This window comes from Plectropomus leopardus, chromosome 12, assembly GCF_026936395.1.
Source record: "Plectropomus leopardus strain MGB_pleo_1.0 chromosome 12, ASM2693639v1, whole genome shotgun sequence".
NCBI lineage: Eukaryota > Metazoa > Chordata > Actinopteri > Perciformes > Serranidae > Plectropomus > Plectropomus leopardus.
In genome coordinates, this window is record NC_142187.1 from 3,200,376 (window position 1) to 3,326,181 (window position 125,806).

General features: G+C 49.3%; 122 non-coding genes and 6 pseudogenes across 122 annotated transcripts; all 128 read left to right on the top strand.

Annotated features, from left to right (window-relative positions):
- The first annotated feature begins 5,576 nt into the window (after positions 1-5,576).
- On the top strand, positions 5,577-6,541 carry LOC148187803 (uncharacterized; annotated as a pseudogene).
- An 8,406-nt stretch (positions 6,542-14,947) lies between these two features.
- On the top strand, positions 14,948-15,123 carry LOC121964117 (U2 spliceosomal RNA; annotated as a pseudogene).
- Positions 15,124-15,191: 68 nt separating this feature from the next.
- On the top strand, positions 15,192-15,306 carry LOC121964118 (U5 spliceosomal RNA). Its single transcript, XR_006107321.2, has one exon. It is a non-coding gene; the product is annotated as a U5 spliceosomal RNA (small nuclear RNA).
- A 2,635-nt stretch (positions 15,307-17,941) lies between these two features.
- On the top strand, positions 17,942-19,577 carry LOC148187804 (uncharacterized; annotated as a pseudogene).
- Positions 19,578-19,799: 222 nt separating this feature from the next.
- LOC148187805 (U2 spliceosomal RNA) lies at positions 19,800-19,973 on the top strand (annotated as a pseudogene).
- Positions 19,974-20,803: 830 nt separating this feature from the next.
- On the top strand, positions 20,804-20,916 carry LOC121939125 (U5 spliceosomal RNA). Its single transcript, XR_006105410.2, has one exon. It is a non-coding gene; the product is annotated as a U5 spliceosomal RNA (small nuclear RNA).
- Positions 20,917-21,096: 180 nt separating this feature from the next.
- Positions 21,097-21,202, top strand: LOC121939153 (U2 spliceosomal RNA; annotated as a pseudogene).
- A 3,560-nt stretch (positions 21,203-24,762) lies between these two features.
- On the top strand, positions 24,763-24,942 carry LOC121938626 (U2 spliceosomal RNA; annotated as a pseudogene).
- Positions 24,943-25,774: 832 nt separating this feature from the next.
- Positions 25,775-25,892, top strand: LOC121938633 (U5 spliceosomal RNA). Its single transcript, XR_006105328.2, has one exon. It is a non-coding gene; the product is annotated as a U5 spliceosomal RNA (small nuclear RNA).
- A 170-nt stretch (positions 25,893-26,062) lies between these two features.
- Positions 26,063-26,248, top strand: LOC148187806 (U2 spliceosomal RNA). Its single transcript, XR_015778276.1, has one exon. It is a non-coding gene; the product is annotated as a U2 spliceosomal RNA (small nuclear RNA).
- Positions 26,249-27,073: 825 nt separating this feature from the next.
- LOC148187807 (U5 spliceosomal RNA) lies at positions 27,074-27,191 on the top strand. Its single transcript, XR_015778346.1, has one exon. It is a non-coding gene; the product is annotated as a U5 spliceosomal RNA (small nuclear RNA).
- Positions 27,192-27,364: 173 nt separating this feature from the next.
- Positions 27,365-27,555, top strand: LOC121939175 (U2 spliceosomal RNA). The gene has a single exon (XR_015778265.1). It is a non-coding gene; the product is annotated as a U2 spliceosomal RNA (small nuclear RNA).
- Positions 27,556-28,378: 823 nt separating this feature from the next.
- On the top strand, positions 28,379-28,496 carry LOC148187808 (U5 spliceosomal RNA). The gene has a single exon (XR_015778257.1). It is a non-coding gene; the product is annotated as a U5 spliceosomal RNA (small nuclear RNA).
- Positions 28,497-28,669: 173 nt separating this feature from the next.
- On the top strand, positions 28,670-28,860 carry LOC148187809 (U2 spliceosomal RNA). The gene has a single exon (XR_015778266.1). It is a non-coding gene; the product is annotated as a U2 spliceosomal RNA (small nuclear RNA).
- An 831-nt stretch (positions 28,861-29,691) lies between these two features.
- LOC121938627 (U5 spliceosomal RNA) lies at positions 29,692-29,809 on the top strand. Its single transcript, XR_006105322.1, has one exon. It is a non-coding gene; the product is annotated as a U5 spliceosomal RNA (small nuclear RNA).
- Positions 29,810-29,981: 172 nt separating this feature from the next.
- LOC148187810 (U2 spliceosomal RNA) lies at positions 29,982-30,169 on the top strand. The gene has a single exon (XR_015778313.1). It is a non-coding gene; the product is annotated as a U2 spliceosomal RNA (small nuclear RNA).
- Positions 30,170-31,008: 839 nt separating this feature from the next.
- LOC121938628 (U5 spliceosomal RNA) lies at positions 31,009-31,126 on the top strand. The gene has a single exon (XR_006105323.1). It is a non-coding gene; the product is annotated as a U5 spliceosomal RNA (small nuclear RNA).
- Positions 31,127-31,301: 175 nt separating this feature from the next.
- LOC148187811 (U2 spliceosomal RNA) lies at positions 31,302-31,487 on the top strand. Its single transcript, XR_015778286.1, has one exon. It is a non-coding gene; the product is annotated as a U2 spliceosomal RNA (small nuclear RNA).
- Positions 31,488-32,326: 839 nt separating this feature from the next.
- Positions 32,327-32,441, top strand: LOC148187812 (U5 spliceosomal RNA). Its single transcript, XR_015778259.1, has one exon. It is a non-coding gene; the product is annotated as a U5 spliceosomal RNA (small nuclear RNA).
- A 175-nt stretch (positions 32,442-32,616) lies between these two features.
- On the top strand, positions 32,617-32,803 carry LOC148187813 (U2 spliceosomal RNA). The gene has a single exon (XR_015778309.1). It is a non-coding gene; the product is annotated as a U2 spliceosomal RNA (small nuclear RNA).
- Positions 32,804-33,627: 824 nt separating this feature from the next.
- Positions 33,628-33,742, top strand: LOC148187814 (U5 spliceosomal RNA). Its single transcript, XR_015778255.1, has one exon. It is a non-coding gene; the product is annotated as a U5 spliceosomal RNA (small nuclear RNA).
- Positions 33,743-33,918: 176 nt separating this feature from the next.
- Positions 33,919-34,105, top strand: LOC148187815 (U2 spliceosomal RNA). Its single transcript, XR_015778294.1, has one exon. It is a non-coding gene; the product is annotated as a U2 spliceosomal RNA (small nuclear RNA).
- An 832-nt stretch (positions 34,106-34,937) lies between these two features.
- On the top strand, positions 34,938-35,055 carry LOC121938637 (U5 spliceosomal RNA). The gene has a single exon (XR_006105332.2). It is a non-coding gene; the product is annotated as a U5 spliceosomal RNA (small nuclear RNA).
- A 172-nt stretch (positions 35,056-35,227) lies between these two features.
- LOC148187816 (U2 spliceosomal RNA) lies at positions 35,228-35,415 on the top strand. The gene has a single exon (XR_015778279.1). It is a non-coding gene; the product is annotated as a U2 spliceosomal RNA (small nuclear RNA).
- An 835-nt stretch (positions 35,416-36,250) lies between these two features.
- Positions 36,251-36,368, top strand: LOC121938636 (U5 spliceosomal RNA). Its single transcript, XR_006105331.2, has one exon. It is a non-coding gene; the product is annotated as a U5 spliceosomal RNA (small nuclear RNA).
- A 171-nt stretch (positions 36,369-36,539) lies between these two features.
- On the top strand, positions 36,540-36,726 carry LOC148187817 (U2 spliceosomal RNA). The gene has a single exon (XR_015778280.1). It is a non-coding gene; the product is annotated as a U2 spliceosomal RNA (small nuclear RNA).
- Positions 36,727-37,545: 819 nt separating this feature from the next.
- LOC148187818 (U5 spliceosomal RNA) lies at positions 37,546-37,663 on the top strand. The gene has a single exon (XR_015778298.1). It is a non-coding gene; the product is annotated as a U5 spliceosomal RNA (small nuclear RNA).
- Positions 37,664-37,834: 171 nt separating this feature from the next.
- Positions 37,835-38,021, top strand: LOC148187819 (U2 spliceosomal RNA). Its single transcript, XR_015778291.1, has one exon. It is a non-coding gene; the product is annotated as a U2 spliceosomal RNA (small nuclear RNA).
- An 824-nt stretch (positions 38,022-38,845) lies between these two features.
- Positions 38,846-38,961, top strand: LOC121938635 (U5 spliceosomal RNA). The gene has a single exon (XR_006105330.2). It is a non-coding gene; the product is annotated as a U5 spliceosomal RNA (small nuclear RNA).
- A 173-nt stretch (positions 38,962-39,134) lies between these two features.
- LOC121938623 (U2 spliceosomal RNA) lies at positions 39,135-39,322 on the top strand. Its single transcript, XR_006105320.2, has one exon. It is a non-coding gene; the product is annotated as a U2 spliceosomal RNA (small nuclear RNA).
- An 833-nt stretch (positions 39,323-40,155) lies between these two features.
- On the top strand, positions 40,156-40,273 carry LOC121938634 (U5 spliceosomal RNA). Its single transcript, XR_006105329.2, has one exon. It is a non-coding gene; the product is annotated as a U5 spliceosomal RNA (small nuclear RNA).
- Positions 40,274-40,445: 172 nt separating this feature from the next.
- LOC148187820 (U2 spliceosomal RNA) lies at positions 40,446-40,630 on the top strand. Its single transcript, XR_015778302.1, has one exon. It is a non-coding gene; the product is annotated as a U2 spliceosomal RNA (small nuclear RNA).
- An 842-nt stretch (positions 40,631-41,472) lies between these two features.
- LOC148187821 (U5 spliceosomal RNA) lies at positions 41,473-41,588 on the top strand. The gene has a single exon (XR_015778260.1). It is a non-coding gene; the product is annotated as a U5 spliceosomal RNA (small nuclear RNA).
- Positions 41,589-41,764: 176 nt separating this feature from the next.
- LOC148187822 (U2 spliceosomal RNA) lies at positions 41,765-41,953 on the top strand. The gene has a single exon (XR_015778301.1). It is a non-coding gene; the product is annotated as a U2 spliceosomal RNA (small nuclear RNA).
- Positions 41,954-42,789: 836 nt separating this feature from the next.
- On the top strand, positions 42,790-42,907 carry LOC148187823 (U5 spliceosomal RNA). The gene has a single exon (XR_015778318.1). It is a non-coding gene; the product is annotated as a U5 spliceosomal RNA (small nuclear RNA).
- Positions 42,908-43,080: 173 nt separating this feature from the next.
- On the top strand, positions 43,081-43,268 carry LOC148187824 (U2 spliceosomal RNA). Its single transcript, XR_015778287.1, has one exon. It is a non-coding gene; the product is annotated as a U2 spliceosomal RNA (small nuclear RNA).
- An 829-nt stretch (positions 43,269-44,097) lies between these two features.
- LOC148187825 (U5 spliceosomal RNA) lies at positions 44,098-44,215 on the top strand. The gene has a single exon (XR_015778319.1). It is a non-coding gene; the product is annotated as a U5 spliceosomal RNA (small nuclear RNA).
- Positions 44,216-44,386: 171 nt separating this feature from the next.
- LOC148187826 (U2 spliceosomal RNA) lies at positions 44,387-44,573 on the top strand. The gene has a single exon (XR_015778311.1). It is a non-coding gene; the product is annotated as a U2 spliceosomal RNA (small nuclear RNA).
- Positions 44,574-45,394: 821 nt separating this feature from the next.
- Positions 45,395-45,512, top strand: LOC148187827 (U5 spliceosomal RNA). Its single transcript, XR_015778254.1, has one exon. It is a non-coding gene; the product is annotated as a U5 spliceosomal RNA (small nuclear RNA).
- Positions 45,513-45,683: 171 nt separating this feature from the next.
- On the top strand, positions 45,684-45,868 carry LOC148187828 (U2 spliceosomal RNA). The gene has a single exon (XR_015778296.1). It is a non-coding gene; the product is annotated as a U2 spliceosomal RNA (small nuclear RNA).
- Positions 45,869-46,696: 828 nt separating this feature from the next.
- On the top strand, positions 46,697-46,814 carry LOC148187829 (U5 spliceosomal RNA). The gene has a single exon (XR_015778320.1). It is a non-coding gene; the product is annotated as a U5 spliceosomal RNA (small nuclear RNA).
- Positions 46,815-46,985: 171 nt separating this feature from the next.
- Positions 46,986-47,169, top strand: LOC148187830 (U2 spliceosomal RNA). Its single transcript, XR_015778307.1, has one exon. It is a non-coding gene; the product is annotated as a U2 spliceosomal RNA (small nuclear RNA).
- An 837-nt stretch (positions 47,170-48,006) lies between these two features.
- On the top strand, positions 48,007-48,124 carry LOC148187831 (U5 spliceosomal RNA). The gene has a single exon (XR_015778321.1). It is a non-coding gene; the product is annotated as a U5 spliceosomal RNA (small nuclear RNA).
- A 171-nt stretch (positions 48,125-48,295) lies between these two features.
- LOC148187832 (U2 spliceosomal RNA) lies at positions 48,296-48,480 on the top strand. The gene has a single exon (XR_015778299.1). It is a non-coding gene; the product is annotated as a U2 spliceosomal RNA (small nuclear RNA).
- An 845-nt stretch (positions 48,481-49,325) lies between these two features.
- Positions 49,326-49,443, top strand: LOC148187833 (U5 spliceosomal RNA). Its single transcript, XR_015778322.1, has one exon. It is a non-coding gene; the product is annotated as a U5 spliceosomal RNA (small nuclear RNA).
- Positions 49,444-49,616: 173 nt separating this feature from the next.
- Positions 49,617-49,804, top strand: LOC148187834 (U2 spliceosomal RNA). Its single transcript, XR_015778275.1, has one exon. It is a non-coding gene; the product is annotated as a U2 spliceosomal RNA (small nuclear RNA).
- Positions 49,805-50,645: 841 nt separating this feature from the next.
- On the top strand, positions 50,646-50,763 carry LOC148187835 (U5 spliceosomal RNA). Its single transcript, XR_015778323.1, has one exon. It is a non-coding gene; the product is annotated as a U5 spliceosomal RNA (small nuclear RNA).
- A 172-nt stretch (positions 50,764-50,935) lies between these two features.
- Positions 50,936-51,120, top strand: LOC148187836 (U2 spliceosomal RNA). Its single transcript, XR_015778312.1, has one exon. It is a non-coding gene; the product is annotated as a U2 spliceosomal RNA (small nuclear RNA).
- Positions 51,121-51,934: 814 nt separating this feature from the next.
- Positions 51,935-52,052, top strand: LOC148187837 (U5 spliceosomal RNA). The gene has a single exon (XR_015778324.1). It is a non-coding gene; the product is annotated as a U5 spliceosomal RNA (small nuclear RNA).
- A 169-nt stretch (positions 52,053-52,221) lies between these two features.
- Positions 52,222-52,410, top strand: LOC148187838 (U2 spliceosomal RNA). The gene has a single exon (XR_015778274.1). It is a non-coding gene; the product is annotated as a U2 spliceosomal RNA (small nuclear RNA).
- An 818-nt stretch (positions 52,411-53,228) lies between these two features.
- LOC148187839 (U5 spliceosomal RNA) lies at positions 53,229-53,346 on the top strand. Its single transcript, XR_015778325.1, has one exon. It is a non-coding gene; the product is annotated as a U5 spliceosomal RNA (small nuclear RNA).
- Positions 53,347-53,520: 174 nt separating this feature from the next.
- LOC148187840 (U2 spliceosomal RNA) lies at positions 53,521-53,707 on the top strand. Its single transcript, XR_015778285.1, has one exon. It is a non-coding gene; the product is annotated as a U2 spliceosomal RNA (small nuclear RNA).
- An 818-nt stretch (positions 53,708-54,525) lies between these two features.
- Positions 54,526-54,641, top strand: LOC148187841 (U5 spliceosomal RNA). Its single transcript, XR_015778263.1, has one exon. It is a non-coding gene; the product is annotated as a U5 spliceosomal RNA (small nuclear RNA).
- Positions 54,642-54,812: 171 nt separating this feature from the next.
- Positions 54,813-55,002, top strand: LOC148187842 (U2 spliceosomal RNA). Its single transcript, XR_015778282.1, has one exon. It is a non-coding gene; the product is annotated as a U2 spliceosomal RNA (small nuclear RNA).
- Positions 55,003-55,826: 824 nt separating this feature from the next.
- Positions 55,827-55,944, top strand: LOC148187843 (U5 spliceosomal RNA). Its single transcript, XR_015778326.1, has one exon. It is a non-coding gene; the product is annotated as a U5 spliceosomal RNA (small nuclear RNA).
- A 169-nt stretch (positions 55,945-56,113) lies between these two features.
- On the top strand, positions 56,114-56,299 carry LOC148187844 (U2 spliceosomal RNA). Its single transcript, XR_015778283.1, has one exon. It is a non-coding gene; the product is annotated as a U2 spliceosomal RNA (small nuclear RNA).
- Positions 56,300-57,122: 823 nt separating this feature from the next.
- On the top strand, positions 57,123-57,240 carry LOC148187845 (U5 spliceosomal RNA). The gene has a single exon (XR_015778327.1). It is a non-coding gene; the product is annotated as a U5 spliceosomal RNA (small nuclear RNA).
- Positions 57,241-57,413: 173 nt separating this feature from the next.
- On the top strand, positions 57,414-57,598 carry LOC148187846 (U2 spliceosomal RNA). Its single transcript, XR_015778297.1, has one exon. It is a non-coding gene; the product is annotated as a U2 spliceosomal RNA (small nuclear RNA).
- An 815-nt stretch (positions 57,599-58,413) lies between these two features.
- LOC148187847 (U5 spliceosomal RNA) lies at positions 58,414-58,531 on the top strand. The gene has a single exon (XR_015778328.1). It is a non-coding gene; the product is annotated as a U5 spliceosomal RNA (small nuclear RNA).
- A 173-nt stretch (positions 58,532-58,704) lies between these two features.
- On the top strand, positions 58,705-58,888 carry LOC148187848 (U2 spliceosomal RNA). The gene has a single exon (XR_015778293.1). It is a non-coding gene; the product is annotated as a U2 spliceosomal RNA (small nuclear RNA).
- Positions 58,889-59,708: 820 nt separating this feature from the next.
- LOC121940509 (U5 spliceosomal RNA) lies at positions 59,709-59,826 on the top strand. Its single transcript, XR_006105640.1, has one exon. It is a non-coding gene; the product is annotated as a U5 spliceosomal RNA (small nuclear RNA).
- A 175-nt stretch (positions 59,827-60,001) lies between these two features.
- On the top strand, positions 60,002-60,187 carry LOC121940508 (U2 spliceosomal RNA). The gene has a single exon (XR_015778305.1). It is a non-coding gene; the product is annotated as a U2 spliceosomal RNA (small nuclear RNA).
- Positions 60,188-60,955: 768 nt separating this feature from the next.
- On the top strand, positions 60,956-61,073 carry LOC148187849 (U5 spliceosomal RNA). Its single transcript, XR_015778329.1, has one exon. It is a non-coding gene; the product is annotated as a U5 spliceosomal RNA (small nuclear RNA).
- Positions 61,074-61,245: 172 nt separating this feature from the next.
- Positions 61,246-61,432, top strand: LOC148187850 (U2 spliceosomal RNA). The gene has a single exon (XR_015778277.1). It is a non-coding gene; the product is annotated as a U2 spliceosomal RNA (small nuclear RNA).
- A 769-nt stretch (positions 61,433-62,201) lies between these two features.
- Positions 62,202-62,319, top strand: LOC148187851 (U5 spliceosomal RNA). The gene has a single exon (XR_015778330.1). It is a non-coding gene; the product is annotated as a U5 spliceosomal RNA (small nuclear RNA).
- Positions 62,320-62,490: 171 nt separating this feature from the next.
- Positions 62,491-62,681, top strand: LOC121938638 (U2 spliceosomal RNA). Its single transcript, XR_006105333.2, has one exon. It is a non-coding gene; the product is annotated as a U2 spliceosomal RNA (small nuclear RNA).
- A 769-nt stretch (positions 62,682-63,450) lies between these two features.
- Positions 63,451-63,568, top strand: LOC121938632 (U5 spliceosomal RNA). Its single transcript, XR_006105327.1, has one exon. It is a non-coding gene; the product is annotated as a U5 spliceosomal RNA (small nuclear RNA).
- Positions 63,569-63,741: 173 nt separating this feature from the next.
- Positions 63,742-63,932, top strand: LOC121938619 (U2 spliceosomal RNA). Its single transcript, XR_006105316.1, has one exon. It is a non-coding gene; the product is annotated as a U2 spliceosomal RNA (small nuclear RNA).
- A 775-nt stretch (positions 63,933-64,707) lies between these two features.
- On the top strand, positions 64,708-64,825 carry LOC121939044 (U5 spliceosomal RNA). The gene has a single exon (XR_006105391.2). It is a non-coding gene; the product is annotated as a U5 spliceosomal RNA (small nuclear RNA).
- Positions 64,826-65,000: 175 nt separating this feature from the next.
- On the top strand, positions 65,001-65,191 carry LOC121939081 (U2 spliceosomal RNA). Its single transcript, XR_015778267.1, has one exon. It is a non-coding gene; the product is annotated as a U2 spliceosomal RNA (small nuclear RNA).
- A 777-nt stretch (positions 65,192-65,968) lies between these two features.
- LOC148187852 (U5 spliceosomal RNA) lies at positions 65,969-66,086 on the top strand. Its single transcript, XR_015778331.1, has one exon. It is a non-coding gene; the product is annotated as a U5 spliceosomal RNA (small nuclear RNA).
- Positions 66,087-66,261: 175 nt separating this feature from the next.
- Positions 66,262-66,452, top strand: LOC121938620 (U2 spliceosomal RNA). Its single transcript, XR_006105317.2, has one exon. It is a non-coding gene; the product is annotated as a U2 spliceosomal RNA (small nuclear RNA).
- A 773-nt stretch (positions 66,453-67,225) lies between these two features.
- On the top strand, positions 67,226-67,343 carry LOC148187853 (U5 spliceosomal RNA). The gene has a single exon (XR_015778332.1). It is a non-coding gene; the product is annotated as a U5 spliceosomal RNA (small nuclear RNA).
- A 129-nt stretch (positions 67,344-67,472) lies between these two features.
- LOC148187854 (U2 spliceosomal RNA) lies at positions 67,473-67,664 on the top strand. The gene has a single exon (XR_015778278.1). It is a non-coding gene; the product is annotated as a U2 spliceosomal RNA (small nuclear RNA).
- A 766-nt stretch (positions 67,665-68,430) lies between these two features.
- LOC148187855 (U5 spliceosomal RNA) lies at positions 68,431-68,548 on the top strand. The gene has a single exon (XR_015778333.1). It is a non-coding gene; the product is annotated as a U5 spliceosomal RNA (small nuclear RNA).
- A 175-nt stretch (positions 68,549-68,723) lies between these two features.
- On the top strand, positions 68,724-68,908 carry LOC148187856 (U2 spliceosomal RNA). The gene has a single exon (XR_015778284.1). It is a non-coding gene; the product is annotated as a U2 spliceosomal RNA (small nuclear RNA).
- A 776-nt stretch (positions 68,909-69,684) lies between these two features.
- Positions 69,685-69,802, top strand: LOC148187857 (U5 spliceosomal RNA). The gene has a single exon (XR_015778334.1). It is a non-coding gene; the product is annotated as a U5 spliceosomal RNA (small nuclear RNA).
- Positions 69,803-69,977: 175 nt separating this feature from the next.
- On the top strand, positions 69,978-70,168 carry LOC148187858 (U2 spliceosomal RNA). The gene has a single exon (XR_015778268.1). It is a non-coding gene; the product is annotated as a U2 spliceosomal RNA (small nuclear RNA).
- Positions 70,169-70,946: 778 nt separating this feature from the next.
- LOC148187859 (U5 spliceosomal RNA) lies at positions 70,947-71,061 on the top strand. Its single transcript, XR_015778256.1, has one exon. It is a non-coding gene; the product is annotated as a U5 spliceosomal RNA (small nuclear RNA).
- Positions 71,062-71,238: 177 nt separating this feature from the next.
- LOC148187860 (U2 spliceosomal RNA) lies at positions 71,239-71,425 on the top strand. The gene has a single exon (XR_015778288.1). It is a non-coding gene; the product is annotated as a U2 spliceosomal RNA (small nuclear RNA).
- Positions 71,426-72,199: 774 nt separating this feature from the next.
- Positions 72,200-72,317, top strand: LOC148187861 (U5 spliceosomal RNA). Its single transcript, XR_015778335.1, has one exon. It is a non-coding gene; the product is annotated as a U5 spliceosomal RNA (small nuclear RNA).
- A 175-nt stretch (positions 72,318-72,492) lies between these two features.
- LOC148187862 (U2 spliceosomal RNA) lies at positions 72,493-72,678 on the top strand. Its single transcript, XR_015778303.1, has one exon. It is a non-coding gene; the product is annotated as a U2 spliceosomal RNA (small nuclear RNA).
- A 770-nt stretch (positions 72,679-73,448) lies between these two features.
- Positions 73,449-73,566, top strand: LOC121939034 (U5 spliceosomal RNA). The gene has a single exon (XR_006105386.2). It is a non-coding gene; the product is annotated as a U5 spliceosomal RNA (small nuclear RNA).
- Positions 73,567-73,739: 173 nt separating this feature from the next.
- LOC148187863 (U2 spliceosomal RNA) lies at positions 73,740-73,927 on the top strand. Its single transcript, XR_015778273.1, has one exon. It is a non-coding gene; the product is annotated as a U2 spliceosomal RNA (small nuclear RNA).
- Positions 73,928-74,698: 771 nt separating this feature from the next.
- Positions 74,699-74,816, top strand: LOC148187864 (U5 spliceosomal RNA). Its single transcript, XR_015778336.1, has one exon. It is a non-coding gene; the product is annotated as a U5 spliceosomal RNA (small nuclear RNA).
- A 175-nt stretch (positions 74,817-74,991) lies between these two features.
- Positions 74,992-75,178, top strand: LOC148187865 (U2 spliceosomal RNA). The gene has a single exon (XR_015778289.1). It is a non-coding gene; the product is annotated as a U2 spliceosomal RNA (small nuclear RNA).
- Positions 75,179-75,951: 773 nt separating this feature from the next.
- Positions 75,952-76,069, top strand: LOC148187866 (U5 spliceosomal RNA). The gene has a single exon (XR_015778337.1). It is a non-coding gene; the product is annotated as a U5 spliceosomal RNA (small nuclear RNA).
- Positions 76,070-76,244: 175 nt separating this feature from the next.
- On the top strand, positions 76,245-76,428 carry LOC148187867 (U2 spliceosomal RNA). The gene has a single exon (XR_015778317.1). It is a non-coding gene; the product is annotated as a U2 spliceosomal RNA (small nuclear RNA).
- Positions 76,429-77,195: 767 nt separating this feature from the next.
- On the top strand, positions 77,196-77,313 carry LOC148187868 (U5 spliceosomal RNA). The gene has a single exon (XR_015778338.1). It is a non-coding gene; the product is annotated as a U5 spliceosomal RNA (small nuclear RNA).
- A 174-nt stretch (positions 77,314-77,487) lies between these two features.
- LOC148187869 (U2 spliceosomal RNA) lies at positions 77,488-77,673 on the top strand. Its single transcript, XR_015778290.1, has one exon. It is a non-coding gene; the product is annotated as a U2 spliceosomal RNA (small nuclear RNA).
- A 766-nt stretch (positions 77,674-78,439) lies between these two features.
- LOC148187870 (U5 spliceosomal RNA) lies at positions 78,440-78,557 on the top strand. Its single transcript, XR_015778339.1, has one exon. It is a non-coding gene; the product is annotated as a U5 spliceosomal RNA (small nuclear RNA).
- Positions 78,558-78,731: 174 nt separating this feature from the next.
- On the top strand, positions 78,732-78,917 carry LOC148187871 (U2 spliceosomal RNA). Its single transcript, XR_015778300.1, has one exon. It is a non-coding gene; the product is annotated as a U2 spliceosomal RNA (small nuclear RNA).
- Positions 78,918-79,683: 766 nt separating this feature from the next.
- LOC121938630 (U5 spliceosomal RNA) lies at positions 79,684-79,801 on the top strand. Its single transcript, XR_006105325.1, has one exon. It is a non-coding gene; the product is annotated as a U5 spliceosomal RNA (small nuclear RNA).
- A 175-nt stretch (positions 79,802-79,976) lies between these two features.
- LOC121938631 (U2 spliceosomal RNA) lies at positions 79,977-80,167 on the top strand. Its single transcript, XR_006105326.2, has one exon. It is a non-coding gene; the product is annotated as a U2 spliceosomal RNA (small nuclear RNA).
- A 766-nt stretch (positions 80,168-80,933) lies between these two features.
- LOC148187872 (U5 spliceosomal RNA) lies at positions 80,934-81,049 on the top strand. The gene has a single exon (XR_015778261.1). It is a non-coding gene; the product is annotated as a U5 spliceosomal RNA (small nuclear RNA).
- Positions 81,050-81,223: 174 nt separating this feature from the next.
- LOC148187873 (U2 spliceosomal RNA) lies at positions 81,224-81,407 on the top strand. The gene has a single exon (XR_015778316.1). It is a non-coding gene; the product is annotated as a U2 spliceosomal RNA (small nuclear RNA).
- Positions 81,408-82,177: 770 nt separating this feature from the next.
- Positions 82,178-82,295, top strand: LOC148187874 (U5 spliceosomal RNA). Its single transcript, XR_015778340.1, has one exon. It is a non-coding gene; the product is annotated as a U5 spliceosomal RNA (small nuclear RNA).
- A 175-nt stretch (positions 82,296-82,470) lies between these two features.
- LOC148187875 (U2 spliceosomal RNA) lies at positions 82,471-82,661 on the top strand. The gene has a single exon (XR_015778269.1). It is a non-coding gene; the product is annotated as a U2 spliceosomal RNA (small nuclear RNA).
- Positions 82,662-83,431: 770 nt separating this feature from the next.
- On the top strand, positions 83,432-83,547 carry LOC148187876 (U5 spliceosomal RNA). The gene has a single exon (XR_015778264.1). It is a non-coding gene; the product is annotated as a U5 spliceosomal RNA (small nuclear RNA).
- Positions 83,548-83,723: 176 nt separating this feature from the next.
- On the top strand, positions 83,724-83,912 carry LOC121938640 (U2 spliceosomal RNA). Its single transcript, XR_006105335.2, has one exon. It is a non-coding gene; the product is annotated as a U2 spliceosomal RNA (small nuclear RNA).
- Positions 83,913-84,698: 786 nt separating this feature from the next.
- Positions 84,699-84,816, top strand: LOC148187877 (U5 spliceosomal RNA). The gene has a single exon (XR_015778341.1). It is a non-coding gene; the product is annotated as a U5 spliceosomal RNA (small nuclear RNA).
- A 174-nt stretch (positions 84,817-84,990) lies between these two features.
- On the top strand, positions 84,991-85,177 carry LOC148187878 (U2 spliceosomal RNA). The gene has a single exon (XR_015778281.1). It is a non-coding gene; the product is annotated as a U2 spliceosomal RNA (small nuclear RNA).
- A 774-nt stretch (positions 85,178-85,951) lies between these two features.
- Positions 85,952-86,069, top strand: LOC148187879 (U5 spliceosomal RNA). The gene has a single exon (XR_015778342.1). It is a non-coding gene; the product is annotated as a U5 spliceosomal RNA (small nuclear RNA).
- A 175-nt stretch (positions 86,070-86,244) lies between these two features.
- On the top strand, positions 86,245-86,432 carry LOC148187880 (U2 spliceosomal RNA). The gene has a single exon (XR_015778271.1). It is a non-coding gene; the product is annotated as a U2 spliceosomal RNA (small nuclear RNA).
- A 769-nt stretch (positions 86,433-87,201) lies between these two features.
- On the top strand, positions 87,202-87,319 carry LOC121938629 (U5 spliceosomal RNA). Its single transcript, XR_006105324.1, has one exon. It is a non-coding gene; the product is annotated as a U5 spliceosomal RNA (small nuclear RNA).
- A 174-nt stretch (positions 87,320-87,493) lies between these two features.
- LOC148187881 (U2 spliceosomal RNA) lies at positions 87,494-87,678 on the top strand. The gene has a single exon (XR_015778315.1). It is a non-coding gene; the product is annotated as a U2 spliceosomal RNA (small nuclear RNA).
- Positions 87,679-88,518: 840 nt separating this feature from the next.
- Positions 88,519-88,636, top strand: LOC148187882 (U5 spliceosomal RNA). Its single transcript, XR_015778343.1, has one exon. It is a non-coding gene; the product is annotated as a U5 spliceosomal RNA (small nuclear RNA).
- Positions 88,637-88,810: 174 nt separating this feature from the next.
- On the top strand, positions 88,811-88,998 carry LOC148187883 (U2 spliceosomal RNA). Its single transcript, XR_015778295.1, has one exon. It is a non-coding gene; the product is annotated as a U2 spliceosomal RNA (small nuclear RNA).
- A 786-nt stretch (positions 88,999-89,784) lies between these two features.
- Positions 89,785-89,902, top strand: LOC148187884 (U5 spliceosomal RNA). Its single transcript, XR_015778344.1, has one exon. It is a non-coding gene; the product is annotated as a U5 spliceosomal RNA (small nuclear RNA).
- A 175-nt stretch (positions 89,903-90,077) lies between these two features.
- On the top strand, positions 90,078-90,263 carry LOC148187885 (U2 spliceosomal RNA). The gene has a single exon (XR_015778306.1). It is a non-coding gene; the product is annotated as a U2 spliceosomal RNA (small nuclear RNA).
- A 774-nt stretch (positions 90,264-91,037) lies between these two features.
- LOC148187886 (U5 spliceosomal RNA) lies at positions 91,038-91,155 on the top strand. The gene has a single exon (XR_015778345.1). It is a non-coding gene; the product is annotated as a U5 spliceosomal RNA (small nuclear RNA).
- Positions 91,156-91,330: 175 nt separating this feature from the next.
- Positions 91,331-91,521, top strand: LOC148187887 (U2 spliceosomal RNA). The gene has a single exon (XR_015778270.1). It is a non-coding gene; the product is annotated as a U2 spliceosomal RNA (small nuclear RNA).
- An 815-nt stretch (positions 91,522-92,336) lies between these two features.
- On the top strand, positions 92,337-92,454 carry LOC148187888 (U5 spliceosomal RNA). Its single transcript, XR_015778347.1, has one exon. It is a non-coding gene; the product is annotated as a U5 spliceosomal RNA (small nuclear RNA).
- Positions 92,455-92,629: 175 nt separating this feature from the next.
- On the top strand, positions 92,630-92,813 carry LOC148187889 (U2 spliceosomal RNA). The gene has a single exon (XR_015778314.1). It is a non-coding gene; the product is annotated as a U2 spliceosomal RNA (small nuclear RNA).
- Positions 92,814-93,639: 826 nt separating this feature from the next.
- On the top strand, positions 93,640-93,757 carry LOC148187890 (U5 spliceosomal RNA). The gene has a single exon (XR_015778348.1). It is a non-coding gene; the product is annotated as a U5 spliceosomal RNA (small nuclear RNA).
- A 175-nt stretch (positions 93,758-93,932) lies between these two features.
- On the top strand, positions 93,933-94,118 carry LOC148187891 (U2 spliceosomal RNA). Its single transcript, XR_015778310.1, has one exon. It is a non-coding gene; the product is annotated as a U2 spliceosomal RNA (small nuclear RNA).
- A 782-nt stretch (positions 94,119-94,900) lies between these two features.
- Positions 94,901-95,017, top strand: LOC148187892 (U5 spliceosomal RNA). Its single transcript, XR_015778262.1, has one exon. It is a non-coding gene; the product is annotated as a U5 spliceosomal RNA (small nuclear RNA).
- Positions 95,018-95,192: 175 nt separating this feature from the next.
- Positions 95,193-95,378, top strand: LOC121938624 (U2 spliceosomal RNA). The gene has a single exon (XR_006105321.2). It is a non-coding gene; the product is annotated as a U2 spliceosomal RNA (small nuclear RNA).
- A 763-nt stretch (positions 95,379-96,141) lies between these two features.
- On the top strand, positions 96,142-96,259 carry LOC148187893 (U5 spliceosomal RNA). The gene has a single exon (XR_015778253.1). It is a non-coding gene; the product is annotated as a U5 spliceosomal RNA (small nuclear RNA).
- Positions 96,260-96,433: 174 nt separating this feature from the next.
- LOC148187894 (U2 spliceosomal RNA) lies at positions 96,434-96,621 on the top strand. The gene has a single exon (XR_015778292.1). It is a non-coding gene; the product is annotated as a U2 spliceosomal RNA (small nuclear RNA).
- A 764-nt stretch (positions 96,622-97,385) lies between these two features.
- On the top strand, positions 97,386-97,503 carry LOC148187895 (U5 spliceosomal RNA). Its single transcript, XR_015778258.1, has one exon. It is a non-coding gene; the product is annotated as a U5 spliceosomal RNA (small nuclear RNA).
- Positions 97,504-97,678: 175 nt separating this feature from the next.
- Positions 97,679-97,864, top strand: LOC148187896 (U2 spliceosomal RNA). The gene has a single exon (XR_015778308.1). It is a non-coding gene; the product is annotated as a U2 spliceosomal RNA (small nuclear RNA).
- Positions 97,865-98,696: 832 nt separating this feature from the next.
- LOC148187897 (U5 spliceosomal RNA) lies at positions 98,697-98,814 on the top strand. Its single transcript, XR_015778349.1, has one exon. It is a non-coding gene; the product is annotated as a U5 spliceosomal RNA (small nuclear RNA).
- Positions 98,815-98,988: 174 nt separating this feature from the next.
- LOC148187898 (U2 spliceosomal RNA) lies at positions 98,989-99,173 on the top strand. The gene has a single exon (XR_015778304.1). It is a non-coding gene; the product is annotated as a U2 spliceosomal RNA (small nuclear RNA).
- An 838-nt stretch (positions 99,174-100,011) lies between these two features.
- LOC148187899 (U5 spliceosomal RNA) lies at positions 100,012-100,129 on the top strand. Its single transcript, XR_015778350.1, has one exon. It is a non-coding gene; the product is annotated as a U5 spliceosomal RNA (small nuclear RNA).
- Positions 100,130-100,304: 175 nt separating this feature from the next.
- LOC148187900 (U2 spliceosomal RNA) lies at positions 100,305-100,493 on the top strand. The gene has a single exon (XR_015778272.1). It is a non-coding gene; the product is annotated as a U2 spliceosomal RNA (small nuclear RNA).
- Positions 100,494-101,333: 840 nt separating this feature from the next.
- Positions 101,334-101,451, top strand: LOC121965967 (U5 spliceosomal RNA). The gene has a single exon (XR_015778351.1). It is a non-coding gene; the product is annotated as a U5 spliceosomal RNA (small nuclear RNA).
- Positions 101,452-107,164: 5,713 nt separating this feature from the next.
- Positions 107,165-107,346, top strand: LOC121965966 (U2 spliceosomal RNA). Its single transcript, XR_006107541.2, has one exon. It is a non-coding gene; the product is annotated as a U2 spliceosomal RNA (small nuclear RNA).
- The last annotated feature ends 18,460 nt before the right edge of the window (positions 107,347-125,806 follow it).

Here is a 125,806-nt window from a genome sequence, read left to right on the forward strand (position 1 = left end):
TATGGATGAAAAGAAGTTATGAAAGAAAGATGGGTCATCAGTGTTAGGGCCATAAAGATTACCAATTGTCAGTGTGCTATTGTTGATTGATATGTTAATGATGATAAAATGTCCCTCTGGATCTGTGATGGTGGTGTTATGGATAAATGATATTGATTTGTTGATTAAAATACAAACTCCTCTGTTTTTTATTGAAATGTGATGAAAATGAGTGAGTAAACTGAGATGATTGCAATTTGATGTTGTCTGTTTCTGAGAGTAGTAAACAAATATCTGCATGGAGTGAGGTGAGATGATTAAATACTTTACTTTTCTTAGCCTGAGTACCAGTGCCACGGATATTCCAAGAAACAAATTTTATTGCTGACATGTTGGGTGACTGGGATCAAAAGGAGAGGGATTCATTATGTTGAGTGAGTGAGTGAGTGAGTGAGTGAATGAATGTGGACATATACAGGTGTGTGTGTGAGTGTGTATGGGTCTGTGAGGGAGTGACTTGCAGGGCTAGACATGTGATTACAAAACAAAAAGGGACATATACAGTAAGGTTTACACACAAAAAACACAGGAAACACACACAAACACTTAACAATAAACAACATAGAGAGCGCTGCGTATCAGGGCACATACAGAGCGAGACGTTGGTGTGTAAATGTTTATGATTGTCCTTATGAATTATTGTAGATAACGGCGGGAAGGGGACGGGGGTCTGTGTAGCGGAGGGAGAGAGTGAGAGTGCATGTGTAAAAGAGAGGAAAAGGGAGAGAGTTTGTTTATGAGAGAGGGGGGGGGCTAATATAACCGGGGGTGATGTCCTTGCTGCGGTATAACTGTCCGTTTATGTAAAGTTTGTCCACTGAGATGACTGCTTTCTTTCCTTCTGAGATCATTTGTTTGCGGATGGGGAAGAGTTTTTTGCGCCTGTCCATGATTTCTTTCGGGTATTGATCGTTTAGTCCATAGTCCGTTCCTTTAAGCTGTTTTCCTTGATGTTTGACCAGTTCTTTCTGTTTAAAGTGTTCGAATTTGGCGACAATCGGGCGAGGTCTGTTGTTGGTGGTGTTTTTCTGTCCTAAACGGTGAACGCGGTGAAATGTGATGCTGTTGACTGTGTCTGCGGGGAGTTTGAGTTTCATAAAGTCCTTTACTGAATTCTCTGGGTCGTCTGTGATGTGTTCAAGGATGCCAAAAACCAAGTTGTCTCTCATACTGCATGCTTGAAGATCCAGAATTGTTTCCTTCATTGTTTTATTTTCGGCAGTGATGGTGGTGAGCTGGGTCGTAACAGAGGTGAGCTGGTCGGTGATGGTGTTGACGGTTTTATGGAGGGTTTTGTTTTCCTTGGTGAGTTTCTCGATCTGTTCGTGGCTGTACTCTAAGCTTTGACGGAGTAACTGGAATTCTTTGTGTAGGATTTTGATGAGTGCGATTCTGGTGTCGAGTCCGGAGAGTTTTTGGTTTATGGAGAGTAAAATGTTGCTTACCTCCGAATGATGAGGTGGGTTCGGGGATGAGGATGGAGATGTGTTTGTGCTGGGTAGAGAACCGGACCAGGGTCTTTTGTAGGCTGGAGAGAAGCTGGATTTTCCGGGGGTGCTTGAAGTGGCTGCATTCATTGTGCAGTATGTATTGGTCGATGTAGTTCTCTAAGGTATCCAGGTCGGTGAATAAATGAGGTAGTCCGTCAGTAAAGGTGTAGCCGAGGTTTATGGGGAGTGAAAGGAAAAAATGGAGGTTGCAAAGAAGAAGAAAAAAAAAGTTTAAAGTCCGGAGAGAAAAGTTTGTTTGTTTCTAGCAGCTGATCGCCGCCATCTTGGATCGCGCACTGTCCCTAGTAAATAAGAGTAAATAAAATCTGAAGACAACCCTCTTCAAAAGCAAGGCAGATACACTAGTCACAGATTAAAATTTACAAAGATTTTAGAGTTGTATATGTCATTTCTGTTGGTTAATATGAGAAGTGTCTTTTTTCTTTTTTTCTTTTTTTTTAAAAAGGGAGTGCATTCGTTAAAATAATTCTCACAGTGTCCATGGTTGTGCAGGAGCGGGGCGGATCCCTACAAATAGGAACTCTCTCCGCTCCCCCAGAACAGTTTGGTCTCTCGGGATCCTGTTGTGGTGCTCAGAGGAGACCCCCACCCTGTTGCTCCTTCCCACCTGCCTCACCCGGAGAGTCAGGCCGCCGCTGCTTTGACCTTTTCCCGTGGGCCTCCGGCTCCTTCGTCCGAATGGACACAGAGGCGATTCTTCTTTGTGGCTGTGTCCTAGGCTTGCCGCCTGCAGCTTCGGCCATTTTGACCGTCGCTGCAGCCATTCGGAGCACAGCCACGGGGGGGATCTGCTTGTGCTTGCTTGCCAGCAAGTTCCTGGAGGTCCATATGGCGTCTTTGATGGCGGCAAGGGTGAGCCATTGTTTGGCAAAGTCACAGGCTGGGATTGACTTTTGAGCCACCATCCATGACAGGTCCCGGAGTCTGTTTGGGAGAGCGGAATGGTTTACGTTGTGCCAAACTTTTGCAGGCTCACCAAGTGCAAGCCAGCGCATTGGACTTGCTGGTTCCCGCTCCTGTACAGCAGAAATGAGAGAACGGTGGTCATTTAAAATTTTCAACTCCTCTTGCTTGAGGCTAAAATGCCTTAAAAAGGATCGGATAAAAGCGTAAGCAGGGGGCAAGTTAAAAGACACGGGTACTTTAAGATCACTGGGTAAAATCCTTAATCTCCTGAGGTAGGTCCCCATCCAGAACTGTGCCATTGCTGCTGTCTTGGGGTTTCTGGATGGGGCCGTGGCAGCTGTGACATGTAATGCTGTGTATCTGCTTCCTAAAAACAAGTTAAGATCAGGTACGGCTTTTCTTCCTTCCTCCTTTGTTTTCTTCATGACACTCCTTTGCAGTCTCTCCCACTTTGATCCCCACAGGAAATAAAAGATTGTTCTTTCCAGGTCCAGTATCACTCTTCTGGGTGGGATAAACACAGAGCTGATCAGTAAAAGCAAAGGTAAAATCACAGCTTTGATGATTAAAACCTTTCCTTCCATGGTCAGTCCTCTAAGTCCCCAGTACCCCAGACTCTGTCTGACTTTCCCTACCATGTCCAGCCAATTTGCATTTCCTCCCCTATCAAATTTGATCCAGAGTATTTTCTGGTGCGTCACAGTAACAGTCAGACGTAGTCCCGTTGTCTCAGTAGCTGTCCACGGCCCAAAAAGCTGGGCTTGGGTCTTACTTCTGTTAAGCTTTGACCCAGAGGCCCGCCCAAACCAGTCAGTCAAGTCGAGTGTCCTGTTTATGGATAAAAGGTCAGTGCATAAAATGTTTATGTCGTCCATATATAAAATACATTTAGTGACAAGTCCCCCACTCCCCGGGACTTCCACCCCATTGATCCATTTGTCCCTTCTCAAGATCTGTGCCAGTGGCTCAATACAGATAACATAAAGGAGGGCAAATAACGGACAACCCTGACGGACACCGCAGTTTACATTGACTGCTTTTTTCAGATGCCCATTAACAATGAATTTGCTGGTAATGCCCCGGTACAGCAATCCCACCCAGGCTATGAACCTCTCTGGAAAGCCCATTTTTTGCAGTACCTGGAAGAGATACTTGTGCAAGACCCGATCGAAAGCCTTTTCAAAATCTAAATTGAGGACTACTGGCCGAATGTTTCTGTCTCTCGCATAACAGATGGTGTCTCGGATCAGTACGAGACTGTCAGTGATCTTCCTCCGCAGAATGGCACAGGCTTGATCCGGGTGAATCAAGTCCTCTAAAAACAAAGTCATGCGTGATGCTAAAAGTTTACTAAAAAGCTTGGAGTCAAAGTTTAAAAGAGTGATAGGTCTCCAGTTCTTCAGGTCTGTCTTGTCTTTGTCCTTGTGAATTGCTAAAATGTCCCAAAATGTTAGATAAAATTCCAAGGGAAGCCCATCTTCTCCTGGGGACTTCCCTGTTTTAAAACTCTGTATACATTTATTTAACTCTTGGATGCTAAAATCTTGCGTTAAAAGCACACTGTCCTCTATGGTATGTTCTACAAATTTTAAAACTTCGCTTATGGTGTCCTCATCAACTGGCTTTCCATGGTATAGTTCTTCATAAAAACGTTCAATTGTTGTTTTCATTTCCTGTGTTGTTTCAGCAGTGCACCCATTTTCTTGATTTAGTTTTAAAATGCTTCCCCTTTTGTTTAAAATTTTCTTAAAAAAATATCTTCCCTTCACCTTTCTCTATCTCTCTTTCCTTACTCCTTAAAATAACACCTTTGCTTTTAATTTCTGCTAAGACCGACATTTCCCATTTGATTTCTTGTATTTCTGCGTTAAAATCCATCCCTTGTTGGTTTAGTTTAAATTATCTCTTAAGTCGTTTTTGCAGTCCCAACATGCGTCTGTTGTCCCTATCTTTCTTTTTCTTACCTGCCTATCTAAAGGAAGTCTGGGTCCGACCCTTCACCATTTCCCACCAACGTGCACGTGTGTCGTAAAAGTCTTGAAGGGTCTGCCACTCTTGGTACTGCTCCCTGTACTGACTAACTAACTCCCTATCTTCTAAAAGGGAGCAGTTGAGTTTCCACAGACCACTTCCTGATGTCACACCCGAGGGTAGTGAGAGGGTGCAGGAAAGCATAACGTGATCGGAAAAGAAAAAAGGCGTCAATCTAGCATCGGTTGGCGGGCAGTCCCTCGATAAAATGTAGTCTATGCGAGAGGCTCTGGTGCCATCACCACTGAACCAAGTGCAGCCCTCCTCTCTAGGATGCATGGCTTTAAAACAGTCCAACAGTTTAAAATCCCTGCATATGCCCTTTAATAAAACTGATGTTTTGTCTATTTTAAAATCTTCCCCTGCTCTTTTCCTATCCTCCCTGTTGAGGATGCAATTAAAATCCCCTCCTACAACTAATGGTGCCCTACCTACCATGTGGAACTGCACCTGAAGGTAAGAGAGGGTGCTGGAAATCATTGTGTGACTTACACAAGCAATAAAAATAACAAGACTAAGACTAAGAGGCGAGTGCTTCTCGGTCTGTGGGCTAAGAGTCCTGTTGGTTAAAAATGTTTGCCTGTCGTGGCATTGGTTTTTTACCTGTTGCGAGGATAAACTCTTGCTTCATTTTGTAAAATATTTCAAGTGCGCTTCTAATTATTTATTTAACAGTTTTTAGCAGTATTTACTTGACTTGAGTGTTTATATATTTTAGTTCCTAGTAAGTATTTTTGAGATGCTTTAGACTCTTTTTACTCCAGTCCTGTGTGGTACCTCCACGATGTTAGCCAACAATGCTGGCATGCTGAGGCACCACAGCATCCAATTTACATTTAAAGAAATAGACGGAAAGCTCCTGGGGATGTTGAGACTCGATTTATACAGGAAGCTCATCCAAAAAAGTCTATTTTTCCAGCCAGACATAAAATGTATTGTGACTTTACCGTTCAAGAAGGGATATGATCTAAGCTTTCACTCAGATATTCTGCTGAGACTTTTGTACATGCTTCGAAAATGCCAAGACCCAGTTTTCACTTCGCTGTTGAGAAACTGACTGACAGTGCTTCTGAAACATTAATTGTCAGAATGTTCAATGAGACAGTGAATGCAGATGACATTTGTTTGTGGCTGGGTAGATACTGCACTGTTAAAGGTCAGGCTACCAAGGTGAGAGATGAAGATGGCATTTGGAACTGCGCCTGGAGGGTCCCCATTCAACAATGGCAAGACCCTCAAGGTTTCCAGGGCCTGAAACATCTGCCATCTGTGATAGTTCTGGGTAACAACAGGGGCTACATTCATTACCAGGCCCAGGTCAAGCTCTGCCGCAAGTGTATTGAGCATGGGCACTTGGTAGAAGCATGCAAGGAGATCATTTGTAGAAAATGTAGAGAAGTTGTTCATACTTTTTAAGAATGTACCAATGGCAGAAGATGATAGACTGTCTTTGTTGACATTTTAACACTGTCAGCACAAGTTAAATGTGTTTTTAAATCAGGAATGCAGCCTACCATTTTAAAACCTCTACAAAGAATGGTAAGAGTTATGGCCAAGAACATCATTATGGAGTGGGTTGAATGAAAACAAAAATGATGGAGTGGCCATTTTAATCAAAAACCCTCTTGTCTTGGTGAAGGGGAGCACTGTGGTGAGAAATGGTTGGCTACTTTTAGCACATTTGACTTTTATGGGAAAGGATTTTAATGTCTTAAATATTTATGGCTTTAATGACAAAAATAACACATATGATCTTTTAGAAGACTTGCAGTTCTACATGCTAGGTAGACCACCATTAGTTGTGTGGGGAGTTTTAATTGCATTCTGAGCAGGAACAATAGGAAAAGAGCAGGGCAAGATTTTAAAATTGCCAAAGATCAGTTTTATTACAGGGCATATGCAGGAATTTTACATTTTTGTACTGTTGTAAAACCATGCAGGAGGGCTTCACCGGGTTCAGTGGTGATGGCACCAGCGCCTCTTACATAGACCAAGACTCAAACTTTTCAGCCCGCGACCCCCCAAAAAATCACGGCAGAGTCTCGCCACCCTGACTATACCCGGAGGTGACTGAAGCATCAAACGTTCGCGTGCACACACACCAACACGGCATAATGGCACAAGAACAGCAGTGTGTTACATCAGAAAATGACCTTTTGTGTTAATGGTTATTATTGTGAATATATCTAAATATGCCTATGTGATTGTCAATTTTAATTATATTGCTTGAATGCAGACAATTTATTGGTTCGGAATATTTAAGTCTTTCTTTTTTCTTTTCTTTTTGACGAGCGTGGCTCCTTTGTAAGTGAGAGTTAACAGGTTTTTGATGTTTGTGAAAGGCTTAACACTATCAAACAGGCTTCAATCAGATATTTCATTTGGTTAAAAAAAAAGAGGCCTTGTAAATGATTTAGCATGTTTTAATAAAAATTTCAATATTTTTTAACTTTACAATGCCCCGCAAGTTATTAAAAATGTTTAGTTCACACAGCCAGCACTAGAATGTAAATATAACCTAACAACCATACAGCATTACATTCCATGCAGTAATTAAATTTATTAATGTCAAACTTAAGCCTACCTAATGAGATGGGTGGGCAGGATGCTTGGAGAATTTTCTGGTGGGGGGCACAGGGGGTGACGACAATAAATCTGGGGGGGCCGCCCAAAAGTAACAAAAATGAAGGCTGCCCACTTCAATATTACATTGCTTATGTTTTCATCTTGCTTTTCTTGGCCACATTGAATCTGCTAAGTGTACTTCATCTTCATTTACTATTCACCAGTAACACATATACTAATAATTACCCATCTCAACAAATCCTCAAAGTGGTCCCTATGACACCAAAATTATTTAAACAGACCTTGTGGTTCCAGATGTACTCATTTTATTAATTATATGCAATTTTCAAGCAGAGGAAAAAAGGCTCAGCAAAGAACAGGTTGCTCCATGTAGTAGTTATTCTTTAGAAAAATAATTCCCCACAGCCACTCAAATTTCACAGTGAAATGGACAATAATAACAATATTCAAAATCATTAGTGCTCTGCAAAGAACAGGTTGCTCCATGTTACTCCATGTTACTCTTTAGAAAAATAATGCCCCACAGCCACTCAAATTCTCACAGTGAAATGGACAACAACAACAATATTCAAAATCACTAGTGCTCAGCAAAGAACAGGTTGCTCCATGTTACTCTTTAGAAAAATAATTCCCCACAGCCACTCAAATTTCACAGTGAAATGGACAATAATAACAATATTCAAAGTCACCAGTGCTCTGCAAAGAACAGGTTGCTCCATGTAGTAGTTACTCTTAAGAAAAATAATTCCCCACTGACACTCAAATTTCACAGTGAAATGGACAATAATAACAATATTCAAAATCACTAGTGCTCAGCAAAGAACAGGTTGCTCCATGTAGTAGTTATTCTTTAGAAAAATAATTCCCCACAGCCACCCAAATTCTCACAGTGAAATGGACAACAACATCAATATTCAAAATCACTAGTGCTCAGCTCTTTACACTGTGTATTTTAAACAATTATGTATTCTGTATCACAATCAGAGTAAGTACCACTCAATGTATCACTCATTTGAAGGTGCTGACACTTCAAAATACCTGTATTTTGCGATTGCCGTGTTTGCTGCTGAACAACCTTATAAACTCGTCCATATCGAAGGCCTTGGCTCTCTTGGACTCCACACTCTTACCTTAGCTCGGTGCACCATTAGCATCACGTCGAAAAAAAGTCCGTGACTGGTGAAGTAACAGGAGTTCATGCGCGGAGCCGACGAGCCACTTCCTTCTTTTTCCAAAATAAAAGCCTTCATGAGTTTTTAACATAGTCTAATCAAACAAGGTTCCGGCTTTGCTTCCGTCTTATCATGCAGCGTCAGTAACTTTACGCAACGCAATGACTGACATTATGATGAGTCAATGGCCGTTGGGGGGGCACACGGGGTGGCCAATCAGACTGCAGGGGGGGGTGGGTGCCCCCCCGTGCCACCATGGAAGCCCCGCCTCTGAGCAAAGCAGGTCAAGTCTGGGTTTTATTTTGGAGACGGGAACCCGCAGACCTTCCTCCACGTCCAGTCTTGATCTCTATTTATTTTTAATGTGAGCCACTGCTGAAAAGTAATAGTTCTGGGTAACAGAGGTCACATTCACTACATGGGTGAACATGGGCATTTGGCCAAAGTGTGTAAGCAGATCATTTGTAGAAAATGTAGAGAAACTGGTCATGCTTTTGAAGAGTGTGCCAATGGAAGAAAGTGCAATCTTTGTGGGGATACAAATCACCTCTTCAGAGACTGTCCTAAGTCTTTTGCCAACAAACTGAAAGCTACGAAACAAACAGAAAATGGACAAAATGGCGTATAGCATGAACCAGTTAGAGAGCTATTTGAAGAAGCTGGGCTTGAAAATTCAAATCTCCCGCTAAAGCAAAGGAGAACCCATGAAGAAGACAAAAGAGAAAGGAGGAAAAGGAGTGCCAGATCTTAACTTGTTTCTGGGAAGCAGATACACGGCATTGCATGTCACAGCTGCCACACTTCATACGTTAACTAACACAAATGACATATACAACCCTAAAATCTTTTATGTCAATTTTAAATTGTGAGGAGTGTATCTGTGTCGCCTCTGAAGAGGGTTGATAGCATACTTTAGATTTTATTCACTTGGCAGTTTGTGACAGCCTCACTAATCTGTGCCTCTCTCCTCAGCTTCTTCCTTTGCTGCAGCCCCATAGTAGTTGGGCCGTCTAAATGGCTGGCCACACCTATAGACGGGGCCTACCTCTATAAAAGGGCTGCTGGAGTCACTGTGCTCTCTCTCTCTGGTGGTTTAGCAGCTGACGCCACATGGCCGACATGGTTTAGTTAGTTTGGTTTGTTCTTTGTTTGTTGCGCACACACACACACCTCATTCCACCTCACCCACTGATCTACGGATATGCACCTTATTTTCCTTTTAATTATGTTCAGTTAAATAAACATCTCCTTATTCCCTGGCAAACTTTGTGTGGACTCTCTCTTTGTTGCAAACCAGTGAGCCAGGTTTGTAACAAATGGGGGCTCATCCGGGATCTTTGGATCCTTGTTAAAGTAATGTTATGCTTCGAAGGCTTCTACAGTTAGGGGTTTTCAGTAAGGCCTCAGAAAATTCTTTGCTTTGGTAAGTACATTGTTTCTGTGTATTGTGGAAAGCTGTAGCCTAGATAAGCATGGTTTTGAGGGAGTCCTCCACATGGTTTGAGTCAGTGTGTATTGGTGTTCAGGTTCTCAGTTGGTCACACCAGTAAGTAGTTGTTAACCTGCCTGAGTTTTGATTTTCTTTAGTTTTGGTTTGCTCTGATCTGGTGCAAGTAGGACAGCCCAGTTAGTGGAACTACTTTCCCGTTAGGTATCAGAACGACGTCCATGTGTGGACTCGTTGTTTGTTATTTTAGTTTGTTATTTTTGTGCATTAGTATGGCCACAGCAGTTTTGCTATGGGTACACCTCCGTGACTGTCTAGGTAGGTCACCATTTTAATGGTTGCCTGGCCGAGTCATTGGGCTTTGTGTTTAAATCTCCCACCAGCGCTTTTGCATGAAGATTAGGGTTGAGATAGACAGCTAGTTTCCTGGTCAGGCAGTTAGATAGGGGAGAGGATGTTCCACATTGTGGCTGTCGCACTAGGTTATTTTATTTTTTGTTGTGGCAGGTTAACTTATTAGATTTCTTCAGGTTCATGGCAGGGAAACTTTAAGTGTTGATTTAGTTGGTCTGTGTGGTTCAGTAATTGTTCAATAATGTCTGTAGAGGATTTTTTGCAGCGTCCCAGTGAGGCCCTGTTAGAGGCCTGCACTAAAGACCAGCTGATGACAGTGGCAGAGCATTTTGAAATTGAAATCCTCAGTCAGTGGCGTAAAGATCGCATGTTGTGTGTGATAAAAGAGGGTTCGGTTCAGCTGGGGGTTTTGTCAGCTGCAATTAAAGGTGGTGACTCTCAGAGTGCAGGTTCTCCTCCAGTCAGTCTTCCTGCGCAGCCAGGGAGGTTTGTGAGGCCTGTAGCTGGGGCTGGGGTGCCTTTGACTTTTGAGCAACAAAAAGAGTTGTTAACTTTGCAGCATTCATTAGAGCTGGAGAGGGACAAAGCTATCCGTGCACAGGAGTATGCTGTTGAGATGGAGAGGTAAAAATGTAATCTGAGGCTGCGTGAGGCTGAGCTAGAGCAGGAGAAGGAGCGTCAAAATCTAGAGCGTTACAAGCTGGAGTTGGTTAAGGAGGGGAAGATTCTTGATCCCCCATTTGGTAAGGAGGAACAGGGTGCCGATATTTGTCTCAAGTTCGATGTTTCTGGTTCTTTGCGATTGATGCCCAAGTTTTCAGAGAAGGACCCAGATACATTTTTCTTGCTTTTTGAGAGGTTGGCTAGAAAGACAGTGGAGTGACTCTGAGCAGACCCTCCTGTTTCAGTGTGTATTGATGGGAAAAGCGCAGGAAGCTTTTGCTGCTTTACCCATATCAGACAGTGACAACTATCTTAAGGTAAAAGTGGCAGTATTAAAGGCATATGAATTAGTACCTGAGGCTTATCGGCAGAAATTCAGAGGCGCAAGAAAACATGAGAAAGAGACTTATGTGGAGTTTGCACGTGAATTGTACACTCTTTTTGGCCGTTGGCGGTTAGCCTCTGAAGTTCAAACTTTTGAACAGTTGTGTGAACTACTTTTGTTGGAGCAGTTTAAGGAAACTCTCCCTGAGTGCATGGCTACCTATTTGGGGGAGCAAAATGCCAAGACGTTGACTGAGGCTGCTGTTATGGCGGATGACTATACATTGACTCACAAAGGTCGGGGTGATATTGGCCGCAGGGTTAGTGGTGTTACTATTTCCCATCACAAAGGCTCAAATGAGCTCTCTCATTCCAAGTCAGGAAATGGTGGCAGGTTTGATTTTGGTCGAACTTGCAACTATTGTTTGGGGAAAGGTCATTGGAAAGCTGAATGTCCAGTCTTAAAAGCCAAGCACAAGTCTCAACACCATCCTGTTAAACCAGCTGCCTTGGCTGTTCCAGTTCGGTTGAGAGAGAGAGAACATGTATGAGAAGGCTGAGGCTATTGCTGCAGTTCAGCAGCACACCAAGCCGTCAGCAGTAGCAGCTCATGTCTCGACTGAGCCTCTGCCTCCTTCTGAGGAACTCCCAGTGGCCTCCTCTGGAGATTTCCATGGGTCTGACCTGACTGAGGAAATCGATCCAGGTTACCGGAAACATGTCAGCGATGGGTTTGTGTCCTTGGTGGGAGATGCTAAGCAAATTCCTGTTAAAATCTTGAGAGATTCTGGGGCTCTAGATTTTTTTATCTTGGCATCAGTATTGCCCTTTTCATCAGACACTGCCACTGGGGACTTTGTGTTGGTGAGAGGAATGGGTTTGACTGTGTTTCCTGCACCCCTGCATACTGTCGTTCTCTCCTCAGACCAGGTGAAAGAGGAAGTGGCCCTCGCGGTTTGGCCAGAACTTCCAATCCGGGGTGTGCAAGTGATTCTGGGGAACGATCTAACTGATGGTCCGTTTCAGGAGGTATCCCCCTCCCAAGTGGTTACTTGCTCTCCTTCCATGGATCAGGTTGAGGGTAATGACCAACAGCAAGTTTTTCCAGCATGTGCTGTCACTAGAGCTCAAACACTGTCAAACCAGAATAAGTGAGAGGTTAAAAAGGGAAGAGCTTCTGCAAATGTTCAGTTTCCTTTACCTGCCTTTCCTTTGTCTGGTTCTCGTACTGAGTTAATACAGGAGCAGCAGGAGGATCCTGCTTTGGGAGGAAGGTCTGCCGTGGCTAATGCTGGCTGCTCGTGAGGTTACTCAGGAGAGTACTGGTTTCAGCCCAAATGATCTGGTGTTCGGTCACACCGTCCGCGGCCCTCTGGCTGTGTTGCATGCTGATTGGAAGAAGCCGCCACCTCCATCAGATCTGCTTGAGTATGTTAATGGGTTCAAGAGGCGGTTGCATGAGGCAGGTAAAACAGCTAGAATAAATCTAGAAAAGGCTCAGGAGAGGATGAAGACTTTGTATGATCGCCGAGCTGAGGTCCATGTCTTTAGCCCAGGGGATCAGGTCCTGGCTAACCTCCCAGTAGTCGGTTCTCCTTTTCAGGCGAGGTTTTCGGGCCCTTACTCAGTGGTGCGTCAGGTTTCAGATGTAAATTATCTGATCTCCGCCCCTGATAGACGGAAGTCCACTCAGTTGTGTCATGTTAATCTGCTTAAACCTTACTTTCCGCGTTCCTGTGGGGGTGATGCCTCAGGGGACATAAGGCCAGTGGCGCTGGTGAGTTCAGTAGGTGTGGTGCCCTCTTCCTTGAACGAAGATGGGGAGGAGATGGATCCAGATGACTGTGTGATGCAAGGCCGGCTCAAGAACTCAGAGTCATTGTGCAACTTGGATAAGTTGCTTGAACATCTGTCTGAGGTGCAACAGCAAGAGTTGTCTAGCCTTATTTTGTCTTTCCCCTCACTGTTCTCAGACACGCCCACACAAACTCATCTTATTGAGCATGACATCGAAGTGGGTAACGCTGAGCCAATTCGCCAGCGGTTCTACCGGGTTTTGCAAGAGAAACGCATGCAGTTGGAGTCAGAGGTGAAGTACATGCTAGCGCACAGCCCTCCAGTTCTAGCTGGGCCTCTCCCTGTGTGTTAGTTGGTAAGCCAGATCAAACCTTCAGACCCTGTACAGATTTTCGCAAAATTAATAATATCACTAAGCCAGATTCCTTTCCACTGCCTCGTATGGAGGATTGTGTGGACCAGGTGGGCGCAGCAAGGTTTGTGAGTAAATTTGATCTTTTAAAGGGTTATTGGCAAGTCCCATTGTCTAAGAGAGCACAAGAAATTGCTGCATTTATCACTCCCTCAGGTCTTTATTCCTACATGGTTATGCCATTTGGGCTGCGTAATGCACCAGCAACGTTTCAATGCTTGATGAATAAAGTTGTAGCGGGGTTGGAAGGATGTGCAGTATATTTGGATGATGTAGTAATTTACAGTGACACATGGAAGGAGCATTTAGACCGCACCCGTGCCTTGTTTGACCGGCTGGCCTGGGCAAATTTGACCGTAAATCTGGCCAAGTGCGAATTTGCCAGAGGTACAGTGACGTATTTGGGGTAAGTGGTTGGACAGGGTCAGGTCCGTCCTGTGAGAGCCAAGGTTCTGGCCATTGATGGGTTTCCGATGCCGTCTACCAAGAAGGAGCTAATGCGTTTTTTAGGCATGGTAGGGTACTACAGGGGATTCTGTAAGAACTTCTCCACAGTAGTGGCTCCTTTAACCAACCTGTTAAGTTCCAAGGTGAAGTTTGAGTGGACTCCTCAATGTCAACATGCATTTGAAAATGTAAAAGGTCTAATTACTTCTGCTCCTGTCTTGGCAGCTCCTTGGCTCAACGAACCCTTCCAGCTGCAAGTAGACGTCAGCAATGTGGGTGCTGGGGCCACACTTCTACAGTCTGGTCCAGATTGTGTGGACCACCCAGTTAGCTTCTTTTCTAGGAAATTTAATTCTCATCAACTAAATTATTCCGTGGTGGAGAAGGAGGCTCTGGCCCTCATTTGGGCTTTGCAGCATTTTGAGGTTTACATGGGTGGTGGAGGTAGACCTTTGACTGTGTATACTGACCACAATCCACTGACCTTCCTCCATTCCTTGCAGAACCCAAACCAGCGGGTGATGAGATGGTGCCTGTTCCTCCAGCCTTTCAACCTAGACATTCGTCATTTGAAGGGGTCGGCAAATGTCGTCACTGATGCTTTGTCCCGCGTGGTATCTCCATAGTGTGCTTTCCATGATAGTCCATTTGTGTTTATGCTGTGCCTTTTACTTTCAGGCACCACAGTTCAGTGACGAGTGTAGCTGGCGGGGTGTTGGGTAATGTGGTGATAGTATGTCAATATTCTATATGTATTTTGTATCACATCCTGATGTGAGGAACCCCTTGGGCCCTCATTCTTATGGGAGGGGGTGTGACGGCCTCACTAATCTGTGCCTCTCTCCTCAGCTTCTTCCTTTGCTGCAGCCCCAGAGTAGTTGGGCTGTCTAAATGGCTGGCCACACCTATAGGCGGGGCCTACCTCTAATAAAAGGGCTGCTGGAGTCACTCTGCTCTCTCTCTCTGGTGGTTGAGCAGCTGACGCCACATGGCCGACATGGTTTAGTTAGTTTGGTTTGTTCTTTGTTTGTTGCGCACACACACACACCTCATTCCAACTCACCCACTGATCTACGGATGTGCACCTTATTTTCCTTTTAATTATGTTCAGTTAAATAAACATCTCCTTATTCCCTGGCAAACTTTGTGTGGACTCTCTCTTTGTTGCAAACCAGTGAGCCAGGTTTGTAACAAGTTTTAAAGGAAAACGCTGTCTAAAAAGAGGAAAATGTGTTGTAATGTCTTTGTGATGTTGTTAGTAACTTTTCAAAAGAAAAAAAAACTGTTTTTATCAGTTTAATATCTGATATTTCCTCTATAAGGGGACAACATATTAAACAGATTTTTGGCAGTAGGAGCTGACAGAGGGGCTTGCCCCATTCACTCCATGCATCGACCCGGTATCGCAGTGGGATTTGGAAGGCAGCACAAGCGAGGCTTACTGTGAGCGTAATAACTGGGACCACTAGGGTCTTTGGCAGCTCCGATGCGGAGGGCTGTACATGCTCTGGTTTCTCTTCATAGCGCACAAGTCTTTCGCCTTTTACTAAAGACTTCCGTGGAAAGGAACACTACTGAGTTGAACCTATTTTTGACAGACTCTGCCGTTTGGTTGAGCCTTGTGCATTTGTGAACAGCAAGCCGAGACAGGAGTGATTCACTATGGAGCGCCCGGGTGGCAGTGACGCACCAGTAGCTATTCTCATGCCCAATCAAGACAACGGCATCATAACAAGTGAGACCTGTGCCAGGAGGTTGCACTGGGCAGCAAGTGTTTAGGGCTCATTGCTTCTCGGCCTTCTCGACTGCGATCACCTCTTGTCGGTGAAAAACTCTTGCCTGTCGTGGCATTGGTTCATCACCTTTGGAAGTATACTTTTGCTTCTTTGTGCAAATATCACAACTGTGTTGCAGTTGTCTATATTTTCACTGGAGACTACACTGGCCTAGAGGGTTCCTTACCTACGCTCTCTCAGATTAACATCTTGACCAGGCCAAAGAAGGTTTAGGTAAGTACAGTCATCAGTCAGTCATGTCATTTTCTGTAACCGCTTGTCCTCCTAAGGGTCGCGGGGGGACTGGAGCCAATCCCAGCTGTCATCGGGCGGAAGGCAAGTACAGGTAAGTGCAGGTTTTATTTATTTATTTATTTATTGGTTTTTAGGCACGCTTTTACTTGTCTTAACAGTTTTGCATAGTTTAGTTACTTTTAAGTAATCGTGATGCCTCCACCATGTCGGCCAACCATGCCGGCATGTGGAGGCACCACAGCGTCCAATATACATTTAAAGAAATTGATGGAAAGCTCCTGGGGATGTCCAGACTGGACTTCTCCAGTAAGCAAATCCAAAAAGTGCTTAACTTTTGGCCTGATGACATAAACTGCATTGTGACATTGCCATTTAACAAAGGATTTGATGTTAGCTTTCGCTCTGCTGTTCTGCTACGAGATTTCTGGACACATTTTGAAAATGCCAAGACCCAGTTTTCTGCTTTTGATGTTGAGAAACTGACTGACAATGCCTCTAAAACGGTAATTGTCAGAATGTTCAATGAGACGGTGAATGCGGATGACATTTGTTTGTGGGTGGGTAGATACTGCACTGTTAAAGGCCAGGCTACCAAGGTGAGAGATGAAGATGGCATTTGGAACTGTGCCTGGAGGGTCCCCATTCAACAATGGCAGGACCCTCAAGGTTTCCAGGGCCTGAAACATCTGCCATCTATGATAGTTCTGGGTACCAACAGGGGCTACATTCACTACCAGGGCCAGCCCAAGCTCTGCCGCAAGTGTGGTGAGCATATGCACCTGGCTGAAGCTTGTAAGCAGATCATTTGCGGAAAATGCAGAGAATTTGGTCATACTTTTGAGGAATGCACCAATGGCAGAAGGTGCAATCTCTGTGGGGATACAAATCACCTCTTCAGAGACTTCTCTAAGTCTTTTGTCAACAAAGTGAAGGCAGCAAAGCAAACAGAAAATGCACTTGATGGCAGGTAAGAGGAAACATTCAGAGAGCTATTTGAAGAGGCTGGGCGGGAAAATGCAGATCTCCCGCTAAATCCTGTGACTGGAGAACTACGATCAGGGGCCTTCAATTGCCCCAATAGAGGAGAGCACTGAGGAGGTTGGGTAATGCAGGGTGGGGCTAACACAGAATAGGAAAATGATTTGCCACAGGGTGACAGTGAGGAGGCCACCCTTACCGATACCCAGCAGGCCAAGAGGCCTCTATCAGAATTGTCCTTTGATTCATTAGTAATCTCAGAGAAGAGGGGAAGAGCTGGGTATCCTTCAGACGGTTCATCTGTGGAGCAGCCCAGAGTCTTCCCCTCCAATTCACAAAATGAGGTCTCTTTTTTAACAAGAGCTCTGCAATCAACCCATTTTTACCCATGTATTTTAGCCTTGAGCAAGAGGAGTTTCAAATTTTAACTAACCACCACTCTCTCATTTCAGCTTGGCAGGAGCAGGAACCAGTGAGTCCAGTGTGCTGGCTCACATTTGGTGAGTCTGCAACAGTTTGGCACAACGTGAACCATTCCGCTCTCCCAAAGTCGGTGAGGGAGAGCAGGAAGCGCAGTGCTGCCATAGACCAGTAGGCAACAGCCGGCTCCTTCACCTATGAGAGTGAATGAAGAGCTCCATACAATTAGACTGTCTTTGAAGACATTTTAACACTGTCAGCACAAGTTAAGTGTGTTTTTAAATCAGGAATGCAGCCTACCATTTTAAAACCTCTACAAAGAATGGTAAGAGTTACGGCCAAGAACATCATTATGGAGTGGGTCGAATGAAAACAAAAATGATGGAGTGGCCATTTTAATCAAAAACCCTCTTGTCTTGGTGAAGGGGAGCACCGTGGTGAGAAATGGTTGGCTACTTTTAGCACATTTGACTTTTATGGGAAGGGATTTTAATGTCTTAAATATTTATGGCTTTAATGACAAAAATAACACATATGATATTTTAGAAGACTTGCAGTTCTACATGCTAGGTAGACCACCATTAGTTGTGTGGGGAGTTTTAATTGCATTCTGAGCAGGAACAATAGGAAAAGAGCAGGGCAAGATTTTAAAATTGCCAAAGATCAGTTTTATTACAGGGCATATGCAGAAATTTTACATTTTTGTACTGTTGTAAAACCATGCATTCTAGAGAGGAGGGCTTCACCTGGTTCAGTGGTGATGGCACCAGAACCTCTTGGATAGACCAAGACTCAAACTTTTCAGCCCGTGACCCCCCAAAAAATCACGGGTCTCGCACCAGTACCTCTTCCAGGTACTGCAAAAAATGGGCTTTCCAGAGAGGTTCATAGCCTGGGTGGGATTGCTGTACCGGGGCATTACCAGCAAATTCATTGTTAATGGGCATCTGACAAAAGCAGTCAACATAAACTGCGGTGTCCGTCAGGGTTGTCCATTATCTGCCCTCCTTTATGTTATCTATATTGAGCCACTGGCACAGATCTTGAGAAGGGACAAATGGATCAATGGGGTGGGGAGTCCCGGGGAGTGGGGGACTTGTTACGAAATGTATTTTATATATGGACGACATAAACATTTTATGCACTGACCTTTTATCCATAAACAGGACACTCGACTTGACTGACTGGTTTGGGCGGGCCTCTGGGTCAAAGCTTAACAAAAGTAAGACCCAAGCCCAGCTTCTTGGGCCGTGGACAGTTACTGAGACGTCGGGACTACCTCTGACTGTTACTGCGACGCACCAGAAAATACTCGGGATCAGATTTGATGGGGAAGGGGGAGGGAATGCAAATTGGCCGGACATGGTAGGGAAAGTCAGACAGAGACTGGGTACTGGGGACTTAGAGGACTGACCATGGAAGGAAAGGTTTTAATCATCAAAGCTGTGATTTTACCTTTGCTTTTACTGATCGGTTCTGTTTTTATCCCACCCAGAAGAGTGATACTGGACCTGGAAAGAACAATCTTTTATTTCCTGTGGGGATCAAAGTGGGAGAGACTGCAAAGGCTTGTCATGAAGAAAACAAAGGAGAAAGGAGGAAAAGGAGTACCTGATCTTAACTTGTTTTTAGGAAGCAGATACACAGCATTACATGTCACAGCTGCCACGGCCCCATCCAGAAACCCCAAGACAGCAGCAATGGCACAGTTCTGGATGGGGACCTACCTCAGGAGATTAAGGATTTTACCCAGTGATCTTAAAGTACCCGTGTCTTTTAACCTGCCCCCTGCTTACACTTTTATCCGATCCTTTTTAAAGCATTTTAGCCTCGAGCGAGAGGAGTTGCAAATTTTAACTGACCACCGTTCTCTCATTTCAGCTGTGCAGGAGCGGGAACCAGCGAGTCCAGTGAGCTGGCTTGCATTTGGCAAGCCCTCAAAAGTTTGGAGAAACGTGAACCATTCCGCTCTCCCAAACAGACTCCGGGACCTGTCATGGATGGTGGCTCATAAGATCCTCCCAGTCAGAGCCGTAATGCACTCTGGGGGCATGTCAGTGCCAAACAATGGCTCACCCTTGCCGCCATCAAAGACGCCATATGGACCTCCAGGAACTTGCTGGTAAGCAAGCCCAAGCAGATCCCCCCTGTGGCTGTGCTCCGAATGGCTGCAGCGACTGTCAAAACAGCCGAAGCTGCAGGCGGCAAGCCTAGGACACAGCCGCAAAGAAGAATTGCCTCTGTGCCCATTCGGACGAAGGAGCCGGAGACCCACAGGGAAAAGGTCAAAGCAGCGGCGGCCTGATTCTCCGGGTGAGGCCGGCGGGAAGGAGCAACAGGGCGGGGGTCTCCTCTGAGCACCGCAACAGGATCCCGAGAGACCAAACTGTACTGGGGGAGCGGAGAGAGTTCCTATTTGTAGGGATCCGCCCCGCTCCTGCACAACCATGGACTCAGTGAGAAATACTTTAACGTATGCACTCCCTTTTAAAAAAAAGAAAAAAGACTCCTCTCATATTAACCAACAGAAATTACATATACAACTCTAAGATCTTTTATGTAAATTTTAATCTGTGACAAGTGTATCTGTCTTAGGGTTGTCTTTAGATTTTATTCACTTGTTTTAAAGGAAAACTGTCTTAAAAAAGAAAAAAGTGTTGTAATGTCTCTGATTTTGTTAATAAAACTTTTCGAAAGAAAAAATCTGTTCTTATCAGTTTAATATCTGATACGTCCTCTATACTGGGACAACATATTAAATGGAGTTTTGGCAGCAGGGGCCGAACAAGGGGCTTGCCCCATTCACTCCACGCATCGACCCGGTATTGCAGCGCCGCCGGGAACGGTGCACCCTTCTCAAGCCCTGTGGAAAAAGCAATTTGAACGAAGCCCCGCCCTGCCCCGGGTGCCGTTGCGTCTGGAAACAGATGCGACGCAACGGCCTCCGGTGCCGGAGGCCCGGAGTTGTGGCCAAAAAAATAAACGGAAATAAATCCTGCGGTCACCTCGCCCGTGTCCCTCGTGGCCGCTCGTTTGTCTCCACAGTCTCGAATGGCCGTGGCCGTGGCGGCGGGGAAAGGGGCAGTGCCGATGCAAAGAGAAGTTGCGTGCTCAAAAAGCGCAGGCGAGAGAGAGAGAGAGAGAGAGAGAGAGTGTTCCCTATTGTTTGGAAGCAAGGTACATGGGAGAGAAGGAGTGTTGCACCCTGAGATAACGTGGGCAAGGGAAGGGTAATGGCTGTGACCTGCATTGTGACGTTGCCATTTAACAAGGGATTTGATGTTAGCTTTCGCTCTGCTGTTGTGCTGTTTTGAAAACGCAGAGACCCGGGTTTCCGCTCTTGATGTTGAGAAACTGACTGACAACGTAGAGCAGGGATAGTGACTCTACTTCACAAGGACAAAGACAAGACAGACTCGAAGAACTGGAGACCTATCGCTCTTTTAAACTTGGACTGTAGACTTTTTAGTAAACTTTTAGCATCACGTGAAGGGACAAACGTATCAATGGGGTGGCAGTCCCGGGGAGTGGGGGACTCGTTACCAAATGTATTTCGCATACGGACGACGTAAACATTTTATGCACTATGGCAGTGGGATTTGGAAGGCGGCACAAGCGAGGCTCACCGTGAGCGTAATGACTGGGACCACGAGGGTCTTTGGCCGCTCCGGTGCGGAGGGCTGTACATGCTCTGGTTTCTCTTCATAGCGCACAAGTCTTTCGCCTTTTACTAAAGACTTCCGTGGAGAGGAACACCACTGAGTTGAACCTATTTTTGACAGACTTTGCCATTTGGTTGAGCCTTGTGCATTTGTGAACAGCAAGCCGAGACTGAAGCGATTCACTACAGGCGGGCGTGACGTGCAGGCAGCTGTTCTCATGCGCAAGCAGCCATTCTCGTGCCCAATGGAGACGACGGCACCACGACAAGTGAGACCCGCCCCAGGAGGTTGCACTGGGCAGCAAGCGCTTGGGGGTCATCGCTTCTCGGCCTTTTGGCTAAGATCAAGTGTAATATCTGTTCTTATCAGTGTCGTCTTATCAGTGTCTTATCAGTGTTATCAATGTCGAGAAACTGACCGACAATGCCTCTAAAACGGTAATTGTCAGAATGTTCAATGAGACGGTGAATGCGGAGGACATTTGTTCGTGGTTGGGTAGATACTGCACTGTTAAGGTCAGGCTACCAAGGTGAGAGATGAAGATGGCATTTGGAACTGTGCCTGGAGGGTCCCCATTCAACAATGGCAGGACCCTCAAGGTTTCCAGGGCCTGAAACATCTGCCATCTGTGATAGTTCTGGGTACAAACAGGGGCTACATTCATTACCAGGGCCAGCCCAAGCTCTGCCGCAAGTGTGGTGAGCATGGGCACCTGGCTGAGGCTTGCAAGCAGATTATTTGTGGAAAATGCAGAGAAATTGGTCATACTTTTGAAGAATGCACCAATGGCAGAAAGTGCAATCTCTGTGGGGAGACAAATCACCTTTTCAGAGACTGCCCTAAGTCCTTTGCCAACAAACTGAAAGCGACAAAACAAGCCGGAAATGGACAAAATGACGGACAGCACGAAACGGTTAGGGAGCTACTTGAAGAAGCTGGGCTGGAAAATTCAAATCTCCCGCCAAATCCTGTGATTGGAGAGCAGGGATCAGGTGAGGCGGGAGAAGGGGAGGGACCTGCAGTTGCCCCACCAGAGGAGAGTGATGAGGAGGTTGGGGTAATTCAGGCAGTGGGCGGAGCTAACACAGAAGAAGAAAATGATTTGTCACAAGGTGTAAGTGAGGATGCCACCCTCCCCGATGCCCAGCAGGCCAAGAGGCCTCTATCAGAATTGTCCTCTGACTCTCCAATAGTCTCAGAGAAGAGGGGAAGAGCTGGGTACCCCTCAGACAGTTCATCTGTGGAGGAGCCCAGAGTCTTCCCCTCCGATTCACCCAATGAGGTCTCTTTCTTAACAATAGCTCTGCAATCAACCCCTCGGGACAGGGCACTAAATCAAAGGTTGCGTGAGAGGCCAACCCCCCGAGTCCGAAAGGGGAATGCAGCTCAAACCCGTCACTCTACACCCATAAGAGTGAAGGAAGAGCCTCATTCACATGAATGTGACTGACTGTCTTTCTAAAGACATTTTAATACTGTAACAGCTCTTTGTCTTTTAAAACTTCATACTTTCATACTCATGACTCTCACCTTCTCAACCATCAATGTGAGAAGCGTGAAGTCGAGAGTTAGAGCCCAAACTGTTTTATCCTTTCTCAGTTCCTTTAAGTCAGATGTGTTTTTAATCCAGGAATGCGGCCTACCGTTTTTAAACCACTACAAAGAATGGGAGGAGTTATGGCCAAAGATATCAATATGGAGCGGGTCAAACGCAAACAAAAATGACGGAGTAGCTATTTTAATCAAAAACCCTCTTGTCTCGGTGAAGGGCAGCACAGTGGTGAGAAACGGGCGGGCCCTTTTAGCACATATGACTTTTATGGGAAGGGATTTTAACGTTTTAAATATTTATGGCTTTAATGACAAAAATGACAGGTATGAACTTTTAGAAGACTTGCAGTTCCACATGCTAGGTAGGGCACCATTAGTTGTAGGAGGGGATTTTAATTGCATCCTGAACAGGGAGGATAGGAAAAGAGCAGGGGAAGATTTTAAAATGGATAAAACATCGGTTTTATTACAGGGCATATGCAGGGATTTTAAACTGTTGGACTGTTTTAAAGCCATGCATCCTAGAGAGGAGGGCTTCACCTGGTTCAGTGGTGATGGCACCAGAGCCTCTCGCATAGACTACTTTTTATCTAGGGACTGCCCGCCAACCGATGCTAGATTGACCCCTGTTTTCTTTTCCGATCACGTTATGCTTTCCTGCACCCTCTCACTACCCTCGGGTGTGACATCAGGAAGTGGTCTGTGGAAACTCAACTGCTCCCTTTTAGAAGATAGGGAGTTAGTTAGTCAGTACAGGGAGCAGTACCAAGAGTGGCAGACCCTTCAAGACTTTTACGACACACATGCACATTGGATGTGGGAAATGGTGAAGGGTCGGACCCAGACTTTCTTTAGACAGGCAGGTAAGAAAAAGAAAGATAAGGACAACAGACGCATGTTGGGACTGCAAAAGCGACTCCAGAGATATTTTAAACTGAACCAACAAGGGATGGATTTTAACGCAGAAATACAAGAAATCAAATCGGAAATGTCGGTCTTAGCAGAAATTAAAAGCAAAGGTGTTATTTTAAGGAGTAAGGAAAGAGAGATAGAAGAAGGTGAAAAGTGCACAAGATATTTTTTTAAGAAAATTTTAAACAAAAGGGGAAGCATTTTAAAACTAAGTCAAGAAAATGGGTGCACTGCTGAAACAACAAAGGACATTAAAACAACAATTGAACGCTTTTATGAAGAATTATATCATGAAAAGCCCGTTGATGAAGACACCATAAGCAAAGTTTTAAAATTTATAGAACATACCATAGAGGACAGTGTGCTTTTAACGCAAGATTTTAGTACCCAAGAGTTAAATAAATGTATACAGAGTTTTAAAACAGGGAAGTCCCCAGGAGAAGATGGGCTTCCCTTGGAATTTTATCTAACATTTTGGGACATTTTAGCACCTGACCTGCTCACTGTTTTTACGGATTTTGAACGACTAGATCGGCTTCCCGACAGCTTTAGAGTAGGGATAGTGACTCTAATTCACAAGGACAAAGACAAGACGGACCTGAAGAACTGGAGACCTATCACCCTTTTAAACTTTGACTGCAAGCTTTTTAGTAAACTTTTAGCATCACGTATGACTTTGTTTTTAGAGGACTTGATTCACCCGGATCAAGCCTGTGCCATTCCAGGGAGGAAGATCACTGACAGCCTCGTACTGATCCGAGACACCATCTGTTATGCGAGAGACAGAAATATTCGGCTAGTAGTCCTCAATTTAGATTTTGAAAAGGCTTTCGATCGGGTCTTGCACGAGTATCTCTTCCAGGTACTGCAAAAAATGGGCTTTCCAGAGAGGTTCATAGCCTGGGTGGGATGGACCTCCAGGAACTTGCTGGTAAGCAAGCCCAAGCAGATCCCCCCCGTGGCTGTGCTCCGAATGGCTGCAGCGACGGTCAAAACGGCCGAAGCTGCAGGCGGCAAGCCTAGGACACAGCTGCAAAGAAGAATCGCCTCTGTGCCCATTCGGACGAAGGAGCCGGAGACCCACGGGAAAAGGTCAAAGCAGCGGCGGCCTGATTCTCCGGGTGAGGCAGGCGGGAAGGAGCAACAGGGTGGGGGTCTCCTCTGAGCACCACAACAGGATCGAGAGACCAAACTGTTCTGGGGGAGCGGAGAGAGTTCCTATTTGTAGGGATCCGCCCCGCTCCTGCACAACCATGGACTCAGTGAGAAATATTTTAATGAATGCACTCCCTTTTTTAAAAAAAAAAAAGAAGAAAAAAAAAAGACACTTCTCATTTTAAACAACAGAAATGGCATATACAACTCTAAAATCTTTTATGTAAATTTTAATCAGTGACAAGTGTATCTGTCTTACCTCTGAAGAGGATTGTCTTAAGATTATATTCACTTGTTTTAAAGGAAAACTGTCTTAAAAAAAAAAAAAGGAAAAAGTGTTGTTATGTCTCTGTGATTTTGTTAATAAAACTTTTCGAAAGAAAAAAAAAAAAATCTGTTCTTATCATTTTAATATCTGATACGTCCTCTATACGGGGACAACATATTAAACGGATTTTTGGCAGCAGGGGCCGAACAAGGGCTTGCCCCATTCGCTCCACGCATCGACCAGTATTGCAAGCGCCCGCCGAGGCAGTGCACCCTTCTCAGGCCCTGTGGAAAAAGCAATTTGAGCGAAGCCCGCCCTGCCCAGGTGCCGTTCGTCCGGAAACAGATCTGACATAGCGGCCTCCGGTGCGGAGGCCTGGAGTCGTGGCCAAAAAATAAGCGGAAATAAATCCTGCGGTCACCTCGCCCGTGTCCCTCGTGGCCGCTCGTTTGTCTCCTGATCTCGAATGGCCGTGGCCGTGGCGAGCGGGGGAAAGGGGCAGCGCAAAGAGAAGTTGCGTGCTCAAAAAGCGCAGGCGAGAGACAGAGAGAGAGAGAGAGAGAGAGAGAGAGAGAGAGAGCGTTCCCTATTGTTTGGAAGCAAGGTACATGGGAGAGAAGGAGTGTTGCCCCCTGAGATAACGTGGGCAAGGGAAGGGTAATGGCTGTGACCTGCATTGTGACGTTGCCATTTAACAAGGGATTTGATGTTAGCTTTCGCTCTGCTGTTGTGCTGTTTTGAAAACGCAGAGACCCGGGTTTCCGCTCTTGATGTTGAGAAACTGACTGACAACGCAGAGCAGGGATAGTGACTCTACTTCACAAGGACAAAGACAAGACAGACTCGAAGAACTGGAGACCTATCGCTCTTTTAAACTTGGACTGTAGACTTTTTAGCAAACTTTTAGCATCACGTGAAGGGACAAAGCGTATCAATGGGGTGGCAGTCCCGGGAGTGGGGACTCGTTACCAAATGTATTTACATACGGACGGCGTAAACATTTTATGCACTATGGCAGTGGGATTTGGAAGGCGGCACAAGCGAGGCTCACCGTGGCGTAATGACTGGGACCACGAGGGTCTTTGGCGCTCCGGTGCGGAGGGCTGTACATGCTCTGGTTTCTCTTCATAGCGCACAAGTCTTTCGCCTTTTACTAAAGACTTCCGTGGAGAGGAACACCACTGAGTTGAACCTATTTTTGACAGGCTTTGCCATTTGGTTGAGCCTTGTGCATTTGTGAACAGCAAGCCGAGACGGGCGATTCACTACAGGCGGGCGTGGCGTGCAGGCAGCTGTTCTCATGCGCAAGCAGCCATTCTCGTGCCCAATGGAGCAGCGGCACCACGACAAGTGAGACCCGCCCAGGAGGTTGCACTGGGCAGCAAGCGCTTGGGGTCATCGCTTCTCGGCCTTTTGGCTAAGATCAAGTGTAGTATCTGTTCTTATCAGTTTAATATCTGATACGTCCTCTATCTGAGGACAACATATTAAGCGGATTTTTGGCAGCAGGGGCGAACAAGGGCTTGCCCCATTCGCTCCACGCATCGACCGGTATTGCAGCGCCGCCGAGCGGTGCACCCTTCTCAGGCCCTGTGGAAAAAGCAATTTGAGCGAAGCCCGCCCTGCCCGGGTGCCGTTGCGTCCGGAAACAGATGCGGCCTTAGCGGCCTCCGGTGCGGAGGCCCAGTCGTGGCCAAAAAAATAAACGGAAATAAATCCTGCGGTCACCTCGCCCGTGTCCCTCGTGGCCGCCCGTTTGTCTCACAGTCTCGCATGGCCGTGGCCGTGGCGGCGGGGAAAGGGCAGTGCCGATGCAAAGAGAAGTTGCGTGCTCAAAAAGCGCGCGAGAGGAGAGAGAGAGAGAGAGAGAGAGAGAGAGTGTTCCCTATTGTTTGGAAGCAAGGTACATGGGAGAGAAGGAGTGGTGCCCCTGAGATAACGTGGGCAAGGGAAGGGTAATGGCTGTGACCTGCATTGTGGCGTTGCCATTTAACAAGGGATTTGATGTTAGCTTTCGCTCTGCTGTTGTGCTGTTTTGAAAGCGCAGAGACCTGGTTTCCGCTCTTGATGTTGAGAAACTGACTGACAACGTAGAGCAGGGATAGTGACTCTACTTCACAAGGACAAAGACAAGACAGACTCGAAGAACTGGAGACCTATCGCTCTTTTAAACTTGGACTGTAGACTTTTTAGTAAACTTTTAGCATCACGTGAAGGGACAAACGTATCAATGGGGTGGCAGTCCGGGGAGTGGGGGACTCGTTACCAAATGTATTTACATCTGAGACGGCGTAAACATTTTATGCACTATGGCAGTGGGATTTGGAAGGCGGCACAAGCGAGGCTCACCGTGGCGTAATGACTGGGACCACGAGGGTCTTTGGCCGCTCCGGTGCGGAGGGCTGTACATGCTCTGGTTTCTCTTCATAGCGCACAAGTCTTTCGCCTTTTACTAAAGACTTCCGTGGAGAGGAACACCACTGAGTTGAACCTATTTTTGACAGGCTTTGCCATTTGGTTGAGCCTTGTGCATTTGTGAACAGCAAGCCGAGACCGGAGCGATTCACTACGGGCGGGCGTGACGTGCAGGCAGCTGTTCTCATGCGCAAGCAGCCATTCTCGTGCCCAATGGAGGCAGCGGCACCACGACAAGTGAGACCCGCCCAGGAGGTTGCACTGGGCAGCAAGCGCTTGGGGTCATCGCTTCTCGGCCTTTTGGCTAAGATCAAGTGTAGTATCTGTTCTTATCAGTTTAATATCTGATACGTCCTCTATACGGGGACAACATATTAAACGGATTTTTGGCAGCAGGGGCCGAACAAGGGGCTTGCCCCATTCGCTCCACGCATCGACCCGGTATTGCAGCGCCGCCGGGAACGGTGCACCCTTCTCAGGCCCTGTGGAAAAAGCAATTTGAACGAAGCCCCGCCCTGCCCCGGGTGCCGTTGCGTCCGGAAACAGGGCCTGGAGTCGTGGCCAAAAAAATAAACGGAAATAAATCCTGCGGTCACCTCGCCCGTGTCCCTCGTGGCCGCTCGTTTGTCTCACAGTCTCGAATGGCCGTGGCCGTGGCCGTGGCGAGCGGGGGAAAGGGGCAGTGCCGATGCAAAGAGAAGTTGCGTGCTCAAAAAGCGCAGGCGAGAGACAGAGAGAGAGAGAGAGAGAGAGAGAGAGAGAGAGTGTTCCCTATTGTTTGGAAGCAAGGTACATGGGAGAGAAGGAGTGTTGCCCCCTGAGATAACGTGGGCAAGGGAAGGGTAATGGCTGTGACCTGCATTGTGACGTTGCCATTTAACAAGGGATTTGATGTTAGCTTTCGCTCTGCTGTTGTGCTGTTTTGAAAGCGCAGAGACCCGGGTTTCCGCTCTTGATGTTGAGAAACTGACTGACAACGTAGAGCAGGGATAGTGACTCTACTTCACAAGGACAAAGACAAGACAGACTCGAAGAACTGGAGACCTATCGCTCTTTTAAACTTGGACTGTAGACTTTTTAGTAAACTTTTAGCATCACGTGAAGGGACAAACGTATCAATGGGGTGGCAGTCCCGGGGAGTGGGGGACTCGTTACCAAATGTATTTCGCATACGGACGACGTAAACATTTTATGCACTATGGCAGTGGGATTTGGAAGGCGGCACAAGCGAGGCTCACCGTGAGCGTAATGACTGGGACCACGAGGGTCTTTGGCCGCTCCGGTGCGGAGGGCTGTACATGCTCTGGTTTCTCTTCATAGCGCACAAGTCTTTCGCCTTTTACTAAAGACTTCCGTGGAGAGGAACACCACTGAGTTGAACCTATTTTTGACAGGCTTTGCCATTTGGTTGAGCCTTGTGCATTTGTGAACAGCAAGCCGAGACCGGAGCGATTCACTACGGGCGGGCGTGACGTGCAGGCAGCTGTTGTCATGCGCAAGCAGCCATTCTCGTGCCCAATGGAGCAGCGGCACCACGACAAGTGAGACCCGCCCAGGAGGTTGCACTGGGCAGCAAGCGCTTGGGGATCATCGCTTCTCGGCCTTTTGGCTAAGATCAAGTGTAGTATCTGTTCTTATCAGTTTAATATCTGATACGTCCTCTATACGGGGACAACATATTAAACGGATTTTTGGCAGCAGGGGCCGAACAAGGGGCTTGCCCCATTCGCTCCACGCATCGACCCGGTATTGCAGCGCCGCCGGGAACGGTGCACCCTTCTCAGGCCCTGTGGAAAAAGCAATTTGAGCGAAGCCCGCCCTGCCCGGGTGCCGTTGCGTCCGGAAACAGATCTTGACATAGCGGCCTCCGGTGCCAGAGGCCCGGAGTCGTGGCCAAAAAAATAAACGGAAATAAATCCTGCGGTCACCTCGCCCGTGTCCCTCGTGGCCGCTCGTTTGTCTCACAGTCTCGAATGGCCGTGGCCGTGGCGAGCGGGGGAAAGGGGCAGTGCCGATGCAAAGAGAAGTTGCGTGCTCAAAAAGCGCAGGCGAGAGACAGAGAGAGAGAGAGAGAGAGAGTGTTCCCTATTGTTTGGAAGCAAGGTACATGGGAGAGAAGGAGTGTTGCCCCCTGAGATAACGTGGGCAAGGGAAGGGTAATGGCTGTGACCTGCATTGTGGCGTTGCCATTTAACAAAGGGATTTGATGTTAGCTTTCGCTCTGCTGTTGTGCTGTTTTGAAAGCGCAGAGACCGGGTTTCCGCTCTTGATGTTGAGAAACTGACTGACAACGTAGAGCAGGGATAGTGACTCTACTTCACAAGGACAAAGACAAGACAGACTCGAAGAACTGGAGACCTATCGCTCTTTTAAACTTGGACTGTAGACTTTTTAGTAAACTTTTAGCATCACGTGAAGGGACAAAGCGTATCAATGGGGTGGCAGTCCGGGGAGTGGGGACTTGTTACCAAATGTATTTCGCATACGGACGACGTAAACATTTTATGCACTATGGCAGTGGGATTTGGAAGGCGGCACAAGCGAGGCTCACCGTGAGCGTAATGACTGGGACCACGAGGGTCTTTGGCCGCTCCGGTGCGGAGGGCTGTACATGCTCTGGTTTCTCTTCATAGCGCACAAGTCTTTCGCCTTTTACTAAAGACTTCCGTGGAGAGGAACACCACTGAGTTGAACCTATTTTTGACAGGCTTTGCCATTTGGTTGAGCCTTGTGCATTTGTGAACAGCAAGCCGAGACCGGAGCGATTCACTACGGGCGGGCGTGACGTGCAGGCAGCTGTTCTCATGCGCAAGCAGCCATTCTCGTGCCCAATGGAGCAGCGGCACCACGACAAGTGAGACCCGCCCAGGAGGTTGCACTGGGCAGCAAGCGCTTGGGGTCATCGCTTCTCGGCCTTTTGGCTAAGATCAAGTATAGTATCTGTTCTTATCAGTTTAATATCTCATACGTCCTCTATACAAGGACAACATATTAAGCGGATTTTTGGCAGCAGGGGCGAACAAGGGCTTGTGCCATTGGCTCCAAGCATCGACACGGTATTGCAGCGCCGCCGGAGCGGTGCACCCTTCTCAGGCCCTGTGGAAAAAGCAATTTGAACGAAGCCCCGCCCTGCCCCGGGTGCCGTTGCGTCCGGAAACAGATGCGACGCAACGGCCTCCGGCGCCGGAGGCCCGGAGTCGTGGCCAAAAAAATAAACGGAAATAAATCCTGCGGTCACCTCGCCCGTGTCCCTCGTGGCCGCTCGTTTGTCTCACAGTCTCGAATGGCCGTGGCCGTGGCGAGCGGGGGAAAGGGGCAGTGCCGATGCAAAGAGAAGTTGCGTGCTCAAAAAGCGCAGGCGAGAGACAGAGAGAGAGAGAGAGAGAGAGAGAGAGTGTTCCCTATTGTTTGGAAGCAAGGTACATGGGAGAGAAGGAGTGTTGCCCCCTGAGATAACGTGGGCAAGGGAAGGGTAATGGCTGTGACCTGCATTGTGGCGTTGCCATTTAACAAGGGATTTGATGTTAGCTTTCGCTCTGCTGTTGTGCTGTTTTGAAACCGCAGAGACCCGGGTTTCCGCTCTTGATGTTGAGAAACTGACTGACAACGTAGAGCAGGGATAGTGACTCTACTTCACAAGGACAAAGACAAGACAGACTCGAAGAACTGGAGACCTATCGCTCTTTTAAACTTGGACTGTAGACTTTTTAGTAAACTTTTAGCATCACGTGAAGGGACAAACGTATCAATGGGGTGGCAGTCCCGGGGAGTGGGGGACTTGTTACCAAATGTATTTTACATACAGACGACGTAAACATTTTATGCACTATGGCAGTGGGATTTGGAAGGCGGCACAAGCGAGGCTCACCGTGAGCGTAATGACTGGGACCACGAGGGTCTTTGGCCGCTCCGGTGCGGAGGGCTGTACATGCTCTGGTTTCTCTTCATAGCGCACAAGTCTTTCGCCTTTTACTAAAGACTTCCGTGGAGAGGAACACCACTGAGTTGAACCTATTTTTGACAGGCTTTGCCATTTGGTTGAGCCTTGTGCATTTGTGAACAGCAAGCCGAGACTGGAGGCGATTCACTACAGGCGGGCGTGGCGTGCAGGCAGCTGTTCTCATGCGCAAGCAACCATTCTCGTGCCCAATGGAGCAGCGGCACCACGACAAGTGAGACCCGCCCCAGGAGGTTGCACTGGGCAGCAAGCGCTTGGGGGTCATCGCTTCTCGGCCTTTTGGCTAAGATCAAGTGTAGTATCTGTTCTTATCAGTTTAATATCTGATACGTCCTCTATATGGGGACAACATATTAAGCGGATTTTTGGCAGCAGGGGCGAACAAGGGGCTTGCCCCATTCGCTCCGCATCGACCGGTATTGCAGCGCCGCCGGAGCAGTGCACCCTTCTCAGGCCCTGTGGAAAAAGCAATTTGAGCGAAGCCCGCCCTGCCCAGGTGCCGTTGCGTCCGGAAACAGATGCGGCCTTAGCGGCCTCCGGTGCCGGAGGCCCGGAGTCGTGGCCAAAAAAATAAACGGAAATAAATCCTGCGGTCACCTCGCCCGTGTCCCTCGTGGCCGCTCGTTTGTCTCACAGTCTCGAATGGCCGTGGCCGTGGCCGTGGCGAGCGGGGGAAAGGGGCAGTGCCGATGCAAAGAGAAGTTGCGTGCTCAAAAAGCGCGCGAGAGACAGAGAGAGAGAGAGAGAGAGAGAGAGAGAGTGTTCCCTATTGTTTGGAAGCAAGGTACATGGGAGAAGGAATGTTGCCCCCTGAGATAACGTGGGCAAGGGAAGGGTAATGGCTGTGACCTGCATTGTGGCGTTGCCATTTAACAAAGGGATTTGATGTTAGCTTTCGCTCTGCTGTTGTGCTGTTTTGAAAGCGCAGAGACCGGGTTTCCGCTCTTGATGTTGAGAAACTGACTGACAACGTGAAGCAGGGATAGTGACTCTACTTCACAAGGACAAAGACAAGACAGACTCGAAGAACTGGAGACCTATCGCTCTTTTAAACTTGGACTGTAGACTTTTTAGTAAACTTTTAGCATCACGTGAAGGGACAAAGCGTATCAATGGGGTGGCAGTCCCGGGAGTGGGGACTTGTTACCAAATGTATTTTACATACGGACGGCGTAAACATTTTATGCACTATGGCAGTGGGATTTGGAAGGCGGCACAAGCGAGGCTCACCGTGGCGTAATGACTGGGACCACGAGGGTCTTTGGCGCTCCGGAGCGGAGGGCTGTCCATGCACTGGTTTCTCTTCATAGCGCACAAGTCTTTCGCCTTTTACTAAAGACTTCCGTGGAGAGGAACACCACTGAGTTGAACCTATTTTGACAGGCTTTGCCATTTGGTTGAGCCTTGTGCATTTGTGAACAACAAGCCGAGACTGGGCGATTCACCACAGGCGGGCGTGGCGTGCAGGCAGCTGTTCTCATGCGCAAGCAGCCATTCTCGTGCCCAATGGAGCAGCGGCACCACGACAAGTGAGACCCGCCCCAGGAGGTTGCACTGGGCAGCAAGCGCTTAGGGGTCATCGCTTCTCGGCCTTTTGGCTAAGATCAAGTGTAGTATCTGTTCTTATCATTTTAATATCTGATACGTCCTCTATCCGGGGACAACATATTAAACGGATTTTTGGCAGCAGGGGCGAACAAGGGCTTGCCCCATTAAGCTCCACGCATCGACCGGTATTGCAGCGCCGCCGAGCAGTGCACCCTTCTCAGGCCCTGTGGAAAAAGCAATTTGAGCGAAGCCCGCCCTGCCCGGGTGCCGTTCGTCCGGAAACAGATCTTGACATAGCGGCCTCCGGTGCCAGAGGCCCGGAGTCGTGGCCAAAAAATAAGCGGAAATAAATCCTGCGGTCACCTCGCCCGTGTCCCTCGTGGCGCTCGTTTGTCTCACAGTCTCGAATGGCCGTGGCCGTGGCGAGCGGGGGAAAAGGGGCAGTGCCGATGCAAAGAGAAGTTGCGTGCTCAAAAAGCGCAGGCGAGAGAGAGAGAGAGAGAGAGAGAGAGTGTTCCCTATTGTTTGGAAGCAAGGTACATGGGAGAGAAGGAATGTTGCCCCTGAGATAACGTGGGCAAGGGAAGGGTAATGGCTGTGACCTGCATTGTGGCGTTGCCATTTAACAAAGGGATTTGATGTTAGCTTTCGCTCTGCTGTTGTGCTGTTTTGAAAGCGCAGAGACCGGGTTTCCGCTCTTGATGTTGAGAAACTGACTGACAACGTAGAGCAGGGATAGTGACTCTACTTCACAAGGACAAAGACAAGACAGACTGGAAGAACTGGAGACCTATCGCTCTTTTAAACTTGGACTGTAGACTTTTTAGTAAACTTTTAGCATCACGTGAAGGGACAAAGCGTATCAATGGGGTGGCAGTCCGGGGAGTGGGGACTTGTTACCAAATGTATTTTACATACAGACGGCGTAAACATTTTATGCACTATGGCAGTGGGATTTGGAAGGCGGCACAAGCGAGGCTCACCGTGGCGTAATGACTGGGACCACGAGGGTCTTTGGCGCTCCGGTGCGGAGGGCTGTACATGCTCTGGTTTCTCTTCATAGCGCACAAGTCTTTCGCCTTTTACTAAAGACTTCCGTGGAGAGGAACACCACTGAGTTGAACCTATTTTGACAGGCTTTGCCATTTGGTTGAGCCTTGTGCATTTGTGAACAGCAAGCCTAGACTGGAGGCGATTCACTACAGGTAGGCGTGGCGTGCAGGCAGCTGTTCTCATGCGCAAGCAGCCATTCTCGTGCCCAATGGAGCAGCGGCACCACGACAAGTGAGACCCGCCCCAGGAGGTTGCACTGGGCAGCAAGCGCTTGGGGTCATCGCTTCTCGGCCTTTTGGCTAAGATCAAGTGTAGTATCTGTTCTTATCAGTTTAATATCTGATACGTCCTCTATCTGGGGACAACATATTAAGCGGATTTTTGGCAGCAGGGGCGAACAAGGGCTTGCCCCATTAAGCTCCACGCATCGACCGGTATTGCAGCGCCGCCGAGCAGTGCACCCTTCTCAGGCCCTGTGGAAAAAGCAATTTGAGCGAAGCCCGCCCTGCCCCAGGTGCCGTTGCGTCCGGAAACAGATCTGCATAGCGGCCTCCGGTGCGGAGGCCGAGTCGTGGCCAAAAAATAAGCGGAAATAAATCCTGCGGTCACCTCGCCCGTGTCCCTCGTGGCGCTCGTTTGTCTCACAGTCTCGAATGGCCGTGGCCGTGGCGGCGGGGAAAGGGGCAGTGCCGATGCAAAGAGAAGTTGCGTGCTCAAAAAGCGCAGGCGAGAGAGAGAGAGAGAGAGAGAGAGAGAGAGAGAGAGAGAGAGTGTTCCCTATTGTTTGGAAGCAAGGTACATGGGAGAAGGAATGTTGCCCCCTGAGATAACGTGGGCAAGGGAAGGGTAATGGCTGTGACCTGCATTGTGGCGTTGCCATTTAACAAAGGGATTTGATGTTAGCTTTCGCTCTGCTGTTGTGCTGTTTTGAAAGCGCAGAGACCGGGTTTCCGCTCTTGATGTTGAGAAACTGACTGACAACGTGAAACAGGGATAGTGACTCTACTTCACAAGGACAAAGACAAGACAGACTGGAAGAACTGGAGACCTATCGCTCTTTTAAACTTGGACTGTAGACTTTTTAGTAAACTTTTAGCATCACGTGAAGGGACAAAGCGTATCAATGGGGTGGCAGTCCGGGAGTGGGGACTTGTTACCAAATGTATTTTACATACGGACGGCGTAAACATTTTATGCACTATGGCAGTGGGATTTGGAAGGCGGCACAAGCGAGGCTCACCGTGGCGTAATGACTGGGACCACGAGGGTCTTTGGCGCTCCGGTGCGGAGGGCTGTACATGCTCTGGTTTCTCTTCATAGCGCACAAGTCTTTCGCCTTTTACTAAAGACTTCCGTGGAGAGGAACACCACTGAGTTGAACCTATTTTTGACAGGCTTTGCCATTTGGTTGAGCCTTGTGCATTTGTGAACAGCAAGCCGAGACCGGAGCGATACACCACAGGCGGGCGTGGCGTGCAGGCAGCTGTTCTCATGCGCAAGCAGCCATTCTCGTGCCCAATGGAGCAGCGGCACCACGACAAGTGAGACCCGCCCAGGAGGTTGCACTGGGCAGCAAGCGCTTGGGGTCATCGCTTCTCGGCCTTTTGGCTAAGATCAAGTGTAGTATCTGTTCTTATCAGTTTAATATCTGATCGTCCTCTATCTGAGGACAACATATTAAGCGGATTTTTGGCAGCAGGGGCGAACAAGGGGCTTGCCCCATTACGCTCCGCATCGACCCGGTATTGCAGCGCCGCCGGGAACGGTGCACCCTTCTCAGGCCCTGTGGAAAAAGCAATTTGAACGAAGCCCCGCCCTGCCCCGGGTGCCGTTGCGTCCGGAAACAGATGCGACGCAACGGCCTCCGGCGCGGAGGCCGGAGTCGTGGCCAAAAAATAAACGGAAATAAATCCTGCGGTCACCTCGCCCGTGTCCCTCGTGGCGCTCGTTTGTCTCACAGTTCTCGAATGGCCGTGGCCGTGGCGAGCGGGGGAAAGGGGCAGTGCCGATGCAAAGAGAAGTTGCGTGCTCAAAAAGCGCAGGCGAGAGACAGAGAGAGAGAGAGAGAGAGAGAGAGAGAGTGTTCCCTATTGTTTGGAAGCAAGGTACATGGGAGAGAAGGAGTGTTGCCCCCTGAGATAACGTGGGCAAGGGAAGGGTAATGGCTGTGACCTGCATTGTGGCGTTGCCATTTAACAAGGGATTTGATGTTAGCTTTCGCTCTGCTGTTGTGCTGTTTTGAAAGCGCAGAGACCGGGTTTCCGCTCTTGATGTTGAGAAACTGACTGACAACGTGGAGCAGGGATAGTGACTCTACTTCACAAGGACAAAGACAAGACAGACTCGAAGAACTGGAGACCTATCGCTCTTTTAAACTTGGACTGTAGACTTTTTAGCAAACTTTTAGCATCACGTGAAGGGACAAACGTATCAATGGGGTGGCAGTCCCGGGGAGTGTGGGACTTGTTACCAAATGTATTTTACATAAAGACGACGTAAACATTTTATGCACTATGGCAGTGGGATTTGGAAGGCGGCACAAGCGAGGCTCACCGTGGCGTAATGACTGGGACCACGAGGGTCTTTGGCGCTCCGGTGCGGAGGGCTGTACATGCTCTGGTTTCTCTTCATAGCGCACAAGTCTTTCGCCTTTTACTAAAGACTTCCGTGGAGAGGAACACCACTGAGTTGAACCTATTTTTGACAGGCTTTGCCATTTGGTTGAGCCTTGTGCATTTGTGAACAGCAAGCCTAGACTGGGCGATTCACCACAGGCGGGCGTGGCGTGCAGGCAGCTGTTCTCATGCATAAGCAGCCATTCTCGTGCCCAATGGAGCAGCGGCACCACGACAAGTGAGACCCGCCCAGGAGGTTGCACTGGGCAGCAAGCGCTTGGGGTCATCGCTTCTCGGCCTTTTGGCTAAGATCAAGTGTAGTATCTGTTCTTATCAGTTTAATATCTGATCGTCCTCTATCTGAGGACAACATATTAAGCGGATTTTTGGCAGCAGGGGCGAACAAGGGGCTTGCCCCATTCGCTCCACGCATCGACCGGTATTGCAGCGCCGCCGGAGCAGTGCACCCTTCTCAGGCCCTGTGGAAAAAGCAATTTGAGCGAAGCCCGCCCTGCCCGGGTGCCGTTCGTCCGGAAACAGATGCGACCTAGCGGCCTCCGGCGCCGGAGGCCAGTCGTGGCCAAAAAATAAGCGGAAATAAATCCTGCGGTCACCTCGCCCGTGTCCCTCGTGGCCGCTCGTTTGTCTCACAGATCTCGAATGGCGTGGCGTGGCCGTGGCGGCGGGGAAAGGGCAGTGCCGATGCAAAGAGAAGTTGCGTGCTCAAAAAGCGCGAGAGAGAGAGAGAGAGAGAGAGAGAGTGTTCCCTATTGTTTGGAAGCAAGGTACATGGGAGAGAAGGAATGTTGCCCCCTGAGATAACGTGGGCAAGGGAAGGGTAATGGCTGTGACCTGCATTGTGGCGTTGCCATTTAACAAAGGGATTTGATGTTAGCTTTCGCTCTGCTGTTGTGCTGTTTTGAAAGCGCAGAGACCGGGTTTCCGCTCTTGATGTTGAGAAACTGACTGACAACGTAGAGCAGGGATAGTGACTCTACTTCACAAGGACAAAGACAAGACAGACTGGAAGAACTGGAGACCTATCGCTCTTTTAAACTTGGACTGTAGACTTTTTAGTAAACTTTTAGCATCACGTGAAGGGACAAAGCGTATCAATGGGGTGGCAGTCCCGGGAGTGGGGACTTGTTACCAAATGTATTTTACATACAGACGGCGTAAACATTTTATGCACTATGGCAGTGGGATTTGGAAGGCGGCACAAGCGAGGCTCACCGTGGCGTAATGACTGGGACCACGAGGGTCTTTGGCGCTCCGGTGCGGAGGGCTGTACATGCTCTGGTTTCTCTTCATAGCGCACAAGTCTTTCGCCTTTTACTAAAGACTTCCGTGGAGAGGAACACCACTGAGTTGAACCTATTTTTGACAGGCTTTGCCATTTGGTTGAGCCTTGTGCATTTGTGAACAGCAAGCCTAGACTGGGCGATTCACCACAGGCGGGCGTGGCGTGCAGGCAGCTGTTCTCATGCGCAAGCAGCCATTCTCGTGCCCAATGGAGCAGCGGCACCACGACAAGTGAGACCCGCCCAGGAGGTTGCACTGGGCAGCAAGCGCTTGGGGTCATCGCTTCTCGGCCTTTTGGCTAAGATCAAGTGTAGTATCTGTTCTTATCAGTTTAATATCTGATCGTCCTCTATCTGGGGACAACATATTAAGCGGATTTTTGGCAGCAGGGGCGAACAAGGGGCTTGCCCCATTCGCTCCACGCATCGACCGGTATTGCAGCGCCGCGAGAGCGGTGCACCCTTCTCAGGCCCTGTGGAAAAAGCAATTTGAGCGAAGCCCGCCCTGCCCGGGTGCCGTTGCGTCCGGAAACAGATCTGACGCCTGCGGCCTCCGGCGCCCGGAGGCCGAGTCGTGGCCAAAAAATAAGCGGAAATAAATCCTGCGGTCACCTCGCCCGTGTCCCTCGTGGCCGCTCGTTTGTCTCCAGATCTCGAATGGCCGTGGCCGTGGCGAGCGGGGGAAAGGGGCAGTGCCGATGCAAAGAGAAGTTGCGTGCTCAAAAAGCGCAAGCGAGAGAGAGAGAGAGAGAGAGAGAGAGTGTTCCCTATTGTTTGGAAGCAAGGTACATGGGAGAGAAGGAATGTTGCCCCCTGAGATAACGTGGGCAAGGGAAGGGTAATGGCTGTGACCTGCATTGTGGCGTTGCCATTTAACAAGGGATTTGATGTTAGCTTCGCTCTGCTGTTGTGCTGTTTTGAAAGCGCAGAGACCGGGTTTCCGCTCTTGATGTTGAGAAACTGACTGACAACGTAGAAGCAGGGATAGTGACTCTACTTCACAAGGACAAAGACAAGACAGACTGGAAGAACTGGAGACCTATCGCTCTTTTAAACTTGGACTGTAGACTTTTTAGTAAACTTTTAGCATCACGTGAAGGGACAAAGCGTATCAATGGGGTGGCAGTCCGGGGAGTGGGGACTTGTTACCAAATGTATTTTACATACAGACGGCGTAAACATTTTATGCACTATGGCAGTGGGATTTGGAAGGCGGCACAAGCGAGGCTCACCGTGGCGTAATGACTGGGACCACGAGGGTCTTTGGCGCTCCGGTGCGGAGGGCTGTACATGCTCTGGTTTCTCTTCATAGCGCACAAGTCTTTCGCCTTTTACTAAAGACTTCCGTGGAGAAGGAACACCACTGAGTTGAACCTATTTTGACAGGCTTTGCCATTTGGTTGAGCCTTGTGCATTTGTGAACAACAAGCCTAGACTGGGCGATTCACCAGGCGGGCGTGGCGTGCAGGCAGCTGTTCTCATGCGCAAGCAGCCATTCTCGTGCCCAATGGAGCAGCGGCACCACGACAAGTGAGACCCGCCCAGGAGGTTGCACTGGGCAGCAAAGCGCTTAGGGGTCATCGCTTCTCGGCCTTTTGGCTAAGATCAAGTGTAGTATCTGTTCTTATCAGTTTAATATCTGATCGTCCTCTATCTGAGGACAACATATTAAGCGGATTTTTGGCAGCAGGGGCGAACAAGGGGCTTGCCCCATTCGCTCCACGCATCGACCGGTATTGCAGCGCCGCCCGAGGCGGTGCACCCTTCTCAGGCCCTGTGGAAAAAGCAATTTGAGCGAAGCCCGCCCTGCCCGGGTGCCGTTGCGTCCGGAAACAGATGCGCATAGCGGCCTCCGGCGCCGGAGGCCAGTCGTGGCCAAAAAATAAGCGGAAATAAATCCTGCGGTCACCTCGCCCGTGTCCCTCGTGGCCGCTCGTTTGTCTCACAGTCTCGAATGGCCGTGGCCGTGGCGAGCGGGGGAAAGGGGCAGTGCCGATGCAAAGAGAAGTTGCGTGCTCAAAAAGCGCAGGCGAGAGACAGAGAGAGAGAGAGAGAGAGAGAGAGAGAGAGTGTTCCCTATTGTTTGGAAGCAAGGTACATGGGAGAGAAGGAATGTTGCCCCCTGAGATAACGTGGGCAAGGGAAGGGTAATGGCTGTGACCTGCATTGTGGCGTTGCCATTTAACAAGGGATTTGATGTTAGCTTTCGCTCTGCTGTTGTGCTGTTTTGAAAGCGCAGAGACCGGGTTTCCGCTCTTGATGTTGAGAAACTGACTGACAACGTGGAAACAGGGATAGTGACTCTACTTCACAAGGACAAAGACAAGACAGACTGGAAGAACTGGAGACCTATCGCTCTTTTAAACTTGGACTGTAGACTTTTTAGTAAACTTTTAGCATCACGTGAAGGGACAAAGCGTATCAATGGGGTGGCAGTCCGGGGAGTGGGGACTTGTTACCAAATGTATTTTACATACGGACGGCGTAAACATTTTATGCACTATGGCAGTGGGATTTGGAAGGCGGCACAAGCGAGGCTCACCGTGGCGTAATGACTGGGACCACGAGGGTCTTTGGCGCTCCGGTGCGGAGGGCTGTACATGCTCTGGTTTCTCTTCATAGCGCACAAGTCTTTCGCCTTTTACTAAAGACTTCCGTGGAGAGGAACACCACTGAGTTGAACCTATTTTTGACAGGCTTTGCCATTTGGTTGAGCCTTGTGCATTTGTGAACAGCAAGCCTAGACTGGGCGATTCACCACGGGCGGGCGTGGCGTGCAGGCAGCTGTTCTCATGCGCAAGCAGCCATTCTCGTGCCCAATGGAGGCAGCGGCACCACGACAAGTGAGACCCGCCCAGGAGGTTGCACTGGGCAGCAAGCGCTTGGGGTCATCGCTTCTCGGCCTTTTGGCTAAGATCAAGTGTAGTATCTGTTCTTATCAGTTTAATATCTGATCGTCCTCTATCTGAGGACAACATATTAAGCGGATTTTTGGCAGCAGGGGCGAACAAGGGCTTGCCCCATTAGCTCCACGCATCGACCGGTATTGCAGCGCCGCCGAGCAGTGCACCCTTCTCAGGCCCTGTGGAAAAAGCAATTTGAGCGAAGCCCGCCCTGCCCCGGGTGCCGTTCGTCCGGAAACAGATCTGCGACATAGCGGCCTCCAGGCGCCGGAGGCCCGGAGTCGTGGCCAAAAAAATAAACGGAAATAAATCCTGCGGTCACCTCGCCCGTGTCCCTCGTGGCCGCTCGTTTGTCTCACAGTCTCGAATGGCCGTGGCCGTGGCCGTGGCGAGCGGGGGAAAGGGGCAGTGCCGATGCAAAGAGAAGTTGCGTGCTCAAAAAGCGCAGGCGAGAGACAGAGAGAGAGAGAGAGAGAGAGAGAGAGTGTTCCCTATTGTTTGGAAGCAAGGTACATGGGAGAGAAGGAATGTTGCCCCTGAGATAACGTGGGCAAGGGAAGGGTAATGGCTGTGACCTGCATTGTGGCGTTGCCATTTAACAAGGGATTTGATGTTAGCTTCGCTCTGCTGTTGTGCTGTTTTGAAAGCGCAGAGACCGGGTTTCCGCTCTTGATGTTGAGAAACTGACCGACAACGTGGAGCAGGGATAGTGACTCTACTTCACAAGGACAAAGACAAGACAGACTGGAAGAACTGGAGACCTATCGCTCTTTTAAACTTGGACTGTAGACTTTTTAGTAAACTTTTAGCATCACGTGAAGGGACAAAGCGTATCAATGGGGTGGCAGTCCGGGGAGTGGGGACTTGTTACCAAATGTATTTTACATACGGACGGCGTAAACATTTTATGCACTATGGCAGTGGGATTTGGAAGGCGGCACAAGCGAGGCTCACCGTGAGCGTAATGACTGGGACCACGAGGGTCTTTGGCCGCTCCGGTGCGGAGGGCTGTACATGCTCTGGTTTCTCTTCATAAGCGCACAAGTCTTTCGCCTTTTACTAAAGACTTCCGTGGAGAGTAACACCACTGAGTTGAACCTATTTTGACAGGCTTTGCCATTTGGTTGAGCCTTGTGCATTTGTGAACAACAAGCCTAGACTGGAGGCGATTCACCACAGGCGGGCGTGGCGTGCAGGCAGCTGTTCTCATGCGCAAGCAGCCATTCTCGTGCCCAATGGAGCAGCGGCACCACGACAAGTGAGACCCGCCCCAGGAGGTTGCACTGGGCAGCAAGCGCTTGGGGTCATCGCTTCTCGGCCTTTTGGCTAAGATCAAGTGTAGTATCTGTTCTTATCAGTTTAATATCTGATACGTCCTCTATCTGAGGACAACATATTAAGCGGATTTTTTGGCAGCAGGGGCGAACAAGGGCTTGCCCCATTAAGCTCCACGCATCGACCGGTATTGCAGCGCCGCCCGAGCAGTGCACCCTTCTCAGGCCCTGTGGAAAAAGCAATTTGAGCGAAGCCCGCCCTGCCCGGGTGCCGTTGCGTCCGGAAACAGATCTGACATAGCGGCCTCCGGCGCCGGAGGCCCGGAGTCGTGGCCAAAAAAATAAACGGAAATAAATCCTGCGGTCACCTCGCCCGTGTCCCTCGTGGCCGCTCGTTTGTCTCACAGTCTCGAATGGCCGTGGCCGTGGCGAGCGGGGGAAAGGGGCAGTGCCGATGCAAAGAGAAGTTGCGTGCTCAAAAAGCGCAGGCGAGAGACAGAGAGAGAGAGAGAGAGAGAGAGAGAGAGTGTTCCCTATTGTTTGGAAGCAAGGTACATGGGAGAGAAGGAGTGTTGCGCCCGGAGATAACGTGGGCAAGGGAAGGGTAATGGCTGTGACCTGCATTGTGGCGTTGCCATTTAACAAAGGGATTTGATGTTAGCTTCGCTCTGCTGTTGTGCTGTTTTGAAAGCGCAGAGACCGGGTTTCCGCTCTTGATGTTGAGAAACTGACCGACAACGTGGAGCAGGGATAGTGACTCTACTTCACAAGGACAAAGACAAGACAGACTGGAAGAACTGGAGACCTATCGCTCTTTTAAACTTGGACTGTAGACTTTTTAGTAAACTTTTAGCATCACGTGAAGGGACAAAGCGTATCAATGGGGTGGCAGTCCCGGGAGTGGGGACTTGTTACCAAATGTATTTTACATACAGACGGCGTAAACATTTTATGCACTATGGCAGTGGGATTTGGAAGGCGGCACAAGCGAGGCTCACCGTGGCGTAATGACTGGGACCACGAGGGTCTTTGGCCGCTCCGGTGCGGAGGGCTGTACATGCTCTGGTTTCTCTTCATAGCGCACAAGTCTTTCGCCTTTTACTAAAGACTTCCGTGGAGAGGAACACCACTGAGTTGAACCTATTTTTGACAGGCTTTGCCATTTGGTTGAGCCTTGTGCATTTGTGAACAGCAAGCCGAGACTGGAGGCGATTCACCACAGGCGGGCGTGGCGTGCAGGCAGCTGTTCTCATGCGCAAGCAGCCATTCTCGTGCCCAATGGAGCAGCGGCACCACGACAAGTGAGACCCGCCCAGGAGGTTGCACTGGGCAGCAAGCGCTTGGGGTCATCGCTTCTCGGCCTTTTGGCTAAGATCAAGTGTAGTATCTGTTCTTATCAGTTTAATATCTGATCGTCCTCTATCTGAGGACAACATATTAAGCGGATTTTTGGCAGCAGGGGCGAACAAGGGGCTTGCCCCATTCGCTCCACTTGTCGACCGGTATTGCAGCGCCGCCGAGAGCGGTGCACCCTTCTCAGGCCCTGTGGAAAAAGCAATTTGAGCGAAGCCCGCCCTGCCCCAGGTGCCGTTCGTCCGGAAACAGATGCGGCCTAGCGGCCTCCGGCGCCGGAGGCCAGTCGTGGCCAAAAAAATAAGCGGAAATAAATCCTGCGGTCACCTCGCCCGTGTCCCTCGTGGCGCTCGTTTGTCTCCTGATCTCGAATGGCCGTGGCCGTGGCGTGGCGGCGGGGAAAAGGGGCAGTGCCGATGCAAAGAGAAGTTGCGTGCTCAAAAAGCGCAGGCGAGAGACAGAGAGAGAGAGAGAGAGAGAGAGTGTTCCCTATTGTTTGGAAGCAAGGTACATGGGAGAGAAGGAGTGTTGCCCCTGAGATAACGTGGGCAAGGGAAGGGTAATGGCTGTGACCTGCATTGTGGCGTTGCCATTTAACAAAGGGATTTGATGTTAGCTTTCGCTCTGCTGTTGTGCTGTTTTGAAAGCGCAGAGACCGGGTTTCCGCTCTTGATGTTGAGAAACTGACCGACAACGTGGAGCAGGGATAGTGACTCTACTTCACAAGGACAAAGACAAGACAGACTGGAAGAACTGGAGACCTATCGCTCTTTTAAACTTGGACTGTAGACTTTTTAGAAAACTTTTAGCATCACGTGAAGGGACAAACGTATCAATGGGGTGGCAGTCCCGGGGAGTGGGGACTTGTTACCAAATGTATTTTACATACGGACGGCGTAAACATTTTATGCACTATGGCAGTGGGATTTGGAAGGCGGCACAAGCGAGGCTCACCGTGGCGTAATGACTGGGACCACGAGGGTCTTTGGCGCTCCGGTGCGGAGGGCTGTACATGCTCTGGTTTCTCTTCATAGCGCACAAGTCTTTCGCCTTTTACTAAAGACTTCCGTGGAGAGGAACACCACTGAGTTGAACCTATTTTTGACAGGCTTTGCCATTTGGTTGAGCCTTGTGCATTTGTGAACAGCAAGCCTAGACTGGGCGATTCACCACGGGCGGGCGTGGCGTGCAGGCAGCTGTTCTCATGCGCAAGCAGCCATTCTCGTGCCCAATGGAGCAGCGGCACCACGACAAGTGAGACCCGCCCAGGAGGTTGCACTGGGCAGCAAGCGCTTGGGGTCATCGCTTCTCGGCCTTTTGGCTAAGATCAAGTGTAGTATCTGTTCTTATCAGTTTAATATCTGATCGTCCTCTATCTGGGGACAACATATTAAGCGGATTTTTGGCAGCAGGGGCGAACAAGGGCTTGCCCCATTAAGCTCCACGCATCGACCGGTATTGCAAGCGCCGCCGAGCGGTGCACCCTTCTCAGGCCCTGTGGAAAAAGCAATTTGAACGAAGCCCCGCCCTGCCCCGGGTGCCGTTGCGACCGGAAACAGATCTGGCCTTAGCGGCCTCCGGCGCGGAGGCCAGTCGTGGCCAAAAAATAGCGGAAATAAATCCTGCGGTCACCTCGCCCGTGTCCCTCGTGGCGCTCGTTTGTCTCCTGATCTCGAATGGCCGTGGCCGTGGCGAGCGGGGGAAAAGGGGCAGTGCCGATGCAAAGAGAAGTTGCGTGCTCAAAAAGCGCAGGCGAGAGACAGAGAGAGAGAGAGAGAGTGTTCCCTATTGTTTGGAAGCAAGGTACATGGGAGAGAAGGAGTGTTGCCCCCTGAGATAACGTGGGCAAGGGAAGGGTAATGGCTGTGACCTGCATTGTGGCGTTGCCATTTAACAAGGGATTTGATGTTAGCTTTCGCTCTGCTGTTGTGCTGTTTTGAAAAGCAGAGACCGGGTTTCCGCTCTTGATGTTGAGAAACTGACCGACAACGTGGAGCAGGGATAGTGACTCTACTTCACAAGGACAAAGACAAGACAGACTGGAAGAACTGGAGACCTATCGCTCTTTTAAACTTGTACTGTAGACTTTTTAGCAAACTTTTAGCATCACGTGAAGGGACAAACGTATCAATGGGGTGGCAGTCCCGGGGAGTGGGGGACTCGTTACCAAATGTATTTCGCATACGGACGACGTAAACACTTTATGCACTATGGCAGTGGGATTTGGAAGGCGGCACAAGCGAGGCTCACCGTGGCGTAATGACTGGGACCACGAGGGTCTTTGGCCGCTCCGGTGCGGAGGGCTGTACATGCTCTGGTTTCTCTTCATAGCGCACAAGTCTTTCGCCTTTTACTAAAGACTTCCGTGGAGAGGAACACCACTGAGTTGGACCTATTTTTGACAGGCTTTGCCATTTGGTTGAGCCTTGTGCATTTGTGAACAGCAAGCCGAGACTGGGCGATTCACCAGGCGGGCGTGGCGTGCAGGCAGCTGTTCTCATGCGCAAGCAGCCATTCTCGTGCCCAATGGAGGCAGCGGCACCACGACAAGTGAGACCCGCCCAGGAGGTTGCACTGGGCAGCAAGCGCTTAGGGGTCATCGCTTCTCGGCCTTTTGGCTAAGATCAAGTGTAGTATCTGTTCTTATCAGTTTAATATCTGATCGTCCTCTATCTGGGGACAACATATTAAGCGGATTTTTGGCAGCAGGGGCGAACAAGGGCTTGCCCCATTCGCTCCACGCATCGACCGGTATTGCAGCGCCGCCGAGCAGTGCACCCTTCTCAGGCCCTGTGGAAAAAGCAATTTGAGCGAAGCCCGCCCTGCCCGGGTGCCGTTGCGTCCGGAAACAGATCGACATAGCGGCCTCGGCGCGGAGGCCAGTCGTGGCCAAAAAATAAGCGGAAATAAATCCTGCGGTCACCTCGCCCGTGTCCCTCGTGGCGCTCGTTTGTCTCACTGATCTCGAATGGCCGTGGCCGTGGCGAGCGGGGGAAAGGGGCAGTGCCAATGCAAAGAGAAGTTGCGTGCTCAAAAAGCGCAGGCGAGAGAGAGAGAGAGAGAGAGAGAGAGAGAGAGAGTGTTCCCTATTGTTTGGAAGCAAGGTACATGGGAGAGAAGGAGTGTTGCCCCCTGAGATAACGTGGGCAAGGGAAGGGTAATGGCTGTGACCTGCATTGTGGCGTTGCCATTTAACAAAGGGATTTGATGTTAGCTTTCGCTCTGCTGTTGTGCTGTTTTGAAAGCGCAGAGACCGGGTTTCCGCTCTTGATGTTGAGAAACTGACCGACAACGTGAAACAGGGATAGTGACTCTACTTCACAAGGACAAAGACAAGACAGACTGGAAGAACTGGAGACCTATCGCTCTTTTAAACTTGGACTGTAGACTTTTTAGTAAACTTTTAGCATCACGTGAAGGGACAAAGCGTATCAATGGGGTGGCAGTCCGGGGAGTGGGGACTTGTTACCAAATGTATTTTACATACGGACGGCGTAAACATTTTATGCACTATGGCAGTGCGATTTGGAAGGCGGCACAAGCGAGGCTCACCGTGGCGTAATGACTGGGACCACTAGGGTCTTTGGCCGCTCCGGTGCGGAGGGCTGTACATGCTCTGGTTTCTCTTCATAGCGCACAAGTCTTTCGCCTTTTACTAAAGACTTCCGTGGAGAGGAACACCACTGAGTTGAACCTATTTTTGACAGGCTTTGCCATTTGGTTGAGCCTTGTGCATTTGTGAACAGCAAGCCTAGACTGGGCGATTCACCACAGGCGGGCGTGGCGTGCAGGCAGCTGTTCTCATGCATAAGCAGCCATTCTCGTGCCCAATGGAGCAGCGGCACCACGACAAGTGAGACCCGCCCAGGAGGTTGCACTGGGCAGCAAGCGCTTGGGGTCATCGCTTCTCGGCCTTTTGGCTAAGATCAAGTGTAGTATCTGTTCTTATCAGTTTAATATCTGATCGTCCTCTATCTGAGGACAACATATTAAGCGGATTTTTGGCAGCAGGGGCGAACAAGGGGCTTGCCCCATTCGCTCCGCATCGACCGGTATTGCAGCGCCGCGGAGCGGTGCACCCTTCTCAGGCCCTGTGGAAAAAGCAATTTGAGCGAAGCCCGCCCTGCCCGGGTGCCGTTGCGTCCGGAAACAGATCTGACCTAGCGGCCTCCGGCGCGGAGGCCAGGTCGTGGCCAAAAAATAGCGGAAATAAATCCTGCGGTCACCTCGCCCGTGTCCCTCGTGGCCGCTCGTTTGTCTCCTGATCTCGAATGGCCGTGGCCGTGGCGTGGCGGGGGGAAAGGGCAGTGCCGATGCAAAGAGAAGTTGCGTGCTCAAAAAAGCGCGGCGAGAGACAGAGAGAGAGAGAGAGAGAGAGAGAGAGAGAGTGTTCCCTATTGTTTGGAAGCAAGGTACATGGGAGAGAAGGAATGTTGCCCCCTGAGATAACGTGGGCAAGGGAAGGGTAATGGCTGTGACCTGCATTGTGGCGTTGCCATTTAACAAAGGGATTTGATGTTAGCTTTCGCTCTGCTGTTGTGCTGTTTTGAAAGCGCAGAGACCGGGTTTCCGCTCTTGATGTTGAGAAACTGACCGACAACGTGGAGCAGGGATAGTGACTCTACTTCACAAGGACAAAGACAAGACAGACTGGAAGAACTGGAGACCTATCGCTCTTTTAAACTTGGACTGTAGACTTTTTAGTAAACTTTTAGCATCACGTGAAGGGACAAAGCGTATCAATGGGGTGGCAGTCCGGGGAGTGGGGACTTGTTACCAAATGTATTTTACATACGGACGGCGTAAACATTTTATGCACTATGGCAGTGCGATTTGGAAAGGCGGCACAAGCGAGGCTCACCGTGAGCGTAATGACTGGGACCACGAGGGTCTTTGGCCGCTCCGGTGCGGAGGGCTGTACATGCTCTGGTTTCTCTTCATAGCGCACAAGTCTTTCGCCTTTTACTAAAGACTTCCGTGGAGAGGAACACCACTGAGTTGAACCTATTTTTGACAGGCTTTGCCATTTGGTTGAGCCTTGTGCATTTGTGAACAGCAAGCCGAGACTGGGCGATTCACCACGGGCGGGCGTGGCGTGCAGGCAGCTGTTCTCATGCGCAAGCAGCCATTCTCGTGCCCAATGGAGCAGCGGCACCACGACAAGTGAGACCCGCCCAGGAGGTTGCACTGGGCAGCAAGCGCTTGGGGTCATCGCTTCTCGGCCTTTTGGCTAAGATCAAGTGTAGTATCTGTTCTTATCAGTTTAATATCTGATCGTCCTCTATCTGAGGACAACATATTAAGCGGATTTTTGGCAGCAGGGGCGAACAAGGGGCTTGCCCCATTCGCTCCGCATCGACCGGTATTGCAGCGCCGCCGGAGCAGTGCACCCTTCTCAGGCCCTGTGGAAAAAGCAATTTGAGCGAAGCCCGCCCTGCCCGGGTGCCGTTGCGTCCGGAAACAGATCTGACGGCCTTAGCGGCCTCCGGCGCGGAGGCCAGTCGTGGCCAAAAAAATAAACGGAAATAAATCCTGCGGTCACCTCGCCCGTGTCCCTCGTGGCCGCTCGTTTGTCTCACAGTCTCGAATGGCCGTGGCCGTGGCGAGCGGGGGAAAAGGGGCAGTGCCGATGCAAAGAGAAGTTGCGTGCTCAAAAAGCGCAGGCGAGAGACAGAGAGAGAGAGAGAGAGAGAGAGAGAGAGAGAGAGTGTTCCCTATTGTTTGGAAGCAAGGTACATGGGAGAGAGGGAGTGTTGCCCCCTGAGATAACGTGGGCAAGGGAAGGGTAATGGCTGTGACCTGCATTGTGGCGTTGCCATTTAACAAAGGGATTTGATGTTAGCTTTCGCTCTGCTGTTGTGCTGTTTTGAAAGCGCAGAGACCGGGTTTCCGCTCTTGATGTTGAGAAACTGACCGACAACGTGAAGCAGGGATAGTGACTCTACTTCACAAGGACAAAGACAAGACAGACTGGAAGAACTGGAGACCTATCGCTCTTTTAAACTTGGACTGTAGACTTTTTAGTAAACTTTTAGCATCACGTGAAGGGACAAAGCGTATCAATGGGGTGGCAGTCCGGGGAGTGGGGACTTGTTACCAAATGTATTTTACATACGGACGGCGTAAACATTTTATGCACTATGGCAGTGGGATTTGGAAGGCGGCACAAGCGAGGCTCACCGTGAGCGTAATGACTGGGACCACGAGGGTCTTTGGCCGCTCCGGTGCGGAGGGCTGTACATGCTCTGGTTTCTCTTCATAGCGCACAAGTCTTTCGCCTTTTACTAAAGACTTCCGTGGAGAGGAACACCACTGAGTTGAACCTATTTTTGACAGGCTTTGCCATTTGGTTGAGCCTTGTGCATTTGTGAACAGCAAGCCTAGACTGGGCGATTCACCACGGGCGGGCGTGGCGTGCAGGCAGCTGTTCTCATGCGCATAAGCAGCCATTCTCGTGCCCAATGGAGCAGCGGCACCACGACAAGTGAGACCCGCCCAGGAGGTTGCACTGGGCAGCAAGCGCTTGGGGTCATCGCTTCTCGGCCTTTTGGCTAAGATCAAGTGTAGTATCTGTTCTTATCAGTTTAATATCTGATACGTCCTCTATCTGGGGACAACATATTAAGCGGATTTTTGGCAGCAGGGGCGAACAAGGGCTTGCCCCATTCGCTCCACGCATCGACCGGTATTGCAGCGCCGCCGAGAGCGGTGCACCCTTCTCAGGCCCTGTGGAAAAAGCAATTTGAGCGAAGCCCGCCCTGCCCCAGGTGCCGTTGCGTCCGGAAACAGATCTGCGGCATAGCGGCCTCCGGCGCCGGAGGCCCGGAGTCGTGGCCAAAAAAATAAACGGAAATAAATCCTGCGGTCACCTCGCCCGTGTCCCTCGTGGCCGCTCGTTTGTCTCACAGTCTCGAATGGCCGTGGCCGTGGCGTGGCGGGGGGAAAGGGCAGTGCCGATGCAAAGAGAAGTTGCGTGCTCAAAAGCGCGAAGAGAGAGAGAGAGAGAGAGAGAGAGAGAGAGAGCGAGAGAGTGTTCCCTATTGTTTGGAAGCAAGGTACATGGGAGAGAAGGAATGTTGCCCCTGAGATAACGTGGGCAAGGGAAGGGTAATGGCTGTGACCTGCATTGTGGCGTTGCCATTTAACAAGGGATTTGATGTTAGCTTTCGCTCTGCTGTTGTGCTGTTTTGAAAGCGCAGAGACCGGGTTTCCGCTCTTGATGTTGAGAAACTGACCGACAACGTGGAGCAGGGATAGTGACTCTACTTCACAAGGACAAAGACAAGACAGACTGGAAGAACTGGAGACCTATCGCTCTTTTAAACTTGGACTGTAGACTTTTTAGTAAACTTTTAGCATCACGTGAAGGGACAAAGCGTATCAATGGGGTGGCAGTCCGGGGAGTGGGGACTTGTTACCAAATGTATTTTTATACAGACGGCGTAAACATTTTATGCACTATGGCAGTGCGATTTGGAAGGCGGCACAAGCGAGGCTCACCGTGAGCGTAATGACTGGGACCACGAGGGTCTTTGGCCGCTCCGGTGCGGAGGGCTGTACATGCTCTGGTTTCTCTTCATAGCGCACAAGTCTTTCGCCTTTTACTAAAGACTTCCGTGGAGAGGAACACCACTGAGTTGAACCTATTTTTGACAGGCTTTGCCATTTGGTTGAGCCTTGTGCATTTGTGAACAGCAAGCCTAGACTGGAGCGATTCACCACGGGCGGGCGTGGCGTGCAGGCAGCTGTTCTCATGCGCAAGCAGCCATTCTCGTGCCCAATGGAGCAGCGGCACCACGACAAGTGAGACCCGCCCAGGAGGTTGCACTGGGCAGCAAGCGCTTGGGGTCATCGCTTCTCGGCCTTTTGGCTAAGATCAAGTGTAGTATCTGTTCTTATCAGTTTAATATCTGATCGTCCTCTATCTGAGGACAACATATTAAGCGGATTTTTGGCAGCAGGGGCGAACAAGGGGCTTGCCCCATTCGCTCCGCATCGACCGGTATTGCAAGCGCCGCCGAGCAGTGCACCCTTCTCAGGCCCTGTGGAAAAAGCAATTTGAACGAAGCCCCGCCCTGCCCGGGTGCCGTTCGTCCGGAAACAGATCTGACATAGCGGCCTCCGGCGCGGAGGCCAGTCGTGGCCAAAAAATAAGCGGAAATAAATCCTGCGGTCACCTCGCCCGTGTCCCTCGTGGCGCTCGTTTGTCTCACAGTCTCGAATGGCCGTGGCCGTGGCGGCGGGGTAAGGGGCAGTGCCGATGCAAAGAGAAGTTGCGTGCTCAAAAAGCGCAGGAGAGAGAGAGAGAGAGCGAGAGAGTGTTCCCTATTGTTTGGAAGCAAGGTACATGGGAGAGAAGGAATGTTGCCCCCTGAGATAACGTGGGCAAGGGAAGGGTAATGGCTGTGACCTGCATTGTGGCGTTGCCATTTAACAAGGGATTTGATGTTAGCTTTCGCTCTGCTGTTGTGCTGTTTTGAAAGCGCAGAGACCGGGTTTCCGCTCTTGATGTTGAGAAACTGACCGACAACGTGGAGCAGGGATAGTGACTCTACTTCACAAGGACAAAGACAAGACAGACTGGAAGAACTGGAGACCTATCGCTCTTTTAAACTTGGACTGTAGACTTTTTAGTAAACTTTTAGCATCACGTGAAGGGACAAAGCGTATCAATGGGGTGGCAGTCCGGGAGTGGGGACTTGTTACCAAATGTATTTTACATACGGACGGCGTAAACATTTTATGCACTATGGCAGTGCGATTTGGAAGGCGGCACAAGCGAGGCTCACCGTGAGCGTAATGACTGGGACCACGAGGGTCTTTGGCCGCTCCGGTGCGGAGGGCTGTACATGCTCTGGTTTCTCTTCATAGCGCACAAGTCTTTCGCCTTTTACTAAAGACTTCCGTGGAGAGGAACACCACTGAGTTGAACCTATTTTTGACAGGCTTTGCCATTTGGTTGAGCCTTGTGCATTTGTGAACAGCAAGCCTAGACTGGGCGATTCACCACGGGCGGGCGTGGCGTGCAGGCAGCTGTTCTCATGCAAGCAGCCATTCTCGTGCCCAATGGAGCAGCGGCACCACGACAAGTGAGACCCGCCCAGGAGGTTGCACTGGGCAGCAAGCGCTTGGGGTCATCGCTTCTCGGCCTTTTGGCTAAGATCAAGTGTAGTATCTGTTCTTATCAGTTTAATATCTGATCGTCCTCTATCTGGGGACAACATATTAAACGGATTTTTGGCAGCAGGGGCCGAACAAGGGGCTTGCCCCATTCGCTCCACGCATCGACCCGGTATTGCAGCGCCGCCGGAGCGGTGCACCCTTCTCAGGCCCTGTGGAAAAAGCAATTTGAGCGAAGCCCGCCCTGCCCCAGGTGCCGTTGCGTCCGGAAACAGATGCGGCCTTAGCGGCCTCCGGCGCGGAGGCCAGTCGTGGCCAAAAAAATAAACGGAAATAAATCCTGCGGTCACCTCGCCCGTGTCCCTCGTGGCCGCTCGTTTGTCTCACAGTCTCGAATGGCCGTGGCCGTGGCGAGCGGGGGAAAGGGGCAGTGCCGATGCAAAGAGAAGTTGCGTGCTCAAAAAGCGCAGGCGAGAGACAGAGAGAGAGAGAGAGTGTTCCCTATTGTTTGGAAGCAAGGTACATGGGAGAAGGAATGTTGCCCCCTGAGATAACGTGGGCAAGGGAAGGGTAATGGCTGTGACCTGCATTGTGGCGTTGCCATTTAACAAAGGGATTTGATGTTAGCTTTCGCTCTGCTGTTGTGCTGTTTTGAAAGCGCAGAGACCGGGTTTCCGCTCTTGATGTTGAGAAACTGACCGACAACGTAGAGCAGGGATAGTGACTCTACTACACAAGGACAAAGACAAGACAGACTCGAAGAACTGGAGACCTATCGCTCTTTTAAACTTGGACTGTAGACTTTTTAGTAAACTTTTAGCATCACGTGAAGGGACAAAGCGTATCAATGGGGTGGCAGTCCGGGGAGTGGGGACTTGTTACCAAATGTATTTTACATCTGGACGGCGTAAACATTTTATGCACTATGGCAGTGCGATTTGGAAGGCGGCACAAGCGAGGCTCACCGTGGCGTAATGACTGGGACCACGAGGGTCTTTGGCGCTCCGGTGCGGAGGGCTGTACATGCTCTGGTTTCTCTTCATAGCGCACAAGTCTTTCGCCTTTTACTAAAGACTTCCGTGGAGAGGAACACCACTGAGTTGAACCTATTTTTGACAGGCTTTGCCATTTGGTTGAGCCTTGTGCATTTGTGAACAGCAAGCCTAGACTGGAGGCGATTCACCACGGGCGGGCGTGGCGCGCAGGCAGCTGTTCTCATGCGCAAGCAGCCATTCTCGTGCCCAATGGAGGCAGCGGCACCACGACAAGTGAGACCCGCCCAGGAGGTTGCACTGGGCAGCAAGCGCTTGGGGTCATCGCTTCTCGGCCTTTTGGCTAAGATCAAGTGTAGTATCTGTTCTTATCAGTTTAATATCTGATACGTCCTCTATCTGGGGACAACATATTAAGCGGATTTTTGGCAGCAGGGGCGAACAAGGGGCTTGCCCCATTCGCTCCACCATCGACCGGTATTGCAGCGCCGCCGAGGCGGTGCACCCTTCTCAGGCCCTGTGGAAAAAGCAATTTGAGCGAAGCCCGCCCTGCCCGGGTGCCGTTGCGTCCGGAAACAGATCACGGCATAGCGGCCTCGGCGCCGGAGGCCAGTCGTGGCCAAAAAATAAGCGGAAATAAATCCTGCGGTCACCTCGCCCGTGTCCCTCGTGGCGCTCGTTTGTCTCACTGATCTCGAATGGCCGTGGCCGTGGCGGCGGGGAAAGGGCAGTGCCGATGCAAAGAGAAGTTGCGTGCTCAAAAAGCGCAAGCGAGAGAGAGAGAGAGAGAGAGAGAGTGTTCCCTATTGTTTGGAAGCAAGGTACATGGGAGAGAAGGAATGTTGCCCCTGAGATAACGTGGGCAAGGGAAGGGTAATGGCTGTGACCTGCATTGTGGCGTTGCCATTTAACAAAGGGATTTGATGTTAGCTTTCGCTCTGCTGTTGTGCTGTTTTGAAAACGCAGAGACCCGGGTTTCCGCTCTTGATGTTGAGAAACTGACCGACAACGTGGAGCAGGGACAGTGACTCTACTTCACAAGGACAAAGACAAGACAGACTGGAAGAACTGGAGACCTATCGCTCTTTTAAACTTGGACTGTAGACTTTTTGTAAACTTTTAGCATCACGTGAAGGGACAAAGCGTATCAATGGGGTGGCAGTCCCGGGGAGTGGGGGACTTGTTACCAAATGTATTTTACATAAGGACGACGTAAACATTTTATGCACTATGGCAGTGCGATGTGGAAGGCGGCACAAGCGAGGCTCACCGTGGCGTAATGACTGGGACCACGAGGGTCTTTGGCGCTCCGGTGCGGAGGGCTGTACATGCTCTGGTTTCTCTTCATAGCGCACAAGTCTTTCGCCTTTTACTAAAGACTTCCGTGGAGGAACACCACTGAGTTGAACCTATTTTTGACAGGCTTTGCCATTTGGTTGAGCCTTGTGCATTTGTGAACAGCAAGCCTAGACTGGGCGATTCACCACGGGCGGGCGTGGCGCGCAGGCAGCTGTTCTCATGCGCAAGCAGCCATTCTCGTGCCCAATGGAGCAGCGGCACCACGACAAGTGAGACCCGCCCAGGAGGTTGCACTGGGCAGCAAGCGCTTGGGGTCATCGCTTCTCGGCCTTTTGGCTAAGATCAAGTGTAGTATCTGTTCTTATCAGTTTAATATCTGATACGTCCTCTATCTGGGGACAACATATTAAGCGGATTTTTGGCAGCAGGGGCGAACAAGGGGCTTGCCCCATTCGCTCCACTTGTCGACCGGTATTGCAGCGCCGCCCGAGAGCGGTGCACCCTTCTCAGGCCCTGTGGAAAAAGCAATTTGAGCGAAGCCCGCCCTGCCCCAGGTGCCGTTCGTCCGGAAACAGATCGGACCTAGCGGCCTCCGGCGCGGAGGCCAGTCGTGGCCAAAAAAAATAGCGGAAATAAATCCTGCGGTCACCTCGCCCGTGTCCCTCGTGGCCGCTCGTTTGTCTCACAGTCTCGAGTGGCCGTGGCCGTGGCGAGCGGGGGTAAGGGGCAGTGCCGATGCAAAGAGAAGTTGCGTGCTCAAAAAGCGCAGGCGAGAGAGAGAGAGAGAGAGAGAGAGAGAGTGTTCCCTATTGTTTGGAAGCAAGGTACATGGGAGAGAAGGAATGTTGCCCCTGAGATAACGTGGGCAAGGGAAGGGTAATGGCTGTGACCTGCATTGTGGCGTTGCCATTTAACAAAGGGATTTGATGTTAGCTTTCGCTCTGCTGTTGTGCTGTTTTGAAAGCGCAGAGACCGGGTTTCCGCTCTTGATGTTGAGAAACTGACCGACAACGTGGAGCAGGGACAGTGACTCTACTTCACAAGGACAAAGACAAGACAGACTGGAAGAACTGGAGACCTATCGCTCTTTTAAACTTGGACTGTAGACTTTTTAGTAAACTTTTAGCATCACGTGAAGGGACAAAGCGTATCAATGGGGTGGCAGTCCGGGGAGTGGGGACTTGTTACCAAATGTATTTTACATACGGACGGCGTAAACATTTTATGCACTATGGCAGTGCGATTTGGAAGGCGGCACAAGCGAGGCTCACCGTGGCGTAATGACTGGGACCACGAGGGTCTTTGGCCGCTCCGGTGCGGAGGGCTGTACATGCTCTGGTTTCTCTTCATAGCGCACAAGTCTTTCGCCTTTTACTAAAGACTTCCGTGGAGAGGAACACCACTGAGTTGAACCTATTTTTGACAGGCTTTGCCATTTGGTTGAGCCTTGTGCATTTGTGAACAGCAAGCCTAGACTGGGCGATTCACCACGGGCGGGCGTGGCGCGCAGGCAGCTGTTCTCATGCAAGCAGCCATTCTCGTGCCCAATGGAGCAGCGGCACCACGACAAGTGAGACCCGCCCAGGAGGTTGCACTGGGCAGCAAGCGCTTGGGGTCATCGCTTCTCGGCCTTTTGGCTAAGATCAAGTGTAGTATCTGTTCTTATCAGTTTAATATCTGATACGTCCTCTATCTGGGGACAACATATTAAGCGGATTTTTGGCAGCAGGGGCGAACAAGGGCTTGCCCCATTCGCTCCGCATCGACCGGTATTGCAGCGCCGCCGGGAGCGGTGCACCCTTCTCAGGCCCTGTGGAAAAAGCAATTTGAGCGAAGCCCGCCCTGCCCCAGGTGCCGTTGCGTCCGGAAACAGATCTGACATAGCGGCCTCCGGCGCCGGAGGCCAGTCGTGGCCAAAAAATAGCGGAAATAAATCCTGCGGTCACCTCGCCCGTGTCCCTCGTGGCCGCTCGTTTGTCTCACAGTCTCGAGTGGCCGTGGCCGTGGCGTGGCGGCGGGGTAAGGGCAGTGCCGATGCAAAGAGAAGTTGCGTGCTCAAAAAGCGCGCGAGAGAGAGAGAGAGAGAGAGAGAGAGAGAGTGTTCCCTATTGTTTGGAAGCAAGGTACATGGGAGAAGGAATGTTGCCGCCTGAGATAACGTGGGCAAGGGAAGGGTAATGGCTGTGACCTGCATTGTGGCGTTGCCATTTAACAAAGGGATTTGATGTTAGCTTTCGCTCTGCTGTTGTGCTGTTTTGAAAACGCAGAGACCGGGTTTCCGCTCTTGATGTTGAGAAACTGACCGACAACGTGGAGCAGGGACAGTGACTCTACTTCACAAGGACAAAGACAAGACAGACTGGAAGAACTGGAGACCTATCGCTCTTTTAAACTTGGACTGTAGACTTTTTAGTAAACTTTTAGCATCACGTGAAGGGACAAAGCGTATCAATGGGGTGGCAGTCCCGGGAGTGGGGACTTGTTACCAAATGTATTTTACATACGGACGACGTAAATTTTTTATGCACTATGGAAGTGCGCTTTGTAAGGCGGCTGGCGAGGCTCACCGTGGCGTAATGACTGGGACCACGAGGGTCTTTGGCCGCTCCGGTGCGGAGGGCTGTACATGCTCTGGTTTCTCTTCATAGCGCACAAGTCTTTCGCCTTTTACTAAAGACTTCCGTGGAGAGGAACACCACTGAGTTGAACCTATTTTTGACAGGCTTTGCCATTTGGTTGAGCCTTGTGCATTTGTGAACAGCAAGCCTAGACTGGAGCGATTCACCACGGGCGGGCGTGACGCGCAGGCAGCTGTTCTCATGCGCAAGCAGCCATTCTCGTGCCCAATGGAGACAGCGGCACCACGACAAGTGAGACCCGCCCAGGAGGTTGCACTGGGCAGCAAGCGCTTGGGGTCATCGCTTCTCGGCCTTTTGGCTAAGATCAAGTGTAGTATCTGTTCTTATCAGTTTAATATCTGATACGTCCTCTATCTGGGGACAACATATTAAGCGGATTTTTGGCAGCAGGGGCGAACAAGGGCTTGCCCCATTCGCTCCACGTCGACCGGTATTGCAGCGCCGCCGAAGCGGTGCACCCTTCTCAGGCCCTGTGGAAAAAGCAATTTGAGCGAAGCCCGCCCTGCCCCAGGTGCCGTTGCGTCCGGAAACAGATCTGACATAGCGGCCTCCGGCGCCGGAGGCGTCGTGGCCAAAAATAAGCGGAAATAAATCCTGCGGTCACCTCGCCCGTGTCCCTCGTGGCCGCTCGTTTGTCTCACAGTCTCGAATGGCCGTGGCCGTGGCGAGCGGGGGTAAGGGGCAGTGCCGATGCAAAGAGAAGTTGCGTGCTCAAAAAGCGCAGGAGAGAGAGAGAGAGCGAGAGAGTGTTCCCTATTGTTTGGAAGCAAGGTACATGGGAGAGAAGGAATGTTGCCCCCTGAGATAACGTGGGCAAGGGAAGGGTAATGGCTGTGACCTGCATTGTGGCGTTGCCATTTAACAAAGGGATTTGATGTTAGCTTTCGCTCTGCTGTTGTGCTGTTTTGAAAGCGCAGAGACCGGGTTTCCGCTCTTGATGTTGAGAAACTGACCGACAACGTGGAGCAGGGACAGTGACTCTACTTCACAAGGACAAAGACAAGACAGACTGGAAGAACTGGAGACCTATCGCTCTTTTAAACTTGGACTGTAGACTTTTTAGTAAACTTTTAGCATCACGTGAAGGGACAAAGCGTATCAATGGGGTGGCAGTCCGGGGAGTGGGGACTTGTTACCAAATGTATTTTACATACGGACGACGTAAACATTTTATGCACTATGGCAGTGCGATTTGGAAAGGCGGCACAAGCGAGGCTCACCGTGGCGTAATGACTGGGACCACGAGGGTCTTTGGCGCTCCGGTGCGGAGGGCTGTACATGCTCTGGTTTCTCTTCATAGCGCACAAGTCTTTCGCCTTTTACTAAAGACTTCCGTGGAGAGGAACACCACTGAGTTGAACCTATTTTTGACAGGCTTTGCCATTTGGTTGAGCCTTGTGCATTTGTGAACAGCAAGCCTAGACTGGAGCGATTCACCACGGGCGGGCGTGACGCGCAGGCAGCTGTTCTCATGCGCAAGCAGCCATTCTCGTGCCCAATGGAGGCAGCGGCACCACGACAAGTGAGACCCGCCCAGGAGGTTGCACTGGGCAGCAAGCGCTTGGGGTCATCGCTTCTCGGCCTTTTGGCTAAGATCAAGTGTAGTATCTGTTCTTATCAGTTTAATATCTGATCGTCCTCTATCTGAGGACAACATATTAAACGGATTTTTGGCAGCAGGGGCGAACAAGGGCTTGCCCCATTCGCTCCGCATCGACCGGTATTGCAGCGCCGCCGGAACGGTGCACCCTTCTCAGGCCCTGTGGAAAAAGCAATTTGAAGCGAAGCCCGCCCTGCCCCGGGTGCCGTTCGTCCGGAAACAGATCTGACATAGCGGCCTCCGGCGCGGAGGCCAGTCGTGGCCAAAAAATAGCGGAAATAAATCCTGCGGTCACCTCGCCCGTGTCCCTCGTGGCCGCTCGTTTGCCTCACAGTCTCGAGTGGCCGTGGCCGTGGCGAGCGGTGGTAAGGGGCAGTGCCGATGCAAAGAGAAGTTGCGTGCTCAAAAAGCGCAGGAGAGAGAGAGAGAGAGAGAGAGAGAGAGTGTTCCCTATTGTTTGGAAGCAAGGTACATGGGAGAAGGAATGTTGCCCCCTGAGATAACGTGGGCAAGGGAAGGGTAATGGCTGTGACCTGCATTGTGACGTTGCCATTTAACAAAGGGATTTGATGTTAGCTTCGCTCTGCTGTTGTGCTGTTTTGAAAGCGCAGAGACCGGGTTTCCGCTCTTGATGTTGAGAAACTGACCGACAACGTGGAGCAGGGACAGTGACTCTACTTCACAAGGACAAAGACAAGACAGACTGGAAGAACTGGAGACCTATCGCTCTTTTAAACTTGGACTGTAGACTTTTTCGTAAACTTTTAGCATCGCGTGAAGGGACAAAGCGTATCAATGGGGTGGCAGTCCCGGGAGTGGGGACTTGTTACCAAATGTATTTTACATACGGACGACGTAAACATTTTATGCACTATGGCAGTGCGATTTGGAAGGCGGCACAAGCGAGGCTCACCGTGAGCGTAATGACTGGGACCACGAGGGTCTTTGGCCGCTCCGGTGCGGAGGGCTGTACATGCTCTGGTTTCTCTTCATAGCGCACAAGTCTTTCGCCTTTTACTAAAGACTTCCGTGGAGAGGAACACCACTGAGTTGAACCTATTTTTGACAGGCTTTGCCATTTGGTTGAGCCTTGTGCATTTGTGAACAGCAAGCCTAGACTGGAGCGATTCACCACGGGCGGGCGTGCCGCGCAGGCAGCTGTTCTCACGCGCAAGCAGCCATTCTTGTGCCCAATGGAGACAACGGCACCATGACAAGTGAGACCTGCCCCAGGAGGTTGCACTGGGCAGCATGGGCTTGAGGGTCATTGCTTCTCGCCCTTTTGGCTAAGATCAAGTGTAGTATCTGTTCTTATCAGTTTAATATCTGATACGTCCTCTATCTGGGACAACATATTAAACGGATTTTTGGCAGCAGGGCCGAACAAGGGCTTGCCCCATTCGCTCCACGCATCGACCGGTATTGCAGCGCCGCCGGAACGGTGCACCCTTCTCAGGCCCTGTGGAAAAAGCAATTTGAACGAAGCCCGCCCTGCCCCAGGTGCCGTTGCGTCCGGAATATAAACGGAAATAAATCCTGCGGTCACCTCGCCCGTGTCCCTCGTGGCCGCTCGTTTGTCTCACAGTCTCGAGTGGCCGTGGCCGTGGCGAGCGGGGGTAAGGGGCAGTGCCGATGCAAAGAGAAGTTGCGTGCTCAAAAAGCGCAGGAGAGAGAGAGAGAGAGAGCGAGAGAGTGTTCCCTATTGTTTGGAAGCAAGGTACATGGGAGAGAAGGAATGTTGCCCCCTGAGATAACGTGGGCAAGGGAAGGGTAATGGCTGTGACCTGCATTGTGGCGTTGCCATTTAACAAGGGATTTGATGTTAGCTTCGCTCTGCTGTTGTGCTGTTTTGAAAACGCAGAGACCGGGTTTCCGCTCTTGATGTTGAGAAACTGACCGACAACGTGGAGCAGGGCAGTGACTCTACTTCACAAGGACAAAGACAAGACAGACTGGAAGAACTGGAGACCTATCGCTCTTTTAAACTTGGACTGTAGACTTTTCGTAAACTTTTAGCATCACGTGAAGGGACAAAGCGTATCAATGGGGTGGCAGTCCCGGGAGTGGGGACTTGTTACCAAATGTATTTTACATACGGACGACGTAAACATTTTATGCACTATGGCAGTGCGATTTGGAATGCGGCACAAGCGAGGCTCACCGTGGCGTAATGACTGGGACCACGAGGGTCTTTGGCCGCTCCGGTGCGGAGGGCTGTACATGCTCTGGTTTCTCTTCATAGCGCACAAGTCTTTCGCCTTTTACTAAAGACTTCCGTGGAGAGGAACACCACTGAGTTGAACCTATTTTTGACAGGCTTTGCCATTTGGTTGAGCCTTGTGCATTTGTGAACAGCAAGCCTAGACTGGAGCGATTCACCACGGGCGGGCGTGGACGCAGGCAGCTGTTCTCGTGCGCAAGCAGCCATTCTCGTGCCCAATGGAGACGACGGCACCACGACAAGTGAGACCCGCCCAGGAGGTTGCACTGGGCAGCAAGCGCTTGGGGTCATCGCTTCTCGGCCTTTTGGCTAAGATCAAGTGTAGTATCTGTTCTTATCAGTTTAATATCTGATACGTCCTCTATAAGGGGACAACATATTAAACGGATTTTTGGCAGCAGGGGCGAACAAGGGCTTGCCCCATTCGCTCCACGCATCGACCGGTATTGCAGCGCCCGCCGAACGGTGCACCCTTCTCAGGCCCTGTGGAAAAAGCAATTTGAACGAAGCCCGCCCTGCCCCAGGTGCCGTTCGTCCGAATATAAACGGAAATAAATCCTGCGGTCACCTCGCCCGTGTCCCTCGTGGCCGCTCGTTTGTCTCACAGTCTCGAATGGCCGTGGCCGTGGCGGCGGGGTAAGGGCAGTGCCGATGCAAAGAGAAGTTGCGTGCTCAAAAAGCGCAGAGAGAGAGAGAGAGAGAGATAGAGAGAGTGTTCCCTATTGTTTGGAAGCAAGGTACATGGGAGAGAAGGAATGTTGCCCCCTGAGATAACGTGGGCAAGGGAAGGGTAATGGCTGTGACCTGCATTGTGACGTTGCCATTTAACAAGGGATTTGATGTTAGCTTCGCTCTGCTGTTGTGCTGTTTTGAAAACGCAGAGACCCGGGTTTCCGCTCTTGATGTTGAGAAACTGACCGACAACGTGGAGCAGGGACAGTGACTCTACTTCACAAGGACAAAGACAAGACAGACTGGAAGAACTGGAGACCTATCGCTCTTTTAAACTTGGACTGTAGACTTTTTCGTAAACTTTTAGCATCACGTGAAGGGACAAACGTATCAATGGGGTGGCAGTCCCGGGGAGTGGGGGACTTGTTACCAAATGTATTTTACATACGGACGACGTAAACATTTTATGCACTATGGCAGTGCGATTTGGAAGGCGGCACAAGCGAGGCTCACCGTGAGCGTAATGACTGGGACCACGAGGGTCTTTGGCCGCTCCGGTGCGGAGGGCTGTACATGCTCTGGTTTCTCTTCATAGCGCACAAGTCTTTCGCCTTTTACTAAAGACTTCCGTGGAGAGGAACACCACTGAGTTGAACCTATTTTTGACAGGCTTTGCCATTTGGTTGAGCCTTGTGCATTTGTGAACAGCAAGCCTAGACTGGAGCGATTCACCACGGGCGGGCGTGGCGCAGGCAGCTGTTCTCGCGCGCAAGCAGCCATTCTCGTGCCCAATGGAGACGACGGCACCACGACAAGTGAGACCCGCCCAGGAGGTTGCACTGGGCAGCAAGCGCTTGGGGTCATCGCTTCTCGGCCTTTTGGCTAAGATCAAGTGTAGTATCTGTTCTTATCAGTTTAATATCTGATACGTCCTCTATACGGGGACAACATATTAAACGGATTTTTGGCAGCAGGGGCCGAACAAGGGGCTTGCCCCATTCGCTCCACGCATCGACCCGGTATTGCAGCGCCGCCGGGAACGGTGCACCCTTCTCAGGCCCTGTGGAAAAAGCAATTTGAACGAAGCCCCGCCCTGCCCCAGGTGCCGTTGCGTCCGGAATATAAACGGAAATAAATCCTGCGGTCACCTCGCCCGTGTCCCTCGTGGCCGCTCGTTTGTCTCACAGTCTCGAGTGGCCGTGGCCGTGGCGAGGGGAAGGGGCAGTGCCGATGCAAAGAGAAGTTGCGTGCTCAAAAAGCGCAGGAGAGAGAGAGAGAGAGCGAGAGAGTGTTCCCTATTGTTTGGAAGCAAGGTACATGGGAGAGAAGGAATGTTGCCCCCTGAGATAACGTGGGCAAGGGAAGGGTAATGGCTGTGACCTGCATTGTGACGTTGCCATTTAACAAGGGATTTGATGTTAGCTTTCGCTCTGCTGTTGTGCTGTTTTGAAAACGCAGAGACCCGGGTTTCCGCTCTTGATGTTGAGAAACTGACCGACAACGTGGAGCAGGGACAGTGACTCTACTTCACAAGGACAAAGACAAGACAGACTGGAAGAACTGGAGACCTATCGCTCTTTTAAACTTGGACTGTAGACTTTTTCGTAAACTTTTAGCATCACGTGAAGGGACAAACGTATCAATGGGGTGGCAGTCCCGGGGAGTGGGGGACTTGTTACCAAATGTATTTTACATACGGACGACGTAAACATTTTATGCACTATGGCAGTGCGATTTGGAAGGCGGCACAAGCGAGGCTCACCGTGAGCGTAATGACTGGGACCACGAGGGTCTTTGGCCGCTCCGGTGCGGAGGGCTGTACATGCTCTGGTTTCTCTTCATAGCGCACAAGTCTTTCGCCTTTTACTAAAGACTTCCGTGGAGAGGAACACCACTGAGTTGAACCTATTTTTGACAGGCTTTGCCATTTGGTTGAGCCTTGTGCATTTGTGAACAGCAAGCCTAGACTGGAGCGATTCACCACGGGCGGGCGTGACGCGCAGGCAGCTGTTCTCATGCAAGCAGCCATTCTCGTGCCCAATGGAGACGACGGCACCACGACAAGTGAGACCCGCCCCAGGAGGTTGCACTGGGCAGCAAGCGCTTGGGGGTCATCGCTTCTCGGCCTTTTGGCTAAGATCAAGTGTAGTATCTGTTCTTATCAGTTTAATATCTGATACGTCCTCTATACGGGGACAACATATTAAACGGATTTTTGGCAGCAGGGGCCGAACAAGGGGCTTGCCCCATTCGCTCCACGCATCGACCCGGTATTGCAGCGCCGCCGGGAACGGTGCACCCTTCTCAGGCCCTGTGGAAAAAGCAATTTGAACGAAGCCCCGCCCTGCCCCAGGTGCCGTTGCGTCCGGAATATAAACGGAAATAAATCCTGCGGTCACCTCGCCCGTGTCCCTCGTGGCCGCTCGTTTGTCTCACAGTCTCGAGTGGCCGTGGCCGTGGCGAGCGGGGGTAAGGGGCAGTGCCGATGCAAAGAGAAGTTGCGTGCTCAAAAAGCGCAGGAGAGAGAGAGAGAGAGAGCGAGAGAGTGTTCCCTATTGTTTGGAAGCAAGGTACATGGGAGAGAAGGAATGTTGCCCCCTGAGATAACGTGGGCAAGGGAAGGGTAATGGCTGTGACCTGCATTGTGACGTTGCCATTTAACAAGGGATTTGATGTTAGCTTTCGCTCTGCTGTTGTGCTGTTTTGAAAACGCAGAGACCCGGGTTTCCGCTCTTGATGTTGAGAAACTGACCGACAACGTAGAGCAGGGGCAGTGACTCTACTTCACAAGGACAAAGACAAGACAGACTCGAAGAACTGGAGACCTATCGCTCTTTTAAACTTGGACTGTAGACTTTTTAGTAAACTTTTAGCATCACGTGAAGGGACAAACGTATCAATGGGGTGGCAGTCCCGGGGAGTGGGGGACTTGTTACCAAATGTATTTTACATACGGACGACGTAAACATTTTATGCACTATGGCAGTGCGATTTGGAAGGCGGCACAAGCGAGGCTCACCGTGAGCGTAATGACTGGGACCACGAGGGTCTTTGGCCGCTCCGGTGCGGAGGGCTGTACATGCTCTGGTTTCTCTTCATAGCGCACAAGTCTTTCGCCTTTTACTAAAGACTTCCGTGGAGAGGAACACCACTGAGTTGAACCTATTTTTGACAGGCTTTGCCATTTGGTTGAGCCTTGTGCATTTGTGAACAGCAAGCCTAGACTGGAGCGATTCACCACGGGCGGGCGTGACGCGCAGGCAGCTGTTCTCGTGCGCAAGCAGCCATTCTCGTGCCCAATGGAGACGACGGCACCACGACAAGTGAGACCCGCCCCAGGAGGTTGCACTGGGCAGCAAGCGCTTGGGGGTCATCGCTTCTCGGCCTTTTGGCTAAGATCAAGTGTAGTATCTGTTCTTATCAGTTTAATATCTGATACGTCCTCTATACGGGGACAACATATTAAACGGATTTTTGGCAGCAGGGGCCGAACAAGGGGCTTGCCCCATTCGCTCCACGCATCGACCCGGTATTGCAGCGCCGCCGGGAACGGTGCACCCTTCTCAGGCCCTGTGGAAAAAGCAATTTGAACGAAGCCCCGCCCTGCCCCAGGTGCCGTTGCGTCCGGAATATAAACGGAAATAAATCCTGCGGTCACCTCGCCCGTGTCCCTCGTGGCCGCTCGTTTGTCTCACAGTCTCGAGTGGCCGTGGCCGTGGCGAGCGGGGGTAAGGGGCAGTGCCGATGCAAAGAGAAGTTGCGTGCTCAAAAAGCGCAGGAGAGAGAGAGAGAGAGAGAGCGAGAGAGTGTTCCCTATTGTTTGGAAGCAAGGTACATGGGAGAGAAGGAATGTTGCCCCCTGAGATAACGTGGGCAAGGGAAGGGTAATGGCTGTGACCTGCATTGTGACGTTGCCATTTAACAAGGGATTTGATGTTAGCTTTCGCTCTGCTGTTGTGCTGTTTTGAAAACGCAGAGACCCGGGTTTCCGCTCTTGATGTTGAGAAACTGACCGACAACGTGGAGCAGGGGCAGTGACTCTACTTCACAAGGACAAAGACAAGACAGACTGGAAGAACTGGAGACCTATCGCTCTTTTAAACTTGGACTGTAGACTTTTTCGTAAACTTTTAGCATCACGTGAAGGGACAAACGTATCAATGGGGTGGCAGTCCCGGGGAGTGGGGGACTTGTTACCAAATGTATTTTACATACGGACGACGTAAACATTTTATGCACTATGGCAGTGCGATTTGGAAGGCGGCACAAGCGAGGCTCACCGTGAGCGTAATGACTGGGACCACGAGGGTCTTTGGCCGCTCCGGTGCGGAGGGCTGTACATGCTCTGGTTTCTCTTCATAGCGCACAAGTCTTTCGCCTTTTACTAAAGACTTCCGTGGAGAGGAACACCACTGAGTTGAACCTATTTTTGACAGGCTTTGCCATTTGGTTGAGCCTTGTGCATTTGTGAACAGCAAGCCTAGACTGGAGCGATTCACCACGGGCGGGCGTGACGCGCAGGCAGCTGTTCTCGTGCGCAAGCAGCCATTCTCGTGCCCAATGGAGACGACGGCACCACGACAAGTGAGACCCGCCCCAGGAGGTTGCACTGGGCAGCAAGCGCTTGGGGGTCATCGCTTCTCGGCCTTTTGGCTAAGATCAAGTGTAGTATCTGTTCTTATCAGTTTAATATCTGATACGTCCTCTATACGGGGACAACATATTAAACGGATTTTTGGCAGCAGGGGCCGAACAAGGGGCTTGCCCCATTCGCTCCACGCATCGACCCGGTATTGCAGCGCCGCCGGGAACGGTGCACCCTTCTCAGGCCCTGTGGAAAAAGCAATTTGAACGAAGCCCCGCCCTGCCCCAGGTGCCGTTGCGTCCGGAATATAAACGGAAATAAATCCTGCGGTCACCTCGCCCGTGTCCCCAGTGGCCGCTCGTTTGTCTCTCACAGTCTCGAGTGGCCGTGGCCGTGGCGAGCGGGGGTAAGGGGCAGTGCCGATGCAAAGAGAAGTTGCGTGCTCAAAAAGCGCAGGAGAGAGAGAGAGAGCGAGAGAGTGTTCCCTATTGTTTGGAAGCAAGGTACATGGGAGAGAAGGAATGTTGCCCCCTGAGATAACGTGGGCAAGGGAAGGGTAATGGCTGTGACCTGCATTGTGACGTTGCCATTTAACAAGGGATTTGATGTTAGCTTTCGCTCTGCTGTTGTGCTGTTTTGAAAACGCAGAGACCCGGGTTTCCGCTCTTGATGTTGAGAAACTGACCGACAACGTGGAGCAGGGACAGTGACTCTACTTCACAAGGACAAAGACAAGACAGACTGGAAGAACTGGAGACCTATCGCTCTTTTAAACTTGGACTGTAGACTTTTTCGTAAACTTTTAGCATCACGTGAAGGGACAAACGTATCAATGGGGTGGCAGTCCCGGGGAGTGGGGGACTTGTTACCAAATGTATTTTACATACGGACGACGTAAACATTTTATGCACTATGGCAGTGCGATTTGGAAGGCGGCACAAGCGAGGCTCACCGTGAGCGTAATGACTGGGACCACGAGGGTCTTTGGCCGCTCCGGTGCGGAGGGCTGTACATGCTCTGGTTTCTCTTCATAGCGCACAAGTCTTTCGCCTTTTACTAAAGACTTCCGTGGAGAGGAACACCACTGAGTTGAACCTATTTTTGACAGGCTTTGCCATTTGGTTGAGCCTTGTGCATTTGTGAACAGCAAGCCTAGACTGGAGCGATTCACCACGGGCGGGCGTGACGCGCAGGCAGCTGTTCTCGTGCGCAAGCAGCCATTCTCGTGCCCAATGGAGACGACGGCACCACGACAAGTGAGACCCGCCCCGGCCTTTTGGCTAAGATCAAGTGTAGTATCTGTTCTTATCAGTTTAATATCTGATACGTCCTCTATACGGGGACAACATATTAAACGGATTTTTGGCAGCAGGGGCCGAACAAGGGGCTTGCCCCATTCGCTCCACGCATCGACCCGGTATTGCAGCGCCGCCGGGAACGGTGCACCCTTCTCAGGCCCTGTGGAAAAAGCAATTTGAACGAAGCCCCGCCCTGCCCCGGGTGCCGCTAAGGCCCGGAATATAAACGGAAATAAATCCTGCGGTCACCTCGCCCGTGTCCCTCGTGGCCGCTCGTTTGTCTCACAGTCTCGAATGGCCGTGGCCGTGGCGAGCGGGGGTAAGGGGCAGTGCCGATGCAAAGAGAAGTTGCGTGCTCAAAAAGCGCAGGAGAGAGAGAGAGAGAGTGTTCCCTATTGTTTGGAAGCAAGGTACATGGGAGAGAAGGAATGTTGCCCCCTGAGATAACGTGGGCAAGGGAAGGGTAATGGCTGTGACCTGCATTGTGACGTTGCCATTTAACAAGGGATTTGATGTTAGCTTTCGCTCTGCTGTTGTGCTGTTTTGAAAACGCAGAGACCCGGGTTTCCGCTCTTGATGTTGAGAAACTGACCGACAACGTGGAGCAGGGGCAGTGACTCTACTTCACAAGGACAAAGACAAGACAGACTGGAAGAACTGGAGACCTATCGCTCTTTTAAACTTGGACTGTAGACTTTTTCGTAAACTTTTAGCATCACGTGAAGGGACAAACGTATCAATGGGGTGGCAGTCCCGGGGAGTGGGGGACTTGTTACCAAATGTATTTTACATACGGACGACGTAAACATTTTATGCACTATGGCAGTGCGATTTGGAAGGCGGCACAAGCGAGGCTCACCGTGAGCGTAATGACTGGGACCACGAGGGTCTTTGGCCGCTCCGGTGCGGAGGGCTGTACATGCTCTGGTTTCTCTTCATAGCGCACAAGTCTTTCGCCTTTTACTAAAGACTTCCGTGGAGAGGAACACCACTGAGTTGAACCTATTTTTGACAGGCTTTGCCATTTGGTTGAGCCTTGTGCATTTGTGAACAGCAAGCCTAGACTGGAGCGATTCACCACGGGCGGGCGTGACGCGCAGGCAGCTGTTCTCATGCGCAAGCAGCCATTCTCGTGCCCAATGGAGACGACGGCACCACGACAAGTGAGACCCGCCCCAGGAGGTTGCACTGGGCAGCAAGCGCTTGGGGGTCATCGCTTCTCGGCCTTTTGGCTAAGATCAAGTGTAGTATCTGTTCTTATCAGTTTAATATCTGATACGTCCTCTATACGGGGACAACCTATTAAACTGATTTTTGGCAGCAGGGGCGAACAAGGGCTTGCCCCATTCGCCCACGCATCGACCGGTATTGCAGCGCCGCCGAACGGTGCACCCTTCTCAGGCCCTGTGGAAAAAGCAATTTGAACGAAGCCCCGCCCTGCCCCAGGTGCCGTTGTGTCCGGAATATAAACGGAAATAAATCCTGCGGTCACCTCGCCAGTCCCTCGTGGCCGCTCGTTTGTCTCACAGTCTCGAGTGGCCGTGGCCGTGGCGAGCGGGGGTAAGGGGCAGTGCCGATGCAAAGAGAAGTTGCGTGCTCAAAAAGCGCAGGAGAGAGAGAGAGAGAGAGAGAGCGAGAGTGTTCCCTATTGTTTGGAAGCAAGGTACATGGGAGAGAAGGAATGTTGCCCCCTGAGATAACGTGGGCAAGGGAAGGGTAATGGCTGTGACCTGCATTGTGACGTTGCCATTTAACAAGGGATTTGATGTTAGCTTTCGCTCTGCTGTTGTGCTGTTTTGAAAACGCAGAGACCCGGGTTTCCGCTCTTGATGTTGAGAAACTGACCGACAACGTAGAGCAGGGACAGTGACTCTACTTCACAAGGACAAAGACAAGACAGACTGGAAGAACTGGAGACCTATCGCTCTTTTAAACTTGGACTGTAGACTTTTTCGTAAACTTTTAGCATCACGTGAAGGGACAAACGTATCAATGGGGTGGCAGTCCCGGGGAGTGGGGGACTTGTTACCAAATGTATTTTACATAATGGACGACGTAAACATTTTATGCACTATGGCAGTGCGATTTGGAAGGCGGCACAAGCGAGGCTCACCGTGAGCGTAATGACTGGGACCACGAGGGTCTTTGGCCGCTCCGGTGCGGAGGGCTGTACATGCTCTGGTTTCTCTTCATAGCGCACAAGTCTTTCGCCTTTTACTAAAGACTTCCGTGGAGAGGAACACCACTGAGTTGAACCTATTTTTGACAGGCTTTGCCATTTGGTTGAGCCTTGTGCATTTGTGAACAGCAAGCCTAGACTGGAGCGATTCACCACGGGCGGGCGTGACGCGCAGGCAGCTGTTCTCGTGCGCAAGCAGCCATTCTCGTGCCCAATGGAGACGACGGCACCACGACAAGTGAGACCCGCCCCAGGAGGTTGCACTGGGCAGCAAGCGCTTGGGGGTCATCGCTTCTCGGCCTTTTGGCTAAGATCAAGTGTAGTATCTGTTCTTATCAGTTTAATATCTGATACGTCCTCTATACGGGGACAACATATTAAACGGATTTTTGGCAGCAGGGGCCGAACAAGGGGCTTGCCCCATTCGCTCCACGCATCGACCCGGTATTGCAGCGCCGCCGGGAACGGTGCACCCTTCTCAGGCCCTGTGGAAAAAGCAATTTGAACGAAGCACCGCCCTGCCCCAGGTGCCGTTGCGTCCGGAATATAAACGGAAATAAATCCTGCGGTCACCTCGCCCGTGTCCCTCGTGGCCGCTCGTTTGTCTCACAGTCTCGAGTGGCCGTGGCCGTGGCGAGCGGGGGAAAGGGGCAGTGCCGATGCAAAGAGAAGTTGCGTGCTCAAAAAGCGCGGGCGAGAGAGAGAGAGAGAGAGAGCGAGAGAGTGTTCCCTATTGTTTGGAAGCAAGGTACATGGGAGAGAAGGAATGTTGCCCCCTGAGATAACGTGGGCAAGGGAAGGGTAATGGCTGTGACCTGCATTGTGACGTTGCCATTTAACAAGGGATTTGATGTTAGCTTTCGCTCTGCTGTTGTGCTGTTTTGAAAACGCAGAGACCCGGGTTTCCGCTCTTGATGTTGAGAAACTGACCGACAACGTAGAGCAGGGGCAGTGACTCTACTTCACAAGGACAAAGACAAGACAGACTGGAAGAACTGGAGACCTATCGCTCTTTTAAACTTGGACTGTAGACTTTTTCGTAAACTTTTAGCATCACGTGAAGGGACAAACGTATCAATGGGGTGGCAGTCCCGGGGAGTGGGGGACTTGTTACCAAATGTATTTTACATACGGACGACGTAAACATTTTATGCACTATGGCAGTGCGATTTGGAAGGCGGCACAAGCGAGGCTCACCGTGAGCGTAATGACTGGGACCACGAGGGTCTTTGGCCGCTCCGTGCGGAGGGCTGTACATGCTCTGGTTTCTCTTCATAGCGCACAAGTCTTTCGCCTTTTACTAAAGACTTCCGTGGAGAGGAACACCACTGAGTTGAACCTATTTTGACAGGCTTTGCCATTTGGTTGAGCCTTGTGCATTTGTGAACAGCAAGCCTAGACTGGAGCGATTCACCACGGGCGGGCGTGACGCGCAGGCAGCTGTTCTCATGCGCAAGCAGCCATTCTCGTGCCCAATGGAGACGACGGCACCACGACAAGTGAGACCCGCCCCAGGAGGTTGCACTGGGCAGCAAGCGCTTGGGGGTCATCGCTTCTCGGCCTTTTGGCTAAGATCAAGTGTAGTATCTGTTCTTATCAGTTTAATATCTGATACGTCCTCTATACGGGGACAACATATTAAACGGATTTTTGGCAGCAGGGGCCGAACAAGGGCTTGCCCCATTCGCCCACGCATCGACCCGGTATTGCAGCGCCGCCGAACGGTGCACCCTTCTCAGGCCCTGTGGAAAAAGCAATTTGAACGAAGCCCCGCCCTGCCCCAGGTGCCGCTATGTCCGGAATATAAACGGAAATAAATCCTGCGGTCACCTCGCCCGTGTCCCTCGTGGCCAGCCGTTTGTCTCACAGTCTCGAGTGGCCGTGGCCGTGGCGAAGCGGGGTAAGGGCAGTGCCGATGCAAAGAGAAGTTGCGTGCTCAAAAAGCGCAGGAGAGAGAGAGAGAGAGAGAGAGAGAGAGTGTTCCCTATTGTTTGGAAGCAAGATACATGGGAGAGAAGGAATGTTGCCCCCTGAGATAACGTGGGCAAGGGAAGGGTAATGGCTGTGACCTGCATTGTGACGTTGCCATTTAACAAGGGATTTGATGTTAGCTTTCGCTCTGCTGTTGTGCTGTTTTGAAAACGCAGAGACCCGGGTTTCCGCTCTTGATGTTGAGAAACTGACCGACAACGTAGAGCAGGGACAGTGACTCTACTTCACAAGGACAAAGACAAGACAGACTGGAAGAACTGGAGACCTATCGCTCTTTTAAACTTGGACTGTAGACTTTTTCGTAAACTTTTAGCATCACGTGAAGGGACAAACGTATCAATGGGGTGGCAGTCCCGGGAGTGGGGACTTGTTACCAAATGTATTTTACATACGGACGACGTAAACATTTTATGCACTATGGCAGTGGGATTTGGAAGGCGGCACAAGCGAGGCTCACCGTGAGCGTAATGACTGGGACCACGAGGGTCTTTGGCCGCTCCGGTGCGGAGGGCTGTACATGCTCTGGTTTCTCTTCATAGCGCACAAGTCTTTCGCCTTTTACTAAAGACTTCCGTGGAGAGGAACACCACTGAGTTGAACCTATTTTTGACAGGCTTTGCCATTTGGTTGAGCCTTGTGCATTTGTGAACAGCAAGCCTAGACTGGAGCGATTCACCACGGGCGGGCGTGACGCGCAGGCAGCTGTTCTCGTGCGCAAGCAGCCATTCTCGTGCCCAATGGAGACGACGGCACCACGACAAGTGAGACCCGCCCCAGGAGGTTGCACTGGGCAGCAAGCGCTTGGGGGTCATCGCTTCGGCCTTTTGGCTAAGATCAAGTGTAGTATCTGTTCTTATCAGTTTAATATCTGATACGTCCTCTATACGGGGACAACATATTAAACGGATTTTTGGCAGCAGGGGCCGAACAAGGGGCTTGCCCCATTCGCCCACGCATCGACCCGGTATTGCAGCGCCGCCGAACGGTGCACCCTTCTCAGGCCCTGTGGAAAAAGCAATTTGAACGAAGCCCCGCCTGCCCCAGGTGCCGCTACGTCCGAATATAAACGGAAATAAATCCTGCGGTCACCTCGCCCGTGTCCCTCGTGGGTCATTGCTTGTCTCACAGTCTCGAGTGGCCGTGGCCGTGGCGAAGGGGTAAGGGCAGTGCCGATGCAAAGAGAAGTTGCGTGCTCAAAAGCGCAGAGAGAGAGAGAGAGAGAGAGAGAGAGAGAGTGTTCCCTATTGTTTGGAAGCAAGGTACATGGGAGAGAAGGAATGTTGCCCCTGAGATAACGTGGGCAAGGGAAGGGTAATGGCTGTGGACAGCATTGTGACGCTGCCATTTAACAAGGGATTTGATGTTAGCTTTCGCTCTGCTGTTGTGCTGTTTTGAAAACGCAGAGACCCGGGTTTCCGCTCTTGATGTTGAGAAACTGACCGACAACGTAGAGCAGGGGCAGTGACTCTACTTCACAAGGACAAAGACAAGACAGACTGGAAGAACTGGAGACCTATCGCTCTTTTAAACTTGGACTGTAGACTTTTTCGTAAACTTTTAGCATCACGTGAAGGGACAAACGTATCAATGGGGTGGCAGTCCCGGGGAGTGGGGACTTGTTACCAAATGTATTTTACATACGGACGACGTAAACATTTTATGCACTATGGCAGTGCGATTTGGAAGGCGGCACAAGCGAGGCTCACCGTGAGCGTAATGACTGGGACCACGAGGGTCTTTGGCCGCTCCGGTGCGGAGGGCTGTACATGCTCTGGTTTCTCTTCATAGCGCACAAGTCTTTCGCCTTTTACTAAAGACTTCCGTGGAGAGGAACACCACTGAGTTGAACCTATCTTTGCAAGGCTTTGCCATTTGGTTGAGCCTTGTGCATTTGTGAACAGCAAGCCTAGACTGGAGCGATTCACCACGGGCGGGCGTGACGCGCAGGCAGCTGTTCTCATGCAAGCAGCCATTCTCGTGCCCAATGGAGACGACGGCACCACGACAAGTGAGACCCGCCCCAGGAGGTTGCACTGGGCAGCAAGCGCTTGGGGGTCATCGCTTCTCGGCCTTTTGGCTAAGATCAAGTGTAGTATCTGTTCTTATCAGTTTAATATCTGATACGTCCTCTATACGGGGACAACATATTAAACGGATTTTTGGCAGCAGGGGCCGAACAAGGGGCTTGCCCCATTCGCTCCACGCATCGACCGGTATTGCAGCGCCGCCGAACGGTGCACCCTTCTCAGGCCCTGTGGAAAAGCAATTTGAACGAAGCCCGCCCTGCCCCAGGTGCCGCTATGTCCGGAATATAAACGGAAATAAATCCTGCGGTCACCTCGCCCGTGTCCCTCGTGGCCGCTCGTTTGTCTCACAGTCTCGAGTGGCCGTGGCCGTGGCGAGCGGGGGTAAGGGGCAGTGCCGATGCAAAGAGAAGTTGCGTGCTCAAAAAGCGCAGGAGAGAGAGAGAGAGAGAGAGCGAGAGAGTGTTCCCTATTGTTTGGAAGCAAGGTACATGGGAGAGAAGGAATGTTGCCCCTGAGATAACGTGGGCAAGGGAAGGGTAATGGCTGTGACCTGCATTGTGACGTTGCCATTTAACAAGGGATTTGATGTTAGCTTTCGCTCTGCTGTTGTGCTGTTTTGAAAACGCAGAGACCCGGGTTTCCGCTCTTGATGTTGAGAAACTGACTGACAACGTAGAGCAGGGATAGTGACTCTACTTCACAAGGACAAAGACAAGACAGACTCGAAGAACTGGAGACCTATCGCTTTTAAACTTGGACTGTAGACTTTTAGTAAACTTTTAGCATCACGTGAAGGGACAAACGTATCAATGGGGTGGCAGTCCCGGGGAGTGGGGGACTTGTTACCAAATGTATTTTACATACGGACGACGTAAACATTTTATGCACTATGGCAGTGCGATTTGGAAGGCGGCACAAGCGAGGCTCACCGTGAGCGTAATGACTGGGACCACGAGGGTCTTTGGCCGCTCCGGTGCGGAGGGCTGTACATGCTCTGGTTTCTCTTCATAGCGCACAAGTCTTTCGCCTTTTACTAAAGACTTCCGTGGAGAGGAACACCACTGAGTTGAACCTATTTTTGACAGGCTTTGCCATTTGGTTGAGCCTTGTGCATTTGTGAACAGCAAGCCTAGACTGGAGCGATTCACCACGGGCGGGCGTGACGCGCAGGCAGCTGTTCTCATGCGCAAGCAGCCATTCTCGTGCCCAATGGAGACGACGGCACCACGACAAGTGAGACCCGCCCCAGGAGGTTGCACTGGGCAGCAAGCGCTTGGGGGTCATCGCTTCTCGGCCTTTTGGCTAAGATCAAGTGTAGTATCTGTTCTTATCAGTTTAATATCTGATACGTCCTCTATACGGGGACAACATATTAAACGGATTTTTGGCAGCAGGGGCCGAACAAGGGCTTGCCCCATTCGCCCACGCATCGACCCGGTATTGCAGCGCCGCCGAACGGTGCACCCTTCTCAGGCCCTGTGGAAAAAGCAATTTGAACGAAGCCCCGCCTGCCCCAGGTGCCGCTAAGGCCCGGAATATAAACGGAAATAAATCCTGCGGTCACCTCGCCTGTCCCTCGTGGCCGCTCGTTTGTCTCACAGTCTCGAATGGCCGTGGCCGTGGCGAAGCGGGGTAAGGGGCAGTGCCGATGCAAAGAGAAGTGGCGTGCTCAAAAAGCGCAGGAGAGAGAGAGAGAGAGAGAGAGAGCGAGAGAGTGTTCCCTATTGTTTGGAAGCAAGGTACATGGGAGAGAAGGAATGTTGCCCCCTGAGATAACGTGGGCAAGGGAAGGGTAATGGCTGTGACCTGCATTGTGACGCTGCCATTTAACAAGGGATTTGATGTTAGCTTTCGCCTGCTGTTGTGCTGTTTTGAAAACGCAGAGACCCGGTTTCCGCTCTTGATGTTGAGAAACTGACCGACAACGTAGAGCAGGGCAGTGACTCTACTTCACAAGGACAAAGACAAGACAGACTGGAAGAACTGGAGACCTATCGCTCTTTTAAACTTGGACTGTAGACTTTTTCAGAACTTTTAGCATCACGTGAAGGGACAAACGTATCAATGGGGTGGCAGTCCCGGGGAGTGGGGGACTTGTTACCAAATGTATTTTACATACGGACGACGTAAACATTTTATGCACTATGGCAGTGCGATTTGGAAGGCGGCACAAGCGAGGCTCACCGTGAGCGTAATGACTGGGACCACGAGGGTCTTTGGCCGCCCGTGCGGAGGGCTGTACATGCTCTGGTTTCTCTTCATAGCGCACAAGTCTTTCGCCTTTTACTAAAGACTTCCGTGGAGAGGAACACCACTGAGTTGAACCTATTTTTGACAGGCTTTGCCATTTGGTTGAGCCTTGTGCATTTGTGAACAGCAAGCCTAGACTGGAGCGATTCACCACGGGCGGGCGTGACGCGCAGGCAGCTGTTCTCGTGCGCAAGCAGCCATTCTCGTGCCCAATGGAGACGACGGCACCACGACAAGTGAGACCCGCCCCAGGAGGTTGCACTGGGCAGCAAGCGCTTGGGGGTCATCGCTTCGGCCTTTTGGCTAAGATCACGTGTAGTATCTGTTCTTATCAGATTAATATCTGATACATACTCTATAAGGGGACGACCTATTCAACGGCTTTTTGGCAGCAGGGCCGAACAAGGGCTTGCCCCATTCGCCCACGCATCGACCCGGTATTGCAGCGCCGCCGAACGGTGCACCCTTCTCAGGTCCTGTGGAAAAAGCAATTTGAACGAAGCCCCGCCCTGCCCCAGGTGCCGCTATGTCCGGAATATAAACGGAAATAAATCCTGCGGTCACCTCGCCTGTCCCTCGTGGCCGCTGCTTGTCTCACAGTCTCGAGTGGCCGTGGCCGTGGCGAGCGGGGGTAAGGGGCAGTGCCGATGCAAAGAGAAGTTGCGTGCTCAAAAAGCGCAGGAGAGAGAGAGAGAGAGCGAGAGAGTGTTCCCTATTGTTTGGAAGCAAGGTACATGGGAGAGAAGGAATGTTGCCCCCTGAGATAACGTGGGCAAGGGAAGGGTAATGGCTGTGACCTGCATTGTGACGCTGCCATTTAACAAGGGATTTGATGTTAGCTTTCGCTCTGCTGTTGTGCTGTTTTGAAAACGCAGAGACCCGGGTTTCCGCTCTTGATGTTGAGAAACTGACTGACAACGTAGAGCAGGGATAGTGACTCTACTTCACAAGGACAAAGACAAGACAGACTCGAAGAACTGGAGACCTATCGCTCTTTTAAACTTGGACTGTAGACTTTTTCGTAAACTTTTAGCATCACGTGAAGGGACAAACGTATCAATGGGGTGGCAGTCCCGGGAGTGGGGACTTGTTACCAAATGTATTTTACATACGGACGACGTAAACATTTTATGCACTATGGCAGTGCGATTTGGAAGGCGGCACAAGCGAGGCTCACCGTGAGCGTAATGACTGGGACCACGAGGGTCTTTGGCCGCCCGGTGCGGAGGGCTGTACATGCTCTGGTTTCTCTTCATAGCGCACAAGTCTTTCGCCTTTTACTAAAGACTTCCGTGGAGAGGAACACCACTGAGTTGAACCTATTTTTGACAGGCTTTGCCATTTGGTTGAGCCTTGTGCATTTGTGAACAGCAAGCCTAGACTGGAGCGATTCACCACGGGCGGGCGTGACGCGCAGGCAGCTGTTCTCATGCGCAAGCAGCCATTCTCGTGCCCAATGGAGACGACGGCACCACGACAAGTGAGACCCGCCCAGGAGGTTGCACTGGGCAGCAAGCGCTTGGGGGTCATCGCTTCTCGGCCTTTTGGCTAAGATCAAGTGTAGTATCTGTTCTTATCAGTTTAATATCTGATACGTCCTCTATACGGGGACAACATATTAAACGGATTTTTGGCAGCAGGGGCCGAACAAGGGCTTGCCCCATTCGCCCACGCATCGACCGGTATTGCAGCGCCGCCGAACGGTGCACCCTTCTCAGGCCCTGTGGAAAAAGCAATTTGAACGAAGCCCCGCCTGCCCCAGGTGCCGCTACGTCCGGCATATAAACGGACATAACTCCTGCGGTAACCTCGCCCGTGTCCCTCGTGGCCGCCGCTTGTCTCACAGTCTCGAATGGCCGTGGCCGTGGCGAAGCGGGGTAAGGGCAGTGCCGATGCAAAGAGAAGTTGCGTGCTCAAAAAGCGCAGGAGAGAGAGAGAGAGAGAGCGAGAGAGTGTTCCCTATTGTTTGGAAGCAAGGTACATGGGAGAGAAGGAATGTTGCCCCTGAGATAACGTGGGCAAGGGAAGGGTAATGGCTGTGACCTGCATTGTGACGTTGCCATTTAACAAGGGATTTGATGTTAGCTTTCACTCTGCTGTTCTGCTGTTTTTAAAACACAGAGACCCAGTTTTCCGCTCTTGATGTCAAGAAACTGAATGACAATGTACAGCAGGGATAGTGACTCTACTTCACAAGGACGAAGACAAGACAGACTGGAAGAACTGGAGACCTATCACTCTTTTAAACTTGGACTGTAGACTTTTTGTAAACTTTTAGCATCACGTGAAGGGACAAACGTATCAATGGGGTGGCAGTCCCGGGAGTGGGGACTTGTTACCAAATGTATTTTACATACGGACGACGTAAACATTTTATGCACTATGGCAGTGCGATTTGGAAGGCGGCACAAGCGAGGCTCACCGTGAGCGTAATGACTGGGACCACGAGGGTCTTTGGCCGCCCGTGCGGAGGGCTGTACATGCTCTGGTTTCTCTTCATAGCGCACAAGTCTTTCGCCTTTTACTAAAGACTTCCGTGGAGAGGAACACCACTGAGTTGAACCTATTTTTGACAGGCTTTGCCATTTGGTTGAGCCTTGTGCATTTGTGAACAGCAAGCCTAGACTGGAGCGATTCACCACGGGCGGGCGTGACGCGCAGGCAGCTGTTCTCGTGCGCAAGCAGCCATTCTCGTGCCCAATGGAGACGACGGCACCACGACAAGTGAGACCCGCCCAGGAGGTTGCACTGGGCAGCAAGCGCTTGGGGGTCATCGCTTCTCGGCCTTTTGGCTAAGATCAAGTGTAGTATCTGTTCTTATCAGTTTAATATCTGATACGCCCTCTATAATGGGACAACATATTAAACGGATTTTTGGCAGCAGGGCCGAACAAGGGCTTGCCCCATTCGCCCACGCATCGACCCGGTATTGCAGCGCCGCCGAACGGTGCACCCTTCTCAGGCCCTGTGGAAAAAGCAATTTGAACGAAGCCCCGCCCTGCCCCAGGTGCCGCTAATGTCCGAATATAAACGGAAATAAATCCTGCGGTCACCTCGCCTGTCCCTCGTGGCCGCTGCTTGTCTCACAGTCTCGAATGGCCGTGGCCGTGGCGAAGGGGTAAGGGGCAGTGCCGATGCAAAGAGAAGTTGCGTGCTCAAAAAGCGCCGGAGAGAGAGAGAGAGAGAGCGAGAGAGTGTTCCCTATTGTTTGGAAGCAAGGTACATGGGAGAGAAGGAATGTTGCCCCCTGAGATAACGTGGGCAAGGGAAGGGTAATGGCTGTGACCTGCATTGTGACGTTGCCATTTAACAAGGGATTTGATGTTAGCTTTCGCTCTGCTGTTGTGCTGTTTTGAAAACGCAGAGACCCGGGTTTCCGCTCTTGATGTTGAGAAACTGACTGACAACGTAGAGCAGGGATAGTGACTCTACTTCACAAGGACAAAGACAAGACAGACTCGAAGAACTGGAGACCTATCGCTCTTTTAAACTTGGACTGTAGACTTTTTAGTAAACTTTTAGCATCACGTGAAGGGACAAACGTATCAATGGGGTGGCAGTCCCGGGAGTGGGGACTTGTTACCAAATGTATTTTACATACGGACGACGTAAACATTTTATGCACTATGGCAGTGCGATTTGGAAGGCGGCACAAGCGAGGCTCACCGTGAGCGTAATGACTGGGACCACGAGGGTCTTTGGCCGCCCGTGCGGAGGGCTGTACATGCTCTGGTTTCTCTTCATAGCGCACAAGTCTTTCGCCTTTTACTAAAGACTTCCGTGGAGAGGAACACCACTGAGTTGAACCTATTTTTGACAGGCTTTGCCATTTGGTTGAGCCTTGTGCATTTGTGAACAGCAAGCCTAGACTGGAGCGATTCACCACGGGCGGGCGTGACGCGCAGGCAGCTGTTCTCGTGCGCAAGCAGCCATTCTCGTGCCCAATGGAGACGACGGCACCACGACAAGTGAGACCCGCCCCAGGAGGTTGCACTGGGCAGCAAGCGCTTGGGGGTCATCGCTTCTCGGCCTTTTGGCTAAGATCAAGTGTAGTATCTGTTCTTATCAGTTTAATATCTGATACGTCCTCTATACGGGGACAACATATTAAACGGATTTTTGGCAGCAGGGGCCGAACAAGGGGCTTGCCCCATTCGCTCCACGCATCGACCCGGTATTGCAGCGCCGCCGGGAACGGTGCACCCTTCTCAGGCCCTGTGGAAAAAGCAATTTGAACGAAGCCCCGCCCTGCCCCAGGTGCCGCTATGTCCGGAATATAAACGGAAATAAATCCTGCGGTCACCTCGCCTGTCCCTCGTGGCCGCCGCTTGTCTCACAGTCTCGAATGGCCGTGGCCGTGGCGAAGCGGGGTAAGGGGCAGTGCCGATGCAAAGAGAAGTTGCGTGCTCAAAAGCGCAGAGAGAGAGAGAGAGAGAGAGAGAGAGTGTTCCCTATTGTTTGGAAGCAAGGTACATGGGAGAGCAGGAATGTTGCCCCTGAGATAACGTGGGCAAGGGAAGGGTAATGGCTGTGACCTGCATTGTGACGGTGCCATTTAACAAGGGATTTGATGTTAGCTTTCGCTCTGCTGTTGTGCTGTTTTGAAAACGCAGAGACCCGGGTTTCCGCCTTGATGTTGAGAAACTGAATGACAACGTAGAGCAGGGATAGTGACTCTACTTCACAAGGACAAAGACAAGACAGACTCGAAGAACTGGAGACCTATCGCTCTTTTAAACTTGGACTGTAGACTTTTTAGTAAACTTTTAGCATCACGTGAAGGGACAAACGTATCAATGGGGTGGCAGTCCCGGGGAGTGGGGGACTCGTTACCAAATGTATTTCGCATACGGACGACGTAAACATTTTATGCACTATGGCAGTGCGATTTGGAAGGCGGCACAAGCGAGGCTCACCGTGAGCGTAATGACTGGGACCACGAGGGTCTTTGGCCGCCCGTGCGGAGGGCTGTACATGCTCTGGTTTCTCTTCATAGCGCAAGTCTTTCGCCTTTTACTAAAGACTTCCGTGGAGAGGAACACCACTGAGTTGAACCTATTTTTGACAGGCTTTGCCATTTGGTTGAGCCTTGTGCATTTGTGAACAGCAAGCCTAGACTGGAGCGATTCACCACGGGCGGGCGTGACGCGCAGGCAGCTGTTCTCATGCGCAAGCAGCCATTCTCGTGCCCAATGGAGACGACGGCACCACGACAAGTGAGACCCGCCCAGGAGGTTGCACTGGGCAGCAAGCGCTTGGGGGTCATCGCTTCGGCCTTTTGGCTAAGATCAAGTGTAGTATCTGTTCTTATCAGTTTAATATCTGATACGCCCTCTATACGGGACAACATATTAAACGGATTTTTGGCAGCAGGGGCCGAACAAGGGCTTGCCCCATTCGCCCACGATCGACCGGTATTGCAGCGCCGCCGGGAACGGTGCACCCTTCTCAGGCCCTGTGGAAAAAGCAATTTGAACGAAGCCCCGCCCTGCCCCAGGTGCCGTGGCGTCCGGAATATAAACGGAAATAAATCCTGCGGTCACCTCGCCCGTGTCCCTCGTGGCCGCCGCTTGTCTCACAGTCTCGAGTGGCCGTGGCCGTGGCGAGCGGGGGTAAGGGGCAGTGCCGATGCAAAGAGAAGTTGCGTGCTCAAAAAGCGCAGGAGAGAGAGAGAGAGAGAGAGCGAGAGAGTGTTCCCTATTGTTTGGAAGCAAGGTACATGGGAGAGAAGGAATGTTGCCCCCTGAGATAACGTGGGCAAGGGAAGGGTAATGGCTGTGACCTGCATTGTGACGTTGCCATTTAACAAGGGATTTGATGTTAGCTTTCGCTCTGCTGTTGTGCTGTTTTGAAAACGCAGAGAACCGGTTTCCGCCTTGATGTTGAGAAACTGACCGACAACGTAGAGCAGGGATAGTGACTCTACTTCACAAGGACAAAGACAAGACAGACTCGAAGAACTGGAGACCTATCGCTCTTTTAAACTTGGACTGTAGACTTTTTAGTAAACTTTTAGCATCACGTGAAGGGACAAACGTATCAATGGGGTGGCAGTCCCGGGAGTGGGGACTTGTTACCAAATGTATTTTACATACGGACGACGTAAACATTTTATGCACTATGGCAGTGCGATTTGGAAGGCGGCACAAGCGAGGCTCACCGTGAGCGTAATGACTGGGACCACGAGGGTCTTTGGCCGCCCGTGCGGAGGGCTGTACATGCTCTGGTTTCTCTTCATAGCGCACAAGTCTTTCGCCTTTTACTAAAGACTTCCGTGGAGAGGAACACCACTGAGTTGAACCTATTTTTGACAGGCTTTGCCATTTGGTTGAGCCTTGTGCATTTGTGAACAGCAAGCCTAGACTGGAGCGATTCACCACGGGCGGGCGTGACGCGCAGGCAGCTGTTCTCATGCGCAAGCAGCCATTCTCGTGCCCAATGGAGACGACGGCACCACGACAAGTGAGACCCGCCCCAGGAGGTTGCACTGGGCAGCAAGCGCTTGGGGGTCATCGCTTCTCGGCCTTTTGGCTAAGATCAAGTGTAGTATCTGTTCTTATCAGTTTAATATCTGATACGTCCTCTATACGGGGACAACATATTAAACGGATTTTTGGCAGCAGGGGCCGAACAAGGGGCTTGCCCCATTCGCTCCACGCATCGACCCGGTATTGCAGCGCCGCCGGGAACGGTGCACCCTTCTCAGGCCCTGTGGAAAAAGCAATTTGAACGAAGCCCCGCCTGCCCCAGGTGCCGCTAAGAGCCCGAATATAAACGGAAATAAATCCTGCGGTCACCTCGCCTGTCCCTCGTGGCCGCTGCTTGTCTCACAGTCTCGAATGGCCGTGGCCGTGGCAAGCGGGGGTAAGGGGCAGTGCCGATGCAAAGAGAAGTTTCGCGCTCAAAAAGCGCAGGAGAGAGAGAGCGAGAGAGTGTTAGAGGGTGTTCCCTATTGTTTGGAAGCAAGGTACATGGGAGAGAAGGAATGTTGCCCCTGAGATAACGTGGGCAAGGGAAGGGTAATGGCTGTGACCTGCATTGTGACGCTGCCATTTAACAAGGGATTTGATGTTAGCTTTCGCCTGCTGTTGTGCTGTTTTGAAAACGCAGAGACCCGGTTTCCGCTCTTGATGTTGAGAAACTGACTGACAACGTAGAGCAGGGATAGTGACTCTACTTCACAAGGACAAAGACAAGACAGACTCGAAGAACTGGAGACCTATCGCTCTTTTAAACTTGGACTGTAGACTTTTTAGTAAACTTTTAGCATCACGTGAAGGGACAAACGTATCAATGGGGTGGCAGTCCCGGGGAGTGGGGGACTCGTTACCAAATGTATTTCGCATACGGACGACGTAAACATTTTATGCACTATGGCAGTGCGATTTGGAAGGCGGCACAAGCGAGGCTCACCGTGAGCGTAATGACTGGGACCACGAGGGTCTTTGGCCGCCCGGTGCGGAGGGCTGTACATGCTCTGGTTTCTCTTCATAGCGCACAAGTCTTTCGCTTTTACTAAAGACTACCGTCGAGAGGAACACCACTGAGGTGAACCTATTTTTTACTGGCTTTGCCATTTGGTTGAGCCTTGTGCATTTGTGAACAGCAAGCCTAGACTGGAGCGATTCACCACGGGCGGGCGTGACGCGCAGGCAGCTGTTCTCGTGCGCAAGCAGCCATTCTCGTGCCCAATGGAGACGACGGCACCACGACAAGTGAGACCCGCCCCAGGAGGTTGCACTGGGCAGCAAGCGCTTGGGGGTCATCGCTTCGGCCTTTTGGCTAAGATCAAGTGTAGTATCTGTTCTTATCAGTTTAATATCTGATACGTCCTCTATACGGGGACAACATATTAAACGGATTTTTGGCAGCAGGGGCCGAACAAGGGGCTTGCCCCATTCGCTCCACGCATCGACCCGGTATTGCAGCGCCGCCGGGAACGGTGCACCCTTCTCAGGCCCTGTGGAAAAAGCAATTTGAACGAAGCCCCGCCCTGCCCCGGGTGCCGCTAAGGCGTCCGAATATAAACGGAAATAAATCCTGCGGTCACCTCGCCCGTGTCCCTCGTGGCCGCTGCTTGTCTCACAGTCTCGAATGGCCGTGGCCGTGGCGAGCGGGGGTAAGGGGCAGTGCCGATGCAAAGAGAAGTTGCGTGCTCAAAAAGCGCAGGAGAGAGAGAGAGAGAGAGAGAGAGAGAGAGAGAGAGAGTGTTCCCTATTGTTTGGAAGCAAGGTACATGGGAGAGAAGGAATGTTGCCCCCTGAGAGAACGTGGGCAAGGGAAGGGTAATGGCTGTGACCTGCATTGTGACGTTGCCATTTAACAAGGGATTTGATGTTAGCTTTCGCCTGCTGTTGTGCTGTTTTGAAAACGCAGAGACCCGGGTTTCCGCCTTGATGTTGAGAAACTGACTGACAACGTAGAGCAGGGATAGTGACTCTACTTCACAAGGACAAAGACAAGACAGACTCGAAGAACTGGAGACCTATCGCTCTTTTAAACTTGGACTGTAGACTTTTTAGCAAACTTTTAGCATCACGTGAAGGGACAAACGTATCAATGGGGTGGCAGTCCCGGGGAGTGGGGGACTTGTTACCAAATGTATTTTACATACGGACGACGTAAACATTTTATGCACTATGGCAGTGCGATTTGGAAGGCGGCACAAGCGAGGCTCACCGTGAGCGTAATGACTGGGACCACGAGGGTCTTTGGCCGCTCCGGTGCGGAGGGCTGTACATGCTCTGGTTTCTCTTCATAGCGCACAAGTCTTTCGCCTTTTACTAAAGACTTCCGTGGAGAGGAACACCACTGAGTTGAACCTATTTTTGACAGGCTTTGCCATTTGGTTGAGCCTTGTGCATTTGTGAACAGCAAGCCTAGACTGGAGCGATTCACCACGGGCGGGCGTGACGCGCAGGCAGCTGTTCTCATGCGCAAGCAGCCATTCTCGTGCCCAATGGAGACGACGGCACCACGACAAGTGAGACCCGCCCAGGAGGTTGCACTGGGCAGCAAGCGCTTGGGGGTCATCGCCGGCCTTTTGGCTAAGATCAAGTGTAGTATCTGTTCTTATCAGTTTAATATCTGATACGTCCTCTATACGGGGACAACATATTAAACGGATTTTTGGCAGCAGGGGCCGAACAAGGGGCTTGCCCCATTCGCTCCACGCATCGACCCGGTATTGCAGCGCCGCCGGGAACGGTGCACCCTTCTCAGGCCCTGTGGAAAAAGCAATTTGAACGAAGCCCCGCCCTGCCCCGGGTGCCGTTGCGTCCGAATATAAACGGAAATAAATCCTGCGGTCACCTCGCCTGTCCCTCGTGGCCGCTGCTTGTCTCACAGTCTCGAGTGGCCGTGGCCGTGGCGAGCGGGGGTAAGGGGCAGTGCCGATGCAAAGAGAAGTTGCGTGCTCAAAAAGCGCAGGAGAGAGAGAGAGAGAGAGAGAGCGAGAGAGTGTTCCCTATTGTTTGGAAGCAAGGTACATGGGAGAGAAGGAATGTTGCCCCCTGAGATAACGTGGGCAAGGGAAGGGTAATGGCTGTGACCTGCATTGTGACGCTGCCATTTAACAAGGGATTTGATGTTAGCTTTCGCCTGCTGTTGTGCTGTTTTGAAAACGCAGAGACCCGGTTTCCGCCTCTTGATGTTGAGAAACTGACTGACAACGTAGAGCAGGGATAGTGACTCTACTTCACAAGGACAAAGACAAGACAGACTCGAAGAACTGGAGACCTATCGCTCTTTTAAACTTGGACTGTAGACTTTTTAGTAAACTTTTAGCATCACGTGAAGGGACAAACGTATCAATGGGGTGGCAGTCCCGGGGAGTGGGGGACTCGTTACCAAATGTATTTTACATAACGGACGACGTAAACATTTTATGCACTATGGCAGTGCGATTTGGAAGGCGGCACAAGCGAGGCTCACCGTGAGCGTAATGACTGGGACCACGAGGGTCTTTGGCCGCCCGGTGCGGAGGGCTGTACATGCTCTGGTTTCTCTTCATAGCGCACAAGTCTTTCGCCTTTTACTAAAGACTTCCGTGGAGAGGAACACCACTGAGTTGAACCTATTTTTGACAGGCTTTGCCATTTGGTTGAGCCTTGTGCATTTGTGAACAGCAAGCCTAGACTGGAGCGATTCACCACGGGCGGGCGTGACGCGCAGGCAGCTGTTCTCGTGCGCAAGCAGCCATTCTCGTGCCCAATGGAGACGACGGCACCACGACAAGTGAGACCCGCCCCAGGAGGTTGCACTGGGCAGCAAGCGCTTGGGGGTCATCGCTTCTCGGCCTTTTGGCTAAGATCAAGTGTAGTATCTGTTCTTATCAGTTTAATATCTGATACGTCCTCTACAAGGGGACAACATATTAAACGGATTTTTGGCAGCAGGGGCCGAACAAGGGGCTTGCCCCATTCGCTCCACGCATCGACCGGTATTGCAGCGCCGCCGAACGGTGCACCCTTCTCAGGCCCTGTGGAAAAGCAATTTGAACGAAGCCCCGCCCTGCCCCAGGTGCCGCTAAGGTCCGGAATATAAACGGAAATAAATCCTGCGGTCACCTCGCCCGTGTCCCTCGTGGCCGCTGCTTGTCTCACAGTCTCGAATGGCCGTGGCCGTGGCGAAGCGGGGTAAAGGGCAGTGCCGATGCAAAGAGAAGTTGCGTGCTCAAAAAAGCGCAGGAGAGAGAGAGAGAGAGAGAGAGAGAGAGTGTTCCCTATTGTTTGGAAGCAAGGTACAGGGGAGAGAAGGAGTGTTGCCCCTGAGATAACGTGGGCAAGGGAAGGGTAATGGCTGTGACCTGCATTGTGACGCTGCCATTTAACAAGGGATTTGATGTTAGCTTTCGCCTGCTGTTGTGCTGTTTTGAAAACGCAGAGACCCGGTTTCCGCCTTGATGTTGAGAAACTGACTGACAACGTAGAGCAGGGATAGTGACTCTACTTCACAAGGACAAAGACAAGACAGACTGGAAGAACTGGAGACCTATCGCTCTTTTAAACTTGGACTGTAGACTTTTTAGTAAACTTTTAGCATCACGTGAAGGGACAAACGATCAATGGGGTGGCAGTCCCGGGAGTGGGGACTTGTTACCAAATGTATTTTACATACGGACGACGTAAACATTTTATGCACTATGGCAGTGCGATTTGGAAGGCGGCACAAGCGAGGCTCACCGTGAGCGTAATGACTGGGACCACGAGGGTCTTTGGCCGCCCGGTGCGGAGGGCTGTACATGCTCTGGTTTCTCTTCATAGCGCACAAGTCTTTCGCCTTTTACTAAAGACTTCCGTGGAGAGGAACACCACTGAGTTGAACCTATTTTTGACAGGCTTTGCCATTTGGTTGAGCCTTGTGCATTTGTGAACAGCAAGCCGAGACCGGAGCGATTCACTACGGGCGGGCGTGACGTGCAGGCAGCTGTTCTCATGCGCAAGCAGCCATTCTCGTGCCCAATGGAGACGACGGCACCGCGACAAGTGAGACCCGCCCAGGAGGTTGCACTGGGCAGCAAGCGCTTGGGGGTCATCGCTTCTCGCCTTTTGGCTAAGATCAAGTGTAGTATCTGTTCTTATCAGTTTAATATCTGATACGCCCTCTATAATGGGACAACATATTAAACGGATTTTTGGCAGCAGGGGCCGAACACGGGGCTTGCCCCATTCGCCCACGATCGACCGGTATTGCAGCGCCGCCGAACGGTGCACCCTTCTCAGGCCCTGTGGAAAAGCAATTTGAACGAAGCCCGCTTCTGCCCCGGTGCCGCTCGTCCGGAAACAGATGCGACGCAACGGCTCCGCGCCGGAGGCCCGGAGTCGTGGGCCAAAAAATAAACGGAAATAAATCCTGCGGTCACCTCGCCCGTCCTCGTGGCCGCTGCTTGTCTCACAGTCTCGAATGGCCGTGGCCGTGGCGAGCGGGGGAAAGGGGCAGTGCCGATGCAAAGAGAAGTTGCGTGCTCAAAAAGCGCAGGCGAGAGACAGAGAGAGAGAGAGAGAGAGAGAGAGAGAGAGAGAGAGAGAGTGTTCCCTATTGTTTGGAAGCAAGGTACATGGGAGAGAAGGAGTGTTGCCCCCTGAGATAACGTGGGCAAGGGAAGGGTAATGGCTGTGACCTGCATTGTGACGCTGCCATTTAACAAGGGATTTGATGTTAGCTTTCGCTCTGCTGTTGTGCTGTTTTGAAAACGCAGAGACCCGGGTTTCCGCCTTGATGTTGAGAAACTGACCGACAACGTAGAGCAGGGCAGTGACTCTACTTCACAAGGACAAAGACAAGACAGACTGGAAGAACTGGAGACCTATCGCTCTTTTAAACTTGGACTGTAGACTTTTTAGTAAACTTTTAGCATCACGTGAAGGGACAAACGTATCAATGGGGTGGCAGTCCCGGGGAGTGGGGGACTTGTTACCAAATGTATTTTACATACGGACGACGTAAACATTTTATGCACTATGGCAGTGCGATTTGGAAGGCGGCACAAGCGAGGCTCACCGTGAGCGTAATGACTGGGACCACGAGGGTCTTTGGCCGCCCGTGCGGAGGGCTGTACATGCTCTGGTTTCTCTTCATAGCGCACAAGTCTTTCGCCTTTTACTAAAGACTTCCGTGGAGAGGAACACCACTGAGTTGAACCTATTTTTGACAGGCTTTGCCATTTGGTTGAGCCTTGTGCATTTGTGAACAGCAAGCCGAGACCGGAGCGATTCACTACGGGCGGGCGTGACGTGCAGGCAGCTGTTCTCATGCGCAAGCAGCCATTCTCGTGCCCAATGGAGACGACGGCACCACGACAAGTGAGACCCGCCCAGGAGGTTGCACTGGGCAGCAAGCGCTTGGGGGTCATCGCTTCTCGGCCTTTTGGCTAAGATCAAGTGTAGTATCTGTTCGTACCAGTTTAATATCTGATACGCCCTCTATACGGGACAACATATTAAACGGATTTTTGGCAGCAGGGCCGAACAAGGGCTTGCCCCATTCGCTCCACGCATCGACCCGGTATTGCAGCGCCGCCGGGAACGGTGCACCCTTCTCAGGCCCTGTGGAAAAAGCAATTTGAACGAAGCCCCGCCCTGCCCCAGGTGCCGTTGCGTCCGGAATATAAACGGAAATAAATCCTGCGGTCACCTCGCCTGTCCCTCGTGGCCGCTGCTTGTCTCACAGTCTCGAATGGCCGTGGCCGTGGCGAGCGGGGGAAAGGGGCAGTGCCGATGCAAAGAGAAGTTGCGTGCTCAAAAAGCGCAGGCGAGAGACAGAGAGAGAGAGAGAGAGAGAGAGAGAGAGAGAGAGAGTGTTCCCTATTGTTTGGAAGCAAGGTACATGGGAGAGAAGGAGTGTTGCCCCCTGAGATAACGTGGGCAAGGGAAGGGTAATGGCTGTGACCTGCATTGTGACGCTGCCATTTAACAAGGGATTTGATGTTAGCTTTCGCCTGCTGTTGTGCTGTTTTGAAAACGCAGAGACCCGGTTTCCGCCTTGATGTTGAGAAACTGACTGACAACGTAGAGCAGGGATAGTGACTCTACTTCACAAGGACAAAGACAAGACAGACTCAAGAACTGGAGACCTATCGCTCTTTTAAACTTGGACTGTAGACTTTTTAGTAAACTTTTAGCATCACGTGAAGGGACAAACGTATCAATGGGGTGGCAGTCACGGGGAGTGGGGGACTCGTTATCAAATGTATTTTACATACGGACGACGTAAACATTTTATTCACTATGGCAGTGCTATTTGGTAGGTGGCATAAGCGAGGCTCACCGTGAGCGTAATGACTGGGACCACGAGGGTCTTTGGCCGCCCGTGCGGAGGGCTGTACATGCTCTGGTTTCTCTTCATAGCGCACAAGTCTTTCGCCTTTTACTAAAGACTTCCGTGGAGAGGAACACCACTGAGTTGAACCTATTTTTGACAGGCTTTGCCATTTGGTTGAGCCTTGTGCATTTGTGAACAGCAAGCCGAGACCGGAGCGATTCACTACGGGCGGGCGTGACGTGCAGGCAGCTGTTCTCATGCGCAAGCAGCCATTCTCGTGCCCAATGGAGACGACGGCACCACGACAAGTGAGACCCGCCCCAGGAGGTTGCACTGGGCAGCAAGCGCTTGGGGGTCATCGCTTCTCGGCCTTTTGGCTAAGATCAAGTGTAGTATCTGTTCTTATCAGTTTAATATCTGATACGCCCTCTATAATGGGACAACATATTAAACGGATTTTTGGCAGCAGGGGCCGAACAAGGGCTTGCCCCATTCGCCCACGCATCGACCGGTATTGCAGCGCCGCCGAACGGTGCACCCTTCTCAGGCCCTGTGGAAAAGCAATTTGAACGAAGCCCCGCCCTGCCCCAGGTGCCGCTAAGGTCCGGAATATAAACGGAAATAAATCCTGCGGTCACCTCGCCTGTCCCTCGGGGCCGCACGTTTGTCTCACAGTCTCGAATGGCCGTGGCCGTGGCGAGCGGGGGAAAGGGGCAGTGCCGATGCAAAGAGAAGTTGCGTGCTCAAAAAGCGCAGGCGAGAGACAGAGAGAGAGAGAGAGAGAGAGTGTTCCCTATTGTTTGGAAGCAAGGTACATGGGAGAGAAGGAGTGTTGCCCCTGAGATAACGTGGGCAAGGGAAGGGTAATGGCTGTGACCTGCATTGTGACGTTGCCATTTAACAAGGGATTTGATGTTAGCTTTCGCTCTGCTGTTGTGCTGTTTTGAAAACGCAGAGACCCGGGTTTCCGCCCTTGCTGTTGAGAAACTGACTGACAACGAGAGCAGGGATAGTGACTCTACTTCACAAGGACAAAGACAAGACAGACTCAAGAACTGGAGACCTATCGCTCTTTTAAACTTGGACTGTAGACTTTTTAGTAAACTTTTAGCATCACGTGAAGGGACAAACGTATCAATGGGGTGGCAGTCCCGGGGAGTGGGGGACTCGTTACCAAATGTATTTCGCATACGGACGACGTAAACATTTTATGCACTATGGCAGTGGGATTTGGAAGGCGGCACAAGCGAGGCTCACCGTGAGCGTAATGACTGGGACCACGAGGGTCTTTGGCCGCTCCGGTGCGGAGGGCTGTACATGCTCTGGTTTCTCTTCATAGCGCACAAGTCTTTCGCCTTTTACTAAAGACTTCCGTGGAGAGGAACACCACTGAGTTGAACCTATTTTTGACAGGCTTTGCCATTTGGTTGAGCCTTGTGCATTTGTGAACAGCAAGCCGAGACTGGAGCGATTCACCACGGGCGGGCGTGACGCGCAGGCAGCTGTTCTCGTGCGCAAGCAGCCATTCTCGTGCCCAATGGAGACGACGGCACCACGACAAGTGAGACCCGCCCCAGGAGGTTGCACTGGGCAGCAAGCGCTTGGGGGTCATCGCTTCTCGGCCTTTTGGCTAAGATCAAGTGTAGTATCTGTTCTTATCAGTTTAATATCTGATACGTCCTCTATACGGGGACAACATATTAAACGGATTTTTGGCAGCAGGGGCCGAACAAGGGGCTTGCCCCATTCGCTCCACGCATCGACCCGGTATTGCAGCGCCGCCGGGAACGGTGCACCCTTCTCAGGCCCTGTGGAAAAAGCAATTTGAACGAAGCCCCGCCCTGCCCCGGGTGCCGTTGCGTCCGGAAACAGATGCGACGCAACGGCCTCCGGCGCCGGAGGCCCGGAGTCGTGGCCAAAAAAATAAACGGAAATAAATCCTGCGGTCACCTCGCCCGTGTCCCTCGTTTGTCTCACAGTCTCGAATGGCCGTGGCCGTGGCGAGCGGGGGAAAGGGGCAGTGCCGATGCAAAGAGAAGTTGCGTGCTCAAAAAGCGCAAGCGAGAGAGAGAGAGAGAGAGAGAGAGTGTTCCCTATTGTTTGGAAGCAAGGTACATGGGAGAGAAGGAATGTTGCCCCTGAGATATCGTGGGCAAGGGAAGGGTAATGGCTGTGACCTGCATTGTGACGTTGCCATTTAACAATGGACTTGATGTTAGCTTTCGCCTGCTGTTGTGCTGTTTTGAAAACGCAGAGACCCTGGTTTCCGCTCTTGATGTTGAGAAACTGACTGACAACGTAGAGCAGGGATAGTGACTCTACTTCACAAGGACAAAGACAAGACAGACTCGAAGAACTGGAGACCTATCGCTCTTTTAAACTTGGACTGTAGACTTTTTGTAAACTTTTAGCATCACGTGAAGGGACAAACGTATCAATGGGGTGGCAGTCCCGGGAGTGGGGACTTGTTACCAAATGTATTTTACATAATGGACGACGTAAACATTTTATGCACTATGGCAGTGGGATTTGGAAGGCGGCACAAGCGAGGCTCACCGTGAGCGTAATGACTGGGACCACGAGGGTCTTTGGCCGCTCCGGTGCGGAGGGCTGTACATGCTCTGGTTTCTCTTCATAGCGCACAAGTCTTTCGCCTTTTACTAAAGACTTCCGTGGAGAGGAACACCACTGAGTTGAACCTATTTTTGACAGGCTTTGCCATTTGGTTGAGCCTTGTGCATTTGTGAACAGCAAGCCGAGACCGGAGCGATTCACCACGGGCGGGCGTGACGTGCAGGCAGCTGTTCTCATGCGCAAGCAGCCATTCTCGTGCCCAATGGAGACGACGGCACCACGACAAGTGAGACCCGCCCCAGGAGGTTGCACTGGGCAGCAAGCGCTTGGGGGTCATCGCTTCGGCCTTTTGGCTAAGATCAAGTGTAGTATCTGTTCTTATCAGTTTAATATCTGATACGCCCTCTATAATGGGACAACATATTAAACGGATTTTTGGCAGCAGGGCCGAACAAGGGCTTGCCCCATTCGCCCACGCATCGACCCGGTATTGCAGCGCCGCCGAACGGTGCACCCTTCTCAGGCCCTGTGGAAAAGCAATTTGAACGAAGCCCCGCCTGCCCCGGTGCCGCTAAGGTGAAACAGATGCGACGAACGGCTCGCGCCGGAGGCCCGGAGTCGTGGCCAAAAAATAAACGGAAATAAATCCTGCGGTCACCTCGCCTGTCCCTCGTGGCCGCTCGTTTGTCTCACAGTCTCGAATGGCCGTGGCCGTGGCGAGCGGGGGAAAGGGGCAGTGCCGATGCAAAGAGAAGTTGCGTGCTCAAAAAGCGCAGGCGAGAGACAGAGAGAGAGAGAGAGAGAGAGAGAGAGAGAGTGTTCCCTATTGTTTGGAAGCAAGGTACATGGGAGAGAAGGAGTGTTGCCCCCTGAGATAACGTGGGCAAGGGAAGGGTAATGGCTGTGACCTGCATTGTGACGTTGCCATTTAACAAGGGATTTGATGTTAGCTTTCGCCTGCTGTTGTGCTGTTTTGAAAACGCAGAGACCCGGTTTCCGCCTTGATGTTGAGAAACTGACTGACAACGTAGAGCAGGGATAGTGACTCTACTTCACAAGGACAAAGACAAGACAGACTCAAGAACTGGAGACCTATCGCTTTTTTAAACTTGGACTGTAGACTTTTAGTAAACTTTTAGCATCACGTGAAGGGACAAACGTATCAATGGGGTGGCAGTCCCGGGGAGTGGGGGACTCGTTACCAAATGTATTTCGCATACGGACGACGTAAACATTTTATGCACTATGGCAGTGGGATTTGGAAGGCGGCACAAGCGAGGCTCACCGTGAGCGTAATGACTGGGACCACGAGGGTCTTTGGCCGCTCCGGTGCGGAGGGCTGTACATGCTCTGGTTTCTCTTCATAGCGCACAAGTCTTTCGCCTTTTACTAAAGACTTCCGTGGAGAGGAACACCACTGAGTTGAACCTATTTTTGACAGGCTTTGCCATTTGGTTGAGCCTTGTGCATTTGTGAACAGCAAGCCGAGACCGGAGCGATTCACTACGGGCGGGCGTGACGTGCAGGCAGCTGTTCTCATGCGCAAGCAGCCATTCTCGTGCCCAATGGAGACGACGGCAACACGACAAGTGAGACCCGCCCAATGAGGATGCACTGGTCAGCAAGCGCTTGGGGGTCATCGCTTCTCGGCCTTTTGGCTAAGATCAAGTGTAGTATCTGTTCTTATCAGTTTAATATCTGATACGCCCTCTATACGGGACAACATATTAAACGGATTTTTGGCAGCAGGGGCCGAACAAGGGCTTGCCCCATTCGCCCACGCATCGACCCGGTATTGCAGCGCCGCCGAACGGTGCACCCTTCTCAGGCCCTGTGGAAAAGCAATTTGAACGAAGCCCCGCCCTGCCCCAGGTGCCGCTATGTCCGGAATATAAACGGAAATAAATCCTGCGGTCACCTCGCCTGTCCTCGTGGGCCGCCGTTTGTCTCACAGTCTCGAATGGCCGTGGCCGTGGCGAAGCGGGGAAAGGGGGAGTGACGATGCAAAGAGAGGTTGCGTGCGCAAAAAGAGCGGGGGAGAGAGAGAGAGAGAGAGAGAGAGAGAGAGAGAGAGAGAGTGTTCCCTATTGTTTGGAAGCAAGGTACATGGGAGAGAAGGAGTGTTGCCCCCTGAGATAACGTGGGCAAGGGAAGGGTAATGGCTGTGACCTGCATTGTGACGTTGCCATTTAACAAGGGATTTGATGTTAGCTTTCGCCTGCTGTTGTGCTGTTTTGAAAACGCAGAGACCCGGTTTCCGCCTCTTGATGTTGAGAAACTGACTGACAACGTAGAGCAGGGATAGTGACTCTACTTCACAAGGACAAAGACAAGACAGACTCAAGAACTGGAGACCTATCGCCTTTTTAAACTTGGACTGTAGACTTTTTAGTAAACTTTTAGCATCACGTGAAGGGACAAACGTATCAATGGGGTGGCAGTCCCGGGAGTGGGGACTTGTTACCAAATGTATTTTACATAACGGACGACGTAAACATTTTATGCACTATGGCAGTGGGATTTGGAAGGCGGCACAAGCGAGGCTCACCGTGAGCGTAATGACTGGGACCACGAGGGTCTTTGGCCGCCCGTGCGGAGGGCTGTACATGCTCTGGTTTCTCTTCATAGCGCACAAGTCTTTCGCTTTTACTAAAGACTTCCGTGGAGAGGAACACCACTGAGTTGAACCTATTTTTGACAGGCTTTGCCATTTGGTTGAGCCTTGTGCATTTGTGAACAGCAAGCCGAGACCGGAGCGATTCACTACGGGCGGGCGTGACGTGCAGGCAGCTGTTCTCATGCGCAAGCAGCCATTCTCGTGCCCAATGGAGACGACGGCACCACGACAAGTGAGACCCGCCCCAGGAGGTTGCACTGGGCAGCAAGCGCTTGGGGGTCATCGCTTCTCGGCCTTTTGGCTAAGATCAAGTGTAGTATCTGTTCTTATCAGTTTAATATCTGATACGCCCTCTATAATGGGACAACATATTAAACGGATTTTTGGCAGCAGGGGCCGAACAAGGGCTTGCCCCATTCGCCCACGCATCGACCGGTATTGCAGCGCCGCCGAACGGTGCACCCTTCTCAGGCCCTGTGGAAAAAGCAATTTGAATGAAGCCCCGCCTCTGCCCCAGGTGCCGCTAAGGTCCGGAATATAAACGGAAATAAATCCTGCGGTCACCTCGCCTGTCCTCGTGGCCGCCGCTTGTCTCACAGTCTCGAATGGCCGTGGCCGTGGCGAGCGGGGGAAAGGGGCAGTGCCGATGCAAAGAGAAGTTGCGTGCTCAAAAAGCGCAAGCGAGAGAGAGAGAGAGAGAGAGAGAGAGTGTTCCCTATTGTTTGGAAGCAAGGTACATGGGAGAGAAGGAGTGTTGCACCCTGAGATAACGTGGGCAAGGGAAGGGTAATGGCTGTGACCTGCATTGTGACGCTACATTTAACAAGGGATTTGATGTTAGCTGCCTGCTGTTGTGCTGTTTTGAAAACGCAGAGACCCGGTTTCCGCCTTGATGTTGAGAAACTGACTGACAACGTAGAGCAGGGATAGTGACTCTACTTCACAAGGACAAAGACAAGACAGACTCAAGAACTGGAGACCTATCGCTTTTTAAACTTGGACTGTAGACTTTTAGTAAACTTTAGCATCACGTGAAGGGACAAACGTATCAATGGGGTGGCAGTCCCGGGGAGTGGGGGACTCGTTACCAAATGTATTTCGCATACGGACGACGTAAACATTTTATGCACTATGGCAGTGGGATTTGGAAGGCGGCACAAGCGAGGCTCACCGTGAGCGTAATGACTGGGACCACGAGGGTCTTTTGGCCGCCCGTGCGGAGGTCTGTACATTCTCTGGTTTCTCTTCATAGCGCACAAGTCTTTCGCCTTTTACTAAAGACTTCCGTGGAGAGGAACACCACTGAGTTGAACCTATTTTTGACAGGCTTTGCCATTTGGTTGAGCCTTGTGCATTTGTGAACAGCAAGCCGAGACCGGAGCGATTCACTACGGGCGGGCGTGACGTGCAGGCAGCTGTTGTCATGCGCAAGCAGCCATTCTCGTGCCCAATGGAGACGACGGCACCACGACAAGTGAGACCCGCCCAGGAGGTTGCACTGGGCAGCAAGCGCTTGGGGGTCATCGCTTCTCGGCCTTTTGGCTAAGATCAAGTGTAGTATCTGTTCTTATCAGTTTAATATCTGATACGCCCTCTATAATGGGACAACATATTAAACGGATTTTTGGCAGCAGGGGCCGAACAAGGGCTTGCCCCATTCGCCCACGCATCGACCGGTATTGCAGCGCCGCCGGGAACGGTGCACCCTTCTCAGGCCCTGTGGAAAAAGCAATTTGAACGAAGCCCCGCCCTGCCCCGGGTGCCGCTAAGGTCCGAATATAAACGGAAATAAATCCTGCGGTCACCTCGCCTGTCCTCGTGGCCGCTGCTTGTCTCACAGTCTCGAATGGCCGTGGCCGTGGCGAAGCGGGGAAAAGGGGCAGTGCGGATGCAAAGAGAAGTTGCGTGCTCAAAAAGCGCAGGAGAGAGAGAGAGAGAGAGAGAGAGAGTGTTCCCTATTGTTTGGAAGCAAGGTACATGGGAGAGAAGGAGTGTTGCCCCCTGAGATAACGTGGGCAAGGGAAGGGTAATGGCTGTGACCTGCATTGTGACGTTGCCATTTAACAAGGGATTTGATGTTAGCTTTCGCTCTGCTGTTGTGCTGTTTTGAAAACGCAGAGACCCGGTTTCCGCCTTGATGTTGAGAAACTGACTGACAACGTAGAGCAGGGATAGTGACTCTACTTCACAAGGACAAAGACAAGACAGACTCAAGAACTGGAGACCTATCGCTTTTTAAACTTGGACTGTAGACTTTTTAGTAAACTTTAGCATCACGTGAAGGGACAAACGTATCAATGGGGTGGCAGTCCCGGGGAGTGGGGGACTCGTTACCAAATGTATTTCGCATACGGACGACGTAAACATTTTATGCACTATGGCAGTGGGATTTGGAAGGCGGCACATTTAGGCTCACCGTGAGCGTAATGACTGGGACCACGAGGGTCTTTGGCCGCCCGTGCGGAGGGCTGTACATGCTCTGGTTTCTCTTCATAGCGCACAAGTCTTTCGCCTTTTACTAAAGACTTCCGTGGAGAGGAACACCACTGGGTTGGACCTATTTTTGACAGGCTTTGCCATTTGGTTGAGCCTTGTGCATTTGTGAACAGCAAGCCGAGACCGGAGCGATTCACTACGGGCGGGCGTGACGTGCAGGCAGCTGTTCTCATGCGCAAGCAGCCATTCTCGTGCCCAATGGAGACGACGGCACCACGACAAGTGAGACCCGCCCCAGGAGGTTGCACTGGGCAGCAAGCGCTTGGGGGTCATCGCTTCGGCCTTTTGGCTAAGATCAAGTGTAGTATCTGTTCTTATCAGTTTAATATCTGATACGCCCTCTATACGGGACAACATATTAAACGGATTTTTGGCAGCAGGGGCCGAACAAGGGCTTGCCCCATTCGCCCACGCATCGACCCGGTATTGCAGCGCCGCCGGGAACGGTGCACCCTTCTCAGGCCCTGTGGAAAAAGCAATTTGAACGAAGCCCCGCCCTGCCCCGGGTGCCGTTGCGTCCGGAAACAGATGCGACGCAACGGCCTCCGGCGCCGGAGGCCCGGAGTCGTGGCCAAAAAAATAAACGGAAATAAATCCTGCGGTCACCTCGCCCGTGTCCCTCGTGGCCGCTGCTTGTCTCACAGTCTCGAATGGCCGTGGGCCGTGGCGAAGCGGGGAAAGGGGCAGTGCCGATGCAAAGAGAAGTTGCGTGCTCAAAAAGCGCAGGCGAGAGACAGAGAGAGAGAGAGAGAGAGAGAGTGTTCCCTATTGTTTGGAAGCAAGGTACATGGGAGAGAAGGAGTGTTGCCCCCTGAGATAACGTGGGCAAGGGAAGGGTAATGGCTGTGACCTGCATTGTGACGTTGCCATTTAACAAGGGATTTGATGTTAGCTTTCGCCTGCTGTTGTGCTGTTTTGAAAACGCAGAGACCCGGGTTTCCGCCTTGATGTTGAGAAACTGACTGACAACGAGAGCAGGGATAGTGACTCTACTTCACAAGGACAAAGACAAGACAGACTCGAAGAACTGGAGACCTATCGCTCTTTTAAACTTGGACTGTAGACTTTTTAGTAAACTTTTAGCATCACGTGAAGGGACAAACGTATCAATGGGGTGGCAGTCCCGGGGAGTGGGGGACTCGTTACCAAATGTATTTAGGATACGGACGACGTAAACATTTTATGCACTATGGCAGTGGGATTTGGAAGGCGGCACAAGCGAGGCTCACCGTGAGCGTAATGACTGGGACCACGAGGGTCTTTGGCCGCTCCGGTGCGGAGGGCTGTACATGCTCTGGTTTCTCTTCATAGCGCACAAGTCTTTCGCCTTTTACTAAAGACTTCCGTGGAGAGGAACACCACTGAGTTGAACCTATTTTTGACAGGCTTTGCCATTTGGTTGAGCCTTGTGCATTTGTGAACAGCAAGCCGAGACCGGAGCGATTCACTACGGGCGGGCGTGACGTGCAGGCAGCTGTTCTCATGCGCAAGCAGCCATTCTCGTGCCCAATGGAGACGACGGCACCACGACAAGTGAGACCCGCCCCAGGAGGTTGCACTGGGCAGCAAGCGCTTGGGGTCATCGCTTCTCGCCTTTTGGCTAAGATCAAGTGTAGTATCTGTTCTTATCAGTTTAATATCTGATACGTCCTCTATACGAGGACAACATATTAAACGGATTTTTGGCAGCAGGGGCCGAACAAGGGCTTGCCCCATTCGCCCACGCATCGACCGGTATTGCAGCGCCGCCGAACGGTGCACCCTTCTCAGGCCCTGTGGAAAAGCAATTTGAACGAAGCCGCCCCTGCCCAGGTGCCGCTAAGGCCCGGAAACAGATGCGACGCAACGGCCTCCGGCGCCGGAGGCCCGGAGTCGTGGCCAAAAAAATAAACGGAAATAAATCCTGCGGTCACCTCGCCCGTGTCCCTCGTGGCCGCTCGTTTGTCTCACAGTCTCGAATGGCCGTGGCCGTGGCGAGCGGGGGAAAGGGGCAGTGCCGATGCAAAGAGAAGTTGCGTGCTCAAAAAGCGCAGGCGAGAGACAGAGAGAGAGAGAGAGAGAGAGAGAGAGAGAGTGTTCCCTATTGTTTGGAAGCAAGGTACATGGGAGAGAAGGAGTGTTGCCCCCTGAGATAACGTGGGCAAGGGAAGGGTAATGGCTGTGACCTGCATTGTGACGTTGCCATTTAACAAGGGATTTGATGTTAGCTTTCGCTCTGCTGTTGTGCTGTTTTGAAAACGCAGAGACCCGGGTTTCCGCTCTTGATGTTGAGAAACTGACTGACAACGTAGAGCAGGGATAGTGACTCTACTTCACAAGGACAAAGACAAGACAGACTCGAAGAACTGGAGACCTATCGCTCTTTTAAACTTGGACTGTAGACTTTTAGTAAACTTTTAGCATCACGTGAAGGGACAAACGATCAATGGGGTGGCAGTCCGGGGAGTGGGGGACTCGTTACCAAATGTATTTCGCATACGGACGACGTAAACATTTTATGCACTATGGCAGTGGGATTTGGAAGGCGGCACAAGCGAGGCTCACCGTGAGCGTAATGACTGGGACCACGAGGGTCTTTGGCCGCTCCGGTGCGGAGGGCTGTACATGCTCTGGTTTCTCTTCATAGCGCACAAGTCTTTCGCCTTTTACTAAAGACTTCCGTGGAGAGGAACACCACTGAGTTGAACCTATTTTTGACAGGCTTTGCCATTTGGTTGAGCCTTGTGCATTTGTGAACAGCAAGCCGAGACCGGAGCGATTCACTACGGGCGGGCGTGACGTGCAGGCAGCTGTTCTCATGCGCAAGCAGCCATTCTCGTGCCCAATGGAGACGACGGCACCACGACAAGTGAGACCCGCCCCAGGAGGTTGCACTGGGCAGCAAGCGCTTGGGGGTCATCGCTTCTCGGCCTTTTGGCTAAGATCAAGTGTAGTATCTGTTCTTATCAGTTTAATATCTGATACGTCCTCTATACGGGGACAACATATTAAACGGATTTTTGGCAGCAGGGGCCGAACAAGGGGCTTGCCCCATTCGCTCCACGCATCGACCCGGTATTGCAGCGCCGCCGAACGGTGCACCCTTCTCAGGCCCTGTGGAAAAGCAATTTGAACGAAGCCCCGCCTGCCCCAGGTGCCGCTATGTCCGGAAACAGATGCGACGCAACGGCCTCCGGTGCCGGAGGCCCGGAGTCGTGGCCAAAAAAATAAACGGAAATAAATCCTGCGGTCACCTCGCCCGTGTCCCTCGTGGCCGCTCGTTTGTCTCACAGTCTCGAATGGCCGTGGCCGTGGCGAGCGGGGAAAGGGGCAGTGCCGATGCAAAGAGAAGTTGCGTGCTCAAAAAGCGCAGGCGAGAGAGAGAGAGAGAGAGAGAGAGAGAGAGAGAGAGAGTGTTCCCTATTGTTTGGAAGCAAGGTACATGGGAGAGAAGGAGTGTTGCCCCCTGAGATAACGTGGGCAAGGGAAGGGTAATGGCTGTGACCTGCATTGTGACGTTGCCATTTAACAAGGGATTTGATGTTAGCTTTCGCTCTGCTGTTGTGCTGTTTTGAAAACGCAGAGACCCGGGTTTCCGCTCTTGATGTTGAGAAACTGACTGACAACGTAGAGCAGGGATAGTGACTCTACTTCACAAGGACAAAGACAAGACAGACTCGAAGAACTGGAGACCTATCGCTCTTTTAAACTTGGACTGTAGACTTTTTAGTAAACTTTTAGCATCACGTGAAGGGACAAACGTATCAATGGGGTGGCAGTCCCGGGGAGTGGGGGACTCGTTACCAAATGTATTTCGCATACGGACGACGTAAACATTTTATGCACTATGGCAGTGGGATTTGGAAGGCGGCACAAGCGAGGCTCACCGTGAGCGTAATGACTGGGACCACGAGGGTCTTTGGCCGCTCCGGTGCGGAGGGCTGTACATGCTCTGGTTTCTCTTCATAGCGCACAAGTCTTTCGCCTTTTACTAAAGACTTCCGTGGAGAGGAACACCACTGAGTTGAACCTATTTTTGACAGGCTTTGCCATTTGGTTGAGCCTTGTGCATTTGTGAACAGCAAGCCGAGACCGGAGCGATTCACTACGGGCGGGCGTGACGTGCAGGCAGCTGTTCTCATGCGCAAGCAGCCATTCTCGTGCCCAATGGAGACGACGGCACCACGACAAGTGAGACCCGCCCCAGGAGGTTGCACTGGGCAGCAAGCGCTTGGGGGTCATCGCTTCTCGGCCTTTTGGCTAGGACTGCGATCGCCTCTCGTTGGTGGAAAACTTTTGCCTGTCGTGGCATCGGTTTGTCACCTTTAGGAGGTATATTTTTGGCTCTTTGTGCAAATATCACAACTCTACTGTTGTTGTACGTATTTTCACAAGAGACTACATTTGCTCTGCGGGTAAGTACAAGTTTTATTTATTTATTGTTTTTTTAAGCACGCTTTTACTTTTCTTAAGAGGTTTACATAGTTTTTGTTAGTTTTAAGTAGTCGTGGTGCCTCCACCATGTCGGCCTACCATGCTGGCATGCGGAGGCACCACAGCGTGCGATTCAGTTTTAAAGAAATTGATGGAAAGCTCCTGGAGATGTCGAGACTTGACTTCTCCAGGAAGCAAATTCAAAAAGTGCTCAATTTTAGGCCTGACGACATTAACTGTATCGTGACATTGCCTTTCAACAAAGGATTTGATGTAAGCTTTCGCTCTGCTGTACTGCTTCGAGACTTCTGGACAAAATTTGAAAATGCCAAGACCCATTTCTCCACCTTCGATGTCGAGAAACTGACCGACAATGCCTCTAAAACGGTAATTGTCAGAATGTTCAATGAGACGGTGAATGCGGAGGACATTTGTTCGTGGTTGGGTAGATACTGCACTGTTAAAGGTCAGGCTACCAAGGTGAGAGATGAGGATGGCATTTGGAACTGTGCCTGGAGGGTCCCCATTCAACAATGGCAGGACCCTCAAGGTTTCCAGGGCCTGAAACATCTGCCATCTGTGATAGTTCTGGGTACAAACAGGGGCTACATTCATTACCAGGGCCAGCCCAAGCTCTGCCGCAAGTGTGGTGAGCATGGGCACCTGGCTGAGGCTTGCAAGCAGATTATTTGTGGAAAATGCAGAGAAATTGGTCATACTTTTGAAGAATGCACCAATGGCAGAAAGTGCAATCTCTGTGGGGAGACAAATCACCTTTTCAGAGACTGCCCTAAGTCCTTCGCCAACAAACTGAAAGCGACAAAACAAGCTGGAAATGGACAAAATGAAGGACAGCACGAAACGGTTAGGGAGCTACTTGAAGAAGCTGGGCTGGAAAATTCAAATCTCCCGCCAAATCCTGTGATTGGAGAGCAGGGATCAGGTGAGGCGGGAGAAGGGGAGGGACCTGCAGTTGCCCCACCAGAGGAGAGTGACGAGGAGATTGGGGTAATTCAGGCAGTGGGCGGAGCTAACACAGAAGAAGAAAATGATTTGTCACAAGGTGTAAGCGAGGATGCCACCCTCCCCGATGCCCAGCAGGCCAAGAGGCCTCTATCAGAATTGTCCTCTGACTCTCCAATAGTCTCAGAGAAGAGGGGAAGAGCTGGGTACCCCTCAGACAGTTCATCTGTGGAGGAGCCCAGAGTCTTCCCCTCCGATTCACCCAATGAGGTCTCTTTCTTAACAATAGCTCTGCAATCAACCCCTCGGGACAGGGCACTAAATCAAAGGTTGCGTGAGAGGCCAACCCCCCGAGTCCGAAAGGGAATGCAGCTCAAACCCGTCACTCTACACCCATAAGAGTGAAGGAAGAGCCTCATTCACATGAATGTGACTGACTGTCTTTCTAAAGACATTTTAATACTGTAACAGCTCTTTGTCTTTTAAAATTTCATACTTGTTATTTTTAACCCTACTCATGACTCTCACCTTCTCAACCATCAATGTGAGAAGCGTGAAGTCGAGAGTTAGAGCCCAAACTGTTTTATCCTTTCTCAGTTCCTTTCAGTCAGATGTGTTTTTAATCCAGGAATGCGGCCTACCGTTTTTAAACCACTACAAAGAATGGGAGGAGTTATGGCCAAAGACATCAATATGGAGCGGGTCAAACGCAAACAAAAATGACGGAGTGGCTATTTTAATCAAAAACCCTCTTGTCTCGGTGAAAGGCAGCACAGTGGTGAGAAACGGGCGGGCCCTTTTAGCACATATGACTTTTATGGGAAGGGATTTTAACGTTTTAAATATTTATGGCTTTAATGACAAAAATGACAGGTATGAACTTTTAGAAGACTTGCAGTTCCACATGCTAGGTAGGGCACCATTAGTTGTAGGAGGGGATTTTAATTGCATCCTGAACAGGGAGGATAGGAAAAGAGCAGGGGAAGATTTTAAAATGGATAAAACATCGGTTTTATTACAGGGCATATGCAGGGATTTTAAACTGTTGGACTGTTTTAAAGCCATGCATCCTAGAGAGGAGGGCTTCACCTGGTTCAGTGGTGATGGCACCAGAGCCTCTCGCATAGACTACCTTTTATCTAGGGACTGCCCGCCAACCGATGCTAGATTGACCCCTGTTTTCTTTTCCAATCACGTTATGCTTTCCTGCACCCTCTCACTACCCTCGGGTGTGACATCAGGAAGTGGTCTGTGGAAACTCAACTGCTCCCTTTTAGAAGTTAGGGAGTTAGTTAGTCAGTACAGGGAGCAGTACCAAGAGTGGCAGACCCTTCAAGACTTTTACGACACACGTGCACATTGGTGGGAAATGGTGAAGGGTCGGACCCAGACTTTCTTTAGACAGGCAGGTAAGAAAAAGAAAGATAGGGACAACAGACGCATGTTGGGACTGCAAAAGCGACTCCAGAGATATTTTAAACTGAACCAACAAGGGATGGATTTTAACGCAGAAATACAAGAAATCAAATCGGAAATGTCGGTCTTAGCAGAAATTAAAAGCAAAGGTGTTATTTTAAGGAGTAAGGAAAGAGAGATAGAAGAAGGTGAAAAGTGCACAAGATATTTTTTTAAGAAAATTTTAAACAAAAGGGGAAGCATTTTAAAACTAAGTCAAGAAAATGGGTGCACTGCTGAAACAACAAAGGACATTAAAACAACAATTGAACGCTTTTATGAAGAATTATATCATGAAAAGCCCGTTGATGAAGACACCATAAGCAAAGTTTTAAAATTTATAGAACATACCATAGAGGACAGTGTGCTTTTAACGCAAGATTTTAGTACCCAAGAGTTAAATAAATGTATACAGAGTTTTAAAACAGGGAAGTCCCCAGGAGAAGATGGGCTTCCCTTGGAATTTTATCTAACATTTTGGGACATTTTAGCACCTGACCTGCTCACTGTTTTTACGGATTTTGAACGACTAGATCGACTTCCCGACAGCTTTAGAGTAGGGATAGTGACTCTAATTCACAAGGACAAAGACAAGACGGACCTGAAGAACTGGAGACCTATCACCCTTTTAAACTTTGACTGCAAGCTTTTTAGTAAACTTTTAGCATCACGTATGACTTTGTTTTTAGAGGACTTGATTCACCCGGATCAAGCCTGTGCCATTCCAGGGAGGAAGATCACTGACAGCCTCGTACTGATCCGAGACACCATCTGTTATGCGAGAGACAGAAACATTCGGCTAGTAGTCCTCAATTTAGATTTTGAAAAGGCTTTTGATCGGGTCTCGCACCAGTACCTCTTCCAGGTACTGCAAAAATTGGGCTTTCCAGAGAGGTTCATAGCCTGGGTGGGATTGCTGTACCGGGGCATTACCAGCAAATTCATTGTTAATGGGCATCTGACAAAAGCAGTCAATGTAAACTGCGGTGTCCGTCAGGGTTGTCCGTTATCTGCCCTCCTTTATGTTATCTGTATTGAGCCACTGGCACAGATCTTGAGAAGGGACAAATGGATCAGTGGGGTGCAAGTCCCGGGGAGTGGGGGACTTGTTACGAAATGTATTTTATATATGGACGACATAAACATTTTATGCACTGACCTTTTATCTGTAAACAGGACACTCGACTTGACTGACTGGTTTGGGCGGGCCTCTGGGTCAAAGCTTAACAGAAGCAAGACCCAAGCCCAGCTTCTTGGGCCGTGGACAGCTACTGAGACGACGGGACTACCTCTGACTGTTACTGCGACGCACCAGAAAATACTCGGGATCAAATTTGATGGGGAAGGGGGTGGGAATGCAAATTGGCCGGACATGGTAGGGAAAGTCAGACAGAGACTGGGGTACTGGGGACTTAGAGGACTGACCATGGAAGGAAAGGTTTTAATCATCAAAGCTGTGATTTTACCTTTGCTTTTACTGATCAGCTCTGTTTTTATCCCACCCAGAAGAGTGATACTGGACCTGGAAAGGACAATCTTTTATTTCCTGTGGGGATCAAAATGGGAGAGACTGCAAAGGAGTGTCATGAAGAAAACAAAGGAGAAAGGAGGAAAAGCAGTACCTGATCTTAACTTGTTTTTAGGAAGCAGATACACAGCATTACATGTCACAGCTGCCACGGCCCCATCCAGAAACCCCAAGACCGCAGCAATGGCACAGTTCTGGATGGGGACCTACCTCAGGAGATTAAGGATTTTACCCAGCGATCTTAAAGTACCCGTGTCTTTTAACTTGCCCCCTGCTTACGCTTTTATCCGATCCTTTTTAAAGCATTTTAGCCTCGAGCGAGAGGAGTTGCATATTTTAACTGACCACCGTTCTCTCATTTCTGCTGTGCAGGAGCGGGAACCAGCGAGTCCAGTGTGCTGGCTTGCATTTGGCAAGCCCTCAAAAGTTTGGAGAAACGTGAACCATTCCGCTCTCCCAAACAGACTCCGGGACCTGTCATGGATGGTGGCTCACGAGATCCTCCCAGTCAGAGCCGTAATGCACTCTCGGGGCATGTCAGCGCACCCAACTTGCCCCCGACCAGGTTGTGGCGCGCCTGAGACGGTGAGGCATCTGCTCTGGGAGTGCAGCGCTGCCGTAGACCAGTGGGCGACAGCCGGCTCCTTGCAATTCCCGTACTTGCCAGCGAGGGAGGTCCTCACAGCACAGCTGGTGATGTATGGGGTGAGCCAAAAGTCAATCCCAGCCTGTGACTTTGCCAAACAATGGCTCACCCTTGCCGCCATCAAAGACGCCATATGGACCTCCAGGAACTTGCTGGTAAGGAAGCACAAGCAGATCCCCCCCGTGGCTGTGCTCCGAATGGCTGCAGCGACGGTCAAAACGGCCGAAGCTGCAGGCGGCAAGCCTAGGACACAGCTGCAAAGAAGAATCGCCTCTGTGCCCATTCGGACGAAGGAGCCGGAGACCCACGGGAAAAGGTCAAAGCAGCGGCGGCCTGACTCTCCGGGTGAGGCAGGTGGGAAGGAGCAACAGGGCGGGGGTCTCCTCTGAGCACCACAACAGGATCCCGAGAGACCAAACTGTTCTGGGGGAGCGGAGAGAGTTCCTATTTGTAGGGATCCGCCCCGCTCCTGCACAACCATGGACTCAGTGAGAAATATTTTAATGAATGCGCTCCCCTCTTTTTGTTTAAAAAAAAAAGACACTTCTCATTTTAAACACCAGAAATGGCATATACAACTCTAAAATCTTTTATGTAAATTTTAATCTGTGACAAGTGTATCTGTCTTACCTCTGAAGAGGGTTGTCTTAAGATTATATTCACTTGTTTTAAAGGAAAACTGTCTTAAAAAAAGAAACAAAAAAAAAAAAACAAAGGAAAAAGTGTTGTAATGTCTCTGTGATTTTGTTAATAAAACTTTTCGAAAGAAAGAAAAAAAAAATCTGTTCTTATCAGTTTAATATCTGATACGTCCTCTATACGGGGACAACATATTAAACGGATTTTTGGCAGCAGGGGCCGAACAAGGGGCTTGCCCCATTCGCTCCACGCATCGACCCGGTATTGCAGCGCCGCCGGGAACGGTGCACCCTTCTCAGGCCCTGTGGAAAAAGCAATTTGAACGAAGCCCCGCCCTGCCCCGGGTGCCGTTGCGTCCGGAAACAGATGCGACGCAACGGCCTCCGGCGCCGGAGGCCCGGAGTCGTGGCCAAAAAAATAAACGGAAATAAATCCTGCGGTCACCTCGCCCGTGTCCCTCGTGGCCGCTCGTTTGTCTCACAGTCTCGAATGGCCGTGGCCGTGGCGAGCGGGGGAAAGGGGCAGTGCCGATGCAAAGAGAAGTTGCGTGCTCAAAAAGTGCAGGCGAGAGAGAGAGAGAGAGAGAGAGAGAGAGAGAGAGAGAGTGTTCCCTATTGTTTGGAAGCAAGGTACATGGGAGAGAAGGAGTGTTGCCCCCTGAGATAACGTGGGCAAGGGAAGGGTAATGGCTGTGACCTGCATTGTGACGTTGCCATTTAACAAGGGATTTGATGTTAGCTTTCGCTCTGCTGTTGTGCTGTTTTGAAAACGCAGAGACCCGGGTTTCCGCTCTTGATGTTGGGAAACTGACTGACAACGTAGAGCAGGGATAGTGACTCTACTTCACAAGGACAAAGACAAGACAGACTCGAAGAACTGGACACCTATCGCTCTTTTAAACTTGGACTGTAGACTTTTTAGTAAACTTTTAGCATCACGTGAAGGGACAAACGTATCAATGGGGTGGCAGTCCCGGGGAGTGGGGGACTCGTTACCAAATGTATTTCGCATACGGACGACGTAAACATTTTATGCACTATGGCAGTGGGATTTGGAAGGCGGCACAAGCGAGGCTCACCGTGAGCGTAATGACTGGGACCACGAGGGTCTTTGGCCGCTCCGGTGCGGAGGGCTGTACATGCTCTGGTCTACAAGCGCTTGGGGGTCATTGCTTCTCAGCGTTTTGGTTAAGACTGCTAAGACTATTTTCACAGGAGATGACATTTGCTCTGCGGATAAGTACAGGTTTTATTTATTTATTGATTGGTTTTTTGGCATGCTTTTACTTTTCTTAACAGTTCTACATAGTTTTTGTTAGTTTTAAGTAATCGTGGTGCCTCTACCATATCGGCCTACCATGCCGGCATACGGAGGCACCACAGCGTGCGATTCAGTTTTAAAGAAATCGATGGAAACCTCCTGGAGATGTCGAGACTTGACTTCTTCAGGAAGCAAATTCAAAAAGTTCTCAACTTTCGGCCTGACGACATTAACTGTATCGTGACATTGCCTTTCAACAAAGGATTTGATGTAAGCTTTCACTCTGCTGTACTGCTTCGAGACTTCTGGACAAGATTTGAAAATGCCAAGACCCAGTTCTCCGCTTTTGATGTCGAGAAACTGACTGACAATGCCTCTAAAATGGTAATTGTCAGAATGTTCAATGAGACGGTGAATGCGGAAGACATTTGTTCGTGGTTGGGTAGATACTGCACTGTTAAAGGTCAGGCTACCAAGGTGAGAGATGAAGATGGCATTTGGAACTGTGCCTGGAGGGTCCCCATTCAACAATGGCAGGACCCTCAAGGTTTCCAGGGCCTTAAACATCTGCCATCTGTGATAGTTCTGGGTACAAACAGGGGCTACATTCATTACCAGGGCCAGCCCAAGCTCTGCCGCAAGTGTGGTGAGCATGGGCACCTGGCTGAGGCTTGTAAGCAGATTATATGTGGAACATGCAGAGAAATTGGTCATACTTTTGAAGAATGCACCAATGGCAGAAGGTGCAATCTCTGTGGGGAGACAAATCACCTTTTCAGAGACTGCCCTAAGTCCTTCGCCAACAAACTGAAAGCGACAAAACAAGCCGAAAATGGACAAAATGACGGATAGCACGAAACAGTTAGGGAGCTACTTGAAGAAGCTGGGCTGGAAAATTCAAATCTCCCGCCAAATCCTGTGATTGGAGAGCAGGGATCAGGTGAGGCGGGAGAAGGGGAGGGACCTGCAGTTGCCCCACCAGAGGAGAGTGATGAGGAGGTTGGGGTAATTCAGGCAGTGGGCGGAGAAACACAGAAGAAGAAAATGATTTGTCACAAGGTGTAAGTGAGGATGCCACCCTCCCCGATGCCCAGCAGGCCAAGAGGCCTCTATCAGAATTGTCCTCTGACTCTCCAATAGTCTCAGAGAAGAGGGGAAGAGCTGGGTACCCCTCAGACAGTTCATCTGTGGAGGAGCCCAGAGTCTTCCCCTCCGATTCACCCAATGAGGTCTCTTTCTTAACAATAGCTCTGCAATCAACCCCTCGGGACAGGGCACTAAATCAAAGGTTGCGTGAGAGACCAACCCCCCGAGTCCGAAAGGGGAATGCAGCTCAAACCCGTCACTCTACACCCATAAGAGTGAAGGAAGAGCTTCATTCACATGAATGTGACTAACTGTCTTTCTAAAGACATTTTAATACTGTAACAGCTCTTTGTCTTTTAAAATGTCATACTTGTTATTTTTAACCCTAATTAGGGAGTGCTAGTTGCTTTTATGCTTATTTTGGCCATTTTGGGTTTTTTTTTTTGAATTTCAAATTCAGTTTTTAAAAAATCATATCTCTTTAGTCTTGCAACAAAACTAAACAACTTTTGTCAAACATGTCATTCACATTAACCTCTCACACAAGATTTTTTTTTATACTTCTGTAATGCTTATCACTCACAACTTAAAAATCATCAAAGTGGGTATCTTTTTGCCTTCACAATTGCAGTACCCTCTTTGATATAGGGGGCGTTTCTTCAGATCTACTTGCAGTCTCAGATCTCTTTCTTCGAAATGTCAATCATAACACCTCATTATCTAGAGTATTCTTTCCATTTTTTGGAATTTGTAATTTGTAATTTTTTTACATACTGCTATTTTGATATTTTACACTTTTCACAAGATGCACTGTTTGCAATATTTTCTTAATTGCATTGATTTACACTTCTTTGCCTTATGCTTCACTTAATTTGGAGTCAACCCATGGAATTTCACTGCATTTGGATGTCATTCTTGCAACTTAGATTCATTACTGGAAAGTTCTTCAAATTCTTGGAATCTTGGAATCTTCAACACAAATTGGTTCATGTTCTTGAAACTTCAAATATGAACTACTTCATATTCTTGGAATCTTGGATTCTTAAATACAAATTTATATCTTCTTGCAACTTGGATTCATTGATAGGAACTACCTCAATTTCTTGGAATATTTCAACTATTACTATTTTTTAAGTTTCAGTGATTACTACAAAGTAGATCATATTCTGGAATTTTACTATTTAGTATTACTTTGCCTTATTCACAAAGCCAAATCAGCTATTTCAATTATTTATAAGCTCAACTGCATGACTTTTCACATTATGTTCATGAAAGAACAGGAAGATAACAAAACACAATATAACAATGGAAAACTTTGTACATCCAACACTGAAACACACATGCAAGTCCCTTGACTCACTGCAGCACTAAAATAAGAGAACATTATCAGTTTTAGGATAATTTTAACTCACAATGTATGGTCACAAACATCAGTAGTTATAACACTTACATCCGCATTTTTTAACACAACACATGGATGTGGGTGCTGCACCTCCTTTTCTTCCGCCTGGTTGGAGATAGCATGTTGTGATTATGCAGTAATAACTAAAATTTAGGAAACAACTCTAAAGAAAAGCACAACTCAACAGAAAACACTGCATTGTAGGTACTTCTTACAATGTTAACAGTACATGGTGGCTTATCCATTTCCTGGAAACCCATCTGAAAGAGAACCCTTTCCAGTATTGTCTGTAGCATCTTCATACTTAGGAGGATCTGAATCAGGTAAAAGAAAGGGGGACATAATAAGCTATGTCATTTCAACTTTAATCTCCTGAGATCCAGGACAAGCATTGTTTCTCTGATGAAACCAAGGGAAACATTTGCAAATTTTACAAATAACACTTTTGGATACATATGACAATATGCACAAAGATTTTTTTAAAAAGTCAATATTAACACTAAGCAAGAAAAAGCACATGATTCATTTAAATAAACTTAACCACAAAATAATCTTTACATACATTCTTCTCAGGTAATTTTGCACTCTCCTGAGCTGTTGCTAGTTTGTCTTCTGGACAGTCCATCAGAAACCCTCAAAGATACCTTGAAACACTGAAAAAAACAGATGAAAAACACTTTAATGTGAGAGTGTTATTTTCTATTTATTAATGTCATTATCAATTGTTGGAATGTGACTCGTGTGCTAAACTTGAAAATTTGGGTAATTTACATACCATTTTTGGAATATAATATTTAAGTGATACATGGAAGCATTAGAGATTTATATTCTCCATTAGGAATTTCTTCATTCAGATGCATACCTGGAAAATATAGTGACTTATATTCAACATTTGGAATATATTAAATTGGACAAGAAACTTGGAATCATTAGCAATTAAAATTAAAAACTTGGAAAGTTTGTTGAATTAAACACATGGAACCATTAGTGAATACAATTAAATCTTTTGAACTTATTACCTTCAGCGGTGAATTCCAAATCACTAGTACTTTATATTCAACTTTTGAAAGACTAATTGTAGACTTGGAAGGATTTCTAATTTATATTCTATATTTGGAAAACATTACTTTGAAAGCTAAACATGGAAAGAATAGTGACTAAAATGCAATAATTGGAAGGATTAGACATTTTCATTTTTTCCTTGTAATTACAATTTCTGACTACAGTACAACATTTGGAAGGATAAGTCATTTGTATTCGATTTTTGTAATTGGATCTTACCGTTGTGTGTTCTCAACCAGCTCTCTGTCAGTAATGATAAACCTAATGGAAGCTCATCATCATTGGATCATGGGCAACCAATCCTGAATGAGATTGTCATATTGTATTTTGGGAATAATTGTAGTTTTACAGACCGCTCATTTGGAATATCAATTTTAAGTTTACACCACACTTACAACACACATCAATATTGCATGGTCCACAACAGCATTTAAAAAAAAAACCAAAAACAAACAAACAAAAAAAAAAAAACCCAACACCAATCAGTCAGGGTGTTTGCTGGTAATAACAACATCAAGTTGTTAATATTATAGAACACTTACGCACAAAAAAACAGTATATGAGCACCTACAGTATCGAGTTGTGAATGCTGTTGGTTGCACTTCTAAAATCAAACACTCACAAATAATGGGGTCTCACAGCAACTTTACTTTAACTTTTACCATGTTAACGAAGCAGAAAGAAAAAGTAGCAGATAAGGCCAGCCATCAGGACGGTTGTTGTCATTAAAACAATGACAACACACTTATCAACATTGCACGGTCCATAGTAGTCAGCATGTTTGCTGGTAATAACAACATTCAGTCGTTTAATACTGTTGAACACTTACCCACAAATCAGGTCTACTCCACATCAAACGTTGATTCTCCACATTTTGCTGTGAACTGGGAGAGGCATTACACTCTCTCTGTGAAGTGACCTAGAAAAACATTACCACATTTTACGTACAATACTTTTGCTTACATAAAAAACACTAATCAGTCAGCATGTTTGCTGGTAGAACGACACTAAGTCATTAATATTGTAAGAACACTTACCCACAAATCAGGTCTACTACATGTTGAGCATCGATTCTCCACATTTTGCTGTGAACAGCGAAAGGCATCACACTCTCTCTGTGGTCTCTGGGACCTAGAAAAACATTACCACATTTTAAAAATAACACTTTTGGTTACCTATGCAAATATGTACAAAATGAAAAAAGTCTGTCATAACACTAAGCAAGAAAATACAATTAATTGGAATACTCTTAACCACAAAATAATCTTTACATACATCTATCTCAACAGCTGGTACACTCTCCTCAGCTGTTCCTCGTGCTCCTCCTCCGCAAGCCATTTAAAAGCCCCAAAGATATTTTCAAATACTGAAAAGGTCAGACACAAAAAGTTTACTTAGAGGATGTTATTTTTTATTTATCAATATCATTATCATTTGTTGGAATGTGACTCGTGTGCTAAACTTCAAAACTTTAGTAATATATATACAACTTTTGGAATATATTTGAATGATAAAGCATTAGCGATTTGAATTTAAGAATTCAAGCTAGTTTAATTCAAAGCCTGGAAGGAGTATTTACTTGTATTAGTTATTTGGAATATGTAACCTCTGTATGCTGAACTTGAAAGCATTAGTAATTTATATTCAACTTTTGGAAGTTCATGATTATTGACTATAATGCGACAATTGGAAGGATTAAACATTTGGATTTTGTCCTCGTAATTACAATTTGTGATTACAGTGCAAAAGTTGGTAGGGTTAGTCATTTGGATTTGATTCTTGTAATTACAGCTTACCTTTATGTGTTCTCAACCAGCTCCCTGGGGGGGTGGTTAACAGCAACTTTATTGAACTTTTACCATGTTAACAGCATGAACAAACAATAGCCCATAAGAGCAGCCATCAGGATGGCTATTATCAGTAAAACAATGATGAGACACTTATTCATGTTGCTCATTCCACGGCAGCACTAAAGAAAGAACACACAAATCAGTCAGTAAGTTTATAAAGATGTATAGTCATGGATATTGTAGAACAGGTAAATGTGGGTGCCCAACCTTATTTTTATCAGCCTAGTGGTGGTGGGGCTCGTCATCACTTGGCTAGAGTAGATTGAGAAGTAATTCATTTACCAAATACATGTGATGGGTCTAAAATACAGCACACCACAGTAACAAAATGTGATCTCAAGTTGTGATCTCAAGTTGTTGCACTTACAAAGTGGGAATTTTGGGATTTACATACCGTGCTCTTCAACGGTGCGATGCTCTTTCACATCCTGACAACAGCAACAATCAGTACAGTGTGAATCTGAAAACTAGAAATACATGAACAAAATGAACATCCAACCTGTGTGTGTAACTAAGCAGGCAGCTAACACAATTCGCACATGTAACCAAAAAATTATTTCAAAAATTTATTTCAATGTACAGCCACATTGGAAAACAAAAAATAAAGTTGAAAGAAAATAATTAAAGTTTTGTTACAGTAATGTGTCTGTGTGTTTCTTTGTGTGTGTGGATACATTGTATAATGTGTACTCACTGGTGAGCTTGGTCTCTCTATCACTTCCTGACAATTGCAACAATAAGAGCAATGTGAGTCTGAGGAAAACTACAAACACATGGACCAATTAAAAACACATCCAACTAAGCTACAGCCTACAACTAAGCTAGTACCAACAACACCATTCACACATGTAACCATAAAATTATCTCAACATACAGGCACGTTGCAAAACAAAAAAAAATTATGTTAATGATACAATTAAATTGATGTTTTACAAGAGTTATTGATTTTTATTTAGTGTTTTTACGTATTCAGAACCATTTGAGGTCATTGCAAAATGAAAAATCTAATGCTATAAAGTTTGCATTATATCACCCGTACTTACTGGTGAGCTGGGCTCCTCATTCATTTCCTCACAAGTCCAATAATCCGAACAGTCTGAAGCTGAAGAAAACTAGAAATACATGCACCAATAAAACTAAGCAGGTACCAACAGCACAATTCATACATATAACCACAAAATGAAATTATTTCAACATACACTCTCATCAGATTCTGATTCCACACTACTTGGCTTCTTGGGCGTCGAGTGTAGTGCTCCTGGGCAATCCATTAGCCCTCTCTGAAAAATCTCCTTGATCAAAGGAAAAGGCCATTTATTTTAACGTGCAATACATACATTCCTTGGATCAAATTACCTTGGGATGCTATCCTTGGATGATATAGTACTTTGGGATGCTATCCATGGAGGCATTAGTGAATCGGATTCAAAGAAAGAAATAGAGTAGACTGGGATCCTCTCCTTGGGCACATTTAGCAATTGGAATATAATACCTTGAGATGCTTTTCTTGGAGACGTTAGTCATTTACATTCAGTATTAGGAATATAGTAGCTTGATATGCTCTCCTTGGACACATTAGTCATTAAGATTCACTATTAGGATGATATTTGGTTTTATAAACTTGTGTACTGAGGTTGAAAGTATTAGCAATCTATATTCAATATTAGGAAAAGATAACTGTAAGCTAAACTTGGAAGCATTACTGTATATAATGACACATTTGGAGGAATTAATTATTTATTTTTCATCCTTGGAATAAGAATAAGGAATTTAGTTTAAGATTTTAATTAAGTAAATAAAACTTACCAATGTTATGCTGTCTTGTGTGATACATTTGTAGTGAAGGCAATTACAATGTGAAAGGTTTATTTATACTCCACACATGCTCATTTCGTATTGGATAAAAAGCAACCAATTAGAAATGTGTAGGATTTTTTTTTTTTTTAAACAACATATAAGTAAAAAAAATTGCTCTTTTGGAATACCCACCCAAATTTGTGCCATTTGTTATTAAACACAATTGGAACATCCCACCTTTGAAAATTATGTTAGTTCTTGCAATATCATATACAAACTTTGGTATGGTTACCAATGATTTTCAACTTACCACTATAGAAGAAATAATTCTGTCAAACACTGACTTTCCAGAAGCCTTTATTGGAATATTAAAATGAACATGAACATATGAACATTATTAACAAAAATTATGTTTTGAACTATAAAATAAATTCACTTTATTAAAGTTTATTGTATTTTTTAAAGCTGTTAAATGAAACTTGAATTAAAGCTTTAACAAAACAAGTCTGGAATTTCTGGACTTTTTTCTTTTCATTTTTAAAGTAATTTACTTTCCTTTCAGTTGTTCCTTTTCCTTTCTCACCCTAAGTTGCGGGGGGCTGAAGTATTCTTGGACCCTTTTTTGCCTTTTCAGGCCCCTTTTCATTAAGGGTTGGTACTTTCCCAAAACTTTTTTGGTGGCAGAGGGACTTTTTTTGGTAACCAGGGAACTTCTCTTGGTTTCTGCACTGAGCAGAATAGACTGTCTTGGCAGTTTAAAACAAGGTTTCTGTATCACTCTCTCTTGCCTGTACTGCACCATCTTCTGGACCTCCTTTACTGTCCCCTGTCTGTACTGCACCATCCTCTGAATCTCCTTCTCGGTTCCCTATCTGTTCTGTGCCATTTCCTAGATCTCCTTCTCTGTCTCCTGCTTGTTCTGCAAAATCTTCTGGATCTCTTTCTTGGTCTCCTGTCTGTCCCGCTCTGTTGTCTGGATCTCCTTCTCTGTCTCCTGCCTGTACTGCTCTGCTTTCTGGATCTCCATCTCTTTCTCCTGCCTGTTCTGCTCCATCTTCTGGATCTCCTTCTCTGTCTCCTGCCTGTTCTGCTCCATCTTCTGGATCTCCTTCTCTGTCTCCTGCCTGTTCTGCACAGTCTACTGGTTCCCCTTTTTGGTCGTCTGCCTGTACTGCTCCGTCTTCTGGATGTCCTTCTCTGTCTTCTGTTTGTGCTGGACCATCTTCTGGATCTCCTTCTCTGTCTCTACTCTGTAATTCATTGTCTTCTGGGTCTCCTGCTTGTGCAGCACCATCTTCTGAATCTACTTTTCTGTCTTTCTCCAGTACTGTATTATCCATAGGATGTTTCTCTTGGTTCCCTGCCTTCACTTCAGCCTGGTGTGAATCTTGTTTTTGTTTTTTTGTCATGTCTTCTGCTGTCATTTCTGTCAGGTTTTTCTCTTCGTGTTTTTCAGGCCCTCCAGTCAATTGCTGTGGTTCCTGAAGAAAAGGCCTTTTCTTGCTCTTCCCTCTCTCTGTCTTTTCAGTTCGTCCAAAGCCTTGGTATTCACCCTTGCCCCCTGGAGTTTCTCAGTTTCTTAATCGGAGATCCATTTCCCTTCCTTTGAAGGTAACTGTACTTGGCCCTGGGGCTTTTGCTCAAATAATTCCTCTTCCTTGGAGACTTCACTGAGGTGCAGGACAACCTAGGACATTTTTTGGCCTTGTCATGTTTCACTGTCTGTTGAACTGGTTCCCCTGTTGTCTTTCTCACATCTTCTATCTCCTCAGAGGATGAGGTAATCTCGATCACTTTCTCATCTGGTCTCTCTGTGTCATTATCTTTGTCTTGTCTCACCCTTTTCTTTCTTCCATTACTGCCCTCGTCACTGTCTATTTGTGTGGACCTTCTTTCCTTCCCAATTTGGTACCCTTGGCTTCCTGACGCCCTAATTTCATCCTGCTTGCCTGTCTTTCCTTTCTCCTCTGTTGCGCCCTGAGTGACTTCCATTTCACTTTCCTGCTGCACATGCACCTCATCTCCTTCACCTTCTTCCTCTGAGCTTTTGCTGTCACCACTCTCTGTGTAGTCGCTGTCACTGTCTAGTCCATGCTTCTTTGTCATCTTCTTTCTTTTATCCTGTACTATGCCCTTGTTTGTTACTGTTTGACTGTCACTCTGCATTCTGGCTCCCTTCACAACATGCTTCTTGCCCTTGTCTGCTTCCTCCTCTTCCTCTGAGCTTTTGCTGTCCCCGCTTTCTGTGTAGTCACTGTCACTGACTTGTATACGCCTCTTTGACATTTTCTTTCTTTTGACCTGTGTTTTATCCTTGCTCGTCACCGTTCGACTGACACTCAGCACTCTGGCTGCCTTCACAACTTCCTTCCTCCTCTTCCTGTGAGATATTGCTGTCACCACTCTCTGTGTAGTCACTGTCACCGTCTTCTCTCCCCCTCTTTGTCATCTTCTTTCCTCTGCCCTTTGTTATGCCCTTGCTTGTCATGTGATTGTAATGCTGCACTGCCACCCCCTTCACAACATGCTTTTTGCCCTTTTCTACTTCCTTGTCTTCCTCTTAGCTATTGCTGTCAAAAGTCTCTGTATAGTCACTGTCACTGTCTTGTCTGTTCCTCTTTGTCATCTTCTTTCCTTTGCCCTGTGCTACACCCTTGCTTGTGACTATTGACTATCACACAGCACTCCATCCTCCTTGTGTCCTGTCTCCTTCGCAGCAAACTTCTTGCCTTTGTCTGCTTCCTCTCCTCCCTTCGTACTCTGGGAAACACTGTTGTCTTTGTCAATGATGTCTGTTTTCTTTCCCTGTGTGTTCTTGTAGATCTTGCACCTGTTCTTGAAGGTGTTTGCAAGTGCAGCGGCTGTGTCTTCTCGTGTCCGGAAAGCTTCACTGAAGCCAAGGTCAGCCTCATAGAATTTCTCCGCTATGGCTGTCGAGTGGCACATCAGCCTGCGGACATTCCCTTCTTTCTGTCCTCAAAGCTCCGCCCAACCTACAAAAAATGAAAAGATCACAAAAAACATAAATAATTGTGCAAAAATAAAGTTGTGCACACTTTTTATTCATATCGGATGAAAATGAAAAAGTCTTACACATGTGCTTATGCTGCTTCATATCAGGGAGAACGTTGGCCTCCCTGGAAGACCAAACGACTCCCAGCAGTTCTGAAAAGCCGTGAGTATGTCGTTGAAGGGGCCACCATTGCTGTTGGAAAACACCAGTTCGGACTTGCCGCAAGGATAGTTGAGCCGGTTGTATATGAGACGGTAAAACCACATGTACTCAATCTTCATGAGTGGAACCAGGGCATGACCAAAGGTCTCTTTGGTTTTGTGTTCTTTTACCTGCGAAAGAAATAAGGAAACACTGACACATGTCCGTGTTTCCTGTGGAAATGCTGTATTTAGAAGCATTCCATAGGCAGTTATAATCCATGCATGGAATGTAAAGCAAGTTAGAGGCTATATTGGAACTATTCAGCAGTATACATTCAATATATGAAAAGGTAAATACTGTATGTGCTGAACCTTGATGCATTCCCCTACCCGTATTATCCTCCGTTCCAACTCATCCACCTCTGCCAGGGCAAACTCCTCCACCATGAGATTGGTGCTGACCCCCCTCCTATGGCCAGTAATGCATGCAATTAGCCCACTCAGTAAACCATACACATGCTCAAGCACCTCCCTGCTCTTCTCTCTATCAAGGGTGCCTGTAAAGTGAAAGGATGTTGTCAAGTCTATTTGATGTATATAGTACCAAACCATAACTTGCGTTATTTGGGGGCAGTTTCCATATAGAGTAGGTCTGGGTAATTCTCTTTCTAACATAAATGCAGGTCTTACATACTTACATAGAGCTAGCGGTATCTCCTTGTGCTAACATCACCGCCTTGAGGAAGGCAGTGATGTTAGCAGGGTTGACAAAGCTGCCTGAAAGACAATCATACAAAATTGTTTAACATATCTAAGTTATGCATTTCACCAGCAATACATGACAATCTATGACAACACGAAATTGTGGAACCTACTGGATTTTTTCAGGCGTACAGCTTGGCGGTGCGTCTGAAGCTCCTTCCGGGCTGTTTTGGCCAAGGTCTGAAGGGAGAATAAAGTTCCATGGAGATGCTTCTTGGGAACTTTGACCTGTGGCAGCTCAGCTTCAAACAGGAACTTCAAGAAGCTGCAGACATTGCCAATGTTGATCAGCTGGGTGGTCACTGCATGATTCTTCTTGAGACTGTTAACCCATCTAATTGGCAGATCAAATAAACACAATACACACGTCTCAATGTGCAGCTCTAGATATGCACTGTTAGTGACTATGATGCAACTTTAGAAAGGATTAGTCATTTGGATTTCAAAGGTATACTCATGATAGATAGATAGATAGATAGATAGATAGATAGATAGATAGATAGATAGATAGATAGATAGATATACTTTATTGATTTCAAAACTGAGAAATTGGGTGTAGCAGCACCATGCAGTAAGAACAAAGAGAATAAAGAGCAAACAATATTAATAGAATATAAAAGAATACGCTTAAAAAAACTAAAAACTAAGAGACTATACATATATACATATATACAAGTGTAAAGTGCGGAACAGTATCTGAATAAATAAAAATAAAGTCAGCAGTGTAGAGTGACATGGAGCTAAGACCAGAGTTTAAAGAGCAGACAGAGGTGAGTTATTGTACAGGTGGATGGCTTGTGGCAGGAAAGATTTCCTGTATCTGTCCTTTCGACAGCGAAGCTGAATCAGTCTGTTGGAGAAGGTGCTCCGCTGTCGGTCCAGTGTGCGGTGGAGGGGGTGCTCAGCATTGTTCATGATGGCGAGCAGTTTTTTAAGTGTCCTCCTCTCCACCACAGTCTCCACGGTCTCCAGCCTGAAACCCACCACAGAGCCAGCTTTCTTACTGATTTTATTAAGTCTGTTGGTGTCACTGGCTCTGATGCTGCTACCCCAACAAACAGCAGTGAAGAAGATGGCGCTGGAGACAACAGACTGGTAGAAGATCTCCAACATCTTGCTGCACATGTTGAAGGATCGTAGCTTCCTCAGGAAGTAGAGTCTGCTCATCCCCTTCTTGTACACAGCGTCAGTGTTAGATTTCCAGTCCAGTCTAGCTTATAATGCAAAAATTGGAAGGGTTAATCATTTGGAATTTGTACATGTTATTAGATCATACAATTAAACTGTAAAAATTGGAAGGGTTAGTCATTTGGATTTCGTTCATGTCATTAGATCATAATGTGGATTATTTACTCAATCAGTCTTTCTTTGTTTTGCAGGAAAGGCAAGGACACGGCAGGAATTCCACCGTCAGCCATGAATATTAGCCAATTCCGGACATGGGTGAGACGCTGTCTGGCATTCCCCTCCTGTCGTTTGTTAGAGCCCGTGATGTGCTTCATCCACATGTTAAGGACGTTCTCTGTAAACCATGAAGAGAAGCACAACAGTGACAATTAGTGGCATTGTATTTACATATTGGTGACAATGTTGCTAAAGCTGAACTAGTACACACACTGAAAGAGCAAGGGGGTAACAAGTGGCAGATTTGCATATTATTCTGATAATCAGAATAAGTGAGTCACATTTTGCATACCTAGTTGAGGGGTTGGCCCTTTGAACTTTGCCCTGACCCTTTCGTACTTCTTACGAGAGGGTGTGGTTGTGTCCGGGGAAGTTAGCGGAGGAGTTGGTCGAGGCGTCTGTGTAGTGATAGGAGAGTGAAGGAGTGATTCCAAGTGACGGACCTTTTGCTTGAGGTGACCACACTGCCCACACTGCCTGGCAGGAGATGAGACTGAAGCACTGGACCCTGGATTGTTGCTGGAGGTCCTCTCTTCCTCCTGCTGCTCTTCCTCATCCTCACTGCTGCTACTCAGCTTGTCCAGGTCAAGTTTGCTGACCACTGCCCGTTGCTTGGCAGCCTTTACTATGCCCTTGTAATGCTCCCACTGCAATAGCATCAGCAATTCAGGACAAGAATGTTAACATACAACACTAAACACATACATTTCCAATCTACTTGGTACATCAAAATTTAAATTTAATAAGGCACTAACTTTGATTTCCTCATGCACATTCATTAAAAACAAACAGAAGAAACTTCAAATATCAAAAACACAAGAACTACTGAACAGGAAATACACATTTATGGACCATGTCTGGTCATATGCAATGACCAGACCCTACAATGAAGGGGACTTTCATGCCAGAGGCATAACTCATGACCAGCCGTAGCTCCTTCCTGTTATATATTTGGTGTAGTTTTAAGCAGTGCTGGCACACTGATACATATGGCACCAGGCATAGGGGGCAGATGGTTGTCTTCCCTGGCATTGCTAAATGGGGAAGCAAAAGATTTATTGTTCCTTATGAGCAGTTGGCATTTTACACAGTAGGCCCTTTCACACCAGCGGCACCAGTGTATGAATGTGTGTATAAATGGGTGAATTGCTTGCATTGTTAAGCTCAATGTGTGTGTGTGTGTGTGTGTGTGTGTGTGTGTGTGTGTCTGTCTGTCTGTGTCTGTGTCTGTGTTTCTGCATATGTGTGTTCTTACTGTTTGGCCTAGCTCCTCTTCAATTGTCTCCTGCTTCTCAAAGGACCAAGACACATAAAGGGGCATTAGATATAATTCTTGGTCAAAGTAATTATTTAGCTAGTTGGAGTTAATTTGGATTCCTAAAAGTAGACTTGATGGGAAATGTAAGATATGAGGGGAATTGAGCTCAGGAAGTAGAGTGTGTTGTTTAGTAATCAATTGGTGTGTATGATTTCCTGATGAGCAAGTTGGCAATTTGTAGAGAAGCCACATGCTTTTAGTGTGTGAATGTGTAAATGTTGACTTTTGTTGTAAAGCACTAAAAAATTTGCTATATAAATGCAGTCCATTTTACCATATGATATTGCCACTGCCACAACAATATTTACAATTAGCGTAGGTGCTAAGCTTGAAATGATTTGCAATTCGTATGGACTATTTGAAACAAATAGGCAGTTGATACTGAACTCAGAATAATTTGAGAATCATATTTACTAATTGGAATGCAAATTAGCCGTGGCTACAAGCACTGCATCTTTTTCTCTTTAATTAGATGTAACAATGTCTACATGCATTGTCCCTGTCAAATAAACTCATAACAAAAAAAATGAATGAATGCTTACCCCACTAGTAGGCAGCTACAATGTTTATAATTATCTTGTATGCTAAACTGTGAGTAATAAGAGAACGGTATTCACTGCTTATTATGCTAAAGCTACATGCTAACCCCATTCTACTAGGCTTGGCAGTACAGCTCTGGTAATGCTACAATGTTGGCAATTAACGCAGATGCTAAATTAGTAATAATTAGCTATTTATATTGACTATTTGAAACAAATATCCATTTGATGTTTAAATGGAATGTTTAGAGAATTGTATTTACTACTTGGAATAGTTAGTAATTAGATATTACTTGGAAGAATTAGCAGTCTGTATGCACGCACCCTTACTCATGATAGAGCGTCGGATGCCATATTTCAACTATTACGTAGGATTGTAAATTTGGAATTTAGTGATGAACATACCCTATTTGGACCAAGTTGCTAATTTGCAAAAGTGCCATATTTTCACATTTTCTTTTTTGGAATTAGCATCAGCATCGAAGAATTTGGGAAAATGAGTTATGCTAGTGATTACATTAGAGATTTCTAAGCAGTATTTGCAATGAGTTGTGATGCTACATTGGGGGGGATTACGGTTTGGACATTACATTGTAAAGTAATATAGGTAATGTTAGTCTAATGTGTAATATGCTGTGTCATTTTCTCTGCAGTACCTCAACTCCAGCTGTCCTTCCGGTAGAAGTCTGACAGCTGCAAACTCAGCTTCCTCAGCCTGCCATGGATGTTCTCCAATGTCAGATTCAGCTCCTTTGCTGCTGTAGCCAGCTCCACAGACTCTTTCAGGATTTCTTTGATCTTAAGGTGCAAACACAAAGGGGGGCAGCCTCAATCTGAACAGTAAAAATGGATTTTAGTTGAAATCAAGATCAAGATCAAAAGATCAAGATAGCCTTTAGTCATTGCACAGTCACCTATACAATGAAAATGAGAGTGCTACAACTGAAGGTGCATTAGGGATAACAAGAATAAACAGATAAAAAACAAGAATAAATAAGAACACTTAAATAAAAACACTCAAGTCATGACTGCGGATGATGTCAATTAATAAATTCAGAGTGATGTAGTAAATATATTGCACATGTTGGATAATATTGCATATGCTAAGATTAATTATTGCACGTTATTGGGGTAAAAAAAAAGCGGACGAAACGTTAGTGGCTCACGTGGGAGTTGAGTGTCCTGATAACCCATGGATAGAAATATATATCATGTTCTACTCTGTTCAATGTGACATCTTTAAAACTTTTGTAAAGTGTGTGTGTGTGTGTGTGTGTGTTTGTGTTTGTACTCACTGGTGAATCAGGCTCCTCTTTGAAGTCTGTCAAGGTCATGTGCTCCATCAGAAAGACAGCAACTTGGAATACAAAAAAAACCTCCGCTAAGGACACTCACTTCCCCCGGGATCCAAACTTGCACCAAAATGTAATGGATTGGTAAGGACCAATAATAGGCCATATCCTACCAGTCCTGAAAATGATCGAAATCCATCCCTAAACTTGCTAACAGATAGACATACAGACCAACAAACAATGGCAAAAACATAACCTCCTTGGTGGAGGTAATAATTAAGGCTATAGTCATTCCATGAAAGCATTAGTGATTTATGCGCAGTACTTGATAATGCTAATTGGCATGCAGCTGTCAGATGCTAAAGTTGAAATAATTTGCATATGGTATTTATTAATTGTAACACATAGACGTTAACTATTAACTTGGATTAGTGATTTATATTGTTTATTTGTAGTAGGTGGTAGTACTTCGTTTAGCTACATTGGAATCAATTGCACCTTATGACAAAACTAGAAGCTAGGGATTAATATGCATTTTTTAAACAAAATTAGCAATTAGATTGCAACAAGTGACTAAAACTGGATAATTGGAATTAGAATTTACCCCCTGCATGTGACAAACCGCCAGATTCCACTAATGAAAATCCACTTCGTAGAAAAGCGAATTTTAATTCTGGAGGTGGATCATTTCATTGGACACCCAATCAGAAATGTAATTTATATATGTTTGTTATGTTATTATTATTTTTTTAATTAAATGAATCTGAAATTATTTATCCTTATTCAGTGGTTCTTGTAAACTCTCATAAAATTCTAAAAAGGGAGTCCAGGTCTTTCTAAATCTTTGCAAGGAACCTTTAAGAGTATATCTAATTTTCTCAAGTTTAAGGAAATGCATGGTGTCTCTAATCCATCTAGTAAAGTTTGGGGGTGTTTGATTCTTCCAAGACAGGAGAATGAGACGTCTGGCAATTAAGGAGGAAAATGCTATGATCACAGCAGCTTTACTCTCAAGAGGGCAGGTTTCAGGTCTGAGTCCGAATAAAGCAGTCATGACATTAGGCATCATGTTTTTTTAAACATTGTTGAATAAGCACTAAAAATGTTGACCCAAAAAGTACTGAGTTTAGGACAAGACCAGAACATATGTAAATAATCAGCTGGTTGGCCTTTGCAGCGAGGACAAGATGGGTCTACGTTTGAGAACATTTTTGCCAGCCTTGCCTTGGTCAAGTGTACCCTCAAGACAATTTTGAGTTGTATCAAGCTGTGCCTATAGCACAAGGGGAAGAGGTATTAATTAAGTTAAGAATTGCCTCCCACTGGCCATCTGTCAGCTCCCCAGAGTCTCCTAGTTTCTTGGAGTGTGTAAGGGGCAATCTCACATATTGTTTTATAAAGAGTAGAGATTAGACCTCCGCAATACGGAGAAAGCGAGAGAATATGGTCAAATTCATTGTATGCTGGAAAATTAGGAAAGGAGGGAATATTTTTCTGTACAAAATGTCTGACTTGGAGATACCGAAAAAATTGAGTTTTAGGTAAATCAAACATCTGGGAAAGCTGAGCAAAGGACCCAAATTTTCCATCTACATAAAGGCTAGAGACAGAATGAACGCCCTTTGAGAACCAAGTACAGAGCCCAGATTGTATGGACTACAAGTGTGTTCTATTTGGACCCAGCTCTCACATTTACCAGGTGTGTCCTTCTCAATCCAATGCAGCATTGCTTTAATATTACATGCCCAATAATAATAGATAAAATTGGGGAGGGCAAGTCCAGCAAGTTTTTTAGGTCTTTGAAGTGCTCTTTTTTTTAATTCTGTG